This window comes from Oculina patagonica, chromosome 13 (genome assembly GCF_052425735.1).
Source record: "Oculina patagonica isolate OP01 chromosome 13, crgOcupat, whole genome shotgun sequence".
NCBI classification, from domain to species: domain Eukaryota; kingdom Metazoa; phylum Cnidaria; class Anthozoa; order Scleractinia; family Oculinidae; genus Oculina; species Oculina patagonica.
In genome coordinates, this window is record NC_135770.1 from 1545844 (window position 1) to 1654980 (window position 109137).

Below are 109137 nucleotides of genomic sequence, written 5' to 3' on the forward strand. Positions count from 1 at the left end.
AAGTTTAACTATAGTTAGTCTCAAGTTACGTGACGTCATACCTAACTATAGTTAGTGCTCTCGGTCGTCTTTGCGGTCACACCAATGCAGTTAACTATAGTTAGTTCTGATTAGGTTGTGAATAATTTGGTATTTAAATTAGTTCATGGCAGCCCTTGTGGTTTATTTGTGTCCAGGTGTTCCTCTATTTTTTCTATTTTTGCACGGCATTTCGGCGTTGAAAAAAATAAAATGAAGTAGGGATGCTAGAAACCGAAGAATTCAAGCTTTATTTTTGCTAACATTGATGATATGTAATTTCTTGGCATGTGTTTTTTCTTGTTTTCCTTCCCTTGACGCTTTGTTTTGCATATTTATGTTCATCTCGCACGTGCGAAAAGAATTGTCGCATTCTGATTGGCTTTTCGTTTGTAAACTTAAGACTAACCCATGAACCTTGCTTGGGTATAACTATAGTTAGTGTGTATTGTTTTGGATCAGCGAGGCGTAAATTTTCTAACTATAGTTAGGGCGAACAGAGAAGCGGTCACATTATCGAAATATCTAACTATAGTTAACGCCGTCCTAACTATAGTTAGCAGTCTAGATGTGACCGCAGCCGGTACCTCACCGATTTGGCTGAAATTCTGCATGTAATCATGATTTGGGGTCCTTAGTATGAAATGGATGTTTTAAAGTTCTATAAATTTTTACTTTTGAAATGATGGAGACAGCCATTTTCGATCGGCTTCACGCGAGAGCTAGCAAATATGGCGGATCGAAGGACTTCTTGTTACTCTATCTCCGAGCCTAACATAAAATTTTAGCAAAAACCATTTGCACCACCTTAAACAGCTGTCTTTTTACTTTCTTTCTGTATCGAATATTTGCTGAAACGAAAAGTTTGGATTTTGAACGAGCAAGATGCTGTACGGTACTTCCAGCAAGATTTTTCGACTCATAAATTTACAGTTTAACGAAAGACCGATATCTCCCATGTTATGTCGATTGAGAACGTGCCATTTATCAGACATGTAGAGTTTTTATAAATGATTTGATATCAGAAATAAAAAATGGGCAACTCTATTTGGAAAAGAGAAAACAATTTAACAAGTTGCTGTACTTTGCGGTATGATGCAACCATCAACATGAACGTCGTGGTACCATGCGGAGATAAAGCGTTGACAATTTTGTCTTCTTCGAAAAAAATGTAAGCAAATTTTGTTCTCAAACAACGATTTAGTACCCTAAATAAAGCGGAAAAATCGATTAAATAACTTTGTAGAAGGCTCTCGATCACTGCTTTGATTTAACTGATATAAACAAAGAACGGCGCACACTTATTTTATTTTGCATTTCAAGCCGATTAAACTATTCACAAAGCGACAAAACAGCAAAATATTCTTAGAATACAAGTGCAGTTAAATATAGATCTGAATAACATGAAAGATTATGATCTGCTCCAAAGTAAATATTCAACATCAAGTAACATTATATCTTCGTCACGTAATAAATTCGAACTTTGTTTCTTTGCTAAAATAATTCAAAGCTGGACTTACCTTGTGTTTAACTAAGGCATTCCAATATCAACAGTTCTCGCTCCAGTTATTTTAAGTTAAGTTGAAGCTTGGTATATTTCTGTGCTTTTGGACGGAATATCTCGAGCGACACTAAATAAATAAACTGCACTTGAAATGAACAATTTTAGCAATGGCTAAGGGTGGAGGGGTGGGGGTCGAAATGCCCGCTGTCGAACAGTAGATAAGCTATTCGGGCACAACGAACTCACCGAACGAAAGGAAAAAAATATCAGAAAGAACCTTATCTTTTATCTTTGATATAATGAAACTATATATATTTTGCCAAAAATCGCGCATAGGTTTTATAATTCGAACACAACATCAAAACAACAAACAAACAAGATTTGGGACACAATCAACATCCAGGGGCTTATCCAGAATTTTTTGTTAGCAGGGGGTGCGGGGGGGGGGGGGGGGGGGGGTCCAAAATTTGATTCAGAAAACACTGTTGAAACTTTTTTGCTTCAAATAACTTCACCCCCGCATCTTGTCACCAGCCACCAGTAGCGGTTGCACTACAATGGTTTAAAAAAGAGGAAGACAATGAGCTACCATAAACAGTACTAATACAGGTACATGAGAGAAGTGTAGTTTGAGACCAGTCATAAAGTTCAAGGGGGGGGGGGGGGAGATGGGCTATGAATGTTTTCTTTTTAAGTACTGATTTCAGTGGCCCACCCCCGAATTATTTGACACAATTGGGGTGGCCCACCCCTGAAGTGGCACAGAAAAACCTGGTGGTCGACCCCCACCCCTCCCCCGCCAACCAAAATCAGTAGTGTAGATAGGTACAAAGAGAACATTAGCTTACCACTTTAGTCAAAATCTCCAAAAAGTTATCGAGATCGAAAGTTTGAATCGTGTCAGTATTAGAATCCTGAAATGCTATCTTAGACATTCTGGTAGAATTTTTGTACAGTTCAAAGGGATACTAATAGTTGGTGGTTTTGAGTTAATGATTTTTGTACAAAGCAAAGTCAGGAGCCCAAGGCAAAGTAGAAGGGTCCGGGAGAATGCTCCCCGGGAAAATTCAGATTTTTAGAAACTCAGAAATACTATTTTAGGCATTCTGGTAGAATATTTGTACAATTGTAGAAGTAGTCTCTGCAGTTTAAAGGGATAACAATAGTTGGTGGTTTTGAGTTAATGATGTTTGGTACATGGCAAATTAGGGGGTCTGGGGAATTGTTCCACGGGAACATTTAGATTTTTAGCACCTCAGAAACGCTGTTTTAGGCATCCTGATAGAATCTTTGCACTATTAATTATAGATGCTGTTTTATGAATAATTTAACCATGACCCACCCCAAATGCAGTGCATTATTTTTCCTGACCCACCCTTTTTGATATGTTGAAAAATAGTGGCCCGCCCCCAATTTTTCATAGCCCACCCCCTCTGTACTTTATGATCGTTCCCTTATCACTGTTGATGCAAGAATTTCAGTGTCAGGCAAGTGTCATTTCTGTTCAGTGAGGGGGGCTTTCGGAAACCCGAGCTTTCCCCCTGGATCCCGCCACTAACACCTTACGCTATCTATTGGGCGTATAAAAGTGCCCTAAGGTAAAACGATGTAACACGAAGAACCGTTTATTATATTTAGTAGGGATGAGACCTTTTGAACATTAAGCGCCCAATTCCAATAGGCATCCTTATACTGATAAGCGCCCCTGTCCCTGCTGTCATGAGCGCCCTATTCTAAAAGGCATACCTTTTCTTATAAGCAACCTCAATGCTAAATGTGCCCTATTCTGATATAATAGTATCATATGTTATTTTCATTAGGGGGCGGAGGTGAGGGGCACAGCTCGTGGCCTCCTATCATTTCAGTTATTACAGTTTTACGGCGAGGAAGGGATAGAGAAGCAAGAAGGATAGAACACGGGCGATTCAAGCAATCGTGATTGCCCCAATCGCCGCAGACGTTAGCGATCGTCTGTGTAATTGATCGCAAGACAACTTTTTTAAGGTGACAGAAGCGATTGAAAGTGAATTTCGAATTCAGTTTCAGGGTTTCACGCCGCCAGAAGGCTGTTACGTTTTCTAAAAGAAAATGCCTTATCCTGCGATTTTTAACAATCTGATCAGTAGAGGTTTTGCGAGAAGTGTTTATGTGAACGTTTACTTATTCATGGGGGTGATATGACCACCCTTTGTAGCAGAATTTAATGCCAAATGAAACATTTTGACGCATTACTCGAGAACGGAATAACGTACAAACCTGAACCTTGGACAAGTAGTTTATATAGTAGTTTTCTAAAACCTAAAATATTCCTGATTTTTTTCCTCAAAAGTATTGGATTAATTTTTACGCGGCGTGACAGTGCCATTACAGTGAAAACCACTTATAAGCGTTTCTAGTCCAATAAGCGCCCATATTCTAATAGGCATCCCAATTCTGATAAACGCCCCTGTTCTAATAAATGCTACTATTTCAATGAAAACTACTATTCCAATAAGCTCCATTCTTATATGACTGAATCCTAGCAATATTTTGCAATATTTTGCATGTCTAACAGAGCGAACTTTTTATAGAACGAATTATTTCAGACGCAACTAGGAGAAATGTGAGGAAAATGTTTTTTTTAGTTTTGAAAACATGTTTCTGCAGCTACGTCTGACATCGTGACATGAAACATGTACGTTGAGTTTGAATATTTTTAATATTTTGAATATTTGAATATTCAAGTCTTCAACGTAGATATTGTAATTAATCATGACAGACGTAAAAACATGTTTTTAAAACTGCTAAAAAAATCCTTTTTCCTCAAATCATCATCATTATTATATTACTATGATGGAGACTAATTACACGTTAGCTGCAAATTCATGCAATAACTAACATGCCTGACAATGAGCACGAACAGCTCAACAGTCTAGTAAAGAGCGTTTAGCGCTTTACTGAAAAAGGCAGTTTGTTTTTAATCATTGACGCTCCATTACGCATCCAATGTAAAGAAACGGAAAACATTTAGATATCCAAGCGGTGGCTACAATGTTAACGTTGTGTAAAAATGTAATTAAACATACTCAAGTGAAAAGGAAATGTTAGCCTGCGAACAGGCTCCCGAGTGGGGTTTACGCGAGCGAAGCGAGCGAAAGAGCGGGGCCTGAGGGGGAGTACGGGCGCGCTCAGGCCCCGCTCTTCCGCGCTCGCGGTACGCCGCTCGCTTCGCTCGCGTAAAAAAAAAGCCGCTCGCTTCGCCGCGTAAAAACCCCACTCGGGAGCCTGTTCGCAGGCTAAGGAAATGTGTGCTTCACTGAAGCGTTTTCTAGGCTCTCAGTTAGTACAGAAGCAACATGACGATAAGGTGACTCTCGAGTCCTCCTTCCCTTTTTTTTTCTTTTCATTCATTCGCCTTTTGCGTTTTTTCCGCTACTGTTGCTTCTGATTGTATTTGCACCAATCGATTTTTTTTTTTTAAAGCAATTTACTCTTGTGAGCGCCGAAAACTTGTAAATATTTTGAGGCTCGATTCAACACTTCATATGGTTCAGAAAAAAGGGGAAACAATTTTCAAGGCCGGAAAGCTCATTGCATTAATTGGAAATTGAAAAGAAAAGGAAATTTTTTTTCTTCCACTCAAACCGCATTCATTCATTTTGACATTTATGTTGGCAGAACGTTTGTTGGAAGAGAGACTTGTTCTCGACCGGCCATCCTAATCATGAAAATAAATCATCAGACGACTAAAACATTCGATTGACATTGGGAGGGGTGGGGGAGGGAAGAGGGAGGGGGAAGGGGAGGGGAGGAGGTGATGACAACTCTAGCAAACACCGTAGTAAAAGTTTGATCAATACTCTCCAGATGTTATTCCGAAATACACTTTTTCTAATGCTGCGGATTTTTCTTTACGATGTATGGAAGGATAATTTCTCTGGTTTTTTTTATGGCCAGCTATTTCTTTAGATTCCCCGCGAAAATATTCTGCTATCCCTAAACAGCGTTTTAAAGCTAGCCAATGTCGCCCTCCCTCGCCTTCCTCCCCAATAAAAAATCGAATGTTTCTATTAATGTTATTCAACTGGTTTGAGGTCTGTGTAGGGGTGATATTGGCCTTTTTATTGTTGTCAGAAAATGGCCAGGTCAGGCCATACCAAGTTCTCTTTGAATGCCCTTGAATCGGAACTTTAGCTAAATAACTAAAAAGGCACAATTCCCAAATTATTTGTCTTCTTTATTTGAAGTTTTAATCATTTCTTTGGCTATTTTTTCGAATGCAAAGTTTGCTGTTTCCCCTTGTCTCTTGTCTCAGTTCTGAAATTAACAAAAAAGCAAGATCAAACAAGATGGAAAATGCACCAAAATATTCGGAAATAAAAAAAAAACACTGGGTAAGCTCAATGTGTTACCTTATTGCAGGAAAACTGCAAGCACATCTGCAACTGCAACATTAGCTGTTAAAAAGATTAAATAAAAAAAGTTCAGTGACGCGCACTAATTAATATCATTCAATGTACCCATCAAAACAATGACCAAAACGTTTGCAGCGGGCGAATTTCTCTCAAGTTCTGATATTTAGATAACTATGATTGCCAAATGTTCCATGGTGATTTTTTCAGCACAATGTTGAAAGTAAAGATAGTTTGACCGTTATGCACTTGGCTGGGCATTTTCTAACATTTTTCATTGAAAGCAATCACTCAACCTTTGGGAGGTCCAGACATCTAAAGCCAGTGATGTCATGATGAGTTGTGATGCCAATACTATATAGTGGAAAGATAAAGCATTAGTTCTTGTTCTTCTTAAAGTCCAAGCACTTAGTGCGGGAGTTGGTTTGTCGGTGTTCTCGTTTCTAATGATCTTGTGTCCAGAGCGTTAAGTCCTCTCGAAGCTCAAAACCTCCGGGCACAAGAATGTCTCGCCTCAAAGTCCATTCTCGACCTTAGAGCTGCCTGCCCTCTTTCTTAGCCGGCGGGGGCCTTTGCACGAGGAAAAGGTGGCTCGAGGGACACATGATCCGATTGGCTTGATTTTAAAAAAGGGAATTTAAAATCTAGCCAATCAAATTGCTTGTCCCCAGATCAGAATAATGAGAACAAAGGACATAATTATCAAGCCTCACCGTTTGTGCTCCATTTGGTATAGGTGGACCGCTTGCTGTACAAGACTTTGTTCCTGTGAGAAGCGCTGGTTTCCCAAGAGCACCCTCCACCTGCGGTTACAAGCCACCCAGCATCATTACCACATCCGCCGTAGTTTCTGTTGATAAAGAAACTGCGACAGAAGGCTTTATAGCGCCAGCCCTGTATGGAGAAGTAGTTCCTTGGCTCGGTCTTTACATCAGTCCATGGAGAGTTTTTCAGTTTATCCACAGAAAACCAGTTTAACTTGTTAGTCCCTGATGCGTCAAAGACCAGCTTCTTTTTAGCAACAGCTCCTTCGTATAAGATCACTTTTGCCTGTTGAAAGAGAAACAAGGCGAGCTAGGATCTAAAAGCATAACCCAGTGGTTAACCGATTGCCTTACGTGCAATCTTATTGGTCGTTTTTAGGGCTTCTTCAAGATTAACAATTCATAAAAGAATAATGGAGCAAGAAAAGAAAAAAAAATCTGAGACACCGTTTTTTAGCGGAGCCCCCAGGGGCCCGAAGGGCCCCAGAGGGGGGCCCCCAACCCAAAAAAAATTGAAAAAAAAAGGAAAAACATATTTATTTTTGTCTTGCTGCGCAGCCGCGGGCGCGCGGGGCGGGTGCGCACTTCAGAAAAAAAAAAATTTTTTTTTTGGGTTTTTTCCCTGGGGGGGTTTTTTTTGTTTTTTTTGAGAAAAAAAAAAAAAGGGGAAAAGGAAAAAAAAATAGACCAATATATGTAGATCAAATTTCAGACATAAAAGTTTAGGCTCTCATGTAAATTTGTTTTCAATTAAACCTAATGTTGCGCAACATCACAATTGCAAAAAAAAATGCTTATTATGGTCTATATCAATCCAAAATTACAATCTTTATTCAAAAAGCCTTTAGAAAATATATACTTCATTGGGGTTTCCATTGACGGTTTGCACACAATTCACTTGGAACGAAAAGGCCAATTTTCCTTCCGTGATACCTTAACGAAGCAAATTTTAGAGACTGTGAAAGATCATTGTCCTATATTTCACTGTCAGTGACTGTTTGGCTTTGTTTAAAGTATTTCTGAGTGCGTGTTGGTCGGTCGTTGATTGATCCTATCTTTCGATACTGATAATGCTAATAAAAGAGACTTAGGGTATTATTTATTCCTCAAATAGTGAGTGTTATTTCTGTTTTAACCTGAGATGGATTAAAAGTCTGCCAGTTCATCACCACTCGGTTCTTGTAGTGATCTTTATGTCGATTTGTGACGTCAAGGGCTGCTGTTACTAACTCGGCGGAGGCCTGGTTTGAGTTATACAAGTCCCACACCTTCCTGTCAACACCGCTGACCACTTTGAATACCAAGGTCCAACCTGGTGATGAATAACATGAACTACATGATGAGTTCAACAAAGATCGTTGGTTGCTCAACACTCGTCATCCACGAGTTTGATGTTTTTTGTTTTATTCTAAAGTTCCGAATAATAAACCTAAAGTCAGATAACATATTCTGCCCTTGATTATAGTAAAAGCAACCCGAAAGTAAAAAAAAATCGTCGATTTCCGAAGTTGACCTAAAGACTGACAGTTGACTAAAGTCTTTCGAATATTTGCGAAGTTGTTCCCCAGTCTTCCGAAGATTTTCGAAACTGACCCGAGGTGTAGCGAAGATTTCCAAAGTTGACCCAGACAAACGGAGACGGCATAGTCTTTTATCTCATGTTGAGTTTTCGGCGACAAACAAATTTGACTAAAAGCCACAAGGCCGCATCTTTTGTTTTCACAGCTGTATTTGTTTTTGTCTATCGGCGGCCACTTTTGCATGAAAATAAGAAACTAACAATGTTTAAAGCTATCAACTAACCTCCTGAAGCCATGTCACAATAAACTGGAAAAGAATCCTGGCTTCCTGTTAAAGATAAAAGCAGTAATCAATGTCTTTAGCTAGAAATAGAAGCCTACTAGCGAAGAGCCATACACAATCTTTTTTTTTTATAAGAATCTAATTTATAAGAATATCGAGGCTGAAATTTGCGAATTTTTAAGAATCATCTTAAGAATAAACCCGAGGCTGAGCATTTCCCGGGGGGGGGGGTGAAAAGAATATAGTTTTTACGTTGAAACGAAATCAGCGTATTTTCATTTCCGTCACTTTATATACCTCTGTGAGGAATGCCCCTTAGTTTATATAATTAAAGCCAAAACGGACTCCAGGCTGCAACGAAAAGCAATGGTACATGTACACAATGTAACACGATACAGATCTGGACATTTCCAAACACTTATAATTGATTACCCAATACTTGCTAAAACAGCAATGTCAAACGGTATTTTCTAAGAATGTTCATAGGAATATTTCAGCCTTAAAATCGGCAGAAAAATAAGAATGTTCAGCCTGGGTCGGAATAAACTGTATCCCTACCCTCTTATATACCTGAAGCCTGAAAAAGAGTGTACACCTTTCGGGGGAGATCCCATATGCGATTTTAGGGAGTACCCCCCCCACGGGGATGTACACTGCAATTTTAATCGCTCTTGGGTAAAACTCGAGGTCGCGCATGTAAACCAGCCACAATGCGATTCGGTCGTGATTTCAGCATAATATCGATCCTTATGAATTTATAAGGCATGTGAAAAAACTCTGTTATGAAACCCACAGTTTCTACATGTTATTTTTTAATAGATCTTCTAGCGATAGCGTGCTAAAATAGCGCTTAAAAATTGCAGCTGGCTGTGGCTCGTGACAAGAATTGCACTAAGAATTGGGTGTGTAAATAGGCAAAAGCAGTGCGCTTTGTGTGGTATCATGTAGGCATCATGCATAACCTTTGAGTTGAACGTTATTTGCCACATTCTATATTGGAAGTTCTGACCTGACTTGAAAGCATCATGCTTGTATGGCGCGCTCACGCAAAATTTACGGATACATGTATATCCAAAGTTCTAAGAAATACCATTTCCATCAAAGTGTTAAATTAAGAATCTATTTACCTTGAAGGTGAATCCAGTAAACTCCATTGCTGAGCTCGTGTTGTCCCGCTTTGTTCAGGATATCTTTACAGGAAAGTCCAGGGATATTCTCCGTGCCGTATTCGTCTTCAAGGACAACGGTCTTCCATTTGCTGCCCAAGCAGACATAAATCTTTCCATTAGTGTACTTCAACGCCCCGGCATGTGCCGGTCTATTGCAGGCACACGATTGGTCCCCCAGCTTGAAGATCGTTGGAACCTTTTGGTTACAATCAAGCGTTTCTTCTACGCACATTTGGCCGCTCACTCCCGCCACTAAGAAGGCAACGCTCAAGATTCGTACAAAAGCGTTCATTGCGATATGGCTCCGTGTAATTTTTGTGAGATTTTAAAATTGCTCGTGGTGTTAAAAAGAAAATTCTAAGCAGTAATTTAAACAGCTGTAGGGGGCTAGTTTGTGATCAGGTGGGATGTAAAAGTAATTAATTGTTTACTGTCAGGTAAATTAATCACTTTACTCATTCTACAACAAATTAAATTGCAGGAAATTTTCTTTCAGTTTAACAGCAGCCCTGTAACTTTATACACTTTTCGCTTTAAATAAGTTGACTTGATTGGTGTGTAGTTTGCCATCTTTTTTGACAAGTTATACGTAAGCTGCAAATTCATGCAATATTTCGCATGTCTAACAGAGCGAACTTTATATAGAACGAATTATTTCAGACGCAACTAGGAGGAATAGGCAATCTTAGATAATTTAACGGTTTTTGAGAAATGTGAGGAAAATGTTTTTTTTTTGGGATGCCTAAGGACATCCTAGTTGTTTTCAGGGTGCGTGTGTATTTCCCTTGGGAGTCAGGATAATTGGATTAACAACCGAAATAACCAATATGAGCTCGAGGATAACTGGTTTTGAAAGGTGATTAATCGATTGTTTCTATTTTCGTGTTCAGCTGCGTGTAAACAAAAGCGCTTAATGCCGTGTTTACATTCAAACGTTTACTGCGGTTTAAATTGAGCGTGGTCAAATTAACTGAACATTACCGCTTTTACCGTGGTTAAATTTCCTTTGTCTTTTGCCGCATTTACGTACTGAGGTATAATTGATGTTTACATTGACCGAAAATTTACCTAGGTAAGTGAACTCTTTTACCGCGGTAAAATCCCAAGTGTAAACACGGCATTCTTTCAATAAACCCAGGAATAAACCGCCCACACTAGCTTACATCTAAATTAGTCAGTAACAGTTGGACTCTCATTCCTCATTTCTTAGGACTTCTTAGAGCGACTCGCGGTAATACGTCGACTATGGCAATATGATGAGCACAAGCGAATTCTTTTTTTTTCCCTTTATATGAGAGCTAATTTGCCGTTGCGTCAAATGTCTACACTTTCAGTGCGTTGCTAATTAAATTAGCTAAATCAGTAACATGCCGCCGACTTTTCCCAATAACATTTAATCAATACAGTACTGCATGTGCCTTAAAATTTGAAAAAAGTGTTTGTTTGACGTAAGTAATAATTAACAATTAATTTAAAATTAATTAACAATCAGTAAACACGCAAAGAGCTCGCTTTATATTTTTCGCCAATACATCGCTTTATTCGAACTTTAAAAGCATTGTAGTCGCCAAAATTGTCAATTTTTTTTTGGAGTTGCTGAAGATTATCCTTTCGATATTTGAAGAACATGAAAAAAGAGTTTGTTTGGATAGTATACATGCTGTGTAAATAGTTGTCATCGAATCCAAAACAATAACGTTTCGTTCCTCAGGAAACCAGCCAAAAACAGCAACGCGACGTTTCTCTAGAGCCTTATTTTAAAAGTATTTTTTTATAATGCACAGTTCTTTCCTTTAGAATAATTCTAGGAAACATCAAAGGAAAAAAATTTCTGCGGAATAGTTTGAATAATAATATCCAATATTACAAACTTACAAATAGCTTCTTGAGAAAATATTCCTTTTCCATTGGAGGAGGTTGCCATTCGCTTGCCGGTCACCATATATAAATATAGTTGACTACCAATTTCAAGAAATTTCTCCGAGTTTAAGTCTTTTGTCGATCTTATTTTTTTCGCTCCTAGCGAGGAGTGCCGCGATTGAGACATGCACTTTACCCGAGGGACAATAAGAGGGAGGCTTATCAGGTTCTGTACAGTGGTACTCCCCTTTAGTGTGTTGTAAAGGCACCTTGAATTAATTTATTGAGATGTCGTTCATGTTTACGTCCTTCGATGTTCTCAGTTTTAAATATCCCATCCTGAACTATATCAGTGACGGGAACACTTTGGCGGCTGAAGTCTTTCGCTGTTGCCCTTACAATAAAAAATACTATAACGGAACTCTTCCAGCCAATGTAGTCTACGGTTTATTATAAAGCATAAAACATTTTTACGACATCCCCATTTGTTGCTAATTTTCCAGCAACAAATCTACTTGTTAGTTTTGAAAACATGTTTCTGCAGCTACGTCTGACATCGTGATCTGAAACATGTACGTTGAGTTTGAATATTTTTTAATATTTTGATTATTTAAATATTCAAAATCTTCAACGTAGATATTGTAATTAATCATGACAGACGTAAAAAACATGTTTTTAAAACTGCTAAAAAAATCCTTTTTCCTAAAATCATCACTTCTAATCAGTAACATGCGGCTGACTTTTCCCAATAACATTTAATCAATACAGTACTGCATGTGTCTAAAAATTTAAACAAAGTTTAATCAACACAAAAGTGTTTGTTTGACTTAAGTAATAATTAACAATTAATTTAAAATTAATTAACAATCAGTAAACACGCAGAGAGCTCGCTTTATATTTTTCGCCAATACATCGCTTTATTCGAACTTTAAAAGCATTATAGTCGCCAAAAATGTCAATATTTTTTGGGGTTGCTGAAGATTATCCTTTTGATATTTGAAGAATTTTTACGGCATCCTTATTTGTTGCTAATTCAGTTCTAGCAACAAATCTTCTTGCCGGGTCTTCTTGTTAGTTTTGAAAATATGTTTCTGCAGCTACGCCTGACATCGTGACATGAAACATGTCCTTTTTCCTAAAATCATCACTTCTAACCCGATTGGTTGCAGTGGACATGGGCATTGGGAGGACGTCAATTTTTTTCTGGAGGGAAGACTTAGAACTACACAAAAGTACTCCTACATCGCTCATTCGAGGCGTCGATTTGCACAGAGTTTTACAAGGCAGGTTTCAATTTCTGTGTAATGAATATGTGAAACTGATCGTTAAGTCAAAACGTATAAAGGACAGACTTCACTATTTTTTTTGAAAGCTTTATTTACTTCAGTTATATCACTGATTTTAATTATGATTATTATTGTAAGGCACAACATTATTACTAAGCGTAAACAAGGAAAACGGATCCCTTATCCTAAAGAGTACGTGCGCGGCAGCCATGTTGGACGACTACAGCAATCAAAATCAAATCTACTGCCACATCAGGTTTCTTCACTCTGGTCACTGGTCAGGTGTGCAAATGAGTTGTAAATAGGTTCTTCTAGAATAAAAAAATAAATAAATTAGTGTCTCCTCTGGGAGAATAAAGCCATAACCAATGTCATTAACTCTATATCCTCTATAGTTACCATAATCCAAGTCAATTGACTTCCCAGCAAAATTCTTATTCTTCATTTCTTGTAACATCTTTCTCACTTGGTCTTTAGTAACAGTCGAGAAAATTGCTGAATGCTGATTGGAAAGCAGCAGACAATTAACTCTGGGTGAGTACCAATTACCCTTTTTTCCGAAGTAAGAACGAAATCATCCGAAGATTTCCGAAGTTGACGCGAGGTCATCGAAACGTCCAAATTTGATAAGGAGACTTCCGAATATTTCCGAAATTAGCCCGGATACTCACAGAGATTTACGAAAGTAACCTGTAGTTTTCTGAAGACAAACCGTGGAGTTATAAAGCTCACTGTTATTTGAAATATGCTTTTCGTCAATTTTGTGGTATATACTATAAATAAAAAATCGCACGACCTTCTCATACAACTCGTGAAAAATAGGGTCTCATACTATTGTTTTAATTTGAAAGTACTCAAATTGCACCCGCCCAAAGGCTCGTGCAATTTTCAGGACTTTTAAAACATCACTCCCTGTATTCGAGGTCGCGCGATTTTCGATACAAATAAAACACCACGCCAATTCTATTATTTTCTAGTAGTAGCAATTTTACACAAGTTGATTTTAGGAGGCTCGATGTAGTTTTTTTAGCCGAAGGTTAGTTTTTAAAATTACCTAGGAAGCCAATGTTCGATTTTTGCCAAAATGCACCATAACGATCAAATATGACCAAATTTTAATTTTTTACCGTCACTTAGTCACAACAGTTACCATAGCAACGATTGGCGTTTTCTTTTGTTCTCAAACAAGCTTGATTTTCTCGAAATCTAGATTTACTCTTGTTTTTTTTTTTATATGTTAAAGTTAAGTACATTGACTAACTGTTGACGAAATTTTAGAAAAATCTGTAAGAGCGTTAAAGATGAATTACAGTCCGTACTGCGCAATCTCGGCTGCAATGTTTATGTGAGCCTCACAAACAAAGCAAAACTAAAAATTACATGACAAACTTACCTGTTTCTTCATTATTAACGCCAGATATCCTTGCAGAACAAATAATAACAAGTAGAAGAACCTTGACGCTATTTCAAACCGACGTTTCAGCTCATCGGAAATTCTTAAACGATGCGAACTGTAATGGCGGACTAAAAAACTTCATGTATGCTGTCAGCGAAGTGTAACGTTTCAACGAATTCAAAACAAAAACGAAAACAAACCCCGAGTCTGCGCAGTACGGACTGGAAATCAGCTTTAACAAGAAAATCAAGAATGAATTTTTTTAGAAAAACACCGTTTTAATATAAAATAGGCGCTTTAAAATTGTTTCGTATTATTTGAGCACAGTTACTCTCACTGAAATATAAATACTTACACCATCAAAGACCATTAACTAAAAGCGAAAGACTTTTTGCTTTAATCTGTTAAAATATATCGACTGCCGATTGTAAGAAATTATAAGAAAATACCAAAAACTTCATTCTTGATTTACTCTAAAACGCTCTAACAGATTTTCCTAAAATTTCGTGTACAGGTAGTAAATGTACTATACTTGAACATATCAAAAAATTAATACCAAGAGTCAATCTAGATTTCGAGAAAATCAAGCTTGTTTGAGAACAAAAGAAAACGTCAATGGTTGCTATGGTAACCTTTGTGACAAAGTAACAGGTAAAAATTAAAATTTGGTCATATTTGATCATTCTGGTGTATTTTGGCAAAAATCGAACATTGGCTTCCTAGATAATTTTAATTTTCAAAACATCCACCCTTCGGCTAAAATAACTACATCGAGCCTCCTTAAGGGAATTTTTAGCAGGTGTCATTTTTCAACCTTAGTCAATATTTTTTTTATACACCACTAACATCGACATGTTTTTAACTGAGACCCAATAAAAATGACGGTGGTACTCATCGTACTTTTTAGGGAATGAAATCTGTGGATTGGTACCGCCTTTAAAGCTTTAATGACCACCGACTAGGCCTTTCTCGATTATGCTAGTAAAACTGGCATTTAATGCTACTAGAAATTCTCGAATAAAGCCAAAAAATGCTAAAATAATGCCTGATTTCTTTAAAAAATGCCACTTGAATTCCAAAGAATGCTTTTTTTGATTTCAAACAAAACGTACAAACTCTTACATTATATGCTCATATCAGCAACAGGTAATACTGTAGTGGACTGTAGTGGTCGATCTCTTGCAAAAGTAATTCATATTTGCTGGGACTTCATACGGCACGAAAAATTAAATTTGTTAAGCATCTGATCTTTGTCAAAGGCGAGGTCAGATATGCTAATAACTTTGACTCTGACTATGACGCGCGTCAAAGGCAAGTCAAATAATTTATGTGTCAACTTTGACTAGATCTTTGTTGCGGGTCAAAGATGCAGTCAAATGTGCCAACAACTTTGACTCTACCTTTGATCGTTGTCAAAGGCGAGGTCAAATATTCTTATACCTTTGACTTCACATTTGACGCCCGTCAAAGCCGAGGTAAAAAATACTAATACCTTTGACTTCCCATTTAACACGACCACAAAGGTGAAGTCAAATATGTAACAGCTTTGATTATCTTTAATTCTTGTTAAAGGCGACGTCAAACATCTTACAACTAAATTTGACTTCACTTTTCCCGTCCTAAGGTCAACTAAATTTCCGGCATTTTAATAGAATATTTCTCCTCATCTGCCTCGTCCCCGGTCGCTCGCGATCGTTGGGGGAAAAGCTAGATAGAACTCCTCATACTCGCGACTCTCCAGAATACGCACTCAATCGGCCTTGGAAAAGCCTGTGGAGAAGGCAGTGATTTTTTCCCTTTTCTAGCGAACGCACTTACGTAAGCACTGATTAGGCCTGGGGACGAGGTGGACGGCTGTGGCAACCCGCGTTTCTTGGCGGGAAATCGCATTGCCAAGGTCTGTTGTGGCAGAGAAATTTCAAACTTTTATATTTTGAATATTTTTGAATAATTAATACTCAAATTCAACGTAGAATATTGTAACTGAAAATGGCAGTCGAATGTTGCTTTTAAAATAGAAGACGTTCTTTCCCCTAAATTCATCACTTGTATACTGCTACTAGGCTCTTACCGAAAGTGCTCGTAAAAAAAGCATAAAATGCTAAAAGAAGTGCTAACTTTTTGCCAAAAAAGTGCTAATTATAAAATAATGCTAATTAACAATTAGACTACGAGCCCGTTTCTATGAGCAAATAGTCAACGAGGCGCAGCCGAGGACATCGCTCAAGAAACGAGGGCAGCATAGTAGAAACCAAGGATTACAGTCCAAACCACAAAGTGCACGAAGAAAAAACAAGAAAATTACCGCTTAAAGAGCTACGCGAGCGCGCGACCACGGCGAAAGAAATCAGTGGGAGAACCAATCAGATTCGCGGATTTCCATTAGAACACAGCTGAGTTTTACTAAATTTTTTTAAAAGTGCTCGTGGGTAACATAAAAATGCTCACTTTTTTCCGATTTTATTTTTAACATAGAATATTACATTTTTTAGATTTTCAGTTACATTTTTCAACAATAAAATATAACGATCAATGTTTGATGTCAGAGTACGCTCTTGTGCTATCTCTGCATTGGCTGGCTGACTTCCATTGTTCTTCGATGACAACGTGGATGACGTCATCTTGGAACGAGTGTGATGGACTGGGGTGCTAGAAGGCAACCACTGACGTATCAAACCTATTCCCCAGGCCCCACGGCTCCTTTGACTAAAATGAGGGCTAATGCATCTTTGGACGCCATAAATAATGTCAGATTGTGCCTTTTAACACAAAATTAGACAAATAGTCAGTCGAAAATCCAAAATAATGCTAGCAGTGCTTTTTGGGATAAAATGTAAAAAAAAAAATGCTCGCGAAGCCAAATAATGCCAAAAAAAAGTGCTAGCACTTTCGGTAAGAGCCTAACTGCTACACCATTGCTTGCAATGAATATGGGTATTGGGAAGATGCTTTTGCTGGAGGATGCTTTTGCGACTAAGCACTACACAAACGTACCCCAAAATTGGCAATTCAAGGCGTCGATTTGCCCTAAGAGTTTTGCAAGGCTATTTTTTTGTGTGCTTATTATTTGAAACTGGTCGTTGAGTCAAAACCTACAAAGGACACTACTTTTAAAATGCTTTATTAACTTTATATCACTGATTGTACATGTGAGACACAATATAATAATAAGAAGCGTAAGCAAAGAAAACGGACCCCTTATCCTCTCCCAATCCTTGTTTTTTTAGCCATATGGCATCCCGCAACCCTGCGACTACAGCAAGCATAATCAAATCTACTGCCTCATCAGGTTTCCTCACTCTGGCCACTGGTCAGGTGTGCAAAAGAGCTGTGGAAATGTTTCTGGAATTAACGAAAAAAATAATACCTGTCATTAAATATTTTCAAATTGCTACGATCTAAGTCAATTGACTCTCGGCAAAATTTCTTATTTTTTTATGCCTTTATTAGAATACCTTTCGCACTACTGTTTTAGTAAACTACTTACAGTGGGAGTTAGAAGTACAAATTAATACGTGGGAGTACTCTAAATTCGAATTATTCTTTCCGAAGTTAACACGAAGTCTTCCGAAAATTTTCGAAGTTGACGCGAGTTTTCCTAAGCCTTCCAAGGGTCTCTCAAAGATGTCCAAAAATGATACGGAAACTTACGAATTCTTCCGAAATTGGCCCGAAGACTAACGGAAGTTTAAAAAATTTTAAACTGGAAGTTAAGGCTGAAGACAAGCTGAGGAGTTAAAAAGCTTACTGTTACAGTGGAACCCCGATATAACGATCTTCGATATAACGATATTCCCGATATAACGATGAATATTCTATGTCCCGGCAAAAGTTACAGTAAAATGTATGGCTGGACAGAATCCCGATATAACGATCTTCGATATAACGATATGGATCCCGATATAACAATGAATATATTATGTCCCGGCAATACGTAAAATGTATAGGACGGAACCCCGATATAACGATTCCTCGATATAACGATATAAAGGTTTTTACTGCCCCCTTGGCATATCGTTATATCGGGGTTCCACTTCGGGTGCTTTAAAACAAAGAAAAAGTATGCTTTTTTGCAATTTCGCTGTAGAATTCCGCTTATAAATAAAATATCGCACGACCATCTTATACAATTCGTAAAAAATAGGTACTCGAATCGTTTTGAAAGTATTCAAATTTTCCTCGCCCAAGGGCTCGTGCAATTACGAGAAATGTCAAAACAATATTTCAAAACATCACTCGGACCCACTTGCATTCTGGGTGGAGGTTCAATCGCTTTGAAGGTAAGGTGACTATGGGGAGCGAGCCAACTTATTTCCATATATTAACAGCTCGGTTATTTTTGCCTTGCCTACCAGAGACAAGTTGACACAAATACGGAACATGCGCAAACGCTAAAAACTGCCAAAACAAAATGGCGGATAATTTATAATCAAATTCGGCGTTGAATCCGTCAAAAAAATGGCCTTAAGGTCGTCCAAATTTTAGAAAATGTTTAAAAACAACTCTCAGCAGTCTTTTGAACCAAGAGGGATTAGTATTGTTTCGGTTAACAGGGACAACGTTTTTCATATAAGCGCTGCCTCAGTAAAAGATGACTCGGGGGAGCGGGTAAGCTTGCTCCTACCAGGAACAATTCTCCTCCATATAAACAGGCCCTGGCTGATATTTTGTGTTAGAACATTTTTTTCAGTCACAAACATACATTATAATATACACGCTGATTTTAGCGACTGATTCTCAACATGCTTCATTCTGCATTGTAATTTAGAATGCTCTCCTGTCTTTAGTCAAACCCTGAAGTTCATTGTTTGGTTCGAATTTGGGTTCAAATGCTAATTTAAACAAACTCCAGTTACATTCAATAAATGTTTACCAGAATACTCATTTGTTACCTTAACGCAAGTAAACTACCATTGTATCTGCAACTCCGACATTGCCTGCAATGTAAAACGAAATAGTATTGATGTGTCAAGCAAACCAGCCCCTACACTTAGTCAATTACTGTTAGTATCATGTAGTAATAATTTTGGATCATGAAACAAATACACATTCCAAATGAACTTAACATCAAGATGTTGAATCCCAATGCAACTGGTAGGAGTCGGATTTTCGTATTTTTTTCCCGAAATAAAAGGACTTCTGGCGAAACAACTACATCAGGTTTCTGACCTACCATAGTCTTAGCTAAAAACGAAGAAAACTGATTTTTCAACTCCTGCCACGAAATCAAGAGTTTGCTCGGTTTTTCCTGATCGTCGTTCTTAACATCATGGACGTTAATGATGGACAGTGTTGTTTTACTTACCGTACTGGTTCCAATTGGTGTGACCGGGCTGATTGCTGTATATGACGGCGTTTTGGGCGTGGTGCGTTTCCCATGCACAGTCCGACCCAGTGATCACCATCCAGCCGTCATCATTACCACAGCCACCATATGCACTGTTGATGAAGAAGCTGCGTCTGTACTGTGGGTCAATATCAAATATGTTCCGCGGCTCGGTAGGGAGGTCATTCCAGGGGAGAGTGGCTTGGTCCAATTTGTCGAACTGGAACCAGTTCAGCTTGTCTGATCCCTGGGCGTTGAATTTCAGCTCCTTGACCGCACTTCCTCCTTTATAAAGCGCAACCCATGCCTGTTAGAGGCAAGAATATACAATTCGATACCATACCATCCGTTTTGAATAAAAAAAACACTTCCTGCTACAATGCAGATGAAAGAAATATAAAAAAAAACTTTAGTGCGCTTTAAGTTCTCCTGAGTTTTAAAATTGGGTAAATAATTCTCTGACACGCTAATTAGGTCAGAGTGTTTCCTGGAGCACTTAAGCCATGTTTAAGTTACATTCTGCTAACCTCAGACGGGCCGAAGGCACCCCAGTTCAAAACGATTCTGTTCTTGTAGTCGTTTGGGTGTTTGTTAGTGACATCAAGAGCGTCCATTTCGAACTCAGCGTATGTATCAGCTGACTTGTAAGCGTCCTGTGCAAGTTGATTGGCGCCGGTTACCGCCTTAAATATCATGGTCCAGCCTAGTGAGTAGCAAAAAAAAAGTAACATGTGGACATTAATCGTGCTCCATTGCAAATCCACGCGTTTGATGGTTTTGTTTCAAATAAATTGGTTCTCTCATCGATGACTAATTAACCAGTAAACGCAAGGTTTCTATAATTAGCAAAGTAGGGTTATAGAATAGTGCGTCACTGAAGACGTAGGTCTCGGAAAATTTTGGCCCGAACTCAAAATCTCGACTTTTAAAACAAGCGTCTCGGAATCCCTGGCTTGCTAAACATTGACTCGTCTCGAAGTCTCGAATTTCAATTATTTGGATCTCGAAATCTTGAAAATTGAACCCGATATTTACGTGAGCTACAATTTTCGGGGGCAAATTTAGCTTAAAATGAAATGCAGACGATGACTGATATTACCATTAGCAGCGCGCGGTAAATAACTAAAAAACAGGATTGAAATCTTTTTAAAAAATAATAAATATGTAAGTAGTGATATCGTCAATGTATTGTTTAATATTATAATATTTATAGTTTCTCTGGTACATATGAATATACATTTCTTTTAATTTTTAAAGGGAATACCAAATTAGACCTCATGTCACCCTTGTCAAGATGTAATTTTATTGTTTCCTTTTCTAGTCCTACGTCTTAAATAAAAAATTATGTTATGTTATCGATAGGCAACCATTTTTTAACAAAAGAAAAAACCAGCTTTGTAAAAGCGTTCAACAAACCTCCAGAATCCATGTCACAATAAACTGGAAAACCATCCCGGCTTCCTGTTAAAAAATAAAGTAGTATTTATAAACGTTTACAGCTAATAACCGAAATCTACTTCCAGTTTTAATGCGTTTTTTGTCGCGCCAGATTAAAACTTCAGATCGCTCGTGTAATCCAGCTACAATGCGATTCGGTGGTGACTCTTGCGTTATATCGCCAGAATTTATTAAAGCAACACCCATCCTAATGAAGATGGGGGTGAGCTGGCCCCACGAGTCTCTCGTAGCTCAGTTGGTTAGAGCGTCCAACCGGTATCTGGGAGGCCATGGGTTCGATTCCCGTCGGGGACTCAGATTTTTCTTTGTTCCACGCTCATGTCATTGTTGAACAACTAACCTTCATTACTTATCACCGAGCTTAAAATTTACCATCTTTGTTATTTACGAACGCCATCCTAGTTTATAAGACGTGTGCATTCTCTGGTACAAGACCTATGTTTATTTCATCACGTTCCTAAAAATCATTAGCGATGTCGCGGTCAGATTATACCCTCAAATGGCGCGAGCACGACAAACATTGCAGTAAAATCGCAACGTCACCATATTTGTACGGCGCGCAAACGCAAAACTTACAACATACACTTTTACCTCGCAGACGAATCCAGAAAACTCCATTGCTAAGCTGTTGTCCTGCTTTGTCTAAGATATCTTTACAAGAAAGTCCAGGGTTACTCTCCGTGCCGTATTCGTCTCCAAGCAGAACTATCTTCCATTTGCTGCCCAAGCAGACATAAATCTTTCCATTAGCGTATTTCAACGCCCCGGCATGTGCCGCGCTATTGCAGGCACACGATTGGTCCCCCAGCTTGAAGATCGTTGGAACTGGTTCGTTACAATCAAGCGTTTCTTCTATGCATGCTTGGCCACTCACTCGCGCCACTAAGAAGGCAACGCTCAGAATTCGTACAAAACCGTTCATTGCGATACAGCTCCGTGTCATAAAGCGTTCACAAAAGTTGGACAATGAATTCTAAACAGATAGAGAGGAATTATTAAGTAGAAATTTAGACAGCTGCAGGCTATTGTGTGATCAGGTGGAGAGTGAATAACACTAGGACCTTGTTTTCAGGTAAATTATTCATTTTTATTCACCACACAACGAAAGTGCACGAAAATCTATATCGGTTTAGCAGCGACCCTATATCTATAAAATATATATTATATGTCTAATATGTATCATAGATACCTCCAAATAAGTTACATAATAAGTTATAATTAGTTACAGAGTTTGCCATCCTTTTTGACAAATTGCTACTTATTATTATTAATCATGAATCGTTCATTCAAATCAGTAGCTTGCGTAGCAGGCGCCGTAGTTTCGAGCTCGCGTATGAGAAACGCGAAAGGCGCGAGGGGGCCACGCGAGGAAAAAATTCTCGAGCGGCTTTCTGGCGATTGCGCACTCTTTTAAACGCGCTACAAAACGTACACGGAGGTCTGCTACGCAGGCTATTCATTCAGCGTAGCACTCAGTTTCGAAGTAAAAAAGATTTATTTACGCATGGCTTATAATTGCGGCCCATTCTGCTATTGGAAAACTTGCCCTTCTCGGAAGAATGGCGTCTTGTACAATAAGCTATCCACCTATACCAACTGGAACTCAAACGGTGTGGCTCTCATTATTTAGAGACTGTTTTCCGTAGCTCTCGTTTTCTTGCTTAGCAGTTTTGAATTGAGTGATCCTGAAGGTGATACATTCTTCGCGCTTCGAGGAGCCTAAATGCTCAGGATACGATGATGCTTATATATAGGATTATTAAAAACTAGCAATGGTATATTGCAATCTCCGCGTTTTGATTGGTTAACAGGCAATGGTGTATGGGCTCATATACCATTGACCACATATATGGTAGCCGATACGCGTCAACAAGAACAGCCGAGGAGCTCAAATATTGCAATTCTTTGCGTTTTTAATAAAACAGTTATTCCACTCGCGCTTGTTGGATATGAGATTGTTATAGCCAACTCGGCGCTACGCGCCTCGTTGGCTATCTGCCATCTCATATCCAACGCGTGCTCGTGGAATACAACGCATCACCAAGTTCTTGTATATTGATATAACAATGACATCACATATGACGTCACAGTCTTTAGTCACAGGACCTCACAGGCATATTTTATGATGAATACTGGTATCGGATCTTCGATATTTTCTGAGAAAATACTGATTGAGACCACCTTATTAAAAAGGTCAAGTGGTCCTTGTTTGTTAAATGTGAACTGACGCCAACAGTTTCTGATCGCGTCAGCAAACTTTTGAGCCAGCGTTCCAAGTTTCTTTCGGATATTCCATCTAGTGTCATTTCAACTCTGGGAGCTCTAGAAGTTCACGAAAGCGCAGCTGCATGACGAAGTAACTGTAAACGTTTAATGAACAAATTTTCCATTTACGAGCAAAATAAGAACAACGCCTACGTTTGAGCACTTACGAAGCACATTCAGCATTTCGTATAACATTTTATTATATAAACACCATGAAATACCAGGTAATCTTTCGCGCGAAAAAAATTGTATCTTCAAAAGTGAGAATGAGATGTTATCTTCACATGTGAAGATATCGATTTGAAAACGTTTCTGACAAGTTTGCCCTGTTTCAATGCTAAATGAGCCAAAGTTAATTGATATTAAGTCAAAACATCTTCGGATCTTCCTCGGTAATCTTCGGTAATCCTCGGAAAAGTTGGGAAAATGTTTGAAAAGATTCGTACGACCTACGGACAACATTTTGAAAATCTACGGAAATCTTCGGAAAATCGTCAAAAACATCGTAATTAGTAGGTTTATAATAATAAACAGAATTATACATGGTTGCTTGAATGGAGATACAAACTTTATCTCCTCGCGTTGAAATCGATATCTCAGAAGTTCCCTGCGCTCACTCATGAGATATCGATTTGACAACTCGCAGATATATTTCATATTTCCGCGCAACCGGTACCATGTATTATCCTCAATATCTGAGAGCCTAACACGAGGATAATTTACCTGTTAACGTCATGTTAAGTAAATTTTCAATGTTCTCACTCCAGCTGATTATACATATCTTTCTAAATCACTGCTTAATAATTTTCATCAAGCCATTTAGAACTTGATCACTTTACTGCATTGAGCCATTTGGAACTCACTGCCGAGAACGAAAAGCTGTATCGCAATGAATAGTTTTGTACGAATTCTGAGCGTTGTCTTCTTCGTGGCGCTAGTTAGCGGCCAAAATTGCGTCCAAGAAACACTTAATTGTAACGAACCTGTTCCAACGATCTTCAAGCTGGGGGACCAATCCTGTGACTGCAATAACGCGGCACATGCCGGGGCGTTGAAGTACGCTAATGGCAGGGTGTATTTATGTGTCGGCAATGGATGGAAGCTCCTGAGTTTTGAAGATTACGGCGCGGAGAACAATCCGGGGCTTTCCTGTAAGGATATTCTAACTAAAGCTGGAAAACAGCTCAGCGATGGAGTTTACTGGATTCGTCTTCAAGGTAAATAGATGTTCAATTTAGTATTGAACTGCTAATTGGCTATATTTTTTAACATCTTTTTGGCATGTAGCAGATACACCAAAAAAAAAATCACAGTTAACACAAAAATGCGATAAAAGCGCGATGGCCTGAGCAAAATTCCCGATAGTTTGGCGGGATCCTGACTCGAGATCCTTACGTGATCGGTAGTTTATCTCCACTGAACATTGTCTGAGGCTAACGAGTTTAAATTTGTTTCAAAATCCTATGAAAAATTTAAATCTATCTCGTATACGATAGTCGCAGGCAAGATTTAGACTTGCCGCATGTTTCAAAGTTGTACGGTCCAAAAATCGGCCCAAATATTAATCCAAAACAAAAAATAATGCATTCATACAATACGAAAGCATAAAAGTAACCGCTAGCAGTTGAAAGAGCAAGCTCGTAATATTAATATTGCCGCTTTATTATTCTTTAACAGGAAGCCCGGATGCTTTTCCTGTGTATTGCGACATGGCTTCAGGAGGTTTGTAGTTTGATATGTACTCTTATCTTAACAAAGCTAATTTATTCTTGGCAGGAAAACTTGCATGTGAAAAATAGCCGCCAATTAAAACAAATACAACTGTGAAAACATAAGCGGCAACTTCGAGGCCTCAGTTATGATATTGCTTTCTCAAAGAAAACTCAATATAAGCTAAACCATCAATTTAATTTTTTCGCGGAACTTTCTCATGGTCTTTCGTGATTAGATACTGAAAAATTTGGCAAAAAAGGGAGAAACATTTCTGTAAAAACTAAACGAGGCCGTAGTCTTATTTGACAGTTTTTGGCGGTTTTTCGGAGACGTATCTAATTAAGAATTAATTTTCCCAAGGATGCTAGAGGTCGAAACAGCTGTCCACGGTTGCATTTTAGAGGTCATTTTAGTTTTCAGTTTGTCCTCAATCATCCCTTAGGTTTTCTATGCCGTAGTGTAAGGCGCGCTTATTTCATCTGATATAATAATTCATCTATTTATCTATTGCTTACTTTTAAGATGAATTTTTAATGTATACAGATATTGTAAAATCAGGTCATCGCGCAAAATAATTCTCCTTTTTAAAGAAACGCGCGCGCGATTCTGTTCTCTTCAACAGCTTGACTACGAGCCTGAGTTTTGTATGAGCGAAAATTCGATACCTACAATTTTGTGTACGGTCGTGTTCTGTTGTAAATATCTGAGAACATCAAATTTCCGGCCGAAAGTTGTTATTGTTGAAATAAAACATTGCTAAAACCTGAAGAAGCCCGGTTTCCTGGATGTGCCAACTATTTGTCGAATGTCGCTTAACGACTTCTCCTCTATTCTCTTGTTTTGTTATTTAAATGATCTTTCATGCAGCACGACTTCACCAGTGAGAAGTGAGACAGTGCCAAAAAAGGCGACAGATGAACCGCGCGAAATTGATTAAAAATTATTTAGCAAATCAAGCCGGACTCTAGGAACACACAAACTGAAGCTAGAACGCTTCACTTTTGGGTCTAACTGAAAACGAACGTCGGCATAAGTATAAACTAGGAGAATAAGAACACGATGTCTACCAGTAAGAAGCTAAGGCTCCATTCTCGACTTCGTTTCTCGACATATATGGCGTCAGAAACTCTCAGGCATCGGGTGCTGTTGTCCCTTCTACTCTTGTGACGAACTAGCGAAAGCGACTTAAAAACAGGAGGAAAAGGAAATATTTTGAAAAAAGAAGAAGTCATCTTCATTTCTTTCGCTACTTGTGCCTTTTCGGTTTTGTCTAAATTCCCTACACTCTTCCGGACAACTTCGGAAAAAATCAAAATCAACTGCGGCCTCCGACACTTTGTCAAATTATAAGACGCGGGGAAATATAAAACGAGTGTTTTAATTTGCTAGACACGGCCAGAAGTGAACAATTTTCTTGTGCTTATGCGGTGTTACGTTTACCGCACACGAAGGCAAACACAAGCGCAAGCACAGGAAAAGGGAAAAAATGATCCTTGTGCTTGTGTTTGTTTATGCTTGCATCGAAGCCGTTTGCACGGTGAAATAAGGGCTGTTATGCTTGCACTTGCGCTTGTGCTTGCGTCGCTAGTGAAAACCAGGCTTTAATGACTATCAAGAATGTTTTTCACACGCCTTCGCCACATTGAATATAACACCATTCTGCTAGTTAGGAAAAAAATGTTCCCTTTTTTGACCATAGGTTGGCAATTTTACTTTCAGACGCAAGCATAACAACTCTTAATTTACCATGAAAATGGCCTTGACGCAAGCATAAGCACAAGCACAATGATCAATAGGCCATTTCCAAGTTACCCTTTGCCTCTGTTTTAAAACGAGTCTACGTGCGAAACCATTCAAATTAAAATGACTTTGATTTGCATGAAAATGGACCAGTGGGTGAAACTCATTTTAATATGAACGATTTCACATGTAGACTCGTTTTGAAACAGAGACGAAGGGTAACTCGGAAATGGCCTCTTTTTTTACTTTTTTTTATGCTTCCGCTTGTGCTTGCGTTCGCGTTATGCCGTGTGAAAACGAAACACTGCATAAGCACAAGAAAAATAACGACGTGTGGCCGTGTTTGCCAAATCAAAGAACTCGTTTCAGACCCCCCCCCCCCCCCCCCCGTCTGAGCATTGAGCCTTCGTGTCCTTATGCTTGTGCTTATGCTTATACCGAGGTTCGTTTTCGCTTGGCACAAACTACTTATTCTTTCGCTTGTACGTGCTTACGTTGCTAGTGAAAACCCGGTGTCTGACATTTGCAGAATGCAGACTGAGAGAATATATTGTGTTACCTTTATCATTATTGAAAGCTAACCGTAAACAGGCTAACCGAAGTGCTACAATTGTTTTTAGGCTAACCGAAGTGAATAGTAGGCTAACCGGAGTGATTAGTAGGCCAACCGGAGTGAACCTTTCACTCTGGTTAGCAAGTTCACTCCGGTGAGCCTAATAAGCACTTCGGTTAGCCTGTTTACGGTTAGCTTTCAATAATGATAAAGGTAACACAATATTTTCTTTTAGTCTGCATTCTGCATTCTGCAAAAGTCAGACACCGCTATCATCGTGCCGGTGCGATCCATTCGATTCTTTGATTAATTCAGTTTAATGTTTTCTCTGTTCTGTCCTTAACAACGACAACAACAACAACAACGGCAACTTTATTTCTACCCAAGCTAAAATTAAATTTACAAAAAATAATGTTCATAAAATAAAAATTAGTACATGGCTACAATAAATCTTGCATTTCAGAATTTTGTGAAACCATCGTTAAAAAGCTTATTTAGGGCTTACAAAATTATTGAAACCATGTATTCGAAATTTAGATTCGTGATTAAAACAATATTCGCTCAACGTATGCTCAATATTATCAGTTGGAACTTTTCATTCAATTAATTATGTTACTTAATTCATTATCCGGATTTAAGTTGAGCTTAAATATTATTATTTATATATTTTAATCTTTTTAACTTTATTTTAGGTATACTGTAAGTTTTTGTGACTTTTACATTTTATTTTTTTATTTTTACTTTTAATGAGAGCCTCTATTGACAACAGTTTAAGTTGTAAAGTTGATGGAGGAAATCTATTTAAATACAGTCTAATTTACTTACTAATTAGTCGTATCATGCATTCGTTTTATCATATAATTAATTATATATGTATCGTATAATTCGTTTTATCATAATTCGTTCATACAATTGATTTATTGATAATAGTAATAATGAATCATATGATGTATAATTCGATGTATCATACACTAATAACATGATGTATCGATTAATATCATACAATTCATTGTATCACAATTATAACGAATTGTATGATATAACAAATATTATCATAAAATTCATTATCTCATATAATAAATTGTACGACACATGGATTATGATATATGAATTATATGATGTAATTAATCATATGAAATAATTAATTGGTGAAAGTAATATATAATGACATATCATAGTATAGGGGGAAAACTGTTTAAATCATGAATCTATTGTTTTAGAATATATGGTTTCAAATAATCTTGCAAGCCCTGATGAATTACTTGAAATACAAGGTTTTTTAAGGAACATGGTTTCACCTTATTTGAAATAGATGTTATTCGAAACCTTTCAAATACCGAGTGTCTTATCACCGAGCTCATGATTATATAAAATTTTATGTCAGACACAACGTTTTGGGAGTGGGTTTTCCTAACCCGTAAAGCAAAATGTAAATTTTATGGGAAAGTGTCAACTTTTGGACCAAACATAATGCGTAAAAAACGAGGCGAGTAATTTAACTTTACTATTACTAATGAAGGATCTATTTAACGAGTAAGTAAAACCACTCTGGATTAACTTATACCATTTGAACGAAGGAGTAGCGAATGGGTCTGGTAGAATAGGATGTTAGCTGTCCTGAAACCTAACTAGAGTGATCAAGAGATCAGTTCTCCTTACCTATAAGAAGTATTAAACAACGAGTAACTATGTTCTCTCAAAAACAGTGTTTTCGTGATGTAGTGCGAAATTCTCAGAACATGCCTTGATCATTCGCTTTCCCTATTTTTTTAAAAATATTCATCAACTGAGCCAAAAGTGTTTTTACGGTGGCTATACTTGTGTTACTAAAATCAGGATTCAAAATGATTCCGTTGAATAGCCACTCAGAACTCATTAATCAAAGACTTAAAATATCAAGTTTACGAATGCCAATATTGCTACCGTGACGTCACAGGAAACGCCTCTTTTTAAACCATCTTTACGAATGGGTTGTTCATTGACAGAAGCAAACGGTTTCTAACTGGAATCGATGGTCCAGCAAGTTCGACAGTTTACCTTACGTCTTTGAGCATAAGTTCTGTTTCCGTTGGATAACCATCAGTCAGAAGTGTTTCTGGTCTAGAGGAAGGCTTGAATGGGCCAAGAGAGACCTGCTAACTGCTTTTCTATGCCGTTGCTATGTGCAGATAGAAAGTAACTGGCTGTATAACTCAATGGAACTGCAATAATCTTTGCAATGTAGATTGTAGGCTGCATAGATCCATGGCAGATCCACTGTTTTGGGGCAGCTCCCATGAGACGGCTGACTGACTAACTGGATTGATGTTGTTAGATAGAATCACTGCACTGCTAGCTCACTGGTGATGAGGTGGTACGTTGCTTGGTTTGTTTGACCCGAGATGCAGATCCTGAAAGCTGAAGCAGCAGGAAGCATCCGCTGGCCTTTCTGGTGGCGTGAAAGATGATCGTCAGAGCCCATAGTCTGAAAGATGTAGGGTTGCTCAAATAGTAGAATCGGCAGGCCTGTCTGGTGGAAGGAAGACACATCCTCAGATTCCTAAGCAGCAGGAAGAATCGGCACTGTCTCAGTGGTGGAGACGATCATCCACAGAGCGTGAAGTTTTCAGGATATAGCTTGCTGAAGCAGCAGCAAGAATCAGCATGGTTTTCTGGTGACGGGCAGGATGATTCGCAGAGCCCATAGTCTGTAGGATGTTGGATACTGAAGCAACAGGAAGAATCGGATGCCTGTGCTGTGGCGGGGAAGATAATCCTCGGAGCACGAATTCTGCAGGACGTTAATACCGATGAATAGCTGAGCTGATGGTTGTCTGATTGGTATTATGCCATTCTGGTGTAAATCTCCATGAGCTGTCAGCTAAATGTCCTAACAGCGTATCAGTTGAGATGTCATAAACTGCACTGGAGTCATAGTTGGAATGATGCTGATCAGGTACGAAGCTGCAAGATATAAAGTGTACTACCCAACTGCACAAGTTGAGATATATTGCCAGGACATATTCCATGTATAGTCAGGGCACATATGAGATATATAGCCAAAGAAAAGAGATAGAACGAAATACGGCTGCAATAGGGGAAAAGATGATTAAAACTGGGACTTTTAGAAACTATAGATTGCTGTAACAAAAACGTGAATATCCGGGCACTTAAATATTCGACCACATAAATGTGTATGTGTTAACGATGTTATCAGGAGACCAAAGGTAGTTTGCGTGATTAAGATTACTGTACTTAGAGAAAATCTAATTCAGCTATACTGATCTAAGAATCATGGTGTTCTTCTTCTTACATTTCAAAAGCTTCAAGGGCCCTGCACAAGACCCATCAGGATCCCCCCTGAGAATAGATCTACGGCCCACTTATGAATCTGACATATGGGTTTTAACAAAAGGTCAAACCTATTTGTTTCTTTGTGGTTTTCGAGAAGTAGATCTACGCGAGGGCTCCTCGTCTAGCTCCCTTGATGTATATTTGATGTGGCTATGGACAAATACGTGGTCGTCACAGACTCAAGACGGACTGTTCGATGTGGTCATCACCAATCAAAACACTGGTAGCGTGACTGGATAAACAGATGATTGTCAAATAATTCCTTTTAGTACTTTAATGGGCAGAATATCAGTGTGGTAACCTGGGTTTGTAGAAAACTTTATGGATGCATTAGTAGACATAACAAAAATACCTTGCAATAATGTTGCTACAATGTACAATGTTACGGATTTTGCTGCACAACAAAACTGTGTTCCCAAATGGAGGTCCACGAGTTTTTTTAATTTTTCTTATCTTGATTTGATCTTGGTATTTCCTTTAATCGAATCCCTCTGCGGAAATTTGATAGTGCAACAAAAAAGAAGTATCCTATAGTTTGTATGTTTATTTACTCTTCTAGCTTGCTTAGCATAGTAGTGTTGATAACTTGATTCAACCCTATAGCAGCCGGCGAAAATTGCACATAGTACTTACAATCAAGCATCACTGGGAAACGCTCCATCGTTTATAGCTGTCAATGGCCCAACCGCTTGTTTTTTCGACCTGGATTCATTGAAGCAACACGAAAGAAACCTGTAAAACCTGTACAGCCCTAACGTGACTCAAATCCGCTCACTTTCGCTTACCTCGAGGCCGATTTGCTGTCGGTGGCACCTGTTGTACATTAAAGCATGCGCTGACATGCAGATAGTAACGAGAAATCTCAATAGAAACATTTAAGCAAGCAAAGAGCTAATTTTGCAGAGCAATACTTACCAAGTCTCCTTTATCTGTAAGAAAAGGAAAGGTGTGTGGAGTGCTGAACAGTCAGTTACAGATGGTCGCACGTGGTGTATTTATCTGTTCTTCAAAAGGAAAAGGGAATAAAAAAATTTGAGTTAAACTTGTCTAAACATAACAATGTGCAGACAGAAACGTACCTCAATTTTTAATGGAGTGATGTTGTTTAGATCCAATCTGGAGAAATTGCCTCGTGTGACGGTCCACATTGCCTTTTTGTTGTTGTCAAACGAAAAATCAGGTTGCAAGAATTCGTTTGTCCCCGAAAATGGACATATATTGAATGGTAATCCGTTTTACGCCGACGAAAATTTGGCGTGGCTAGAATCCACCAGAACGCGCCAGTTTACAAACTCGTTCGAGTCATCCCCGAAAATGGACGACCTAAACACTAGATCGAAAAGCGTTCTTTGACGTACCCAATTGAAGCGAACTACTTCGTCCCCGAAAATGGACGCTAGGAAAAAACCTAAAGCAACTCCAAACGAAAAACTAGGTTGTGAAAATTGGTTTGTCCCCAAAAACGGACCTATAATACGGTACCACGTTTTACGCCGACGAAAATGGGCATAGGTAGGAATCCACCAGGAGGCGTAAGTTGACAACTCGTCCGAGTCATCTCTGAAAATGGACGACCTAAACAGTGGAAAAAGTTCTTTGAATGCAATTAAGGGTTAAATTTACAGAGCAATACTTACGAAGTCCGTCTCCTTTACCTATAAGAAAAGAAAAGGTGTGTGGAGTGCTGAATAGTCAGTTACAGGCTAGGTGGTCGCACGTGGTTTATCTACCTGAACTTCAAACCGAAAACGGAATAAAAATGAGAGATAACCTTGCATTATCATAAAGATGTGCAGCTATCGACTTACCTCAGTCTTTAATGATGTGATTCAGATCCAATCTGGAGAAAGTGCCCCTTTGTGTTAATTGACGGTCAACATAAATTTTTGTTGTTGTTTCTTTACCTAAAACAACGCCAAACGAAAAACAAGGTTGTGAGAACTCGTTTGTCCCCGAAAATGGACACATGTACCGTACTCCGTTTTACGCCAACGAAAATGGGCGTGGCTAGAATCCATCAGAACGCTCGAGTTGACAAACTCGTCCGAGTCATCCCCGAAAATGGACGACCTAAACACTGGCAAAAAGTTCTTTGACGCACACAATTGAAGCGAATTAATACGCCCCCGAAAATTGACGCTAGGACAAAAACTAATGACCAATAACCTTTTACCGTTATCAAATATTTTGAAGTCCTAAAATTATAAAGACAGATCTCGAAAGAGAAGTAGCCAGTCGGAAAGAGACTGTGAGACTGTGTAAATCCGTAATTACATATTAATTTTTAATTATTTACAGTATTTAGAACAAAGTGACACAAAAGGAACAAGTTTTTTATTTATTCTTAAGCTGAACATATCACTAACTACACACAGTACAGATATTCAGTTCATGCAAAATGCTTTTGAACCTGATAGGTCCTGATAGAAGGTGCTGAAGTACGCTAAACCGACATTTACTTTGTGTTAACCGTAAACGTCGTTTCTTTATTGTGTCTTTTCTAAAAAAAGCAAACGCCAAAAGAATAACTTTTCTTATAGGTTGTTAGATTTCGTTGAACCCGAAAGTGAAACACGTTTTACGCCTCCGAAAGCTGGCGTACTTAGGACCCGGCCTGAAATAACGCGAAGTACACGAAATTAACGGCTCGATCTGGCAAGTCATCCCCCGAAAATGGATCGCCTGCGTTGCCAACTGAGGTGCTTAAAAAATTCTTGCTGAAATGAAATATCATATTCTGCGTCCCCGAAAATGGACGTTTGGAGAACGGGAAAAAACGTTTGTCCCCGAAAATGGACATAAATTGTACCGTATACCGTTTTACAACGACGAAAATGGGCGTGGCTAGAATCCACTAGAACCGGCGAGTTGACAAACTCGTCAGAGTCATCCCCGAAAATGGACGACCTAAACACAAGATCGGAAAACGTTCTTTGACGCACAAATTGAAGCGAATTAATACGCCCCCGAAAATGGACACTAGGAAAAAACTGAAACTAACAACCTTTTATCGTTATCAAATATTTTGCAGTCCTAAAATTACAAAGAGTGATCTCGAAAGAGAAGGAGCCAGTCGGATAGAGAAGGAGTAAAACGAGACTAAGTCGGTTGTGTGCAATTCAGTTCGGTTATTACATATTTATTAATTATTCACAGTATTTAGAAAAAAGTGACACAAATAAAAAGATTTTTTATTTATTCTTAAGCTGAAAATATCACTCACTACACACAGTAGTTTATGCGAAACTTATTTGAACCTGATAGCCGATGATAGGTCCTGGTAGATGGAGCTGAATTACGCTAAACCGACATTTATCTTGTTAAACGTAAACGTCGTTTCTTTGTTGTCTTTGATAAAAAAAAAACACACTCCAAAAGAAGAACTTTTCCTGTATATAGGTTGTTAGGATTCGTTAGACCCGCAATGAAACACGTTTTACGCCGCCGAAAACTGGCGTACTTAGGACCCGTCCTGAGATAACGCGAAGTTGACGAAATTAACGACTCGATCTTGCAAGTCATCCCCGAAAATGGAATCGCCTACGATGCCAGCTGAGGGGCTTGAAAATTTTTTTGTTGAAATTAATATCATGTTCTGCGTCCCCGAAAATGGACGCTTGGAGAACAGAACCAGCCAGAAATAGATGAAATTAAGATGAAACAGAACTGCGTGCAAATCCTTGAAAACAAAGAACAATAAGTTATTTACAGTATTCAGAAAAAAAGGCAGCGAGCGTGCATCCTAAAAAATACATGCTTTAGAGTTAGTTATTCACCCAGACAAAAGAAACTCACAAAATAAAGAGAAAACACAATTTTTATTCTCAGATTGTTTTTTCATGCCGGTCGTTTTTGCTCCCCAAAATGATCCTCGACGAAAAACAAGATCTTATGTGTAAACCTTTACATCAAGAGAAAATTATTTTCTCTTGATTCATCTTAATGTATTCTGTAAACAAACAAACAAACAAACAAACAAACAAGACAGTTGATTACAAATGCCTTATAACACTAGTCATAAACGTTAGTCCCTACTATGCTTACATTTAAAAAAGAATATTTCAATACTTCTAGGTTTGTTAGCTTAAATTAATCCACAGGACCTAAAGTAATCCATGAGGGGGTGCGCTCCTATTTGAAAAAAAAGTGCCCAGAGAAACCAAGAATGTCCCTGTGTCTGTAAAACTTGACACTGCTCGTGGAACACGCAGGGCTGCTCGGACATTTAATTTATATGGGGTTCGCATTGGCTTGCTATCGAGAAAAACGCGATACCAGGCCTTTGTTGTAGATCCTCGGTTATAGCCGAAAGTCGAAAGCCGATTATAGCCGATTATAGTTCGAAGCGTTCCGAAAGCAACCGAACCAAAATGCTGTATGACGCTGGACTGCAACCCGCACTATAGTCCACAATGTTTGTTTTGCCTTTGTTTGTACGTTCTGGAGTAAGTTAAGAGATTTTATAAAACAACAGACAATTGAGGTTTTAGTATCAAAGGAAACAAACATTGTGGTGAGGAGCGCTTGTTGCACTTCCAAAGTCTTACAGCATTCATCCGCGCGTGCTTTCCACGTGTGTCACGCGTGCGGCAAAGACAACAACAGCAAGCCAACAAAAACCCTCGTGTTATCATTTTATATTTTATATTGCATTAAGAACGTCTTAATAAATAAACAATTATTCACCGACCTCAGAATGAATAATTGTTGTAGCATGTACCACATCGTATCAGTGAATAAAGGTGAACACGGTGAATTAGACATATTTTTCGAAATCTTGGTAATTAACATAAAATCTTCAAACACGCTTTTTGTGCTAGCTAGGCTATGTGGAGATTCCAAGCGCCCGAATACAAACCAATATTCACCAGTGTGGTTCATTCTGGTTTTTATAATTACTTTTTATTCTATCTATACTTTCTTGTCTATCAATTCAGATGCAGTGAAAAGGAGACTGTTTTTTCCATGTGTCCTCGTTATCCCTGCGTGGTTCCAATGTTATCTCCTTGATTCACTTGTTTTGATTATCTTGGCTCGTCGATGTTGCGTCTACCTAACTAATTTTCTCTATTCCTATCTTTCTACTGCTTGAGATCGAACTTGGGTCTCCTTTCTCCAGGCCTTATTAACATATAACTTAAGAGGTCTTTACAATTGTTTAACATCGAAAAAGCTTGTGTTTATCCAGTCTCCAAGTGGCGCTCCAGTTCCTCCGACAGACGTGAAGTCTACCAACGCCTACAATTTGTAGACGGTCTAAGTTTCCTGCGCCTGCGAGGTGCAATGCAAGCGGATTCCTTGAGGAGGCTCCTCCCACAAGGAGACTTGTATATGTCCGGTTGCTAACACCGCCTGTAAGCGAGAAAAGCCTCTCAAGTAGCTATAAGTAACTCCTGGGCTATGCTCTCAGTCTCTTTACTGTCTAGATAGATGATAAGATCTTCTCATAGGATGCATCTTGTTGGTGAATTGTCCGGTAGATCGCTTTTGGAGGCTGCCTACGCTGACATTTGTAAGCGATATTAACTAGGATGTGTGCTTTGTCCCAGATTCCCAGCTAACTACTTTAAGCCTTGGCGCTGAACTACACTCGCATGTGCGAGCCTACACTAGTTAGCTACCTGCAACTAGAAAACTGACAACTTAACATGACAGGAGAAAACAAAACCGTCTTCATTTCCGTGTTAAGCGGTCATTCTCTAGTTTCCTAAGTTTTATCATTAAATAAATGAATTTATTAATGAATTAACTGGATGAGCCTTGAACCGAACGACCCAGTTAATAACAGCGATGATACTGCTATTAAACGGGGAAAAGTTCTAGTCAATAACAGTGATATTGCTGTCATTGAAAGGAACTTCGATTAGAAAAAATACCTTAAAAAACACTAAGCGGGAGATTGCGCAGAAGCCGAAGTGAAGCCGAACTTCTTGTGTGTCGAAGAAAAGCGAAACTTAAACCTAGTGCCGAAAAATTGACCGAATGAAATATTCGAAGCCGAATTGTGAAACTCCGGAAAGGAAAAGGGAAGGCCCAACCCACCCATAAACAGTCTTAATTTAGCTAAGCGGAAAAAGTCGTATAAGCCGAATATAGGCCGAATATATGCCGAACGTTCGCCGAGTGTAAGGTTCATCCAGAGCACTATCTGCCCACCCTTCCCTGCCCACTGAAAGAACCACACTAACCACTACCAAGAAGAACTTCTGTCTTTCGTTGCCAAGACGACGCTGAGAACATTGAGCGATGAAGTGTTGTACTGGCAATGACTGTTGGCTAAGGACAGTGGACTGACTGCTTGACGAGGTCGGGAGAAGCCAAACTGAAAAGGACATAGCAAAGAAAAGCTATGAGTTAATTTTTACTCCTAAAGCGTGGTTTTCACTAGCAACGCAAGCACAAGCGCAAGCGCAAGCGCGATCACGCAAAAAGGTCAAATTTTGACCCTTGTGCTTGTGCTTGCCGCAAGCACTAGCACAAGCATCAAAATGCAATTCGCTTGTGCTTTTGCTTGAGTCGAAGCCTTTTTCACGGAGAAATAAGAGCTGTTATCCTTGCGCTTGTGCTTGCGCTTGTGCTTGCGTCGCTAGTGAACCTAGGCTTAAAGGACTTCTCATTTTTTAAAAGGTGCAAGTGGGGCAGCTGGTGGAAATGATGGGGGAGGGCATGCAGAATGCATGCCTGAAATAGCGTTTCTGAGGTTCTAAAATGTAACTTTTCCCGGCTGAGAATGCCTCCAGCCCCTCCCCCCTCTTTTATATGTAGCAAACATCATTAACAACCAACTATAAGGTTGCAAATACAGTTCACACCCACTAACAAACTGATGTGCCAATTAATAACAATAGTTATTAATCGGTTCACTTAGAATATAATTACTATTATGCAAAGACTGTATCTATAACAGTACAAAAATACAGATGCCCTGAAAAGCGTTCTGGGAGATGACATCCGGACATGCCCCCCAGAACAATCATGACACTATTCAGCAGAGACCCAGAAAAGTCATCTCTGATCTGGGGAACCCACGAGAGGAAGAGCCGCGCCCGAGCAGGCCCAATAAAGAAATGTTCCGCGAGAGAGAGTACTTAATTACACCTGAATAGGGGCGGACACAATTGGAAAGGAGGAAGGAAATGGCCCGATTCCGAAATGGACAGAACGCTATTCCATCCATTTTGCTCTCAGGGGCAGAATGAACAGATCTAAAATGTTGCGAATAAAACTCCAAGATGGCGGATGGCATAGCCCATGATTCGAGGGATGTGCCAACTCTCCTTTGTGAATAGCACTGCCAGAACATCAGGACAAATCCACTTGTCTTCAAACTTTTTTCCTCCTCTTTATTAAGTAGAATAATTGCTGCGATAGCGCTGCAATGGCAACCACTTCGTTGGCCGCGATTTTTGTTACGCAATGTTTGCTCGTGCCAGAATCGCGCATATCATCTCGACTACATGGGCGTTTTTTAATGCAGGCAATCTGATTTATTTCTAGCATTCGGTACCAACCATTCTTATTCCAGAATTGTAGGTTAAAAAAACGCACCCTTAACTTAGTTACACACGAGCCGAAATCATCGGCATATACTAAAACCCGAAACAACGAAACGAAACCACCGAAACGAAACGAAACGACCGAAACCGCCGAAACGAGCGAAACGAAACCGCCGAAACAACCGAAACGGCCGAAACGAACGAAATCACCGAGACAAGCAAACCTTCAAGAATTCCGTCACTTACCGTACTATACACCCCGTTTAGCCTACTTTACACTGCGATTAGCCTACTATAAACCCCCGGTTAGCCTACTATACACTCCGGTTAGCCTACTACACACTCCGGTTAGCCTACTATACACTCCGGTTAGCCTACTATGCACTCCGGTTAGCCTGTTTACGGTTAGCTCTCAATAATTGTAATGGGTTTTGCTTGTTTCGGTGATTTCGTCTCGTTTCGCTCGTTTCGGCCGTTTCGGTGGTTTCGTTTCGGTCGTTTCGGTGGTTTCGCTCGTTTCGGTCGTTTCGTTTCGGTCGTTTCGTTTCGTTGTTTCGGGTTTTAGTACATGCCGAAATCATCAGTAAAGTTCGAAACGGACATATAAAATAAATATAATGTTTGTATTTGAATATTGCTCCAGTTCCACACCATTTTGTTGGGTTGGTCTAACTTATTCAGATCTAGATCTAAATACTTTTGTACGAACATATATGTCCCTCAAATAAATCTAAAATTAAAGAAAAAGTTTAAGGTAACATTTAATTTTAGCTATAGACCGGTCATTCAACTTCAACTGTCGCGTCTTTCTTCCACCTAAATCAGGATCAGTTTACGCTCTTTAATCATTGTTTATCAAAAGTTCGTTTCATGTATTAACTACGGGCGAAAAATACACTAACGAAGGAGACAAGCAAACAGTCAAACGTACCTGGCATGAATAACAGCTTTTTAAATCGTTACGGCCACATTTCAAAGCCATCATTTGTTCAAAAAGTTTGCTTGGAACATGATTCGTTTTGTTTTTCCTTCGATGAATTAATTCTTCGGTCGCTAGCCTCTGAAATTAAAAGAGCAAGAAACCGACTTTACTAATTATAATTGGCCAAGTAACCGCCAATACATGGAACTTTTTTGTTTGAAGTCGATTTCAGCTCTCAGGCTGACTCTCAGAATTAAACATTTCATTGTGCGAATTGAAACTGAAACATCTTATTAATACATACCATTTTTCTTGCCAATACCATTTCTTGTAGCTCGGTACTAAGAGTAGCTACAGCTTTAGAGTTATTTATCGTTGGAACTGTGACTAAGACGCGAAAGGCTTCAGCGTTTAAGTTTTAAAAATGTACCGTTCACTCTCATTTTGAAGCCGAATATCTAATTGTCGATGATTAAATTGGGCGCCAACGGTTTCAATGCACGTCCTCGAGTAAGGACGGTATGTGATTGGTTCACGTCATCAAGCGCCGCACGGGATTTAACTGTTATATTCATGTTCGTTTGGTTCTGTATGCAAATTAAAAAATATTGTGTCCGGTAAAAGACCAAAAATTTGTGCTCTCTGTGGGCACATATCTACAAACGATAAGTATACGGTTTTCACGGGCCGCCGTGAAAGCTAAGCTTTAACAGTGGAAAACCCTGACGGATTCTCGTTCTAAAGAAATATTTTAAAAGTTTTTTTTTTCCTCAGCGCAGACGACCAGACGACAACCTTTCTATTAGAAAACAAGATCGTTAATTCTGTCACCATGCATGATCTTATATGCAGTCCCCTTTTCTCATTGGTTTATAAAGCGGTTTTTACTATTAAAGACCGGTCATTTGCCGATGTGAACCAAAATATGCCAGAGTGCGTCCAGCAATCCGAGCTCAACTTGTGCAGCCCGCGGGAACTGAAATTTAGGTGAATCATGGGAATAATGGGGCATAAATAAATAAAAAAAATGGTCGATTATTCGCAGATTAAAAAACTCGGGCTTGTAGTCTATTTTGAAATGTAAAGACGATTTAAAAACCGACGAAATTACCACGACGCAACGATATTTTATTTGTTGGCGGCAAATAACAAAACAAGGACTCATCATGTACTTCATGTTATTCATCACCAGGTTGGACCATGGTATTCAAAGTAGTCAGTGGTGTTGACAGGAAAGTGTGGGACTTGTATAACTCGGATGATGCTGCCGCTGAGTTCGTAACAGCAGCCCTTGACGTCACAAACCAGTATTATGAACACTATAAGAACCGAGTGGTGATGAACTGGCAGACTTTTAATCCATCTCAGGTAAAAGTGCCTATGATGCGACATTTTTTTCTACATTGTTGAAAAGTTTTCTGTTTGAAATGCACAATTCCAAAGTACAGGAATATATACGCGCGTTTTTTATAATACCTTTTCTTACGAACGCCCGACCGAGACCCGTATTCTCAACTGACTCACTTCTCTCTTAAAGGGATAATGTCACAATTTTTAAAAGGAAACCTAAAAATAATAGTTCATTTTTATTAAAAATTGCTATATAAGAGCACTGAAACTGTTAACAAACGTCTTTGGCTGAAGATGGCTCGGATGGAAATGAATTGCCACTTTACAAGGTGTTTCCGTGCGTCTCCTTTAAATGTTCAAGGTAATGTTTTTCATGGGTTAAGTCAGTTGCCTACCACTAAATAATTTTAGAACCGAGTTTGGACCAAACATCTGCGAAATCCTCGTGACTTAGCTCCTTTAAGACCGTGTAACGGCAGGCTTTCAAACTTTCACAGTTCCAACACTTTGCTTTGTTACGTGATACAGTCATCTCTCTCCCAGACACCTCTATAAGACGGACACCTGGTGTTGGTCCCGTCCCTGTCGTTTTTCAGTCATTTTACTGTAACTAAACTCTCTATAATACGGATACCTCTCTAAGGCGGACAGTTGGAGCCGGTCCCGGCGGTGTCCATTACAGAGAGAGTTGGCTGTATATGCAGGAGCATCCGTCGAAGAAATGTTGTTTTTGTCTGATTTAATACAAAAACACTAAATTATTATTTTTTTCCTGTCAACAGGCGAAAGTGGTCTTATACGAAAGAGGCGTTGCTAAAAAGGAGCTGGTCTTTGACGCATCAGGGACAGACAAGTTGAACTGGTTTACAGTGGACAAAATGATTTCCTCTCCGTGGACGGATGTAAAAACCGAGCCGAGGAACTACTTCTCTATTCACGGCTGGTGTAGCGGATCGTGTCGCAGTTTTTTCATTAATAGGTAGGAAGGAAGTGCAGGGAAAGCGCAGTGGTGAGAGTGATCGTTCTCACCAATGTGGCTCGTGTTCGATTCCCGTCATATGTGGGTTGAGTTTTTGTTGGTTCGCATCCTTGCTCTCCAGGTTATTCGGTTTTCCTTCCTCCACAAAAACCAACACTTCTAAATTCCAATTTGATCGGGAAACCCAGAGCCACAGGTTTGTCAGTCGCTACCGTCGTTAAGAAAATCTATTCATTCATTCATTCATTCATTCATTCATTCATTCATTCATTCATTCATTCATTCATTCATTCATTCATTCATTCATTCATTCATTCATTCATTCATTCATTCATTCATTCATTCATTCATTCATTCATTCATTCATTCATTCACTAGCTATTACCGTATTACTCACTCACTGACTCACTCACTCACGGCTCACTCACTCACTGCCTCACTCATTCTTTCTTAATTCATTCTTTTATTTATTTATTTATTTATTTATTTATTTATTTATTTATTTATCATTTTATGTTCTAGGAACTATGGTGGATGTGGAGCTGATGCCGGTTGGCTCATTAGCGTTGGCCCATTCTGCTCTTGGGAAACCAGTCCTTCTCGAAAGAATGGCGTCTTGTACAGCAAGCTGTCCACATATACCAACTGGAACTCAAACGGTGAGGCTCGCTTATAATCTTGAGACCCAGAGTTTTTGAGCTAGGAGCTGAGTGAGACTGAGCGAGACTGGATACGAGATTAGAAATCAAAACACCGGGAACCAACCGTCTTTAAGGAGCTCAGTCACGGACAACTTATCTTGAAAAAACTTTCCAGTTTTTTAAAGTTTGTCAGTCGTAATCCGTCTAAATCTTCGTCAGTCCAAACCATCCTTGATTATTTTCGCGTTTTGATTACTCCTTTGTTGTTTTCCTACATTACACAACTATTATTTTGAGGTTTTCTTGAATTTGGAAGTAATCAGAAAAATGACTCAAAATATCGTGACAATGTCCCTTAAGTCTTCGTCAGTTGAAACCATCCGTGGTTGTGTTTGCGTTTTTATTGCCCCTTTTTTGCTTTGCTACGAGAAATATCGTGAGATTGTTTCTTTTCCCTTTATGTAATAATTAATGACCTCACATATGACGTCACAAGTCTTAGTCTCCGGACCTCACAAGGATACGAGTAACGCTTTTGAATGAAAATGGTCAAAAAACGGTGGCTAAATGATCGAACCGTATTTTCTTCCCGTAATATATATTGTGCTGTAAAATTATCGTAAAACATTAGACAGTCAAATTTTTATTTTTTTCAATACTCAAGAGAAATCCACCGGCTGCAAAATGATCTTAATGGATACATTAAATTATTCATTGCTATCTTAAAGCTCTTCCCCTTTTCTTTCAACAGACAATGTTGCAGTTGCAGATGTGCTTGCAGTTTTTGTAAAATAAGGTAACACATGGGGCAAACTGAGTCTTTTTGTACTTAAGTTTGATGCCTTCACCCTATATTTTTTTTTATTTCAGAATTGAAACGAGTGGCAAGGAAAAAGTTTTGTTTACAACTTAAATCTTACGATAAAAAATTCGAGAGGCAAAATTTAATCGCAAATAAAATAAAAAGACAAGCAGTACTGTAGTCAAGAAATGCGTGTTCTCTATCTTGAACATGAAGTACCGTGTGTGTCGTTTGTGGGGGAGGGGGGATGGGTGGGGAGGAGAAAATAGAAAACTAGAAGAATAAAAGGTAGGGTACTGGGGAGAGGTTGGCCCTTCCCGATTATGCTAGTAAAACGGGCAGTTTATTCTCCGAGCAATACTGGTTTTTGGTGCTACTTGTTTTGCAGCATTTCACAAAAGGAAATTGGAAAAGATTCAAGCTCTAACTATGCTGTATTATACCAAACCCAATTGATAAGTTGGTGTGCGACAAATGCGATACAACAGACTTTTTAAGGTCGCGCAGGACCCTTGCTCATTAATATATTCATTAGCCAAATTTTTTGTTGGAGTGCTATCTTGTAAAGCTTTAATTCACTTACATTTTGAATATCGATTCCTCTAAAATTTAATAAGGATACTCAGAGATGATGGAATTACTTCATGATTGTCCTTTTACTGAGAGATGACCGTTGTCTGTGATGTTACGAGCCCTTAAAAGTTTAACTGAAGATAATGCGATTTTGTGTCCAAGTTTTCAGCTAGCACAGCGCACAAAATTAAATGATTATATAGCCTAGTGATAAATCGTAACTTCTTTTGTGTTCCCACTAGAACAAAATTTTCGATTTCAAAAACTGCTACAAGTTTATGGCTTTTAAGAGAGTAAAAATGTGAAATCTAAACTTTGAAACACGCTATCTTCATTTTGAGAAGGAAATTTAAAAATTCGCTCTAGACAGAACACAATAGAGTACATCAAGTTTATGTTCCTCGCGAATCAACTCTTGAAATTCTATATCGGCGGAGAAAACTTGGACACAAAATTGAAGGTTTTGAGGCTTCCGAAGACCTTCCGAGTCAATGTTTACAACAACGTGTGATATATTCAAAGCTGTGAATCTATTTATGATAATTCCCTATGTTCCAGCGCACTTGGCACAAAGCTGAGAACAATTACTAGTAATTACTTGTACAAAAGAGTTTAAAAACAAACATCCTCATGAATATTTCGTTTGTTGTCGGCTTCAGTCGTCTGGCAGTTGGTGCATACTCTTTAAATAAATACATACTAATGATTGCAAGGGTCCTGCGCGACCTTAAGTAATTGATCGTGTTACCATTACAGTTATTGAGAGCTAACCGTAAACAGGTTAACCGGAAAGTTATTCAGAGTAAACCGGAATGTTATTCAGGCTTAACCGGAGTGCCACTGTGCGGGTCTGTTAGTCTGCAGACTGCATTTAACTGCATACGTGACTGGAAGATTGTCAAGTCGACCGGCCGTATTAACTGTAAACAATGAGGCATACTTTACTCCTTGCAAGTCACTATTACTTACTCACTTCGTTTTACTGTAGTTATTCTTCGCGCGCATGTCTGCACGTCTGTTTTGTGACGCAACTAAGGCTAGTGTGCATTCTCGACCCCACAGCACTTCTCGCCGTCAGTCTTGCGCAAAAGAGAAGTGCTCTGGGGTCGAGAATGGGTAATGTGCTAAATGTATCATTTTATCGACTATTCTCACCGGGGCCCGCGCGAACAAACACCCTAATTTCCCATTCCACGTGCCCAGTTACTTTGGCAACTGCAAGCCATGCCGCTGACTATGCACAGGTATATATAAGCTTCTCAGTACACGTGTATTCTGTCTTTTCGTGAAGTGCTGGCGTACTTTTGCATCGGCTCCTCGTTTACTCTAGCGTCATCGTTGCGCCCTCCGTCTGCCCATTACACAAGTCCTGGTGCTCTTATCGTGGAGTTTTGGCTACTCGTCTTACTCGTTTATACGTTCAACATGTTTATCCTCACTTCGCCGATGCTTCTCTATTTCAAGCGTGCCTACTGCAAATAAAAGGCCACCCGATAGCGCTCTAGCAATTCCTACAGAGAAGAGTCCGAGGTCTGTTATCTGGGTCTTCGCTCGCATGTTAGTCTTCCGTTCCTCGACCAGGTTTAGTTTGTTATACGGTTTTAGCCTGTTCTACTTATTTTGCATTGTGTTGTTTGCGGTGTTTGTTAAGCTACCTTCGCGTCCCGAGTTATGGAAAAAAAATAAATAAATAATGGAAATTAAGAGATGGAAAAGAAGAAGTTAAAAAAGGAAAAAGAAAAGAGATGAAGAGTTAAAAAAAATGAGAAAAAGAAGAAGTCAGAAAAAGAAAAGGAGAGAAGAAAAAGAAAAGAAAAGAGATGAAGAGATAAAAATAAGAGAAAGAAGAAGTAAGAAAAAGAAATGAGAAGGAAAAAAAAAATTGAAAAGAAATGAAAAGGTTAACAAAAAGATATTGAGAGAACGAAGACTCAAGTTACAAGATGAGAGAGAAATGGGAGGAAAAATGAAATGGCCATAAAAAGATCACTTATTATCGTTGTATCTGGAGGCGAGATTAACCGCTGCGTCGGCTTGTCCCGAAAGGGGTTATCTAAAACCTTGCACTCTGTCCTAGACGGGGTATTTCGGGGCTCGCCATGTGGTTGGTTTTTCCCCTTCCAAGTCGTTGTATGTTATCTTTGAGACACCGTTTATATACTATTTTCGTGGTCCTGGTTGACTCCGGGGAGCTCACTTCGGTTTTGATCTCGAGGTTGCCGTATTTTTCGAGCTTGAATCGTTTGGTAGCTGATATTGCGTTTGGTAGGGGGAAAACCCCGCATGGCGGGCCCCAGCAATCAGTTAGAAATGTCCATTTGCTTGCTTTTTGTTGCTGTTCCCTTTAGTTTCGTTTTGGTGACATATTTTGCTATGTGTCTTGCCGTGATTATATTATTGTAAATGCTTACACGCTTTCTGAGTTTTGGGAGGAAGACTCTTGTTTTCTTTCAAGTTTAAGAAAATGTACCAAGAAATCACCCACTTAACAAAGAAGGCAAAGAGAAAGAGAGCCTCGGAACGAGGTTGGCTGTTCTTAGCTTGGGGCTTATGTGAGCGGGTGCCGTAGGAGTCGCCTCGTTCCCATAACTTAACTATAACCGGGGTGATTGAGAGTAAGGGCTCCGGTGGGAATTGTTTACTATTCTCACCGGGGCCCGCGCGAACAAACACCCTAATTTCCCATTCCACGTGCCCAGTTACTTTGGCAACTGCAAGCCATGCCGCTGACTATGCACAGGTATATATAAGCTTCTCAGTACACGTGTATTCTGTCTTTTCGTGAAGTGCTGGAGGACTGAAGCATTGGCGACCCACCCACCTCCCCGCAGCGATGACCTCTGTACTTGCCGTATTGGAGCTCTCGCTCTCTCTCACCTTCGGAGTCGCCTCGTTCCCATAACTTAACTATAACCGGGGTGATTGAGAGTAAGGGCTCCGGTGGGAATTGTTTACTGTCTAAATAAAATTATGTTAGGCGTAAATTACTGAATTTGGAGAGGTAAGAAATCATGATGAGTAATAAGAAATTTTGCTGTGAGAACAATTGACTATAAATGATCGATGAAGCCTTAGGACCAGACAGAGAAAATATTTAATTTCATTCTCATCAATTTCAGAAACATAACCACAGCTCATTTAGACACCTGACCAGTGGCCAGAGTGAAGAAACCTGATGAGGCAGTAGATTTGATTTTGCTTGCTGTAGTTGCAGAGATGTTGGTTGCGGGTCCGATTTCCCCGCTTATGCCGCTTAATTATTATATTATTGTGCCTCACAGTCAGTGTAATGAACAAAATAAAACATTGAAGAAAAGTAGTAAAATACACACTTTCTTTTTCCTTCCCCCCCCCCCCCCCGTTTCTTGTTATCGCGTCGCACGCTAGGAAAAGAAAGACAAATAAAAAAAATAAAATCGTTATTTTAACTGTACTCAGTCCAGACCATTTGAATTGGCCTGAACACAGATAAAGTGATCACACTTGTTTAAAGAACAAGAAATAACGGTATAATTTTTATTTTCTATTTAACTTTTCTTAACAGTTATTTTCAATAAATATTGTCATTTGATACATCAACAAATCTTTCATTTACTCAAGTCAATAATTACAGTCCTCAGTAACAACATCTGTATTCAATGCCTCGGCTAGCGAAAACTGGGGAATTTCTGAGCCCCGAACTCTCAACGTGTAACAGGCATTTTCCACCTTGTTCATGCTTGTTTTTAGCACTCGCAGTTTTGATGCGACGTCCCTGGAAACGTTCCCAAATGATAGGAAAGCCTCGTGAATCTCCCGAAGAAAGCGACAAACTTCGAAAGGAGTATTCTGGTCGCCGTTTGCAGCACTGTTTATACACAAACGCATCAGTTCCCCCGTCAAATCCGCGATTCCAAGAACGTAGTCGAAAGGATTTAAATCAAGATCTTTTCCCCCCTCCTTTGAAAATTCAAACGTCGCTTTAACTTGCTCGTATGAAATCAAAGTCTTGTTCTTCAAGAAATGAGAAAAAGACAATGCTTCGATGTACTCCTGCAAACCGGGCGAGTAAGCTCGGCTAAACCTATATGGATCTTCTCCTTCCAGCTCTGATGCTATCGTCTTTAAAAGTTCTTTGACTTCTAGAAACTTCTCATCCGCTTCTTTTAAGATCTGTTCTCTTTTGTCAGTACCAGCAACTCTTTGAAGAAGAAAAATAATCCTCTTGCTCGCAATGGTCACATCCCTGCTACATTTGACCAAGCGTTCGTGCTTGTCATGCCTTGAGTCGAGTTCTTGTTGGTGTTTCCTGAATGATTTTATGATTGGAGAGTTCTCATCAATTTGTCTTTTAGGAAAATTGCTTTCGTTAGTTTGTGTTCGAGAACGTTTTTCACCACGCCGCTTTCCGACGGCCGCCATATTGAAAAGTTGGTGTCGAGTTAGATCAACGATTTTGATTGGCTCCGCTGGTATGAGAAATAAACCAATCAAACGAAGTCTTAGAATTGAGTTGTGGACCTCGGAGGGAAAATGGCGGCAGATTTAAATTTTTTTCGACCAAAATAATTTCGATAATTTACACGTTATTATTGACGTAAAAGTCCATGCATTGTACAGTTGCATGAAGAAATGCATAATCTTGGTGCAAGATGAGTTCTGGCAGAGCAAGAGGTAACTTTTGGAGAGGAAGAGGACAAAGATTCCGCGGCGGACAAAGGAGAGGCAGCAGCCAGCAGCAGGCTGGAAGGGGTAAAGGCATTAAAACCTTTTAATTTAAACGTTTCAATCTTGACATGAACAGTAAATTATCAAAGTCTTTCTGGATAACTGCTTCCATCAAAGAATTAGAGGACGGAAAGGTTTCTGTTAAGTACTACGCGGCTTAACTTGAATATCGAAGGTCCCGGAGCTCCGTGGCCACTAGCTCATGTCACTAGTTATTGATCGATAAACTATCAGACTGCTCCAGCTACATGCTCTAACTTAAGTTAATACCTTATCTTTGCACAGGTCAAGGAGGAAATACTGCAAACTCGCAACATTCCGGTGAGAAACAATTGTCTTTTCCCTGGAGGATATGGACTGTATATCCCTGGGGCCCGGTCATTTTATTGGTGCTAGAATTCTGCCTTGCTCTCTACATGATTGTTTTAACAACGGACAGATATAGTTAAGTTTGTAACATGACTAAGACAGCTTAGAGACCAAATGACTAAAATCAACCAATCAGAATGCACTATTACTTTATTAGAACTCTAAGTTCTGGACCAGCTCTGCAAAGTTGCTACAGGTCATTTCCAGTAGGTTATTAAGTTGTACCATAAATCTGTTATACAGCCAGGCTTTTCTGATTGTCTTGCTATGTGCAATCAGTAATCAGTCAAAATGCCCCCAAGACAAAATGACCCCGACAAAACACCCCCTTAAAAGCATAAAGAAAATAGTAATTCACATAAGAAAATAACTTACCTCATGGGAAAAAAAGACTGCCTGTATATATTTCTCATTCTTAAAACGTGCCCTACCAAAGGTTTTAGAATACAAGCAAACATATTATACTTAAAAATCCTGGCCGTTATGACTGGCATTCCAGCAAACTGTACTGTGAAGACCTAGGGGCAATATTCTGGACCCAATAAAGCTGTTATAGTCAGCCGGTTAATGACATAAATGTATTTTTAGGTCAAAGAGGATCAAGCCAAAGCAGTTCAAGACCTCAATTACAACATCGGAGACCTCGGCAGGTACAGACAAGCTTGACACCCTGTCCTTACAAGAAATGGAATTTGTACTTTCCTGACAGTGGTGAGAACTTTGTAACTGCTTAATTATGTACTAGTCTTTGAATCTAGAAAGCAAACATAGGTAACTTGTTGTGTAGTTATTGCGGTTTTCATTGAAATGCGAGCTCTGAAATTCAAAATCCAACTAACAATTGCGTTTTTCGCTGCAGTCAATCATAATTATGGCGACAGCCAACAAACCATGAAAAACAGAAACAAACAGAATGGATTGAAATTTACCAATCACAACTGACAGACGTGACCTTTAACCCAGTTGAAGTGAACTTCTATTTCCTGAGAAGTCCGCTAAGATGATTGATGGCAGCAAAAAGCTTAAGCCGTTGGTTGAGGATTGAATTTCAGAGTTTGCATATCACTGAACACTGCAATAAGTTTAGCGTCATGTAATAGTCTACTGTATAGAGCGGTTTTCGCTTTAAGAGTGTTGAAAGTAATTTGCTTTTACTTTCTTGGTATTACTTTACTACGCTCATTGATTGGCTCAAAAATATCGCGCCACTTCAACCAATTAGAAGTAAAACTAAATTTGCACGATGTCATCATTTGACTACAACTACCAGAATTCATTTTGCTTTTCTTTTATTATTCAAATTTTGAAACCGCAGTGGGGTTTGAAAAACAATTGCTCTAATTAGAATGATAAAAAGAAAAAGCGAAGGATTCTGGTAGTTGTAGTCAAATGATGCCATCATGCAAATCGCCTATTGTGAGTTTAGTCAAGCACATTTCTGCGCGCTAAGTGACAACTACATGCACAGCACCAGTTGTGAGTCATTGTGTGTTTGTTATTTGTTTTGATTCATTTGCAGTTTATAACCCAGAATCAGCTCTTGGGACTAAAGTTCAGGCCATTACAAAGTTCGTGGAATCACATGCAGCCCAACTTTCTAAGGTGCAGTATGCAAGTGTTAACAATACACTTACAGGACAAGTCCTAGTATCTTTTAGAATTGAACTACCATCCTAGAGTGCACAAATACATTGTAGACAATTTGATTTTTTATATAATTCTACCATCTTACTAATTATTAAATAAATAATATTATTTTCCAGGATGATATTGAAAACAAAGGTGCTGTGGTGTTTGACTACACAGACCTCACATCTGATGCAGGTACTGCTACATGTACTGTTGTCTTATTCAGGATTGACCAGTTCTCTTAAGTCCTTGACGTACTGTACTGTATTTTTAAATTTCAACTGAGCTTCTGCCTTCAAGAAGCTAATAGCATGGATTTGTATGGGTCTTAAATGTATGGTTGGAAAGATGTGAAATTTTTTCTTCAGCTGGCATTCATTTTCTCAAAACAGAAAGTCACACTGAAAAAAAGTGAGATATGTTTTTAGCTGGATATTAATATTAAAAATCTGTGAAATGAAGTGTAAATTTCTAAAATCGGCATAATACTGATAATGGAACTGTGAAAAAGAATAAAAGTGTTGTGTTGTTTTGTTTATTTTGACCCTTGAGCTTTCAGCTTGAACTCTGATTCCAACTCAAAATATTTGTTTGTATGAAATAGCTCTAACGCAGCAGTAATCACACGGCATTGTACAACTTATTGTAATTTTTATCCACAGAAATTCAATTTTTGTACTCTAAATAAAGCCATATGTAACATGGTTGTTGTTTTAACTGCAGAGCTTGCTGAGGATTTCCCATCCTTGGCAGGGGATCTGAGAGATCAGCCAACAGAAGTTTTGCAAAGCATTGGCCTGGCAGTTTCCCAGGTATATTTATTACAATATACATATACTTCATGTCATGTTGAAGCAATAAACTGACACAAATTAAGAGGAATCCACTAGGAAGTGGTAATTTTTTAAAGTTGGAAAAATTTTTTTTTTTTTTTTTTTTTTTTTCTTTTAAAATGGTAAATTTTTTTTTTTAAATTTTTTTTTTTTTTTAAAATTTTTTTTTTTGAAAAATAAAAAAAATATAAATTTTTTTTTTTTTTTTTTTATTTTTTTTTTAAGTCAAAGCTACGTACAACACAAACAGTCGGTCGCCATGTCTAATCTCCTCTGTCTCCAGTCCTGGATGTACGTCACATTAGTTCCCAGTACATCACAGTCATTCTATTCCTTTCAGCAGGGAAAATATGAACTCACAATTGACCTTGCTCCCCATGTGTTGCTTCAATACCTCAGTTGCAATTGGTAGAGCATCGCACTGGTATCGTAGAGGTCACAAGTTTGAATGCTGTTGAAGCCAGAATTTTTCTGGTTTCTTTATTTGCAATTTCTTTAATTGCAATTCACTGTGAGAATTATTATAATTGTGTATGTTAGCTCTCATCCTGCCCAAATAAACTGTCTTATGACTAAAATACTAAATAATAATTATAAGATCTTTTTTGGTGGTCTGACAGATAATTTGCACAAAAATAATGTTTTGAAAGTTGCATGTAATTTTTTCCTTGCCAAGCTGGGGTGAGAAAAATTGCAAACAACAGGTTAAAAACAAATTAATGTCCTCAAGAATTGCCATCTAGAAGAATTTGTTCGACTATTTCTAAATTCTCAGAACGTCTAATAAAATTTACATTATTTTATAATTAGTGATTACATGTACATGTACAGTTACATGTTTGGCAGTTTGTTAGCCGGATGATTTGCATTTTGAACTTGGTTCTAAGAAGACACAGAATAGTTTGGCATGCTTTACAAACAATATTCTTGCTTCAGTAAGTGCAGGTATTAAATACAGGTAGGTCATTGGTGCTTGATAATTTCGAAAGTGAAATCAGAGTTCTCGTTAGTATTTGGCTTTCATAACACTAACATGGTAAATTGCATGGTGTGTGTCACATGTTGTAGGTTCTGTTGACTGAAGAGACAGGAGAAAGTCAGCAAGGTGCACCTGCTATTGACTTGCCATACATACAAGCCAGGTAGGTATATTATTTGGTTAGTTGAAAAAAAAAAAATGGATAGGGCAAAGTCAGCTACAGTAGCAATGTTTGAGCCCAGTACAAAGAACATTATAATATTTGATTTTTAGTGCAATTCTTATAAGAGAACATTTCGATATACAATTTACTATATTAAGAATTAGCGAAATTAGGCCACAACGATTCGAAGTCATCTTGACTCCATTATCAAGTAGATAAAAAAATAACGGTTGAGTTTAGAACTCAACCGTTATTTTTTTATCTACTTGATAATGGAGTCAAGATGACTTCAAATTGTTGGGCCTGATTTTGCTAATTTTTATAGTAAACTGTAGTGCAATTCAACCCTGCTTTGAGATCCCCAAAGGAAAATTAACATTGTGTTGCTGATTTAAAAAAACTAGCTTTTACTACTGGTGAAGAGTAGCCTGCATCACAAACAGTTAGATTTTGCCATACTTCATTCAGGCTGCACCGCAGGCTAGCAAAGAGCAATATGGAATTTTACAAAAAAAAAATTGCACACAAAATGAAGTTTGATTTTCCAGGGAGTCACTTGGGCTGTAACCTTTTTTCGGCTGTAACACAAAAATACTGTATCTCTTTTCCCACATGACATTTGATACATGGGAGAGAGAGGGGGTAGCGCAGTGGTGAGAGCGCTTGCTTTTCTCCAATGTGGCCTTGTTTTGATTCCATGCAGTCCCATCGTCATGTGGGTTGAGTTTGTTGTTGGTTCTCCTCCTTGCTCTCACTAGGGTTTTTCTTCGGGTTCTCCGGTTTTCCTCCCTCCACAAAACCAACACTTCTAAATTCCAATTCGATCTGGATTCCAAGGGCCACAGGTTTATCTGTCACAAGACTGACAAACCTATGACCTCTGTCACAGTTTTATCTGCAGGATATTGATTATAACTACAATTTTGTCACCAGAATAACAAACTTTGAACCCATCACTCCACTGAAAAGCCTCAAATCCAACTATTTTGGTAAGTATAAGGACAAGAAAAATAGTCATTTAGAAAAAATGTACTGTATTTGTATCGAGTTACATTCCGTTTAGCACACAACACCTGTGCACATGGCATGATTTCAGTGTTTGTAAATCGATCATGAACCTGGATGGCAAGTTATGAGAAATGACTACAATTGACAATAATCATGTAGCTTAGTTAAGTTTGTAGATAAACTTAGCAACCAGAACACATGCAGCATGAAAGTCAGCTACTGTTTTAAATCCCATAAGCCCGCAACCACCCAAAGTGCTGCTGTTATACATGAGGCGTTCCACTAACATCTATACTCCAGTTTTAGCGGAGCTCCACAGCGGCCCAAAGGGCCGCAGAGCAGAGCCCCATAACCATAGAAAATCTACAGAAATAGGAAAACCATGAACTTGAGTTTTCATGATCATCATGGCTAGCTGCATGCCTAGAGGACACGTACGACATAGGTACGTCGTGCACTCAAGAAATGGATTAACCCTAACCTCTTTGATACTGGGCATCCATGATATGTTAATTGACAGCTGTCAATTTACGGGTCCGCGCGTGGCATGATCCTCTTTGATACATGGGCATCCATGTTTTTTTAAGGTTGACTGCTGACCGAAAAATGGTTTTTCTATTTAATCGCAGGCTCAAGTCCTAATCTTTTTCCCTGTCTATGATCAGTGACTTCAGATATTTAGAAAAAGGGCAATTGAAAGTAAATTACCAGGGAGCTCCGCTTGTAGGCTTGGCTATATCTATTAAATATTTACAGTTACCGTATTTTTATAAGGCGCACTCGATAAGACGACCTAACTTGGAACTGTCAGCAAGTCCAAACTAAAAATGGAAAACACTCGGTATAAGACGCACATGAGTTTGGGAGTTAAAAAGATGCAGTCATCAATAAGGACAGTTCTCATACAGAATTTGAATGTTGAATGTTGTCATACCCTGGCACAATTTTCGAGTAAAGAGGTGAGATTTCTGCTGTATATAAGACGTAAACGCTCGGGTAAACATCTTTCCACGTTATGCTCCGTCTCTAAAGTCATATCACTCAGAAAAAGGTGTAATATAAGTAGTGATTCCAACATAATGCTGACAAAAGGAGTGTTACCAAAACTTTCAACTCATCAATACCGCGATATAAACTTCACGTTGAAACTTGCTGTTTCTTGTTCTAGAAGTGTGAAATATTAAAAAAAGAATGACCAACACCAAGAGTTTTCTTTTTTTATTTTAACTGAAGTTTCAGTAAAATGGCGGAAAGATGGGAGAAAATACCGGATAGACGCACCCCAATTTGGCAAAAACTTCCTTAGAAAAAAAGATTTTCGAAAAAACCGTGCGCCTTATAACCGAGAAAATACGGTATGTTGTTATGACTGCAGGTAAATTTGTGGCAATCCATGGCACAGTGATTAGAGTGAGCAATGTGAAACCTCTGGTAAAAAAGATGGCTTTTTCTTGTAACCTGTGCAGTGAAACACAGGTATACATGGTTTATGTGCTTTATCCATTAAAATGTATGACTTGTCTATTTTGTCTATGTCAATAAAGCAAAGATATCTACCAGACAGTATTTTATTCTTTGTTAAGCAAGACTGAATGCCGTCTGAGTAAACAATAATTACTTTATTTGTTTATCATTCTTGGCACAAGTCTCAGATTGGAGCAAGCTTTGTAAAGAGTTTATGGTCCTTTGTGAAGAGTTCCTCCCATCCCTTCCTCACTCCCTTTACCCCTCCCTCACTCCCTCCCTTCCTCACTATATTCCTCCCTCCCTTCTTTCTCCCCTCCTTGCTTTCCTTTCCTTTTTCCCTCCCTCCTTCCCTTTCTCACTCCTTCCCTCCCTCCTTTCCTTCCTTCCCTCCCTTCTCCCTCCTCCTTCCCATTCTCCCTCATCCTTCCCCTTTCTCCTCCACTGACCCTCCTTTCCTCCCTCCCTCCCTCCCTCCCTCCTTTCCTTCCTCCTTCTCCTTGCCATGTTTACCCATCCCTCCTACCCTCTCTACTTCCCTTTCTCCCTCACTGACCCTCCCTGTCTCCCTCCCTCCTTACCTCCTTTCTCCCCTCCCTCCCCCCTTTTGCCACCCTTCCTCCCCTCTACCTCCCTCTTGCTTCCTCTCCCCCTCCTTCCTTTTCTCCCCCCACTGACCCTCCTTCCCTTCCTCCCTCCTTTCTTGCCCTTTCCCTCTTTCCCTGCCATTCTACCTTCCCTTTTAATATATGCTGTACACGTTGAAAGTCCTCAGTGAACATTTGCTTCTTGTTAATAGGTAATTCACCTTGCAGATGGGAAATACTCCATGCCAACTAAGGTAGGTTTACTGTGATCAGGTCTCCAAGATGAACATGTATTTCAGTATGTTTAGTTCATGTTCAGGCCTTCTGCGCTTTCCAATCTTGCACTTTAAGTCACTCTGTTTTCTTGTTCTGTTTTGTTAACTTTTTAATTACCCTTTGATTTGTCTTGTTACTATTAAAAATAGTGTTCCTCTGTGGATTGCCGTGGAAGATCCTTTACTCCTGAGAGAAGCTCACCAATGACAGAGACCATTGATTGGCAAACAGTTAGGTTGGTTTACTAGAAACTAAGCTAGAATTAATGTAGGGTGCTAAAATTATTAGAACATTCAAGGCTTTCTTTGTTTACTTGATATACAGTCATGTAACTAGTTGCAACAGTGAAGATTTCCAGAAGCTAATGAAATACAGTGGAATCCAGGTTACTTGAACTTCCAAGCAAGGGACATCAAAATAATTGGTTCAAGAAAGTTGGTGTTTGAAAGATCTGGAGTGAAGTTGCAGCATTTGACTAATTAAAAGTAAAACATATCCAATGGAAAGGACTCTTGGCTTGAGCTATGGTAATGGAGAGCAACTGAGAAATCATTATTCGGGAAATAAATAATTATTTAATTCTACTTACTGTTTCTTAAACGTTTGAGTTTAAAGGATGTTTCTTCAGTTTCATAAACATGTAAAATGTTGATAGAAACTTTCAGGGCTGTCATTAAGGGCCATAACCCCTGTACTTGTTATACATATGGCTGAGTTCATGTTATGGCTGGAGATGTTGATTGGTGTTGTATCTTATACGGAGTACAGAGCAAAATGCTACAGGTGATAACTTCAATGTAATGGCCACTTAAAAACTTAATAACAGCCCTGATTTTTGTTAGGATCAGTTAGAATGAAGCCACTAAATGATGTCAGTGTGGCACTTAAAAGGTTAGTTTGTTCTGATTACAGAGTTCAGGAAATCATGGATGACGATCAAAGGGAGTCTGGAAGAATTCCAAGAACTGTGGAATGTGAGCTGACAGCTGATTTAGGTACGACTGAGAGGCCAAAATTTCTTGACGTAACACATGATACAAACATGTCTGTGCACTTGTACACTGTGTCCATGAATGTTATATGTTATGTTATGTTATGTTATGTTATGTTATGTTATGTTATGTTATGTTATGTTATGTTATGTTATGTTATGTTATGTTATGTTATGTTATGTTATGTTATGTTATGTTATGTTATGTTATGTTATGTTATGTTATGTTATGTTATGTTATGTTATGTTATGTTATGTTATGTTGTTTTATTTTGTTTAGTGGACAGCTGTGTGCCAGGAGACATGGTCACCATTACCGGCATCGTCAAGATTACAAGTACAGAGGAACGTGAGTATAATCTGCCATTTAGACTGTTGTATGTGTATAATCCACAGATCAGTATGTTGTACAATTGAACCCCTCCCTACAAACACCTTTATAATACAGACACCTCTCTTTTTGCTATAGTGGCTTTTGATTATCTGAGGCTTTCAAAGTATGCTTTTAGCTGGAATTTGAAAAGTGGGCCTCAGGTCTGACTCCACCTTCCTAGGAGGTTCTGAGGACAAATTGTAAGCATGAAAGATGTATTTAACTGCAGTTTTGAGTGAAAATGCATTTGAAGAATTCCAACTTTGCTAAAAAAATTGCTAACTCTCAACACAGCAATTCATATTAATAAAATTTTCTCTAAATAGTGGGCATCCATAGGACACCTGGATACCCATCTAACTAAAAGCATGAGTGTCAAAATGCATGTGCATGTACATTGTATCTGTCAGCTTTTTGTTCATTGTGGTGATTTTTTAGGTCGTAACAAGTACAACAAAGACAAGTGTATGTTCCTGCTGTACCTTCATGCTAATGCAGTTAATAATAACAAGGGTGGGTCCAGCAGTGGAGATCAGCAAACAAGTGGCCTGGCCATGGAGTTCTCAATCAAGGTAACATCATTCACACACTAGTTACTTTTAGGACACATTTCCTACCAAACTTAGGTTAAATTGAACTAAGAAAGTGTAGAGCTGTTGGATGTGTCTTTCAATAGACACTCTTAGGAGGTTAGGCAGAGTCTACATTTTAGCCTCAATGGCCAATCAGGCAGCACTTATCCCCTGTTTTCCTTACCATAAAATGACCAGTGCTCGAAAGAAGTGTAATTTGGTTCGCCCAGGACAAGTAGATCTTCCTGCCAGCCAAGTTAAACTTTTCTTTTTCACTTCCAGGGAATTTGTTTGCTAACTAAATCAGCCCTGTATTGACTAGTTGGTTATTTCAACTCCCCACTGTCAGCCTGTCGGAAAAGAGATCATTATAATTTTATTATCCAATGCTTTATGTTAACAGGAACTGTACGCCATTCAAGAAATTCAGGCACAGAGCAACTTGTTCCGATTAATAGTTGGGTAAGAGACAAAATTGCTGCAATAATTATTAATTTAAAAGACTTACATTTGTAAAAAAAAAGTTTTTATTGCATTTTTCAGACATGTATCTTGTGTTATAACCATGAAAGAAAGGCATTTTTTTTTTATTAATCAGGCGGGGCCTGGGCCCGATTCATAATCTGCACGGAATTTTTTTTTTTTTTGTTGGTAAATCGATCCAGACCCACGCGGCCCAGCCGGCTCTTCTGTCACGGTCACGCAAGATTTAATATTTTTAATAGAGATCAGCCGATCACTCGCATTTAACATGAACACTCTACTCTCTAAAATGTATAATTTTGTTTCATTCCATATTTTACAAGAAGAGAGGGCTGAATATAATCACATAGCGAAAACAAAGACCGCTTGGACATGTCCAAGCTATTTAAAACTACCACTACGTCAGACCCATGTCACGCGATCTCTCGCTTGTAGCTATATAAATAATCATTCACCTATTTTCTGTTTGAATACTCTGCGCTCTGTTTGTGTGAAATATTTATTGTTGTGTTACTCAAGCGTTTGGCTCGAAGTGAGTGCAAGTCGTACAATTTACCCAGAACGTGTTAAATATTGCAAAACGACGACTTATTTTCTGGATATCCCAATTTTTGTTTTGAGTTTACGGTATTTTGAGAATCGAAACGTTATCGAAACGTAAGTTGCAAGCTCAGCAAGAATATGTCAAAGCACGGGATACACGTCAGCGCGCCAGGGGAATTACCAAAAGCTTGTCGAAAGACGCTAAACGGAGAAACACAATGGGATGGCCTTAGTCTACTCTTTATTTTGGCGTGATTTGGCTTTCTTTTAAATGAACTGGTTTGGGTTTATTTTATTGAACATTCGGAACAAAATAAATATTTGCATGCGTAAGCAGGCATTTTTCCAGCTAGGCATGTGGTTTTAAAAAGCAAAAGATGGCGTGGTAAAGGAAATTCATGTCACGTTCACTCCGTGACTAACGCAAACACGACTTGTGTGTTTCTCAAGTGACTGCTTTTGTAAAGTTTTTTTTTTTTTGGGGGGTGCCGTTTTTTTGCGAAAAAGCTGTGAGAGGGGGGGGGAGAAAAATTTTTATTTTATTTTTTTTTTTTTTTTTTTTTTTAAGGGAGGGCTTTTTTATTTTTTTTTTTTTTTGGTTGGGTGGGATATTTTTTTTTTTTTTTTTTTTTTTTTTTTTTTTTTTTTTTTTTTTTTTTTTTTTTTTTTTTTTTTTTTTTTTTTCTCCCCCCCCCCCCCCCCCCCGCGGGCGCCGGGGGGGTTTGCGCGCGCAAATTTCTCCCCCTTTTTTTTTTTTTTATAAAAAAAAAAAAAAAAAAAAAAAAAAAAAAAAAATAAAAAATCAGGTCTGAAATAATTTTAATCTGCAAACGCTTGATACAAAAACCTTTTCGACAGACTTAAACTTACGTAAAACAACGTGCAAATATCGTGATGTGTACACAAACTTACAGTGGCGTGTTTTACATGTAATTCAGCTTAATCTATAAAGCATTGAACGCTTAACTTTAGAATGAACATAAAGCGTATGCCTCTTTCTTTTTATGTGACATTTCATATCTGCTGCCGCTTTTTTGTGGACTAAGGTTGTTATTTTCAACGAACTGTTTCATGTTTTCGCGTTTATAATGAGGAGCATTCTCGGGCATTGAACCGTAAGTAGCAAATTTTTGTGCTGGAAACCTCAGTGCTTTTGCTTGCTCAGATGTTCAGTTTGAATAAAATGAATTGCTTTTGTTACTACATTAATTTTATAAACAACTTATTTGATGAGTTAAGTAATTTGAAGTGTTTTCACAATTTAATTTTTTTTTTTTTTTTTTTTTTTTTTTTTTAATAAACACTTTCCCCCTTAAATAAATTTTTCTCTTTCTTTTCGTGTAATTGTTTTCATTGTTGGTTTATTTCTCCCAGCCCAGCTAGTGATTTAACCAACAGAGGGGAGAGATAATATATATTGCTGATATTGATGACTTATCAAACTTCTTTTCTCTGGGTCTCTTAGGTTGCTGCAGAATAAAAAACAGTTTTATGGGGAGGCTATACCCCAGGGTACCCTTATCCTTTCATAAACCCTTTCTGCAACCTCATTCCCAGGATCTCATGAACGAGGTTGCCATTTTTGGTATGTGAAAGCGACCCTTACCCTTTTAGAAACCATATGCCCCGGCCCTCATGAAGATGGCACCCCTTTCACATACCAACAAAAGGAACACTACATCTTTTTAATTTTCTTTTTTACTTGAATAATAACACTTTAAATGACTTGAATGATCATTTGGTGGGTCTGTTCAAGCATTATGAAGGGTTCTTTTAATACTTTAAAACCAGTTTTCCCTCCTCTTTTGTATAGTCCAACTCATGAAATCCCCAACCTTTTATATACCTGGAGCCTGAAAAAAGTATCCCTGTTGGGTGGAGCCTCCCCATATACCGTATTTATTCGATTAAGCGCCCAACCTCGAATAAGCGCCCACCTTGAATAAGCGCCCACCGTGAAGGTAGGAAAAGTTGATAAGCGCCCAGCCTTGAATAAGCGCCCACCCTATAGGTAGGAAAAGTCAATAAGCGCCCAGCCTCGAATAAGCGCCCACCCCCACCCTCCTAAAATGAGGGCACAAAAGGAATTTTGATTATTGTTGAAGTTGAGATTAAAATTGACTAAGTACTACAAAGAGACTATCCTGAAGACCAAATTTTTTTATTTTTTTACTGAAAGTTTTAATGAACATATAAAATTCAGCTTTAGTACACCTTCACGTTTAATTATAATACATTGTTTTCTTGCAAAATAAACGTACTACTTGCAAAAAATGGAAAATTTAATAAGCGCCCAGCCTCGAATAAGCGCCCACCTCGAATAAGCGGCCACTCTCAAGATCCAAAAATTTAATAAGCGCCCAGGGTGCTAAATCGAATAAATACGGTAGTACACTATAGGGAGTACCCCTAGGGGACATTCGGGTATATTATAGCAATAATATTGGGGGAAGGTTCAATCCCTGGGCCCCTCTCCTAGGCCACATAGTCGACCACATATTTGCCTTCGGCAACTTAAGCTGGGCTCCTAACATAATGGCTTGGGCTCCTTAATTTTGAAGTTAGGAGCCCGAAGGGCTCCTAAAAAATTTCCTTAGGCAGCAGCCTTATTTTAATGCATATAATTATAACTTTTATTAACCACTTTGAACATTATTTTATAGGTCTCTCTGTCCCTCCATCTATGGACATGAGGTAATTTCTAAAATTTGTAAAACTACATGTAATTAATGAAAATGACTTCAATCGACAAAAATCTAGTAAAATTCTTTTTCTTACTAAATTGGTGTCATCTATTTGTTTCATGTACATGTAGATGGTGAAAGCAGGTCTGGTGTTGGGACTGTTTGGAGGAACTCAGAGATACCTCAATGATAAGGTACAGTTCAAGCATACAGTCAACTAGTTTGGTTGGTGTTATGTTAAATTTTGTTCTATTTCACAGTGAAAATGTTAATGGCCACCAGTTGTTTTGTTGGTCAGTTAGTAGGTTGGTTGGCTAGCCGGTCAGTTGGTCAGGTGGCCAGTCAGTTGGTTGATAAGTAAATTGGTCTTTTCCAACAAAGACTGCTGGCTGTATTAATTTTTGGAGATCATTCTTTATCAGGAATTGGTATCAGTTGCATTTAAAATTAATTTTGATACCTTGTCTAAATAATTTACTTCCTGATTCCTGTGTTTCTGTAGAATCGTATTCCAATCAGGGGCAATCCACACATTCTAGTGGTTGGTGATCCAGGATTAGGAAAAAGTCAGGTAATTTAAAAAGTTATCAATATTTAACCGTACTTTGCTACCTAATTTTTGATTGGTTACATGAAGTTTTTTGAGCCATTATCTATCTAATTGTCTATCAGCGGCTATTGATTATTTAAACCTCCATTTAGAAAAGAATGATGATTCAAGAGTCATGTATGTTATGCTCTTCTGCAGTAGAGTGGGGAAAGGGTGGAAATGCAATCGTGAATAATACACTCATTGGCAAGTAGTTAACACCGCATGTGCAATAAAGTGATATTAAATGTGATAAGCACAGGTTAAGTTGTCATTGGTATTTGTTATAGTTATCAAGAGTTAAACTATTTCATGTCTTGGATTTAGATGCTTCAGGCAGTTTCTAACATTGCTCCAAGAGGGGTGTATGTCTGTGGAAATGCAACGTCAACTTCTGGACTAACGGTAATAATCATTAAATAGAGCAAATTTGCACTGTGGGTAGAGAGACTGTATGTTAAATAGTCCATTTTACAGTTGCCTGCCAAGTGACCTGGCCTTTGAATGGTAGTGAGGCTGGAGGTGACCTTGCATTGATACAAACCTCTCTGCTTTATCATGTAAATGCAAACTAGTTAGCATCATAACAGCATGATTAACACAACAAAAGCAGTGAGGTCTGTATCAAATCAAGGTCACCTCCAGCCTCACTTCCATTCAAAGGCCAGGTCACTTGGCAGGCAACTGTAAAATGGACTATTAAGTAAGTACTTTGTTAAGTTTCAGGATTGTTCAAAGAGGTCATAAAATGTGAAGTAACTGAAACTTTGCATGGTATAACTATCTTACTTGTTATGTTTTAGGTAACACTTTCTAAAGAAGGTTCCTCGGGGGAGTATTCATTAGAGGCTGGAGCACTTGTTTTAGGAGACCAAGGTATGAACTTTATATAAATAATTATCCAGCTCTCTGCACTCATTGCGTACCTACGAATCTTACAGTCCTGCGTGCAGTACCGTGAACACCAGACAAGTTTTTTGACATTTTTTTTAAAAAATATTTTTGACAAGTTCGATACAGCCAGAAAAGAATTCGGCAGGAAACCAAAGTGCTGACACAGAAATTAGCTTATTGATTTTCTTTTACCACCGTTTGTGTTGATATATTAATTTTGGTTAAATTTAAGTTTATTACACAGCAGACATTTTAAAGATTTTTGTGTTTCAATTTCATGTCTTCTGCGTTTGAAAAAAAAAATGTCTAGCGTTCATGATACAACGCACAGGACTGTATACGTAATTATATCTAGATTTCTTCACACATTTCCGTCGTGTGGTACAGCATGGTATAACAATATTAATTTCCTTTTTCCACTGGGTGAACAGAAGTTCTGACACTGATTTCCTTGTACCTAGGGTGTTGTTGCATTGATGAATTTGACAAAATGGGAAGTCAGCATCAAGCCTTACTGGAAGCAATGGTAAGATTGGCATCACTAAGATCTACAGTTCAAAATCTATCTGTTGAAAATTATTTCAAGAACTGCTAAAAGATTCTCAGGGCTTAGAGTGTAGGATTTACTAAAAAGAGTAATATGATTTTTTTTATGTAATGCTTTTGATAAATTTTACTAGGAACAGCAAAGTATTAGCATCGCAAAAGCTGGCGTTGTTTGCAGGTAAGTGGAGGTGCATCTCAAAATAGTTGTGCTGTTGTCCTTTTCACCATTTTACTGTAATGGAAGTGCTTATGGTGTTTTGTGGACTCACATCAACCTATCTATTTCAGCTTACCAGCGAGGACATCCATCCTTGCCGCTGCTAACCCTGTGGGTGGTCATTACAACAAAGCAAAGACTGTGTCAGAGAACCTCAAGTAAGTCGGTGGTCCATCTGTATCTCCTATCTGCTTTTTTAGGGCAACTTATTATATAAACACCAATATATCCACTTTTGCGCGGATACATCATATCTTCACACGTGAAAATAACATGCTTTAGTATATACTCAAAGAGTGGATAGCGTTTTTGGCACGCACTGATTGGCTACTTAAACTTCGAATATTCTTTACTATTCACCTCCGAGAAAAATGCAATCTTTGACAGGAATAAGCCAGTCAAAAATCATCCTTTCGGGCTATATTATCTCACTGTTTTAGTATTATTCTAAATTCGCCTCAGTGTCGGTGGCTTGTGGTGGATAATTTGGTAAATTATCCACCACAAGCCACCTCCACTTTGGTGAATAGTTGTTAAATCTTCACACGCGAAAAGATCACCGTTGTTATGGTTACACAATAAATCGCGCCTTGCGAAGCAAAAGTGAAATGGTTTAGTATTTCATTGGTGTTTATAATTATAATAAATAGAACTGCGCTCACCCGTGAAATATTTTTCAACACTGTAGAGAAATTTTGTATCTCCGCGCATCCATGTAATATCCTCTATCTTCAGGCCTGGAAGGCAATCTATGTAGAAGGCAGGTTTAGTGACAGGTGCTTAATTCTCACAGTATTCTTTATATTACGGACTCTAATATTTAGAAGATAATCTGATGGTGGATAGACTACAAAACAGTCGTATCTTTTGCGAACGTGCTAGGTCTTCGAACGAAAGCGTGCGAGGCTCACGAGACGATCGGCGCTTCGCACCTTCGATAAGCGCTTTTTTCAACGACTTTAGAGAAAAAACGACTGTTTTGCAGTCTAGATGGTGGAAGTTCCATGTAAGAGGCAGTCCATTTGGTAGACGGTCAATGTAGCAGTTGCTGTGTGTTTCTCTTTGTGAAACTAGATAGAAACTAATTGTAAATTATTTTTGTCTCTTTAGGATGGGGAGTGCTTTGTTATCTCGCTTTGACCTTGTAAGTTTAACAAGTCCTTAACAACTTATCATTCAGATATGTCAGATAACTTGTTACCGTTTGATTTTACTTTTGTGTCATTTGCGCCAATTGCGTTTTAAAGAATAAACTGACTGGGCTGAGATGAGTAACCTTTGGTTTAATAAACTTAGACTTGAACATTACATACGAAGTTTTGTTTTATTTTTAGGTTTTTATTTTGTTGGACAAGCCAGACGAGGTTAGTTTTGAAAGTGTGTTTCAATACAAAATAGGTCGCCTAGCTGCCAATTCTTACTTTTGTCATAATTTTGATGTTCCTCTTTTTACTACAAGGAAATGGATTCTATGCTGTCTGCACATGTTATGGCCCTACACGCTGGGAAAAAGAGGTAAGGGGTAGGATGGTGCAAGGAAAAAATAATCTCAGCAAAATTACCAGTTTGCGCAGTTTTTGAGTTAAAAATGGTCAACATCCGCGAAGTATCCAATGACCTTCCATATGATGCCTTCAATTGCTGAGTAACAAGACCCGGCATGCACATAATTATGTGGACGACAGCTCACAACTTTAGTATAAATTTCACAGATACAAAACTGACGTGTCGAATCCGTTATCCATTATTGACGCAAATCGCAAACATTCGCTTCAATCAACCAAAGAAAGACGTCTGAAATTCAGGCTACTTTTAAGGGGCTTTCTCACGGAATTTTTAACACCTTTTTTAACAGCCAAAGTATATGTTTTTGCCATAGAAAACGTTAAAATAATGGTCTATTTTTATTAACATTTGCTATATTATAGCACTAAAACTGTTAATGGGCATCTTTGGTTGCGGATGGCTAGGATGGAAATGGATTACAACTTAAAAAATTAAGGCTAAACTTTGACAAGTTGTTTCCGCTCGTCTTCAAAAAGCGATATTTATAGCTGTGGTTTGATTTCTCTCCACAAATTAAGGTTATATCTTCCTTTAGATGTTCAAAGGTAATGCTTTTGCCTACCACTAATTTCAGAACAGTTTGAGCCTAAAAATCCACGAAAAAAACCGTGACGAAGCTCTGAATCGAAGTAGCGTTAACTTAATGGAATGCGAATTTCAACATCCTTGTGTAATGTCACTGAGGCTTTAAATGAATTCGGTCCCATGACGCTTGAGGCTGCGATGCCGTTGCAAAGGATGACCCTTCCCTCTTTCATCCTTACTTTTGGAGCTATAAGAAATGATTAGAATACATTTATAAGTAAGTAAGTAAGTTGCATTTATTTAAACACGATAAAGTTAAAAGCTTACAAGCTTGTGGGGTCGTGTACCTTCAAAGTATATAAAAGTTATCCAAAGTTATGTTAAACTCTGCTTTTTTTACAGTGCATTTGGGATAGCGACTGCAAGACGGCGTTCAAGAGAGGTACAGATATTATTAAGACTCCATAAGTAAAACAAGAAATTTAAGATTCATCAAACAATACAAACTGTGTGATCTTCGTTAAAAAGTGATTTTGAACCATGTTTTCTTTTGAGTTTAAAAGAGTTAAATATCTGTTTACTGTCTTCCTATAACGCTACAGGACAGCGGCAGTGACGAGGACGAGATGAGAAGACAATGGGAGGCGGACAAACCACTCTCTGAACGCCTGAAGGTAAATTTCTGCACCGAATTGTGTCTACGTGCGCTTGCGCAGTGTAGCCACTAGATGCAAGAACATCGTAAAGCTAACATTTGCTTTCATTGTCATGGTGTGTGCTTAAAACTTTACTGAATAAATGAACTCTATGTATGGAAGAAAACGTCATAATCCTGTAGTTTGTCAATAGGGTTCCATGCTGCAACGATAGTCCTGAAAGTTATCAAGCAAAACAAGTCAATTTGTGTATTGTAATCTATTTCCATCGTCTCGATTCATGTGATTTGTTGGATACTGTTCTACAAAATCACATTTATATCATGCTGGATTTTATGTGAAAAATATTCCGAGGCCTAAAAATAGCATTTCTTTTATCTGGCATTCTCAGTACCCCGCTTTTAAAATTAAAATAAATGGCCAAGAAACAATAGAAATATGTGTTTGCAGTAAGTGTTTGATATCGATTTAGTGCATTAATTTTATTACATTTAAAACACTGTGGAAACTGTATGCTTCTTTGTGGTTTTGTATACACGGGTATTCAGAAACCAGGTTCTTGTTGTTGATAGATTGGTCGAAATGAAGAGTGTGATGCTATTCCCGGACCACTGCTACGGAAGGTTAGTATTGCTACAACCAGAAAGTTTTCTGTAGCCCAAAAAACATGATTTTTTAAAACGTCACAATGGCCGTTTTGACACTAGAAGACGTACAAATCGTCCAGACGGACAAGTCGTCTGACGATTTGTTCGTCTAGTATCAGAAACCCATAAGGGTTGAAACGTGTAACTCCCTATGATTCGCATTGTACAAAGCGTTTGCACATTCGTTTACACTAAGTACCATATTTGGAAAATCACAAGAAACATTCAACCAATCAAAATTACTATTAATACTCTTTATAAATTCTGACGCTGACTTATTTGAGCGTAAACAACGCTCATAATGTACTCAAGACGTTTCGACCGAGAATCTTCGGTCTTCTTCGGTTGTTATCATAAAAAACGGCTTTTTAACGGTTTCACATTTGTACCAGAATGTGAAACCGTTAAAAAGCCGTTTTTTATGCCATGATAACAACCGAAGAAGACCGAAGATTCTCGGTCAAAACGTCTTGAGTACATTATGAGCGTTGTTTACGCTCAAATAAGTCAGCGTCAGAATTTATAAAGAGTATTAATGTCAACTCCTGACTGTAATTTTGGTATTTTTCAAAATTACTATATTTGGATTAAATTCACAGCGCGCGTTAGCTCGCGCTCGATGGCGTAATCTTGTTTTTGAACAAGCTTGGTTGAATAAAGTTAGATTTGGTTAAATTTTCCTGTTTCATCTTCTTGAAGTAGTCTGGAGAACTTCGCCTCGATACACTTAATGTATTTCTTTAGTTTCTGTAAGAAATTTACGGCGTTTAGGTCGAAATTCAAGCAACAGCACAGCTTTTATTATTATTATTATTATTATTATTATTATTATTATTATTATTATTATTATTATTATTATTATTATTATTATTATTATTATTACGTGTATAAAGCATTCGCGTACAAATTCTTCGTGTTTCCAAATATGGTACTTAGCAAAATGAATATTCAAACGCTGTGCGCGCGCGTTACACGTTTCAACCCTTATGGGTTTCTGCTAGTATGAAATTAAGACGGCTTTTAGACGACAAGTCTTCCTCGAAAAATCGTCTTTCGAAACGGCCAAATCGTCGGACAAATTCAGACGACTTGTACGTCATCGTATCCCATTATTCCTATCATTTACTGAAGTTTTAGAGTTCAAATGACAGATTTGATTGTCCAAAAGTATAACTGTCTCTGATTGTTAATTGTTTTGCAGTACGTTGGTTACGCCAGAACGTACGTCAACCCTAAACTAACAGCCGCAGCTGCAGAAGTATTGCAGGTGAAATATTAATTCATTAAATTTACTCGCTTATTGACTTGGTGTGAGGGATAGAATATATTATTAATTATTTGGCTCGAAATCCTGTCTAGGGTGTAGTAACTGACAGCCAAAGTCTTTCCTGACTTTAACTAGCTCGGATAATAAGTGCTTTCTGTAGACGTCGCTCTTCGCGCGATTATCTCTTTTCCCGCTCGAGAGTCGTTCAAGAGTTGACCTGAAAAATTCAATTCTGATGTTGTAGCTTGACAGAAATCCGTGTAGTGTCTTTGATTTAAATTTCCGCGCGCAATAAAACAATGTACAGGTAATTCTTGTACTACATAGAGGGGCCTGAAGGAGTAAAATAGGAACTGGAATTTGGGCCAATTTTCACTGTAAAATTGGATTTGGGTCACTGTGACTGGGAATCACAAACAAACGAACAATAGAACTGCGACTGGGATTTGGAAAATCGAGAAAACAATAAGCTGGGAAATGGGATTTGGGCAAAATTTGGGCTAGGAAATGGGATTGTATACCCACCCCACCCCCCCCCCCCCACCCCTTTATACGGTAAAGGTTAGTAGAGCCGAGGCCTCGGCCGGACAGTGTTGGTTTACTGGTTCAGCAGAGTGATACCTCTTACGGGCGGGGTGGCGTTAAAACTTAAAACATATCCTATCGATTAAATAGTGAATGCCGTGTTACATGAACTTGATGAAGCATGCAGATTTGAGCGCATAAAGGTAGAACTCGTCGCCGGGTGCTATTAAGATTGAAGTGATATTTCTAGGGGTGGTACGGCCATGCGAACGTGAAGTTACACTGATTGAGCCTTCGTTATTTCATTACAGAACTTTTACCTGGATTTGAGACGTCAGCATCACAGTGCAGACAGTACCCCTATCACCACCAGACAGCTAGAGTCGCTTATAAGACTTACTCAGGTACAAAGCCTCGACAACTCTGTTAACCAGGCAACGTGTTGGGTTCAAACCGCCCATTCATTCTGACACCTTCAATCCACGCCACATTTCTTGGGACACTTGCCGTTTTTTACACTTGAAACAGGGGGAAAATAGCAATCCCCCCCCCCCCCCCCTTGCCATTACAATGTTGTGTACCTTAAAAAATGCCTCCCGTTGCCGTTTATCTTGCAACATTGCTTTTGTGGGAAGGGGGTTCTCCATTTCTGAGAATTCGTAACGGAATGTCACGTTTCAGTTGTTAAAATGAATGTCCCAAGGAATAATGGCTTGCATTGTAGCTGGCTGTTTAGAAATCTGTCAAAATCCGTGACATAGTCCCTTCAACTTGCGACTTCGTTTGACCAAGCCTTAGCGATGGTGTCTTAGCACTAGTGGTTCAACTATATTAAAAAAAAAAACGACTATATGAAAGTATTTGAAGGATTTTCCGCGAAATTGTTCTTTAAACCAGTTGAAGTATTGAAGCAATAATATTTTTATTTTGTGGTTTTATTTGTTCTTGAAGGCTCGAGCGCGGTTGGAGATGCGCGAGAAAGCCAGCCAACAGGACGCACAGGATGTGGTAGAGATTATGAAATACAGCTTACTGGATACATTCAGTGACGATTTTGGTAACCTGGATTTCCAACGGTCACAACACGGATCTGGAATGAGCTCAAGAGCGCAGGTGAGTCTTAATATTATCACAACAAAGTAAGGTGTGTCGCAATTTAAGTAAAATTATTTTCCTTTTTTTTTCTTTCAGTCCAAACGCTTTGTTGCTGAGCTGAGTCGCGTGTCAGAAAGGGAATACAATTCTCTTTTCACTGTTGAACAAATGAGGAGAATAGCGAAGGTGAATCTGGGCTGATAAAACTTCATATGGCTTTTTGAATAGGTTTATAACTGAGGAGGGCTTATATCTGTGGGGGAGGGGGGGGGGGCTTGTAAGAAATACAAAAACAAAAGGTTTCGGAATAAACTGATAAGAAACAAGTCGGGGTAAATGCATATTTGTTTTCCTCATATACTGGTCTCTAAGCTTAACATGACTATAAACTGATGAACCTTAATATTACTGCTCAATAGCCTTCATTTGAATGGTCACACATAGGGGGTCACCATGCAAGAACCACCTTGTAAAGCATAACAAACGGTACCACATGAAAGTTCTTCTCAATAGCTTTCATTTGAATGGTTACACGTTAGGATTTCATCCAGAAACTTTAAAGTTAGAGCCACCTTGTACAGCATAATAAACAGTACCACATAAAAGTACTCAGTGCTCAATAGCTTTCATTTGAATGGTCACACATTAGAATTTCATCCACAGACTTAAATGTAAGAACTACCTTGTACCGCATAATAAACGTTACCATATGCTTAGCTTTCATTTGACTGATCACACCTTAGGGTTTCATCCAGAGTCTTTATAGGTTAAACTATATTTTGCTCTTTTCGTAGGACCTACGACTGCAGATCCGTAACTTTGACGACTTTGTTTACTCGCTGAACAATCAAGGGTTTTTACTCAAGAAGGGACCGCGAGTCTACCAACTTCAGACCTCAAGCTGTCTGTGATTTACAGTTTAGCCCGTCAAAAAACGTGAAAATAATTCTGGAATTTAACAATATTGCTGCTAATCATAAGCGAGATTAAACTGCGAGAGTATGCCACAGCTACACTATTTATAAGAAGGTCTAATTTTCGGCCCAGGCAGAAATTGAAGATTCATTCCTAACAGATATGTATATGTTCACGTTTCCAGTGAGTGAAAACAATGATAGATTGAAAATAGATTGATTTACAGTAGAACCCCGATAACTCGAACTCTGAAGGGAGTCGAGTGAATATTCAACTTACCAAGTTAATAATTGATAGTTTATTGATTTTTCAGCACTTTAGTACACAGTACAGTGCAAATTAAACTTATCTCATCAGAAACTCACACGATCAAACATTTTAACGATAAGAGTAAAAATGTCTGTCAGATACGTGTTCTATTCGTTGCTCTAATTAAAATCATATTGCTGTAGTGTTTGTTTTAGTGTTTAAATCCGATTACACGAGAAGAAGAGCTAATGGGGTATTTCAATGGGCATCCGTGGCGAGCTGGAAGAACCAAAATTCGAGTTATCGGGGTAAATTTGACCCAAATTGTCATCAAGGGAAACGAAATTTAGTTCGAGTTAACCGAGTAAAAATGACTGAAAAGTGGGGTCAAATCCAAGGGAAATGGAAGTTAGTTCGAGTTAGCGGGGTTGTTCGAGTTATCCGAGTTCGAGTTACCGGGGTTCTACTGTATTTAGGAATATATTTTTCACACAATAAATTGTAAAAAAAAACAACCCGTGGCTGTATTTTGGATGTTTTTCTCCGAAGATAACCTTTAAAAATCAAGTGACTTCCCTTCGAAGCTCTTTTTGTGTTTTTGCTACGTTGACTTTGTAATAATTTGGAAATTGTTTCCGTCGTTATTTTCATACCTAGCGACCATTTTCGCGCTTTCTAGCTCCGAACTATCAAAGCCTCTGTTATGTAACGTCAATCATCAAATAATTATGACGTCAACTGCCCAATAACAGAAACGTCTTCCAAATTTGGTCGGTGCTAGGCGGTTAGCTGGAATTAAACCAATCGAAAATAAAAACAATATTTTAAATGAATAATAAATATTTAACAACTATTCACCGAAGTGGAGTTGGCTAGTGGTGGATATTTACCAAGCTAAAATATCCATCACTAGCCACCGACACTAGTTTATACTTGGACAGAGATAATATAGCCCGAAATGATGACTTTTGATCAGTTTATTTCGTTAACGAGTGTAATTTTCGCGCGAGTTGCGAGTTGCTCGGAGGTGAATAGGCAGAAGATATTCGGAGTTTGAGTAGCCAATCAGCGCGCACCAAAAACGCTATCCAATGTTTAAGAATACACTAAATAGAAATATAACAAAAACAGTGACATAATTTTCATCATTTTAACCTTGCTTTATTTCCCACACCGACAATAATAGACCAATACAGTAAAAACCCGCGTATAAGAACCTAACATTTAAGAACCTGTTAGGCTAAAATTTCATTATTAAGCACCCTTCACATAAGAACCAGTTTAGGCTAAAATTCTAAAACAGGTTCTTATTTTCCAAAAAAATAATAATCTTCTCAAAAATATAGAATTTAAAAATCTTCTCAAAAATATATTTATAACACAGTCTGTACTGTACACATAATAGTTACAGCATAGTTACAAGATTTATTGGGAATTATCGTGAAGGTTACAGTATAGTTTTGATTTTAACGGAATCAGATTAAAATAGTATAGTATTTTGCTTACAGAAGCCTCCAAGAATACTGTTAAATCATTTAAAAATTCTACTTTATTTCTTGAACAAAAGTTAAGAACCTAATTAAGAACCTAGTAAGCCTAATTTTACACTAAATACCATTTACATAAGAACCTGTATAGGCTTACTTGAAAAAACCTAGGTTCCTATACGCGGGTTTTTACTGTATTTGAAATTCAACATCCATACGAGGAGATATGGCGATGCTGTAAGCTCAAACATTTTCCATTGATAATCCGGCCCTTGTTTTATGCCATTCCCAAACTGTGATTACCAACCCTCACTCACAGTTATGAGAGGTGATCCCCATTTGTTCCCAGGTCGATCTGTTATTTGTAGATCTGCAAGATTGAGATAAAACTAAAATCTTATACGTCCAAGCCGCGCGTTCGCACAACTGCTAGGGAAACATAAAAGGATATAAAAGACACACGTATTGCAATTATGGATTATTGGTACTGCCCTTGACAAATCAGAATCGAGTAATATTGTGTATTATTAAAAACTAGCAATGGTATATTGCAATTCTTGCGTTTTGATTGGTTAACTGGCAATGGTATATGAGCTCATATACCATTGACCACAAATATGGTAGCCGATACGCGTCAATGAAAACAGCCACGGAGCTCAAAAATTAATATTACAATTCTTTTGGGCGTTTTTAACAAAACAATTTTTCCACTCGCGCTTGTTGGATATGGATTTTTATAGCCATCCAACGCGCGCTCGTGGAATAATTGTTAAATATACCACAAAATAACATGTCAAATAAAGCAGCGAAATTGGAACAAGATAAAAAAAATTCAATACGAAATGTAGTCATTACGGCTGGCGATATTTTTTAAACCGCGACCAAAAAGAAATTTAAAGTTGTCCGTAATAGCAAAATAATATGAAGGATTTGGTTTTGAATTTAAAAGATAAGTTAAAAAATAAAACTTTCGAAGAAATATGATATCAAATTTGACGCCAAAATGGGCTACTAAAGCTAAAAAAAGTCCCGCGTGTTTACAAAAGAAAAATAGCTTTGTCGCCTGCTTAATCCCGTCCTGTTGAAACATTCATAACATTTTATTTGTTTATACTGAGATCTGACATTAGATGAGATGGTCCGAGTACGAGATTAGCGCTAGCGTTGTGTAAAAGAAGTAGGCAGCGGTCTTTCCTGTAAGTTCGCGTTAGAGAAGAGAGAGATAACTTCATTGTAACTACCTTAACAATGGGTTCATTTCGATATATAAAACTTCTTACATGGCGCTGAGGCTAAGGAGACTAAAACAAAAGAAATTTATCATTCAACCATAAACCTCGATGCAATTTCGTCTGTTTTATTACCTTACTCTTTGACTCCATGTTATAATTTTACTATATCGAAATTGGCCTACTCAATCTTTTCATTGATCAGTTTTATTCAACTCGACTCCATTGTATGATCCCAGCGGTGTGATTTCCATTTTATTCAATCATGATACCAGTGTAGTGAACAAAATTGTAATCTAACATACCTTAGCATTTTACTTTACATTTCTTGGACTGTTTGGATTTTCCCTCGCATTTCTTCCCGCTTCCTGAGGGGGGTGGGTTGGTGCAGGTACGGGTACGAGTTTTCTTCCCTTTACCACAAGTCGCGCTGCACGCCGAAAACTTCGACCACGCAGAGAATCCTCCATCAACTTAAATGGTATAAATACGTCAATCAATCAACTTGTCACTCTATACTATACATCACTTATCAATTTAACCAATATCAAGACGTGACGTGACGAAATATTGTTACTAGCTAGCAAGATTTGTATGTTACGCTTTCTTGAGCAGGTATAAAGGCTGTGTGAACAAATTAAAAGGTTGTTTTAAGTTTGATTTTTTTTTTATAAAAATTGGCAGAGAGCTGTTCATTTTTGTGCTTTATTTCAACAGTATCGGTTTCCACCTGACGGACATCGAGCACAAAATATCACTTATGTCAAAAAACGCTTATCCCGCACATGACTCGTCCCAGCCGATAGTCTAGCGTTGTAGAATATTCAAGTTTGTGTTATATAACCATAATCTTACGCCCAAATCTATCGCTTCACCTACCGTTTTTCACTGGGCAAGGGTCAGTGTTACACTCTTGCTCCTCCTTGTTGTTTCCAACACAATCCTTGCCGCCATGCGCCGGTGGGGGATTGGTACAAGTCCTGGTACGCTCCTTAATACCGCCTCCACACGTCACACTGCACTCGCCCCATTCTCCAAAGTCACTCCAGCCTCCGTCCACTACAAGAGGTCAATCAACAAATTGCAAATCGAATTTTTGGTTTCCAGAAATTCTAAAAAGGCCAATTTAACGTTCGGCAGGAACTGTAGAACGATAGTGCAATGCATTATTGACAACTCAACTGGTTTTCGATAAATCTCTGGGTTGATTTATTGATAACTTGGTTGGTGATATTGTTTTGGTTAACAGGCAAACCCTCAGAGCTAACAAAGCTAAATGTTTGACAGCCATTAGCCTGCGTAGCTGGCGGTATTGTTGGGTTTTTAAGCGCACAGGCAAGCGGCCAATCCTCCTCCCCAAGCCCCTCTCGGCTGCGTCCCTCGTTGTCGCGGCTTCGCCGCTTGCTTGTGCGCGCTTTAAACCCAACAATACCGCCAGCTACGCAGGCTACCTCTCGTCACATATTAACATTCAGTTACTTACCCGCACATGGGCCATTATTACATTCCCTTGTCTCTTTGTTGGATCCAGAACATTGTGCTCCACCATTAGACGGAGGGGGATTGCTGCAGGTACGCGAGCGTTCTTGCTGTCCAACTCCACAAGCAGCGCTGCATTCTCCCCAGTCACCAAAGTTGCTCCAGCCTCCGTCAACTACAACAACAACAAATTGCAAATTGAAGTTTTGGTTTCTAGAAATTCTAAAAAGGCAAATTTAACGTTCGGCGGGAACAGTAGAACGATAGTGCAATGCATTATTGACAACTCAACTGGTTTCCGATAAATCTCTGGGTTGATTTATTGATTCTTGGTTGGTGATATTGTTTTGGTTAACAGGCAAACCCTCAGAGCTAACAAAGCTAAATGTTTGACAGCCATTAAGGGAAATATTAATTTTGAGCATTTGTAACTGAAAGCTTTAAAAGACCATCGTCTTTTCGCAAAACGTTTCTTGCAAAACAAAATGCTTGAGATACTGAACGTTGTCATTGCTGAAAACGTAATTTAAGTAAACCCCGAGGTAGCTTTTAATTTGCTGCATCAGGTTCTACACAAAGTTGTTCTTAGTTTCTCTTCTTCAAATTACAAAAAGTATTAGCACTTTTTTTAACAAAGCCGTGTCAGACCGAGTACTTGGAACACTTCCAATAACAGTGTCGAAATCGAAAAACTCGCAAATGCTTTTTAAAAAAATCGAGTCATACGGATCGAAACCTCTCGTCTAGCCTGCGTAGCTGGCGGTATTGTTGGGTTTTTTAGTGCACAAGCAAGCGGCGAATCCTCCTCCCCAAGCCCCTCTCGGCTGCGCCCCTCGTTGTCGCGGCTTCGCCGCTTGCTTGTCGCACTTTAAACCCAACTACCGCCAGCTACGCAGGCTACCTCTCGTCACATATTAACATTCAGTTACTTACCCGCACATGGGCCATTATTACATTCCCTTGTCTCTTTGTTGGATCCAGAACATTGTGCTCCACCATTAGACGGAGAGGGATTGCTGCAGGTACGCGAGCGTTCTTGCTGTCCAGGTCCACAGGCAGCGCTGCATTCTCCCCAGTCTCCAAAGTCGCTCCATCCGCCGTTGACAGGAGCTAAAAGAAAATGTTTTCAACTGAACATCGTTGTAGAGTGTTGGCTTGAAATGTTTTTTTAATGAAGAGAGCAGAGTTTGAAATTAATATTTTACAACTAACTGTTGATCCATGTGGAAATGCTAATTACCTTTTTTCATCCTGCAGCATCTGAATTTTTCAATGCAGTAAATACTTTCGCAGGTGCTTTTGTAGACGCCAGTCATGTAATAGCCTGCCTGTTTGCATTCACTCCAACCCTTTTTGTCGAACGAAATGCCAACATCTTCATCGTAACAGTCCTCATAACTATCTGGGTGATTCTGTGGACGGCAACACTTTGCTTCTTCAATGTTATACAGGTTTGAATCATCAGTGCGATACATGCCTTCCATGTAATAACCGTTAGGACACAGTGCCCATATATCGTTTCTGCAAATAAAAAGAAATTTAGTCAAGAAGATCATAAAGATAGTCTTAATTTATGGAGAGTAACACATAAAAGTGGACATTCACTTACAAACCTGTGGCCCTCACGTAGATAAATTTAAAAATACAATATTTTATGATAGGTAAAAATTCAATAAAACCAAAAAAAATTCCATTTTTTAACTACAGGCTGTATAAAAACAGTAAACTGAGTAACTAGCTAGCTAGCTAACTAACTTACTAACTAACTAACTTACTAACTTACAATTTTACTAACTTACTAGCTAAATAGCAAACTAACTAACTACTAACACTAATAGACTACTTAGCTAACTGAAAATAGAAACGCTAAGCGTGAAGAGTTGGTTGGGGTGAGACTGGGTGATTGTCCTGTTGGATGGTTTATGTCATGGGTTGAGCTATTTGTGTATGGCGGCCCACGGGTCACTTTTTTGCACAAAATTTGCTTGCAAACAAAATAAGTTTTACATGCACTTTGATAATTAGAACTTTTTATTCAATACGTAAATTTTTATCATTTAATTGAAAAACAATAACTAATTTAATTATCAAAATGTCACGAAATGCACGTTCTTATTCTGTTTAAAGCGGTTATTTTTTGCTAGCTTTTTAGCAACCGTAACCTGATACTTTTGTTTGTTACAAAATACTTTTGGTTTTTGCCAAACACTGTAACATGATAAAAGTGTGTTTCTCAGTTTTGTAACATGCATGATACCTTTGTTTTTTTTAAAACGAACGTAACACGATACTTTTTTTTTCTCGAAAAAGCCATGTCTCCATTGAACACGCTCAATAGTCATTGAACGAAAAGTACTTAATAAACGATGTAATAAACGAATCAAATCAGAAACCACTTTCTTCGGGAAAGTTTTTTAAAGCGCAGTACACCTGTGGTATTTTTTCCTGTCAGAACTGTTCAACAAAGATTTTGTTCATTCACAACGTAAATTTTATTCAACAAACAAAAACTAATTGAGTTATCAAATTTCACGGAATGGCACGCTCTTATCCTGTTTTTGCTATCAATCGTAGTTGCTTTTAACAGTTCAGTTTTACCGGTTCATTCAATGTTTAAACGAGATGTTTTAAAGGTATAAACACAAACGCCACTTCTGAATTAAAAAATTGAGCAAGTCGCTCAAGAGACTAATTAAATTAATTGCGGTTTGAGTAATATTTAGGAATCTAAAGAAGATTCCTTTCCATTTCTTCGACTCTTTGTAAATGTACCCACAGTATTAACATCATAATGACAACATCGTTCCTTAAATCTGCTGTGTGCAAAAGCTTTATGTAACTTTTACCACGGTCAGGAAAGCTTGCCTCTTCAAAACGATTAACGCTCGAATAAGACGAATAACAATTTTATGTTGGGCCTTTTGCTGACAGCGTGTGCGTTGTAAGTAGGCGAGCGTTACGAAAAACACGTTTTTAATCCAGGGTTAATTCACACCTCACCAATGATTCCGCCTCCTACAAATCTTAAATCTTCGAACGAAATCGCTCACTACAAGTGTGTCAGATTGCTTCCCCCTTATAAACTACAATTTGATTGGTTCTGATAGTACCTGAAATCTGATTGGTGTGACAAACAAACATACTTCACTGACTGAATGACTGACTGACTGACTGACTGACTGACTGACTGACTGACTGACTGACTGACTGACTGACTGACTACACGGCCCATCACGCCGACTAAAAGCTATTTTTGAAAAAATAGCTCAAAACTAAAAAGATAAAAACCGTTAAAAAATAATTAACCTTAACAAACATAAATAAAAATCATCAAAAGCAAAAAAATTAAACAAATGACTTATAAATTGCTAAGATAGACAAAAAAGTGAACATCAAGTGTTCTGAAATGATAAAACATATTAGTTTTGAAACCAAGACGATATAGCAGAAAATTGGTCAGAAACAAGTCCACAATACTGTTACGTGAAGACAATTTTTTGCTCCAGATTTTATTTGAACAAATTTCGATTTATACTGTTCATATTTTTTTGCAACAAATGAAAAGAAATACACATTGTCAAATTATTGAAAATTCCTCTTTTAACCCAAAGCAATCAATCTTACAGCTGAACTTATCAAAATGTTGCCAAAGCGTATTGCAACAAATACAAGAGAAATTACGCTGAGTTTACTTGTTACTCCAGAAAATTTAAACTAAGAAGTGTTCTTAAAATTTGGCGTCTACCACATGTTTTTTTTAAAAAAGTTAAGGTTTCGTGGAAAAAGTGTACTCTGACCACGTTACTTACCCATCCAATACACCCCACCAATCTTCATTTTTGCAGGTTGCAGGTTTATTGGCATAACTGGGTTCACTTGCAAAGCAGCACCTTCCTTCTTCTATAAGCCAAAGGCCATTGTCTCCTGATGGATCGCTTCTAAACAATCCCCTGAGGTATGTATTGTCTTTGGCACACACAGACCACCCTTTCTCGTTAAAGCTATCCCACCAGTCAGCTGTCTCACAGGTCTGGCTAGCAGCAGGCTGGTACGGCAGCAGCACGTTGAGAAGAAAACTTGCGAACAGAAATCTCATCCTGTATTCACTCTCTGTGTAACACCTAAAGGTAAACTAGCTGAAAAAAGAACACTTTCATGAGAGCATGATTTCCAAAGTTCAAGGCTAAGACTTGTTTAATTCAACCGATAAATAAAGGTCTTACCTATTTGTCAAAAGATTTACTTAACTGGTGCGCTGAAGCCATTTGAAATGGACCTTATTACTGATGAGTTTAACGCGTGCAGAAGTTTTGATCTCAATTTAACTGGCTCAGGTTGACTTTTTAAAATCTCTTGCTTTGTGCCTTGGATAAATAATTAATTTCAAATTGCTGTTCTTTCTGAACACAAACGTCCGTATAACATTGGACCATGTCGGTTGTCGGTTAGATTTTTTTGTCGCTAATCGGTATTTTTGCCTCGTTTTGTCGGTAGTCGGTAATATTTTCGCCCTCTGTCGCTAGTCGATTAACCCCATTCAGACCCTCTTCCAAACTAACAAAAAACACTTCCCTCCCAGTACCCTCTCTTAACTGCATCGAGGCCCGCACTTTCTAACCTGTGGTTACCACTAGTTAATTACTGCTGAATTTCACACCGTCGCTAAACTTAGCCTGGTTTTGTTAACACAAATAGTGCTTTTCGCGCGCGCTAATTGGTTAACTCAGTGGTGATTAGCAAAGTACTATTCACCTTCGAACCGTTAAATAGAAACAGGCTGCCTTCGTGTATCGCTTTCTTTACCGAAAGTCATGTTTTAGTCCGCTAGGTTTTATACTTATGTGGTATATACTGCAACAATTATTCACCTCAGTGTCGATGAATGTAGTTTTCGCGGCTCCGTAAATATCACCACTATTCACCTCCACTTCGGTGAATAATTGTTAAATACTTCGTATAATTTCAAAGGTTATTATAAGAATTGGGGCATCTGATTTGGTCCAGAAACTCGGCTTATGATGCCATAATCACCCGCGAGAGGTGATTATAGCATTTGAAGGCTTGGTTACTAATTAATGCCACCTATGATATTCAATCAAGTAAAGATGGCGTCATTTGCTGAATGAGAATTTCGTTCATTTGTAATAAACCATCTTTTGTAATTAAATTTCTGAACCTATCAAAATTTTGTCCGTGTTTAAACAAAAGCCAAATTTGCTTCGAACAATAGCGGGAAAAATACAGAAGGCTTCTTTGTTTACACGTATTTAAAATAAATATATTAAAAGGACCGTTTTTTTTTTTCTATTTGACTATAAATCATTGCAAGCACCTGGTGCACCAGTAGATACTGATTTTTAATCTTCTTTTAAAAAACGCAACGCATTTCTTTTCTGTGAATTTTTGGCATTTTAGTTTTGATTTACAAATCAATTTCACTTGTATTGCTGTTTAATATATACCCGCTTTAACTTATATGCTGCATTGCAATAACAGAAATATATTAATTGAAGTCCTCGTTAGGCACAAAATTAAAATGGCGAACAAAGAAATCAATAAGCAAAAATGTATTTGTTCTCTCTCATTTTAACCAGGAAAATGGCAGCTAATTTCATACCAATAAATTGACGTCCTTGTTTAAAAATGAACACCCTGGAATTAAAAAGGCAATACTAAAAATTGTCTCTGTTTTTTACCCATTGCAATCAGAAAAATGCATTTAATAACAGAGGAACAATATAACAAATTTATGTCAATAACACCTTTATAAAAAGAACCCGCAAATGGGAGTGTTATTATTTTCTATCTCAACTCGCACAACTAATCGCATTTCGGCCAACATGATTTCCTATGACTTGTTTTGAATGACTAATTTTATTATCTTAAATTGTTTTTAGTCTGCCTTTCAAGTATTCCAACTTTTATCACTCATAAAGACTTTGATGACTGATTACCTAAGGGATAGGTTATTACGCGTTGAAACGGACTGAAGGTGTCAGGCATTTTTTAATTAAAGGTACACTTTACTGTAAAAAGGCATAAAGTACTTAATAATTCTTTCCAATTTGGTTTTCACAAAGAAACCGTTTGTGACACGTTCTTAGTAGTAATACGCCTTTTTCTAGTCTCAAACGTTTTGTAGACTCGTTGTCGTTTCCAAGACAATCTTTAGTTAAAGTTTGGCTGCACAGCTTTATTACTTGAGTTTGATTTTACTTAATCATATGTCTCATGTTGTTTTCTAGCGCACTTCTCACTTCTCGTAAAGTTTTCATACTCAAGTCCTTACATTTCTAAATTGTGTCATTTTGACGGTTGATTGATGGTTCCAACTGCCATTTTCTACTTGTCAATGCAATAAAGTCCCCTTAAATCTTAAATCTCCGTTGTGAGCAGGAGTGTCGCACTGATGAAAGCTCTCCCCTCCCTGCCAGTTATGCTCGGGTTCGAATTCCGGACCCGGCGTCATAGGTTGGTTCAATCTGTTGCTGTTAAATTGATCTGGAATTCAGGGCCCCACGGGCTTCGAGGTTTTTAATAATACAACTGTGTCTAAATTAAGGTATTTTATTTTATATTTTAGTTGTTTATTTATCAAGAAGTGAAGGTTGCTTTGTTTATAAACATAATTAGAGAAAATAGAGTACGAAAAACGGTTATCGCTTTTAAACTTGATAGTACATTTATGTTCTTTAGTCACCAGTTTCACTTCAAAAACTTAAGAGCCTAAAGACATGTGAAAAATTTCGAATAGTGATCCAATTTTGTTAAAAATCACCAAGCAAGTCTACTGAAGCGATAAACAAATGATATTATTGTGATGCCATCAGGAACTTAAGACCTTCACTTGAAAACATCATCAGGCTTATTTTTTCAAGTTTTGCCGTTGTGGACTGGAAAACACCTAAAAATTATTATTAATCCCTTCTTCATTCAACAACAATTTACTCTCTATCTCCATCTTGATATACTGGGTGCATTTTATGTACGAGAAGACATATTCGCCAATTTATCCGAAAAGCATTTAAATTCCCGTGACGGTGTCCCTAACTGTGAGTTTTTCTCTCTTTCGAATTTATCATCGGCGAACCTTAAATTGTTATAAAATGTTTTTTCGGATGATTGTAAACGTTTTTTTAACAAATTTCAGTGTATGAAAAAATGAAAGTTTCATAACAATGAAAATGCACATTTAACGCCAATTTTTCAGAAATATATCGACATAATGAATCGACGAAGCAATTATTCTTTTGAGAAAATCAGCAACAAAAAATGTCTCAAAAAATCCCTCTAACCTAAGATTCATAGAGATGATATGAAGATTAAGACTTACCTCGAGCTCTCGTTTTTGTACCGAAGTCTCCGATAAAGACTGGTTGAATGTAAAGAACTCGCCTTGCCGTGGGGTTTTTATTAGAACGAGACTCAATCGATTTCCATACAAATTTATTATCTGCGTGCTTTAAGCTTCTGTGAAGTGTTTCTAAGATACCAGACAGTCTTTTGATGCACTGAAGTTGTATTCAGGTATTGATTCCCGGGACGCGGCTTAAAAGGCCTGCAGCGTTGCCTGGAAAACCGATTTATTTTCAATTGTTTTCAGTTGGGTTTTCAAATGTAAAGAGGCAAAGTTCTAGTACTATACAAATGTAGAAGTGTAAAAATTTGTCAGTGTACAAATGTGAAGGATGACAGCGTATAAAAGTCTAATTGAATTAAAGTTGTGCGGTGTGGAGATGTACAAGCGTATCCTCACAAAAATAAGAAATTCTAGAACTAAAATGTTGTATATAACAAATTCCCAACTTGATTGCATTTAAGTTAGCAAGGTAATACATGGAACTGTTGTTATTACCAAGAATCCTAATTAAATGAGTGTGGAATTCATTCGTGTAGTGTATAATTGTTGATTTCATGTACGATTAGAATATAATATGTGGGTTAAATGTCGCTTTACTGTTCTCGTTTTAGTTGAAATATAGTACTGGCTGTATCGTTCATGGTATGTCTCTGCTAGCGAGCGGCAGTTTTGAGGTACTTGTCAAGCTGATCTGTTTCTAGGAAACTCATACTCAGCAACAAAACTACAAATTGCTTTTGACAAGCTGTTTACCACATAAAGCTATTACAGTTTTGGTCTTTTTAACTTTAAACTTGCTTGACGCTAGTCTTTTCCAGGAATTACTTACTTTTCTGTCTTAATTTCTTTTTAATGTTTGGTTTGTTAAGGCATTTCGCATGTAAGCCATGTCAGTTGATATCACTGATAAGACCTCTGATAACTAATTACTTTAATATGAGATCGCTTATTTCACGTTCATACGGACTGAACGTGTCAGAAATTTTTTAATTATTGGTACACTTTACTATGAAAAGGTACCTATTGTACAATACGGTTTTCCGAAAGAAACCGTTTCTAACACGTTCTTTGTTCCATCTTCGATCTTTTACCCACTTGTAAGCAACTTAGTATTAAATTATGGAAAGAGGTGTAGCAAGTGACATGCCTTTTCTTGTCTAAAAAGTTTTGTAGACTCGTCGCCGTTTCCATAAAAATCTTTAGCTATAGCTTGGCTGTATATTTTTGTTACTTCAGTCTAATTTTACTCAATAATGCTATTTAACTTGATGTCACTGATAAGACCTAATAACTGATGACAAATAAAATCGCTTATCTCGCGTTCAAACGAACTAAACGTGTCAGAAATGTAGTAATTACTGGTACACTTCACTAAAAAGGTATTATATAAGTACTTCAGTATTCTTTACAATTCGGTTTTTACAATGGAACTGTTGGTAACACACTCTTAGTTCAACCTTCCATCTCAAACTTGTAAACAACTTAGCAAAGGAGAAAAAATAATGAAAGACCTCAGCGTTTTGGGGGAGGATGGTTGAAGATGAATGGGAAACAGCTGGGTGGCAGTCATGGGCGAATGTCAGAGCCCTTGCAGCAAATCGTAGTGTGTGGAAAGAGAATGTCAACGTTTTATGTGCCTTATGACATGGAGAGATATAGGACTATAGGACTAGGATCTTAGATCTTAACAATCAGTTAAAAACGTGGCACTTCGCAGCTGACAGTTAAAATTTCGACCTATTCTCAGGACACTGTCACCAGTTTCTCTTCAAAAACTCAAGAGCCTAAAGACATATCAAAAAAAAATTAATAAAAGTGGTCCATGCAAGTGAAGTGATAAACAAGTGATATTATTGTGATGCCATCAGGAACTTAAGACCTTCACTTGAAAAACATCAGGATGATTTTTTCAAGTTTTTCCCTTGTGGACTGGAAAACACCTAAAAATTATTATTAATCCCTTCTTCATTCAACAACAATTTACTCTCTATCTCCATCTTGATATACTGGGTGCATTTTATGTACGAGAAGACATATTCGCCAATTTATCCGAAAAGCATTTAAATTCCCGTGACGGTGTCCCTAACTGTGAGTTCTTTTCTCTTTCGAATTTATCATCGGCGAACTTTAAATTGTTATAAAATGTTTTTTCAGATGATTGTAAACGTTTTTTTAACAAATTTCAGTGTATGAAAAAATGAAAGTTTCATAACAATGAACATGCACATTTAACGCCAATTTTTCAGAAATATATCGACATAATGAATCGACGAAGCAATTATTCTTTTGAGAAAATCAGCAACAAAAAATGTCTCAAAAAATCCCTCTAACCTAAGATTCATAGAGATGATATGAAGATTAAGACTTACCTCGAGCTCTCGTTTTTGTACCGAAGTCTCTGATAAAGACTGGTTAAATGTAAAGAACTCGCCTTGCCGTGGGGTTTTTATTAGAACGAGAATCAATCGATTTCCATACAAATTTATTATCTGCGTGCTTTAAGCTTCTGTGAAGTATTTCTAAGATACCAGACAGTCTTTTGATGCACTGAAGTTGTATTCAGGTATTGATTCCTGGGACGCGTCTTAAAAGGCCTGCAGCGTTGCCTGGAAAACCGATTTATTTTCAATTGTTTTCAGTTGGGTTTTCAAATGTAAAGAGGCAAAGTTCTAGTACTATACAAATGTAGAAGTGTAAAAATCTGTCAGTGTACAAATGTGAAGGCTGACAGCGTATAAAAGTCTAATTGAATTAAAGTTGTGCGGTGTGGAGATCAGTACAAGCGTATCCTCACAAAAATAAGAAATTCTAGAACTAAAATGTTGTATATAACAAATTCCCAACTTGATTGCATTTAAGTTAGCAAGGTAATACATTTAACTGTTGTTATTACCAAGAATCCTAATTAAATGAGTGTGGAATTCATTCGTGTAGTGTATAATTGTTGATTTCATGTACGATTAGAATATAATATGTGGGTTAAATGTCGCTTTTCTATTCTCATTTTAGCTGAAATATAGTACTGGCTGTATCGTTCATGGTATGTCTCTGCTAGCGAGCGGCAGTTTTGAGGTACTTGTCAAGCTGATCTGTTTCTAGGAAACTCATACTCAGCTACAAAACTACAAATTGCTTTTGACAAGCTGTTTACCACATAAAGCTATTATAGTTTTGGTCTTTTTAACTTTAAACTTGCTTGACGCTAGTCTTTTCCAGGAATTACTTACTTTTCTGTCTTAATTTCTTTTTAATGTTTGGTTTGTTAAGGCATTTCGCATGTAAGCCATGTCAGTTGATATCACTGATAAGACCTCTGATAACTAATTACTTTAATATGAGATCGCTTATTTCACGTTCATACGGACTGAACGTGTCAGGATTTTTTTATTTATTGGTACACTTTACTATGAAAAGGTACCTATTGTACAATACGGTTTTCCGAAAGAAACCGTTTCTAACACGTTCTTTGTTCCATCTTCGATCTTTTACCCACTTGTAAGCAACTTAGTATTAAATTATGGAAAGAGGTGTAGCAAGTGACATGCCTTTTCTTGTCTAAAAAGTTTTGTAGACTCGTCGCCGTTTCCATAAAAATCTTTAGCTATAGCTTGGCTGTATATTTTTGTTACTTCAGTCTAATTTTACTCAATAATGCTATTTAACTTGATGTCACTGATAAGACCTAATAACTGATGACAAATAAAATCGCTCATCTCGCGTTCAAACGAACTAAACGTGTCAGAAATGTAGTAATTATTGGTACACTTCACTAAAAAGGTATTATATAAGTACTTCAGTATTCTTTACAATTCTGTTTTTACAATGGAACTGTTGGTAACACACTCTTTGTTCAACCTTCCATCTCAAACTTGTAAACAACTTAGCAAAGGAGAAAAAATAATGAAAGACCTCAGCGTTTTGGGGGAGGATGGTTGAAGATGAATGGGAAACAGCTGGGTCGCAGTCATGGGCGATTGTCAGAGCCCTTGCACCAAATCGTAGTGTGTGGAAAGAGAATGTCAAAGTTTTATGTGCCTTATGACATGGAGAGATATAGGACTATAGGACTAGGATCTTAGATCTTAACAATCAGTTAAAAACGTGGCACTTCGCAGCTGACAGTTAAAATTTCGACCTATTCTCAGGACACTGTCACCAGTTTCTCTTCAAAAACTCAAGAGCCTAAAGACATATAAAAAAAAAATTAAAAAAGTGGTCCATGCAAGAGAAGTGATAAACAAGTGATACTATTGTGATCCCATCAGGAACTTAAGACCTTCACTTGAAAAACATCAGGATGATTTTTTCAAGTTTTTCCCTCGTGGACTGGAAAACACCTAAAAATTATTATTTATCCCTTCTTCATTCAACAACAATTTACTCTCTATCTCCATCTTGATATACTGGGTGCATTTTATGTACGAGAAGACATATTCGCCAATTTATCCGAAAAACATTTAAATTCCCGTGACGGTGTCCCTAACTGTGAGTTTTTTCTCTTTCGAATTTATGATCGGCGAACTTTAAATTGTTATAAAATGTTTTTTCAGATGATTGTAAACGTTTTTTTAACAAATTTCAGTGTATGAAAAAATGAAAGTTTCATAACAATGAACATGCACATTTAACGCCAATTTTTCAGAAATATATCGACATAATGAATCGACGAAGCAATTATTCTTTTGAGAAAATCAGCAACAAGAAATGTCTAAAAAATCTCTTTAACCTTAGATTCACAGAGACGACATGAAGATTTAACTCACCTTGAGTATTCGTTTCTGCACCGAAGTCTCCGATAAAGATTGGTTGAATGTAAAGAACTCGCCTTGCTGTGGGGTTTTTATTAGAACAAGAATCAATCGATTTCCATACAAATTTATTATCTGCGTGCTTTTAACCTGTGAAGTATTTCTAAGATACCAGACAGTCTTTTGATGCACTGAAGTTGTATTCAGGTATTGATCTCTGGGACGCGGCTTAAAGGGCCTACAGCGTTGCCTGGAAAACCGATTTATTTTCAATTGTTGTTAGTTGGGTTTTCAAATGTAAAGAGGCAAAGGTCACGTACTATACAAATGTAGAAGTGTAAAAATTTGTCAGTGTACAAATAAGGAAAAATGTGAAAATGTCTAAATGAAATAAAGTTGTGCGGTGTGGAAATGTACAAGCGTGTCCTCACAAAAATAAGAAATACTAGAACTGAAACGTTGTACACTCTTTTTTTTTTTTTACAAGAATGCAGATTTTCCGACCCAGGCTGAATATTCTTATTTTTCTGCCGATTTTAGGCTAAAATATTCTTATGAACATTCTTTGAAAATAACGTTAACTTTAACATTTCCGTTTTAGCAAGTATTGGGTAATCAATTACACGTTTTTGGTGTCCAGATCTGTATCGTGTTACATTGTGTACATGTACCATTGCTTTTCGGTGCAGCCTGGCCGTTTAGGCTTTAAACAAAGCATTCCTCACAGAGATAAAGTGACGAAAATGAAAATACCTGATTTTGTTTCAACTAAAAACTATATTCTTTTCAAAATCTCAGCCTCGGGTTTATTCTTAAAATATTCTTAAAAATTCGCAAATTTCAGCCTCGATATTCTTATAAACTAGATTCTTATAAAAAAAGAGTGTATATAACAAATTCTCATGCATTTAAGTTAGCAAGGTAATACATGGAACTGCTTTTATTACCAAGAATCCTAATTAAATGAGTGTGAAATTCATTCGTGTAGTGTATAATTGTTGAGTTCATGTACGATTAAAATGTAATAGGTGGGTAAAATGTCGCTTTTCTATTCTCATTTTAGCTGAAATATAGCACTGGCTGGAATTACACCGAGCGGCTGTTTTACGAAATTTGTCAAGCTGATCTGTTTCCAGGAAACTTATTCTCACCAACAAACTACATACCGTAGAATTCCGGTTATAAGCCCTGGAGTTATACAACTTCGTAAGGGTTTTTGGGTGGGCTTATAAACGGAGGGACTTATATTTGGGAGGGCTTATAAGCGGAAGGAAAAAAACGTTTCGGAACGAGCCTCGGGAGTGTTGATCGAAATACGTTTTTAAGTTAAAAACGCACAAAAAAGCAACATTTAGCCCTGTTCAGTACTGTCATCCGGTAGAGGGGGGCTTATAACCGGATGAATTTTTTTGTTTCCAGGTTGATGGGCCTATAACCGGGGGGGGAGCTTATAAGCGGGGGGGCTTATAAGCGGAATTTTACGGTATTATAGTCAATAAAAAAAAACGTTCACTGGCTAAAAATATTCAAAAATGAGCTTTCGGCTGTCGCTTTACAGCCTTCGACGGATAAAAAATTGAATACAAAATGGATAAAATATATTCAAGAAAGGTGTGATAAAAAGGAAATGATGAAAAACAAAAGCGAAGTAAAAAATGTGCTAATTACGAGGCTATGTTTTAAATAGAATACAATATTGGCTTGGAATGGGCTTTGAGTTATTGTCAGCATGCTTTAATTAGTAGCAGAGAACAGGTGTGCCAAGCTTCCAAAGTTTTTCTAATACGAAAAGGATCTTGAAAAAGGCAGCTAATTTCATACCAATAAATTGACGTCCTTGTTTAAAAATGAACACCCCGGAATTGAAAAGCAATACTAAAGATTGTCTCTGTTTTTTACCCATTGCAATCAGAAAAATGCATTTAATAACAGAGGAATAATATAACAAACTTATATCAATAACACCTTTATAAAAAGAACCCGCAAATAGGAGTGTTATCATTTTCTGTCTCAACTCGCCCAGCTAGTCGCATTTCGGCCGGCATGATTTCTTGTGACTTGTTTTGAATTACTAATTTTTTTTAACTTAGATCGTTTTTAGTCTACCTTTCAGGTATTCCACATGGAAGCCATGTCAACTTTTATCACTCATAAGAACTCTGATAACTGATAACCTAAGGGAGGCATTTTTTTAATTAAAGGTACACTTTACTGTAAAAAGGCGTAAAGTACATTTTCTATCTCAACTCGCCCAGCCAGTCGCATTTCGGCCAGCACGATTTCTTGTGACTTGTTTTGAATTACTAATTTTTTTAACTTAAATTGTTTTTAGTCTGCCTTTCAGCTTTTATCACTCATAAGGACTCTAATAACTGATAACCTAAGGGATAGCTTATTACGCGTTGAAACGGACTGAAGATGACAGGCATTTTTTTAATTAAAGTTACACTTTACTGTAAAAAGGCATAAAGTACTTAAATGTTCTTTACAATTTGGTTTTCACAAAGAAACCGTTTGTGACACGTTCTTAGTAGTATTGCGCTTTTTCTTGTCTAAAACGTTTTGTAGGCTCGTCGCCGTTTCCAAGACAATCTTTAGTTAAAGTTTGGCTGAGTGTAGAGCTTTATTACTTGAGTTTGATTTTACTTAGTCATATTTGTCATGTTGTTTTCTAGCGTACTTCTCACTTCTCGTAGAGTTTTCTTACTCAAGTCCTTACATTTCTTAATTGTGTCCTTTTGACGATTGATTGATTGTTCCAACTGCCATTTCTTACTTGTCAATGCAATAAAGTCCCCTAAAATCTAAACTCTTCGTTGTGAGCAGGAGTGTCGCAATAATGAAAGCTCTCCCCTCCCTGCCAGTTAGGCTCGGGTTCGAATTCCGGACCCGGCGCCATATGTTGGTTCAATCTGTTGCTGTTAATTTAACTGGATTACAGGGCCCCACGATCTTCGAGGTTTTTAATAATACAACTGTGTCTAAATTAAGGTAATTTATTTTATATTGTAGTTGTTTATTTATCACAGTGCCGTAGCAAGGGGAGGGGTCGGGGGGGCCCGTGCCCCCCCCCCCCCAGTTTTTTCCCCAAAAAGGAAAAACAGACCTGTATAAAATGTTGAAAATAAAATTTTATATCCCAAGAGGTTTGAAACAATAACATTTGTAGTTCTTTTCATTTTTTTAATGTACCGTACATGTACGTAGGGTTATGCACAACAATGTTAAACGGCCAAAAACTAAAACAAACCAGAAATTAAGACCAGAACGTACTATGATGACTCTGAAAGGTGAAACATTTGCTGGTTTCAAGATACAGAGACAGTCGATTTTCTATTTTGCAATTGACGTGTTATACTCTCTTCAGTGGTTTGCTGAGACAGTGTAGGAAGTAAATAATTCGCGATATGCGTAAATCAAAAATAGCTCTTGGAGAACGCTGGAAATAGCATTTCCAAGCTTCTAGATTTCAAAATTTTCTGAGGGGGCATGCCCCCACACCCCCCTAGCGGCTCGCGCCTCCGGCGTGAGTGTGCCCCTCCACTTATTTTACTCTTGCTACGGCACTGTATCAAGAAGTGAAGGTTGTTTTATTTATAGACATAATTAGAGAAAATAGAGCACGAGAAACGGCTATCGCTTTTAAACTTGATTGTACATTTATGTTCTTTAGCCCAAGGTACATAGAATAAATATAAAAAAGGTAACGTCTGACTCTAGCTGACTTATTCAAATAATCATAGGGAAAACCACTCACTTAAATAGTCCAATTTAGAAAGTAAGCTGTCGACAGTAAATTTTGTAGATCTTAGATCTTAACTATATCAGTTAAAAAACGTGACATTTCGGAGATGACAGTTAAAATTCCGACTTATTCATAGGACACTGTCACCAGTTTCACTTCAAAAACTCAAGAGCCTAAAGACATATGAATACTTTCGAATAGTGGTCCAATTTTGTTAAACATTACCAAGCAAGTCTACTGAAGCGATAAACAAGTAATTTTATTGTGATGCCATTAGGAACTTTAGACCTTCATTTGAAAAACATCAGGCTTATTTTTTCAAGTTTTGTCCTTGTGGTTCTTAGATCTTGCTAGAAGGGAGAAGAAGACTGGGTCGACCAAAAACAACATCATGATGGAGGAGGATGGTTGAAGATGAATGGCAAACAGCTGGGTGGCAGTCATGGGCGAATGTAAAAGCCCTTGCAGCAAATCGTAGTGTGTGGAAAGAGAATGTCAAAGTTGTATGTGCCTTATGGCATAGAGAGATATAGGACTATAGGACTAGGATCTTAGATCTTAACTATCAGTTAAAAACGTGGCATTTCGCAGCTGACAGTTAAAATGTCCACCAATTTTCAGGGTACTTTTACCACTCAAGAGCCTAAAGACATATATAGTAACTACGAAAAGTGGTCCAATTTTGTTAAAAATCACCATGCAAGTGTACTGAAGCGATAAAAAGTGATATTATTGTGATATATACCATAAGGAACTTTAAATCTCATCTTGGTTCCCTTCTTCCTTCAACAACAATTCATTTTATATTGATCTTCATCTTGATGTACTAGGTGCGTTTCATGTACGGGAAGACCTATTCGCCAAATTTAGTACTTTTACGTGACAGTGTCTCTTTAATCTGTACAAACAAGGTTTATTACAAAAACAAAACCGGTAAAAGGCCGTGTTATTCAGTAAAATTAATTATTGCACTCATTAAAACGTCGTTGCGAGGCAGGTTTCACGTAAAATGACATGTTATTACTGTTGAGACAAAACAAATCTCACCACATTTTTTTTCAAATGCTTTATTTATTTTTTGTCACTGATTGTGAGGCACAACATAATTACTAAGCGTGAGTAAGGAAAGCGGACCTCTGTCCTCTCCCTCACTTGGTTTGTAAGCGATACTAAATCCCGCAACCAACATCCCTGCGACTACAGCAAGCAAAATCAAATCTACTGCCTCATCCGGTTTCTTCGCTCTGGTTCTGTTTCTGCAGTAAAATAAGAAAAAATTACTTCATGCTATTGAAGGTTGTCTCTTCATTTTACTGTGATCCTAATTTGATTTAGCCCTGAACTTTATCAACTGATCTCACCGCAAATTAAAATTGCGTATTCCAAGCTCTTCATTTATTACAACTCTTCTCTACCTTTATAATTTACACCAAATCGAGGCCCATTCGATCGAACTTCAATAATTTCTAGAGGTAGCGGTAGTTTTGGTTTTATACTTACAGAATAAGTTTTTTCAAGGAGGTTTTGTCAGGCTACTTTCAAACGTAATCGACAATAATTTAAACACTACTAAGAACAGCATATCTTTGCGCTAAAAAGTACAATACCCCCTATACCACAACCCCTTCTCCCTAACTCCGGTCCATTCTCAACGTCCTCCATGTTTTACCGTTGTTGTTGTTTCCTGATTTGGAATAGTGATTATTTATATCGCCAATTTTACCAAAATATTTATTTCTTACCTAACGCAGATAAACAGCCAGCACATCAGCAACTCCGACGTTGTCTGTGATGAAAAAGGAAAATGTATTGTTGGTACACGGTGCGATATTATTACGTCTTTCACAGTAAAACTTGAAATGATTTTTGTACGGAGAAAAGAGCTACATGTATCTTAAAACACAGTTTTGCCAAGCAAACACCGTAAAATTATTAAAGGAGACCAGCTTTCTTATACGGCGCGTTTGCAACTGCCTCTGTCTCAACTTCAGGACGAAAATTGAAAATTTTGCTTAAAACGTAAACTTTGTACACGGAGTATGCATAGTTAAATGAATAGATGTTGCCAATCAGCTTTGATGCTTTGTACCACACATATATGGTTAACCATTCAACTTTCTTGTTATAGCCAAGGTAATGGGTAGAATTCTAATCAAGAGGATTGCTACCGGGTTGGATGCAGAATTGTGAAAGGAACAAGCTGGATTTAGAAAGGGACGAAGCACAATAGAAAAGATCCTTGGGCTCAGGAACATTGTTGAGCAGGTAGTTGAAAGAAACTCTGGCCTTACCAGTGCTTTGTGGACTATACACAGGAGCACTTTCTGGAAGATTATGAGGTGCTACGGAATACCATGTAAGATCGTGAGAATGGAGCAAGTGATGTACACTAACTGCACAAGTGCAGTGGTGGATGGTGATGTAAGGACAGATTAGTTTGAGGTGAAGTCAGGTGTCTGGATTTCATTCCTCTTGGTGTTTGACGGGGTGATGAGAAGAACAGTCGTCCTTGGAGGGACAGGCATAAGGTGAAAGATGAAAACTATTCTAGGAAACTAAGACTTCGCAGACGACCTGGCTCTCATCTCAAGCACATTTACAGAAGAAGATCGACCACCTGAATAGGAACAGGAAGGGAACGGGCTTGAAAATCAACACCACGAAATCCAAACTCATGAGGACAAATGCAAACAACAACAGCAATGCAGTCGTAGTTGATGAGCAGCAAGTGGAAGATGTGGACAGCTTTGACTACCTAGGAGCAAGAATAACCAAGCACGACGTCAAGAGCCGCCTAGGAAAAGCTAGAGGAGCATCAACATGCTGGATAAGATCTGGAGGAGTGGGCAATTGAGCAGAAACACCAAGATAAGAATCTTCAAGTCCAAAGTCGTAGCCGTGTGAAACTTGGAGAATGACCAAGAGAGACGAGGCAAAACTGGACACATTTCTACACAAGTGTCTATGGAGGAGACTGAGTATATACTGGCCCATGAAGGTGTCAAATGAAGAGGTTAGGAGACGGGCAAGGACTTGCACCATCAGTGAACAGATAAGGAGGCGAAGGTGGCGTTGGATAGGGAATGTACTGCGCATGGATCACCAACAGAATCGGCGCATTGCTCTAACTTGAGCACCAGATGGGAAGTGGAGCAAAGGGCGACCAAAAGAGACATGGAGGAGAACTTTGGAGGGAAAAAACAGAAGATGGGTTTTGCCATCTGGACAGAAGCAGTCAACATTGCAAGAGCAAGAGATGGAAGAAGCGCATCAATGGCCCTATACAGTCGTCAACGTCATATGAACAGCGAACGTTGCTAAACATGCTGTAGCGACCTAAATGATACACAAACTGAAAACATATACCGATTACCAGTTGAATGTTTACCCTAACTTCTGATCAATGTTGTTCTACTCACCATATTCGTTCCAACTGGTGTAACCGTCCAGTTTGCTGTACAGTATGACGTTACCGTTCGGCATTTCATTCAGGAACCGCTTCTCCCAGTCACAGTGTGGACCGGTGATCACCATCCAGCCAGCATCCACCTCACAGCCGCCATAGTTTCTGTTGATGAAGAAGTTACGATCGATCGATCCTGCGATAGAAAAGACGTTCCGTGGCTCGGTTTTGACGTCATTCCAGGGACTTTCAGTCAGCTTGTCCACTGAGAACCAGTTCAGCTTGTCTGATCCCTGGGCGTTAAATTTCAGCTCCTTCACCGAACTCCCATCTTTGTAAAGGACAACCCTTGCCTGTTTAAAATAAACATTTATTTGATATGTGGTAAATTAAATTCCAGATATTACATAACCTGTTATAACTAAAAAAATAAAAAATAACTAACCGTATTTTGACAAGACCTTTTCTGAAAAGGTGATTTTACTATTTTATTTTTAAGCAAAAATTGGGCCTTTTATGGGTACAAAGTATACTGTGTTTTCCACATATTGGTATTTTACAAGATTTTGAGGGAAAATGTTTGGGTATACTGGGTTTCTATTTTCAGGTGTATTGGCATACCACTCACCCCCCTGGCCGCCGACCCTGAGGGATTGAAGCAAGCCTTTCAAATCGTACAACTATATCATTTTAGCTTAGAGGTTTGCTTGGTTCTTGGTTCGAGGAAATAAAACCTCGAAGTTTTCTCGCGCTATCTTGGTGGCTTAAATTTGATTGAGAAATAGAAAAGACAACTATACTTATCCATCTGGGGAAAAGTCTTCTATGTGCAACCAACAGAATAAAACAGTATAAAAATTCCCAAAATCGGCTTTTTACGGCTGTGTTTTCGTAACAAAATGATGTTCAGTTTTTAAAGTTTTAAGTTTTGTGAGTTAAAACTGGCAAAACGGCTCTCACACGGCTTTAATTGCCGAAGAAAACGCAATAAAACAAACTCAAACAATGCAATAATATATATCTATTTGATTTAATTTCAAATACACAGCCGTAAAAGCCGATTTAAGAAAAATATTTACAATAGCAATTTAATAAAGAAATTTGAATAGTCAGCAAACATAGGAAGGTAAGTCGCCTTGCTAAACATTAGACCAGTCTGCGTCTTCCTATACATACTAGTTATGCAACGCTTTCGAGTGGTATACTATGGAATATCCCACGAGTCACTTGTATTTTCTCGGTATACACACGAGCCTTTAGGCGAGTGTGTATACGAAGAAAATACAAGTGACAAGTGGAATATTCCATAGTATACCACGAAAAAGTGTTGTGTAACTATTTTATACCATGCCTTAGAAAATACGCTTACTAAATCTCGTCGAGAATACAATCGCAGCGCACGATGGGAAGGTTGGGTTGAATACCGTCGAATATACAATGGCTTTCCTGTATTCTGATTGGCTGTATTTTCTATGGCGTGGTATAAAGTTCTTTAGCATCACTTATATTATATTCGCCACCTATATTTACCTTACCTCAGACGGGCGAAAGTCACCCCACTTCAAAACGATCCTGTTCTTGTAGTCATTAGGATACTGGTTAGTGACGTCAAGAGCGTCCATTTCGCCTTCAGCGTATGTATCACCTGAGTTGAAAGCATCGTTAGCTCTTTTGTCTGCCCCGCTAACTGCCTTGAAAACCAAAGTCCATCCTAGTGAAGAGAGGAGCAAATCAGCACAGTTAGGAAGGAAAATGTTTTCTAAAATAGCAGTCGGGTAGCAGCTCGTCCAAGATCTCAAGTGAATGGTTTGCTATCCTTCGAAAAAAAAAAAAAAACGGAACAAACAACGGGGGCAAAAGTCCTAGCCCCAAAAACAATCACAACTACTACACTACAGAACCAGTAGAATTACAAGCTTACGAGTGCTGCTGCACTTCAGTACTGTAGAATAGATGTTCTAATAAATGGAGGTTCAAGTGACAGGCATGAAAAACTCAGTACGGTAGATTTTCAACAACTTTTAACGAGTGCTGTCCTGTTCGCTATTTTGTTTGAAGGTTAAGCTGTGATCAGTGGGGCATTCTTCCCGCCCTGGGTTATGTTTTTCCCGTACTTGGATGGTTTAAAAACCATTCTTACCCCCGTTGACCGCGTTTTCCCTCGCCTATCATTAAAAGATTGAAGACAAAAGAAGTACCATTATGATATAATGTCTAGCAGGAAAAAGAGTTTATATCTCATGCTAACCTCCGCCAGCCATGTCACAGTACACTGGAAAGGCTTCCCTCCTGTCTGTTGGAAAAGGGATAAAAGTTGATAAGTTTATCGCACTGTGATGTAAGAGAATTTTTAAAAACCTTACATGAGATAATCAGGTACCACTGAAATCGTTTACAGACTTCCAAGTTCAACTGCTTGTCCTGTGATTTTTTGGTTTTTGTGTAAATTTGGTATAACACTTCAATTCTCAGTTGACAATGTATTGAGTTTTGGTTAAATAACAAAGATAGAAAACTCGCAAAGAATTTTTGCGATGTTTCTTCTCTCTACCTTGAAATGAGACATGTACAAAATCAAAGTGGCTATAAGCCACTAAACTCGGAAAATTTATTATGAAACAAGAATCTAAAACAACAAACTGACAAATAAAGATTTGCCAAAGCAAATGATGTTAAACTTTCCACACTTCACTTCAGAGATCGATTTTCATCTTGCTGCTAATCGAGAGGAAGCCGAAAGGCCAAGTATGCTAGTCCAAACGTGACAAAATATCAAGTGGGATAATGTTTTATTTTAAGATATATTTTTATACACCATCCTTTTTATATTTATGTCAAGTTGTCATTTATTTATGTCAAAAAACATTTTCCTTTATCATTGTGTTTTTTGCTATATCAAATGATGTTTTCATTAAAACAAAAAACACTGTTTCATACATAACGTGATTGATCTTGATGTCAAGTTGTCGCACATTTTTACACATCAAGAACGTTTTTTGTTACATGACGTAAGTAATTTTTTCATGTCAAGTTGTTGCACATTTTTATATATCAAGAAAGGAGATATCGTGTCTTGATCAGCAAATATCGCGGTCAGGCAGGAGTCTGGGTATGACCAGTTGAGCACAAACAAAATGGCGGCCAGTAATCGGTTCGAATATACCGGGTAGGTCGTTTATTATAAGCCCCCAAGACATTAAGCGCCGGGTCGATTAGCCGCCAACTGAAGTTGTTTAGCCCCCAACCCGAAGTCGATTAGCCCCCGAATAAAATTTGTCTACAAACTAAGTAAACTATCGAATGCTACAAAGAAATCAATTCTATATTTCGTTTTAAAGTTTCGCTTCTAGCTTTCTGTTCAAAGTTTCGCTTCTAGTTTTCGCTTATAGTTCTCTATTTACATTCACATCAACTCGACGAAAGGTAGGCTACCGGTACTTGGTTGTAAACATTCGATAAGGTTCGGTTTCGGTATTTGATTGAATACACAAAACCTCGCAATATTTGTGAAAGCAGTTAAATTGAGTTTCGCTTCTAGTTTTCGCTTCTAGATTTGTTATCTATTTACACTTTCAACTCAACTCGACAAAAAGTAGGCTACTTGTTTGTTATCATTCAATGAGGTTCGTTCTCGGTATTAATTGTTTGAATTGAATACTCAAAGCCTTGTTAACATTCGATGAAGTTCGATTTCGATAGATACTTGCAAATTGAACGACAGTTTTGAAGACAAACTGGGGGGCTAATCGCAGGGCCGTAACTAGCAAGAGGCAAGACGAAGCACTCACGCGTCGTCTAAATTTTTACCCAAACTTAAAATAAAATATATTTAATTTTGTTGGCAAAATAATCCCCAGTTGAACAAGATTGATTTTTCTCTGAAAGAGATTCATGCCTTCTAGATTTCTGCAGGGCATGCCCTTAGAACCCACTAGCCAAAACTTGCCACGTCCATGGAAAAGGTCTAGTTACGGCACTGAATCGACTTCGGGTTGGGGGCTAATCGACTTCGGGTTGGGGGCTAATCGACATCGTTGGGGAAATCGACCAGGGGCTAAACAACCTACGTTCGAACCGATTATTGGCCGCCATTTTGTTCGTGCCCAACTGGTCATACCCAGACTCCTGCCTGACCGCGATATTTGCTGATCAAAAGATTATCTCTCCTTTCTTGATATATAAAAATGTGCAACAACTTGACATGAAAAAATTACTTACGTCATGTAACAAAAAACGTTCTTGATGTGTAAAAATGTGCGACAACTTGACATCAAGATCAATCACGTAATGTATGAAACAGTGTTTTTTGTTTTAATGAAAACATCATTTGATATAGCAAAAAACACAACGATAAAGGAAAATGTTTTTTGACAGAAATAAATGACAACTTGACATAAATATAAAAAGGATGATGTATACAAATATATCTTAAAATAAAACATTATCCCACTTGATATTTTGTCACGTTCGGACTAGCATAGCCAAGAGAGGGAGTTCCCATCCGTTGCAAATTGATTTCTTTTTTTTTTAGGCAAAATAATAATATCATTGGAAAATTAAGTTTTGGTCTATTTCAAGAAAACTAACATTAATACAATATTTCGGCTGGTAATTAAGCAAGTTAATATTAAGCATGTTAAATTTAAGCATGTTAATATTAAGCATGTTAAAATTAAGCATGTTAATATTTTCGTGTTTTTAAAATTAGTAATTTTACTAGTGCTAACAAGGAAATATGTTAATTAGAAATTTAGGTAATCAGAGAACATACAGTAAAAACCCACTTATAAGAACCTAACATTAAGAACCTGTTAGGCTAAAATTTCATTTTTAAGCACCCTTCACATAAGAACCATTTTAGGCTAAAATTCTAAAACAGGTTCTTATTTTCAAAAAAAGAATAATCTTCTCAAAAATATATTTATAACACTTCTGTACACATCATAGTTACAGCATAGTTACATAAAACTCCAAGAATACTGTTATTGGACATTAAAGACCAGATCATTTAACAATTCTACTTTATTTATTGAACAAAAGTTTTAAAGAACCTTATTAAGAACCTAGTAAGCCTAATTCTACACTAAATACCATTTTTATAATTAAGAACCTGTTTAGGCTAACTTGAAAAACCTAGGTTCTTATACGCGGGTTTTTACTGTATCTAATTCTCTAGAGGCCTTAAAATAGTTGCACGCATTGCGTACCTATGATTAACAGGAAACGAGGGAAGGAGTGAAATTCTCTTTGCTCAGTACAACTCTTTTCCGAGTTAAAAATGATCAGAGATTAGTAAACTCACCACTCAAGGTGATCCAATAAACTCCATCAGCCGTTTGTCCGTTGTCCAAGAGGTCTTTACACGAGTAACCTGGATTGCTCTTATCTGAACCGGGTGCTTTTCCTTCAAATTGCAGAGCTTTCCAATCGTTGCCATCACACAAGAGCAATTTTCCGCCACCATACTTCAACACACCGGCTGTCTTGGACGTGCAGTCACAGTTGCTTGCACGGAGTTTTGTGCCACATTTGTTGCGCTTGCCAGCGATTGTGAAGCACACCGTGCTGGTCAAGATAATGCACAATATGGCCAGATATCTCATGGTTAACTAATATCTGCCAAGAAACGTAGAAGAGCATGAATTCATATTCAATGCGTTGGTTTGTCACAGAATACTGAGGCAAATAGGTTTTAATTAAAATTAAATCAAAAGTAAAGAAATTGACGAAAGCATCGAAAACGCGCAAACGCGCGCTGGAATCGGGACTAAGAATTCCTCATTTTGTTAGATGTTATGTGGACAGTCTGTGAATAAAAAAAAATAGGTCACCAAGGGTGACATGAGTCTAATGCCGTATGGCATAGTGATACAGATTGCGCGGTTTTCGTAAGCCGGTTAAAATTGGTTAGAGGTTTGTGTTCGGGAGTTTAATTTAAAATGCTTATAGCAAGCTAGGGGCATCGTGGATGATTATGGATGAAAACGAAACAGTCATAAATGTTATATGCTTCACAAAATTTAAAGTATGAACAGGAGTTGATGTTACTTCTTCCGTATTGTCCGTAAAAGCAGAAACGATTAAACATTTGGACAAGATTGCGTGACGATTTACAAAAAGCATGTTCATTACAACAAGGGTTGAAGAACTTCACATCGTTTTCTTTCAGATTTTTCACCATTTTGATGATGACTCTTGAAACAGATTTTGCAATAAAAGCACTTGAAATAGTGACTGTTACTCCATTGTACTGTAAACACTTAGTGACAGATTTTTCTAAAAACGGGTGTAAATTCTCACGTCAATATAATGATGACCTTTTGAACGCTGGAAACTAGGCAATTATTATCGAGCTACCACACACAGGAGCGAAGACTGTTTATCATGATGTACAAATTTCGCGAATCATCACTTCCATATCAATGTAACCATTTTATGATTTTTCTAGCTGTAAGAAGAACTTAAGATCTCTGAGAGTCGTAAAAGCATGAAATTCGATTTCAGTGTATGGCAAAGGCCGGGACAGTGTAATACTGCAAAGCGGCCAAACAAACGCATTTTGATTTAGTCGCGTAACTTGATTTACATTTATCCATGTACATCTTTTATTTTTGAAGGTTTTTGTTTGCACTGTAAAGAAAAAATTGGTCAAAATTCGAATGACTTAAATACAAAATACGAGGTAAAGTTTTCTATTTTTTAAAACAAAATAAATATTTGGTCGCATTGTGTAAATAAACGCGAGTCGCCGTCGAAATATTTTTTCTCAAAGACGTCTTGCTTTTTAAGCAAGACGAAAACACAAGTGCTTAACTGAACTGAAAACGAAGATTTATTTTCACAAAAAGCTTACAAATGTCTTAACTGGAAAATTATTACGTCCTGTTCAAGTGTTGAATAATCGTGACTTGAGAAAGAACTTTTAATTATGCGTGGGAACACGTGTCGCTGATTGGCTGTAGGGCTGTTTTTAATTGAAACTAATCGTGCGTGTCCGTGCGGAGTCCGTTCTTGCAGCTGATCATTGTTTTCTACATTACAGCGAACGATTATCGATCCCGAACCATTCCCTTGGGATTGCTAACAGCTTTTTTCATATAACAAAGAGTCTAATGCGCATGCGCAAAGCGCACGCAAGCATTAGACTCAAAAAACCGTAGTGGTTAAACATACACTCACTGTTTTCTAGTTGCCTCTTTTTTTGGCGTGGCCTAGGGTTGCAGTTCGTTATTTGCTTGCAGTGGCAAGTCCTAAATGTTCGCGAACATTAAGCCAGCAAAAATTAATCTACATAAAGCCGAGATGTAAAGGTGTAAATCACTTGCTTACCTTAATATATAGGGTGGTGATAAGAACCGATAAAGATGTGCTTTTTCATGACATGTATTATTGACAATTATGCTCTACTTTATTCTGGACGCTTTGTGACCAGTATTGCGAAAATTTTACACGAACATTTTACCGACCAATTTAACACGATTTTCGCATATACATCATATAGGTTCCAAGACATGCGAAATAAAGAAAATCAGGTTATTTGAAGCGGAAAGTTAATTTTATAATATGAGAGTAAGCAAATGATCAAACGCAGAGGTATTGGAGTGTACAAATATGTGGAAATGTAAAAGTCTTGCAGTGACAAATGTTGAAGTGTGGTCTTGTGGAATCCTGCCCGCGAAGAAGTCTGAAAGTGTTAAAGTTGGGTGGAGTAGAAATATGAAAGTGTGTTCTTCATCTCCTCAAACCTCCGTTGTGAATCAATCTAGCAGCGAAGATAATTTTTGGGAAAAGGGAAGATTCCGCGAAAATAGACGACAAAAACGACTATGGATTGGATTTGGCTTGTAAACTTAAACGTTTTGTCTCTTAAGATGCATTGAGTCGATATGAGTACCTAACACCTACCTTTCGTTTCTGCACCGAAGTCTCCGATAAAGATTGGTCGAATGAAAAATTATACCTTGCTGTTCGGTTTTCATTGAAACTAAAATCAAAAGACTGTCAATCATATTTAACAACCGCGAGCTCCCCTAATAGATGTTATGGTATATAACCAAGATACGAGACAGTCCGATGAAACATTTTAGCGACAGGATGCCTTAAGTTTAATAAAGGTTGTTTAATATGGGGAAAACAAGTTCACTCGACAACTATTTAATCAAAATAAAAAGGAAAGGACACAAGCTAAAATTTGTTCATTCATAGTTTTATACTTAAATAGACTCTAAGCTATAGAGTTGAGGTGCCGTTGAATTTTTCTTTTTTATTGTTTACTTTTCCAAGTGATTTTATTTACAAGACCCCACTGAAATAACTTATAATTGAATTGGGCTCCCAGTCTAAATATATATTAATTATCGGCATCTTGATTATTGGTAATAATTCCACCATGGTCGAGGACTGAAGAAAAATAACAGGTTATGAATAACGAAAATTTTTGCGGAGGAATAATGGAATAATCATTATGGCCCTGGCTTTCGGGAATAACGGAGTAACGGAACAGATATATCCCTTCAACGACGTTTCTCTGGAATAATGTATTTTTTCTTGACTAGAATCAGACGGAATAATGGAAACATTCCTCGTCAGCCCCCAAACCATGGCATGAGCGACAGGGAGTTGTGTTGCACTTAAGAATGGATCGTTTTAGAAGAGTAAACGGTCTATTAACCACATCTCAGTGGATGAAAAAAATTACAGTTTCATTGCAGAGAACAGGCCGGTTTTCAGGTGCGCATTCCCCTTAACAGTGGAAAGCAATGTTTTAAATCAACATGATATGGCGTTATAGGAGGCAGACCAGTTTACTTTTACAAATGCGCAAACGGTGGATTGATTTGGGGAATAATATGAAGAAATATCAGCTAGCGGCATGATGGAGGCCTTGAAACAGGTTCTTGGACTGGCGATCCGGAAATTTATTTTGTATTTATTTCAATTTTATATTGCTTTAATTCTTTTCACTAAATAACATTTTCAATTTTAATGTGTTATCAGTTTGTTTTGAATGACACTTACAGGAAAGATTGGGTGCATCTAAAAATATGTAGCCAAACTTTTTCAAGTTTCTCGTTCACAATCTGTCCCAGTTAAACAATATATACTATTTCAGCGATATTGGCTTCGCCGCACATAATAGAAACAGGACTGTTTTAAGGAAATGATCAATGATACAGAATGATAACATAATTATACACCCGTCTGCAACATAACTGTTGAAACCGGCAGATTGTCGCTCGCCAGTGATCGTTAAAAATCCAACATGGACCAGCATTGTGTTTCTCCGGTCCTGAAAAATGAACAACCACAAAAATCCTCCCCAATAAAACCATGAAAACTGCTAAGATTTAAATAATAGTGAGCGCGGATAAGTTTTGGTTAAACCAAATTGAAACAAACAGGGCAGAAAGAACAGTAACTGATTATTAAAATTAACCAAAGTTACAAAGCCCACACTTGCACTGTCCATTCGTTTTTAAAAGACGGAGGATCGGACAGCCTCTACAGCTGTGTCTAAATAAAGACTAGTTTTTAAAACCACACACTTCAAGTTTGTATTTACCTAATGTATTTTATATTCCCGTAGGTTATTTTTTCGTTATTTTCACACACGGTTAAAAGCTCGTTCAGATTAAACCAGCAAAAATTAATTCACAGAAGGAAATTTTGAGATATTACTTATTCGTATGCTTCTATAGTTCATCATAGTGTGGTGGTAAGAACCGATAAAGATTTGCTTTCTTTCATTACATGTGCTATTGACAGTAAAACTCTAATTTTTGGAGTGGATACTTTTGGTAGTCTTTGTAAGCAATTCGAACAGTATTGCGAACATTTTACCGGAAAAATTTTACACGATTTTCGTAGGCCAGTTTCTCAGTGTACAAATGTAGAGTTTAGATCTCTCTCAGTGTACAAATTTAGATCTAGCAATGTGCCTGAAAAGTGGAATGAACCTTGGCTAAGTTTGAAAGCCTGGAAGACCACAGTGTACGATTCTGGTAGTGTGAAATTAAGTTGGGCGGTGTAGAAATATAGAGGTGTGGCAGTGCGAGAGAGTACCTTATTATAGGAAATTAACGCTTGTGTTTATTAAGGTATTTAAAATTAACGCGACTTAAATTAACGCAAATTGAAGGAAAAATTACATCTAAATAAAGGAAATTAACGCGATAGAAAGGGTAACATTTTAAAATGAAGAAATTAACCCGACGAACACAAAAAATAAAATTTTGGTGAAACAACAGGAACAAGTTTATTTCGACACTAGGCATATAGTTCTAAACGTAGGGGTAAAGCGAATGAATCTGAGCGCCTCGAGCGTTCTTCACAATTTCAGTGATACCAGCAGATTGCCTCTTTGATGAAATAATGCTTTTTCCTAGGAGTCAAGAACTTCCAGACTGTATCAAGAAATTGTGGCCAAAATGATGAGAATTAAGGTCATGGAAATTAACGCACCGCTTAATTAATAGCGCGGAAATTAACGTTAACAAAATCCTAACGCGACTTCAATTTACGCGAATTTTTGAAATTCGCGTTCATTTCATGAAGCGTAAGGTATCCTTTATCTCCAAAACGGCATTCGTTGTGAATCGATCAAGTAGTAAACATCAATTTGTTTGAAAGGATAAAATCAGCGAAAATAGACCACAAAAAATGTCTTTGCTGTTTTTGGCCGCTAAACTTGAACGTTTTGTCTCTTTAACCTGAGATTCATCGAGATGATACGATTGGTTGAATGAAAGGTAAACACCTTGCTGTGGAGTTTATATTGGAACAAGAATCTATGAATTATCATTCAAAATTATCATATGCGTGCTTTTAGCTGTTATGAGATATTTCTAAGAGACAAGGCAGTTTTACAAAAAATGTTAACGACTGGGTGCCTTGAGCTCAAAGCCAATTAATATGACAAAAAACAAGTTCTTCGTCAACTAAATAAATTAAATTACGGGAAGGGCACTTTTAATTGACATATGAAGAGGCTAAAATTTGTTCATTTACAGTTTCATTCCGTACTATGCTCCAAGTTGTAATGCCTTTGTATATTTTCTACGGATATTCTCATTACATTTTATATTTATTTGTCATTGTCCCCCTGAAACAAAGTACTAATTACTGGACGGGGCCCCCAGCTTAAAATATTATTTAATTATCAGCACTCATGTTTACAGAATATCATGTTTATAATATTCAGGAAAGTCCTGAAGCGACGCTTCAGAATGAATCGTTCCAAATATCAAAATAATCAGTCTAAAAAGCATATTTTGGTGTATGAGAAAAAAACCCTCTCATTGTCAGCGAACATCCACATTTAACGCTAGTTTTCACGCATGTTTGAATTAAAATAAAATAGTTTAGAATAACCAACCGGCTATTTACAATGCTTAGACCAGGGGCTTTACTCTGTTCTCAAACTGTTTTATGTCTTCGCTAATAAAATAACCAATTACATCTAAATACATCAATGCGGGGGATGAGGACACCACGGAGGCTTTTAACAAATTACATAAACCTTGTTCAGTATTAGTTTTGAATTCTTTTCGTGTGATATCGTTGTTGCCAGGAGTTGCGAATGACTCTTTTTTCTGTTTTTTTCTGGCTCAAACAATAGAGCCAATACGCTTAATACTAACTTGTAGGCGAACGTTTATTTTTTCAATCTTTGAGTACTTAGACTTCCGCGTCTTCAGGCACCGCTGTAAAAATCGATTAACTGTAAGTTAATCTACGTTTGCACGTAGTTTCGGACTGATTTTGGCCGAGCGGCATAATGGGAATAGTGGTTATGACAGCGTTCTACCTTTCGGGAACATTTCAATTCCATCTTGTTTTTGTTTTAGTTATTATATTTTGGTGTCGGCTACAAGACGCCCTGGTGCAAAACACTTTTAACTCCAAGGTCACTTCCACAGTTTTCAAATTGTTTACTTATCTCATGCAGCAAATAAAATAACCAATTTAAGCGATGTGGGAGATGTGTAAACTCCTGCAGCCTTTACCAAGAGCAGCATTAGTTTGCCCGTAAATATTTTCTTGTGAGATCGTAGTTATTAATAGTAAAAATAACTTCTTTTTTTCCAGCTTTTAGGTCAGTGCCTAAAAGAGTTTCAGCTTTTAGGTCAGTGCCTAAGAGTTAACGCAATATTAAAAAAATTCATACAATTCGAAAATAAAAAAATCTGATACTGAGACATTTTAAAGATTTCGAAATAGAACGCAGTTTTTTTTTTCAATTTTCTTGAGAGAAATTAAATATCCGAATATAGAATTTTGAATGTGTCTAGACAGTACATATTGTTATATTTTCCTTGACAGAATGCATTTTTGGATGTTTTTGTAGTGTGCTCGCCAAATCTCTGTCAAGTTGTTAATAGCCGCTGCAATCTTTACGGCATACTGATATGGGTATGCTAAACTCGTTTTCATTTTAACTTGCCTTCTCTTCAGTTTATTACATTTTCTAGTATAATCATTTATGTTTGTACATTTTAGTATCAAGCACATAATAAATTTATTTCATTTTTCATTTTTCTACCGGGCCAAGTTTGAATGACTTGTGAAAAAAGCTAATTACCACGACGGGAATCAGTCATATATTGGAAATGTTCATTTGCCAGCCAAAAGCGAGTTACATGTTTAAATGTTATCAATGCTGTGTAAATTATATTGCTATGTTGCTGGAATTTTCTTCCAAAAAAGCGAGCTCTCGCTGGCTTCTCCGAGATCACATGACCTGATATACTTCTTCCTTTATTAATTTAGTTTACTTTTATCCTAAATTATAATATAGATGGGAGTCTACGCGCGCTCTGATTAGCTAAAAACCTATATTTTATTAGAGTATAAAACATAGCAAAATTGTTTTTCGTCAGCTTTCCTAGAGTGCTTCGCGCGTCGTTGACTGTTCGTTGGCTATAACCACTCGTATCCAACAAGAGCGAATGGAATAATTGCTGTAATTAATTCCTTTTTTAAGTATAAAATCCACTGGACATTTCATTTTGATATAAACGAAGAGAAATTATGAGGAGGCGGAAAAAATTGTGGCGCGGTGTTCACTTCTTGAGTAAACCCTTTTCAGATCGGCCTTTTCTTGACCTTATCTGACCAAGAAGGGCTTCGGAAGTCCCCCCACCTCCCTATGTAACTTCCAGAATATTAAAGCAATCACAATGAAACTTACAGGATATATAGTATGTTCAAACATCTTTCTTTTAGTATACATCACGTGAGATGATGACGTTCCATCACGTGACAATTGCATCATGATGTCAAAACAGCCATCTTGGATCCGCCATCTTGGATTTCGAAATTTTTCCAAAATGCCAGAAAACCGCCCAAAATTACTGCAAAGTACACATAATCAATAAAACTGTGCTGAAAACCCGTAAAAGGGTAAAAATTAATTGAATCAAAGTTAATTTTCATTAAAAGAAACACGAAAATTACATATTTGAGAAAACATGCTATCAAAATGCCGTTGCTATGGTGATGTCAATTTCTTGACACAACATCCTATCCTACGAAATTATTCCCAGATAAATTTTAGGTAAACTCAGATAGTTTAGCAGGGTATGGTTGAATCTTGAAAAAGTTACAAGCGTTCAAAGTCAGCGCGAGCCTCAAAAGGTCCCCCCGTCTGAATAGGGTTGATGAAACTCCTTTCTTCTTTCGAAGATTTCTTCTACAATCTCCTCTAAAATCGTCTGTTCATGCTGGAAAATTGTGACAACAATTAAGGTTTACCGGAAGATCCGAAGCAATAGCTTTGCTGGAAATTATACGCCTTGTTCAAGTCGAACGAAGCAAGGGATGGCTTAGCCTGAATTTCAGACATCCCTCTGTGCTCGCCTGCTTGCCAGAGCACAGAGGGATGTCTGAAATTCAGGTTAGGGACGGCTGTCATCGAGACTAAATTGCACTCAGAGTCGGTGAAGTTTATTGAAGTACAAAAAGACAAGATCAAGATTGAAAGGTAAAAAGACTTACCTAAAATGCTTAGCTTTATATTTACGTCGAACACTGAATGAAATTGTGTCCGTTTTTTTGGTTTTCTCGTAAACTAATTGCTGATTTTCATCTTTGTTCGGTCGCTCTCGTTGTACATTTACAAGGCCTTACTTTTAATTCAACTTTTCACTCGCGGCGTCTAAAATCTATATCAAGCAAATCACTCCAGGCATTTTAGAACACTCGAGAAATGTAGAAAACATTCGCCTGCGACTCATGTTTTCTACATTTCCCTCGTGTTCTCAAATGCCCGTCATATTTGAAAGTATAAAACATGGCGTAGGCTTATTTATTTGTTAATTATCAATTGGTATATACAGCAACATATCCTAACTTTGTGTTGGATATGAATGCTCGATGAACGAACCGACGCCATCAAAGATTGTGGCAATGGTGAACTGGAGACATTCTTGTGTAATAAGCTTTATTTTGATCGATATTGCTTACAAACAAAGGGTAAAGGCTTAGAAAACGACTCAACAGATAAGTTTCTTTGCGACTGAAGGCGGTTTCAGTGTTACAAATGTTTTTGTCAGTGAGAAGACAAAATAATAATTTCGCCAAAGTATTCAAAACCAGATTTTTGAGGCACGTTCATTTAATTCCCTTAAATGTAAAAGAGCCCGCACCGCAGAGATCTTTATAGTTTTAGCAAGTAGAATATCTGTGTAAACTGACTGCTTAGTTTGTGGTCTGGAACCGATGAACGTTTGGAGAAATTCAAAGAAACGTCTGGTATGTTTTACCCGTCAACCAAAATGGCCGAAAACGCACTTAGTTAATTGACAAATAAGTCGTTGTAAATTTAATATAAGAAAAGGCCTGATGCATCACAATAAACTACAAAGATGACTTTGTATTTGATACAAGTCTTGAGCTGTAGTCTTTTAATGGACTCAAAAGACAGCTGTTTACATTTTTCACATTTCAGAGCATGTTCTGAGTGAAAAATTAGGTTTGGAGACACCAACAAACA

General features: G+C 37.9%; 7 protein-coding genes across 10 annotated transcripts; 2 read left to right on the top strand and 5 right to left on the bottom strand.

The window, feature by feature from the left end:
• Window positions 1-5717: 5717 nt before the first annotated feature.
• LOC144636780 (uncharacterized) lies at window positions 5718-9978 on the bottom strand. The gene is made up of 6 exons (XM_078495981.1): window positions 9608-9978; window positions 8481-8525; window positions 7814-7989; window positions 6627-6963; window positions 5914-5958; window positions 5718-5818 (listed from the first exon to the last, which is right to left on the bottom strand). The coding sequence occupies exons 1-5, from the start codon at window positions 9939-9941 to the stop codon at window positions 5915-5917; spliced, it is 936 nt and encodes a 311-aa protein (XP_078352107.1). The 5' UTR covers window positions 9942-9978; the 3' UTR covers window positions 5718-5818; window position 5914.
• A 7318-nt stretch (window positions 9979-17296) lies between these two features.
• On the bottom strand, window positions 17297-21918 carry LOC144636778 (uncharacterized). Its single transcript, XM_078495976.1, has 6 exons — window positions 21567-21918; window positions 20934-20978; window positions 20045-20220; window positions 19497-19824; window positions 19084-19128; window positions 17297-17533 (listed from the first exon to the last, which is right to left on the bottom strand). The coding sequence occupies exons 1-5, from the start codon at window positions 21916-21918 to the stop codon at window positions 19085-19087; spliced, it is 945 nt and encodes a 314-aa protein (XP_078352102.1). The 3' UTR covers window positions 17297-17533; window position 19084.
• Window positions 21919-24060: 2142 nt separating this feature from the next.
• Window positions 24061-46631, top strand: LOC144636782 (uncharacterized). Of its 3 annotated transcripts, XR_013567620.1 has the most exons (8): window positions 24061-24457; window positions 24918-24962; window positions 40190-40365; window positions 41130-41326; window positions 41849-41985; window positions 42719-42763; window positions 42838-43267; window positions 44075-44434. XR_013567620.1 is itself a non-coding variant. In XM_078495983.1 (7 exons), the coding sequence occupies exons 1-6, from the start codon at window positions 24130-24132 to the stop codon at window positions 42760-42762; spliced, it is 927 nt and encodes a 308-aa protein (XP_078352109.1). In that variant the 5' UTR covers window positions 24061-24129; the 3' UTR covers window position 42763; window positions 46462-46631. The 3 variants fall into 3 exon arrangements, 1 of the variants encoding a protein (XP_078352109.1); XR_013567619.1 differs by having other exon boundaries at window positions 42719-43267; window positions 44075-44436; XM_078495983.1 differs by lacking the exons at window positions 42838-43267; window positions 44075-44434 and adding an exon at window positions 46462-46631.
• A 217-nt stretch (window positions 46632-46848) lies between these two features.
• On the bottom strand, window positions 46849-47771 carry LOC144636788 (translin-associated protein X-like). The gene has a single exon (XM_078495988.1). The coding sequence runs from the start codon at window positions 47741-47743 to the stop codon at window positions 46943-46945; it is 801 nt and encodes a 266-aa protein (XP_078352114.1). The 5' UTR covers window positions 47744-47771; the 3' UTR covers window positions 46849-46942.
• Window positions 47772-47850: 79 nt separating this feature from the next.
• LOC144636752 (DNA helicase MCM8-like) lies at window positions 47851-71890 on the top strand. Of its 2 annotated transcripts, XM_078495945.1 has the most exons (34): window positions 47851-48073; window positions 48335-48370; window positions 49007-49129; window positions 49938-50020; window positions 50182-50242; window positions 50771-50859; window positions 51949-52022; window positions 52956-53011; window positions 54406-54506; window positions 55294-55335; window positions 55507-55592; window positions 56270-56352; window positions 56629-56697; window positions 57160-57293; window positions 57697-57755; window positions 60983-61013; window positions 61135-61197; window positions 61506-61574; window positions 61920-61997; window positions 62396-62468; window positions 62948-63012; window positions 63167-63210; window positions 63321-63407; window positions 64360-64393; window positions 64584-64613; window positions 64709-64764; window positions 65743-65782; window positions 65943-66014; window positions 66569-66619; window positions 67845-67910; window positions 68747-68839; window positions 69387-69548; window positions 69627-69716; window positions 70325-71890. In XM_078495945.1, exons 1-34 carry the CDS (start codon window positions 47974-47976, stop codon window positions 70439-70441), a joined length of 2517 nt encoding a protein of 838 aa, XP_078352071.1. In that variant the 5' UTR covers window positions 47851-47973; the 3' UTR covers window positions 70442-71890. The 2 variants fall into 2 exon arrangements, with proteins under 2 accessions (XP_078352071.1, XP_078352072.1); XM_078495946.1 differs by lacking the exon at window positions 48335-48370.
• A 1826-nt stretch (window positions 71891-73716) lies between these two features.
• Window positions 73717-78985, bottom strand: LOC144636775 (thrombospondin-2-like). Its single transcript, XM_078495974.1, has 5 exons — window positions 78699-78985; window positions 76130-76410; window positions 75823-75999; window positions 74290-74469; window positions 73717-73883 (listed from the first exon to the last, which is right to left on the bottom strand). Exons 1-5 carry the CDS (start codon window positions 78983-78985, stop codon window positions 73717-73719), a joined length of 1092 nt encoding a protein of 363 aa, XP_078352100.1.
• Window positions 78986-91793: 12808 nt separating this feature from the next.
• LOC144636783 (uncharacterized) lies at window positions 91794-102085 on the bottom strand. Its single transcript, XM_078495984.1, has 7 exons — window positions 102051-102085; window positions 99448-99761; window positions 96394-96438; window positions 95681-95856; window positions 94162-94498; window positions 92485-92528; window positions 91794-91998 (listed from the first exon to the last, which is right to left on the bottom strand). Exons 2-6 carry the CDS (start codon window positions 99746-99748, stop codon window positions 92485-92487), a joined length of 903 nt encoding a protein of 300 aa, XP_078352110.1. The 5' UTR covers window positions 99749-99761; window positions 102051-102085; the 3' UTR covers window positions 91794-91998.
• Between the last annotated feature and the right edge of the window lie 7052 nt (window positions 102086-109137).

Bases quoted from the DNA above. Each gene is read 5' to 3' on its own strand.
- LOC144636780 (XM_078495981.1), bottom strand. From the start codon at position 9,941: ATGAACGCTTTTGTACGAATCTTGAGCGTTGCCTTCTTAGTGGCGGGA. The intron at 6,964-7,813 runs GTTAAAACAGAA...CTCTTTCAACAG, and splicing joins AGACTTTTAATCCATCTCAG to GCAAAAGTGATCTTATACGA. The intron at 5,959-6,626 runs GTGAGGCTTGAT...TCTTTTTAACAG, and splicing joins TACCAAATGGAGCACAAACG to CTAATGTTGCAGTTGCAGAT.
- LOC144636778 (XM_078495976.1), bottom strand. From the start codon at position 21,918: ATGACACGGAGCTGTATCGCAATGAACGGTTTTGTACGAATTCTGAGC. The intron at 20,979-21,566 runs GTAAAAGTGTAT...ATTTTTTAACAG, and splicing joins TTTCTGGATTCGTCTGCGAG to GAAGCCGGGATGGTTTTCCA. The intron at 19,825-20,044 runs GTTAGCAGAATG...TGCCTCTAACAG, and splicing joins GTGCCTTCGGCCCGTCTGAG to GCATGGGTTGCGCTTTATAA.
- LOC144636782 (XM_078495983.1), top strand. From the start codon at position 24,130: ATGAATAGTTTTGTACGAATTCTGAGCGTTGTCTTCTTCGTGGCGCTA. The intron at 40,366-41,129 runs GTAAAAGTGCCT...TCCTGTCAACAG, and splicing joins AGACTTTTAATCCATCTCAG to GCGAAAGTGGTCTTATACGA. The intron at 41,986-42,718 runs GTGAGGCTCGCT...TTCTTTCAACAG, and splicing joins TACCAACTGGAACTCAAACG to ACAATGTTGCAGTTGCAGAT.
- LOC144636788 (XM_078495988.1), bottom strand. From the start codon at position 47,743: ATGGCGGCCGTCGGAAAGCGGCGTGGTGAAAAACGTTCTCGAACACAA.
- LOC144636752 (XM_078495945.1), top strand. From the start codon at position 47,974: ATGAGTTCTGGCAGAGCAAGAGGTAACTTTTGGAGAGGAAGAGGACAA. The intron at 63,211-63,320 runs GTAAGTGGAGGT...TATCTATTTCAG, and splicing joins AAAGCTGGCGTTGTTTGCAG to CTTACCAGCGAGGACATCCA. The intron at 65,783-65,942 runs GTACAGATATTA...ATAACGCTACAG, and splicing joins CAAGACGGCGTTCAAGAGAG to GACAGCGGCAGTGACGAGGA.
- LOC144636775 (XM_078495974.1), bottom strand. From the start codon at position 78,985: ATGAGATTTCTGTTCGCAAGTTTTCTTCTCAACGTGCTGCTGCCGTAC. The intron at 76,000-76,129 runs GTAATTAGCATT...ATTTTCTTTTAG, and splicing joins ATGCTGCAGGATGAAAAAAG to CTCCTGTCAACGGCGGATGG. The intron at 73,884-74,289 runs GTAGGTGAAGCG...ATACCATTTAAG, and splicing joins CCCTTGCCCAGTGAAAAACG to TTGATGGAGGATTCTCTGCG.
- LOC144636783 (XM_078495984.1), bottom strand. From the start codon at position 99,748: ATGAGATATCTGGCCATATTGTGCATTATCTTGACCAGCACGGTGTGC. The intron at 95,857-96,393 runs GTTAGCATGAGA...TCTCTTCACTAG, and splicing joins CTGTGACATGGCTGGCGGAG to GATGGACTTTGGTTTTCAAG. The intron at 92,529-94,161 runs GTGAGTAGAACA...TTTTCATCACAG, and splicing joins CACCAGTTGGAACGAATATG to ACAACGTCGGAGTTGCTGAT.